At 42.8% G+C, this 117,662-nt stretch overlaps 2 protein-coding genes across 2 annotated transcripts; one reads left to right on the plus strand and one right to left on the minus strand.

Annotated features, from left to right (window-relative positions):
* Positions 1 to 1,491: 1,491 nt before the first annotated feature.
* Positions 1,492 to 48,814, plus strand: PRSS54 (serine protease 54; the record flags this gene model as incomplete). Its single annotated transcript, XM_082861875.1, has 6 exons — positions 1,492 to 1,545; positions 12,375 to 12,426; positions 39,338 to 39,513; positions 43,927 to 44,181; positions 44,779 to 44,910; positions 48,269 to 48,814. The coding sequence occupies 6 exons, from the start codon at positions 1,492 to 1,494 to the stop codon at positions 48,812 to 48,814; spliced, it is 1,215 nt and encodes a 404-aa protein (XP_082718001.1).
* Positions 48,815 to 49,217: 403 nt separating this feature from the next.
* Positions 49,218 to 79,308, minus strand: CFAP263 (cilia and flagella associated protein 263; the record flags this gene model as incomplete). Its single annotated transcript, XM_082862902.1, has 9 exons — positions 79,196 to 79,308; positions 76,908 to 77,034; positions 75,764 to 75,925; positions 73,021 to 73,176; positions 71,969 to 72,049; positions 69,437 to 69,592; positions 64,889 to 64,996; positions 50,678 to 50,833; positions 49,218 to 49,346 (listed from the first exon to the last, which is right to left on the minus strand). The coding sequence occupies exons 1-9, from the start codon at positions 79,294 to 79,296 to the stop codon at positions 49,218 to 49,220; spliced, it is 1,176 nt and encodes a 391-aa protein (XP_082719028.1). The 5' UTR covers positions 79,297 to 79,308.
* Positions 79,309 to 117,662: the final 38,354 nt, after the last annotated feature.

The following is a 117,662-nucleotide window of genomic DNA, read 5'->3' on the forward strand; positions in this document are numbered from 1 at the left end:
CTCATTTTACCTTAATTACCTTTTTAAAGGCGCTAATTCCAAATATAGTCATGTTGGAGGTTAGGGTTTCAATATATGAATTAGCGGGGGGGGGCACAATCCAGTCTGTAATAATCTGGTTTCTATCTTCAGCCTCTGATAGTTACTCATTGTTACCCAACAATACGGTTTCCCAAGAGCAAAGATTAGCTAGAGATATCTGATTGAACACAACCACACACACCGCCCTTCCTACTTCCTGCCTCACATGTCCTGAAATGAAATCTTCTGTCTCTCTGTAGGTATTTTTGTCTATATGTGAAACCCATAAAAACACAGGAAAGCAATAAAGAGTGCCACCAGAAGAGCAGATTATTCATGAATTCCTGTAAGATGGAAAGCAGGTGGGATCAGATTGACAGAAAAACTGGAGCAAAGAAAAACACAGCTTAAACATGGATAGAAAAAAAAACCAAAAACAAAACTACTACCTAGGAAACTAGAACAGTTCAGGGATATTCTAAGCTCAGCCAACAGACACCTAGAGCAGGAGGAGGTGCTGGGGCAAGAGACGGGATATCTGTACACATGGGAGCCAGGTCAGGGCTTGCTTCCATAGCACAGAGTAAAACTGGAAGAATGTCAGAAAAATTAGCATGGCCCCTGGCTCAAGGATGATGTGAACTTGTAAAGCATTCTGTATTTTTGATAGTATCGCCCCACAGATTACATGCTAATCACAAAGAAGAAAGTGTACTTTTACAATGCAAGGATCTGATGGTCACCACCCAAAAGAAGTGATCCAACCTACCATATCAATGACGGGAAAACTTGACATTATGTGCCTATAGATGTCAGGCAGTATAATGTATGCTGAATCACCTATGAAGAATTCTTGCCAAAATAGTTAACCTGATTCCAATCAAGCCTCTTGACTCAACTCTATAAGAAATGTGGGAGTGAGTGAGGGGGTTTTAAGAAAACGTTAAACGACACCAAGAAGAAACAAGTAGAAGAAATCAGAACGTGGAGCCTCCTAAGAGGGCACCTAGTAAAATACTCTCTCAGGGAATCTGGTGTGTTGACTGTAAGACAGAAGTTTCTGACCTCAGAATGGCTTAGCATGATGCGTCACAACCCTCTCGGGTATACAAAAATCTCTCTAAGAATCAAGGGCCTGCCTCACTGCTCCTCTCAGCTAGACAGCAATGCTTCTAAGACTTCTAAGGGAGTGGTCTGATAGCAGCATCACAGGGAACTCAAGATAAAAAAAAAGACATCAGCCTGATCCTGATGTCATGAGACTTTGGAGGACTCTTGGAAATGGTGTGTGTATTTTGCATGTGAGAGAAAGGCGAATGCAGACGGTCTTCAACTTGTGATGGTTCTACTTACAACTTTTCAGCTTTACAACAATGCAAAAGTGATAAGCATTCAATAGAAACCACACTTCAAATTTCGAATTTTGACCTTCTCCTGGGCTGGTGGTATGTGGTACAATACTGTCTCGTGATGCTGGCCAGTGGCAGCAAGCCCGCGGCGCTGATCAGCCAGGTGATCATGAGGGTAAACCATCAGTACACTTACAAACACCCTGTACCCAGACAACCACTCTGTTTTTCACTTTCAGAACAGTATTCAATAAATTACATGAGACATTCAACACTTTGTTATAAAATAGGCTTTGTGTTAGATCATTGTGTCCAACTGTAGGCTAACGTTAGTGTCCTGAGCATGTTTAAGGCAGGCAAGGGTAAGCTATGATGTTGGGTAGGTTCGGTGTATTTAATGCAGCTTAAACTTGTGATATTTTCACTTTATGATGGTTTATCAGGATGTACCCTCATCATCAATTGAGGAAGATCTGTAATTTGTGGCCAGAATGCAGACCACGGCAGTTTTTAAAACATAGCTTCAAATTCTCTGAAACTGGGTGGGCTTTGTGACTACTTCAAACAATAGTGTATGATGGAAGGGATGCAGTGTGACTTCTGAGGCTAGGTCATAAAAGGAATGCAAGTCCTATTCACCAAAACATTCATTCTCAGGGCCATGAGCCATTATATAAGAAAACTGACTACTCTGAGGCCACCATGCTAGAGAAGCTACATGGATATGCCCTGGTGGGCATTCCTAGCTGAGCCAGCCTTTCAGCCATCACAACCAAGGTGTCAGACATGAGAGCAAAGGCATCTCGGATGTTTCAGCCAGTCCATCTGCCAACTGAATATCACCACTGACTTTTTTCAACATCATGTGAAACAAAGAATCACTTGAATTTGTGGTCCACAAAATTGTGAGATATAAGATAGTTGTTTTAAGCCACTGAAGTTAAAATGTTCTTTATATAGACAACCAGGGCATAATTTGGCTCTTCAAAAAGTCAGTGTCATGGGGGTGGGGGAAGATGGTGTGTCAGTTTAAAGGGCTATGGCAACCAAATACAGTAAGTCAGCCTTGATTGGCTCCTGGTTCAAAAAACTAGATGACAAATACTTTGGGGACAAGTAGAGAGACTTGAACACAGACTAGTAGATAATTTTCAGGAAATTATTGTAAATTTTGTTAGATATGAACATAGTATTATGGTTGTACAGAAAAATGTCTATTTCTAGGAGATACTTCCTGAAGTAATTATAGAGCAAGTGTCATTGTGATCACAACTTACTTTACAATGGATCAGCAAAACGATCTCACACACACATGTGCACACAAAGTAAATATAGCAAAAGGTTATAATTGTTTGAATCTGGGTACTAGGTATATGAGTGTCCATTATACAATTCTTTTAACTTTTCTGAATGTGAACATTTTTGTAATAAAGAGTTGAGGGAAAAAAAGATCAGGGAAAATTATGAAAACGTTCCCAACTTCATTAGTCATCAAGGAAATGCAAATTAAAACCAAAATGCAATACCACCCACCAGAACGGCTAAAATGAAAAGGACAGAAAGTGTTGGCAAGACTGTGAAGCAAGTGGAATTCCTTCATAGACCACTGGTGGAAGCATAAATGGTACAACCATTTTGGAACACTGTTGGCAGTATCTACTAAAGCCCACGTATATCTACCCTATGATTCAGCAACGCCTCTCCCAAAAGAAATCCATATTCATGTTCATCAAGAGATATGTACAAACACTATTGATAGAGGTCTCAAACTGAAAACCACCCAAATATACATCAACAGGAGAATGAGTAGATAAATATACATTCATAAACTGGAATGCTATACACCCACAAGAATGAAGAAACCACAACCACACATGATACTGTGGACAAATCACACAAACGTGCTAAGTAAAAGAAGACAGACACCAAAGAGTACACACTATATGATTCCATTGCTTTCATAAAGATTGATTCGAACATTTTAATAAAGATAACACAAATCTACAGCAGTAGAAGTCAGGATAGTTACCCTTGGAGGTGTAGTGACTGGAAGGGGACACAAGGGTCCAGGATGTTGGTAACGTTCTCTTTCTTGATCTGGGTGCTGATTACAAGGGTGTGCTAACTTTGAGCAATTTCCTGTGTCCTCTGCCTGTCTCTCTAGAAATGCTGGGTTTCTGGTATGCTCCTCACTCTTCAAGTTCACTCATGCCTCAATGTCTTTGCCATGCTGTTCCCTCTGCTTTGCACTGCCTTTTCCACCTGTCTTCGCCTGGCTAGTCTCTACTCCTCCTTTACTTCTCAGCTCAGAAGTTCTCTCCTCCACAAAGCCTTCTCTAACCTCCAGATTCAGCTAAATTCCTTTTTTCCATCTGTCCTATACAGTAGCATCCACTCTAGACAGTTATACTAATACTGTATTACACTGAAATTCTTTGGACTCCTCTGCTAGACCACAAGCTCTTTGAAGGCAATAGTTTCATTCACTGACATAAACCAGTATTTGGTGAGTTTGCTAAAGTGCCTCAACTAAATCTCCCTCAATATACGTGAACGAAATGTGTCATGAGCCCTATATTGTTCTTATTTATTTATTTATAATAAATTTATTTATTTTTGGCCACGTTGGGTCTTCATCACTGCGCGCGGGCTTTCTCTAGTTCCTGCGAGCAGGGGCTAGTCTTTGTCACGGTGCGTGGGTTTCTCACTGTGGTGGCTTCTCTTGTTGCGGAGCACAGGCTCTAGGTGCGCGGGCTTCAGTAGTTGTGGCACGTGGGCTCCGTAGTTGTGGCTCACGGGCTCTGGAGCGCAGGCTCAGTAGTTGTGGCGCATGGGCTTAGTTGCTCCGCGTCATGTGGGATCTTCCCGGACCAGGGCTTGAACCCGTGTCCCCTGCACTGGCAGGCGGATTCTTAACCACTGCACCACCAGAGAAGTCCCTCTGTATTGGTTTCAAAATACAGCCTGGAGACCCAGATTGAATAAAAAATAGTGATATTATCTAACTTTGATATATGAAAAGATAATGCAATACTTTTCTAATTTTTAGAGTCACTTTTTAGTTTTATAAATTTGATTTCATTTTAAGCAAAGTTTAAACTCCTCATCTTAAAACCAGCAACTGTAACAAAAAGATACCCTTTTTTTCACCTATCAGATTGGCAAAGATTTTAAAAAATTGAGAAGACACTGTGTTAGACAGGACTATATACTGGTTTGACCTCTTTGGAGGGCAATTCAGCTACTATCAAAATATAAAGTGAACATATTTTTTATGTAGTAATTCTATTTCTAGAATTTTTCTATAATATCCTACACGTGTGAAAAGATACATACAAGGACATTCACTGAAGCATTGTTCCTCAGAGCAAAAGATTAGAATCAACTAAAGGCCTATCAATAGGATGCTGGTAAAACAAGGCCATTTTACTATGGAACACTACAAACCCATTAAAAAGAAGGAGGCTGGACTTCCCTGGAGGCACAGTGGTTGAGAATCTGCCTGCCAATGCAGGGAACACCAGTTCCAGCCCTAATCCGGGAAGATCCCACATGCCGCAGAGCAACTAAGCCCGTGTGCCACAACTACTGAGGCTGCGCTCTAGGGCCCATGAGCCACAACTACTGAGCCTGCATGCTGCAACTACTGAAGCCCATGCACGCAGAGCCCGTGCTCTGCAACAAGAGAAGCCACTGCAATGAGAAGTCCGTGCACAGCAATGAAGACTAGCCCCTGCTTGCTGCAACTAGAGAAAGCCTGCGCGCAGCAACAGAGACCCAACACAGCCAAAAATAAATAGATAAATATATTTTTTTAAAAAAAGAAAAGAGGCTGATTCATATTACTGATCTGATCTGATATCCGAGTTATATTCTTTTTTTAAAAAACTGTTGATTTTATTGATAAAGATAATTGATAAAGAATGCAAGTCAAAGGTACACATCTGAAAACATCAACTTTAAATCTGATTTACTCAGTATTAATTTTAGGTGATAGATTAAGTAAAATTAATGATACAAGCCAAATGATGCCTGCATCAAATTCAGTGTGCATAATGCTCTTGACAGCATCAAAGGAATTAAATTGTTTGAGGAAAACCAGTGATTATGTTTATCAAACATCTGTCACTGATGCTAAACAGATTGCAGAATCTCGTGATTTTGACACCAATTTTTTCACCCTTAAAAAGAAACATGAAAAAGAGGAAAAGATCTTCATTTGAAAATCTTATGATCAGAAACTTATATTCTTTTTTTTTCCAACATCTTTATTGGAGTATAATTGCTCTACAATGGTGTGTTAGCTTCTGCTGTATAACAAAGTGAATCAGCTATACATATACATATATCCCCATAGCCCCTCCCTCTTGCGTCTCCCTCCCACCTTCCACATCCCACCCCTCTAGGTGGTCATAAAGCACCGAGTTGATCTCGCTGTGCTAAGCGGCTGCTTCCCACTAGCTATCAGTTTTACATTTGGTAGTGTATATATGTCCATGCCACTCTCTCACTTCGTCCCAGCTTACCCTTCCCCCTCCCCGTGTCCTCAAGTCCATTCTCTACATCTGCATCTTTATTCCTGTCCTGCCCCTACGTTCTTCAGAACCTTTTTTTTTAATTTTTAGATTCCATATATATGTGTTAGCATACAGTAGTTGTTTTTCTCTTTCTGACTTACTTCACTCTGTATGACAGACTCTAGGTCCATCTATCTCTCTACAAATAACTCAATTTCGTTCCTTTTTATGGCTGAGTGATATTCCATTGCATATATATACCACATCTTCTTTATCCATTCATCTGCTGATGGACACTTAGGTTGCTTCCATGTCCTGGCTATTGTAAATAGAGCTGCAATGAACATTGTGGTACATGACTCTTTCTGAATTATGGTTTTCTCAGGGTATACGCCCAGTAGTGGGATTGCTGAGTCATATGGTAGTTCTATTTTTAGCTTTTTAAGGAACCTCCATACTGTTTTCCATAGTGGTTGTATCAATTTACATTCCCACCAACAGTGCAAGAGGGTTCCCTTTTCTCCACACCGTCTCCAGCGTTTATTGTTTGTAGATTTTTTGATGATGGCCATTCTGACTGGTGATTTGCATTTCTCTAATGATTAATGATGTTAAGCATCCTTTCATGGGTTTGTTGGCAGTCTGTATATCGTCTTTGGAGAAATGTCTGTTTAGGTCTTCTGGCCATTTTTGGATTCGGTTGTTTGATTTTTTGATATTGAGCTGCATGAACTGCTTGTAAATTTTAGAGATTAATCCTTTGTCAGTTGCTTCATTTGCAAATATTTTCTCCCATTCTGAGGGTTGTCTTTTCGTCTCGTTTATGGTTTCCTTTGCTGTGCAAATCTTTTAAATTTCATTAGGTCCTATTTGTTTATTTTTGTTTTTATTTCCATTTCTCTAGGAGGTGGGTCAGAAAAGATCTTGCTGTGATTTATGTCATAGAGTGTTTTGCCTATGTTTTCCTCTAAGGGTTTTATAGTGTCTGGGCTTACATTTAGGTCTTTAATCCATTTTGAGTTTATTTTTGTGTATGGTGTTAGGAAGTGTTCTAATTTCATTCTTTTACATGTAGTTGTCCAGTTTTCCCAGCACCACTTATTGAAGACACTGTCTTTTCTCCATTGTGTATTCTTGCCTCCTTTATCAAAGATAAGGTGACCATATGTACGTGGGTTTATCTCTGGGCTTTCTATCCTGTTCCATTGATTTATATTTCTGTTTTTGTGCCAGTACCATACTGTCTTGATTACTGTAGCTTGGTAATATAGTCTGAAGTCAGGGAGCCTGATTCCTCCAGCTCCGTTTTTCTTTCTCAGTATTCCTTTGGCTATTCGAGGTCTTTTGTGTTTCCATACAAATTCAGAAAGTTACATTCTTAAGTAGAAAAAAAAAAACCCACTGCAACAGGCAAATAAATAAATAAAAGGAAATACAAGACATACAGCATGGAAAGGAAGGAATAAAATTCTTTCTATTTGCAGAAAAAAAATAATGACAACACCCGATGCTGGAGAAAATGCAAAGAAACTGGATTGCTGGTAGGAATGTAAAATGGTAATTTTAAAAGACGCTTGGCAATTGCTTATAAAATTAAATTTAAGAGAGAAGAAAAATATTTCAGGAAGCCTGGTCTAAGGGGGAAAAAAGGCCTAAAACTGAGAAGTTTGAAAATCTTGACATTGCTGTGAATTTATGAATTGACATCTTCACTTTGGAACCATCTCTATTCAATCAAGCAAAAAATACTTATTAAACACCAACTTTGAGTAAAAGAGGGGATTGCAGAATTTATTTTTATTTTATTTTCATTTATTTATTTACTTATGGCTGTGTTGGGTCTTCGTTGCTGTGTGTGGGCTTTCTCTAGTTGTGGTGAGTGGGGGCTACTTTTCCTTGTGGAGTACAGGCTCTAGGTGCGTGGGCTTCAGTAGTTGCGGCCTGTGGGCTCAGTAGCTGTGGCGCACAGGCTTAGTTGCTCCGCGGCATGTGGGATCTTTCCAGACCAGGGATCCAACCCGTGTTCCCTGCATTGGCAGGCAGATTGTTAACCACTGCGCCACCATGGAAGTCCAGAATTTATTTTTTTAAAAGCTCTTTTAATTAAAAAAACAAACAAACCAGAATCTTCTGAAAACTCACCATTCCTTTGGTTTTCACATCATAGGAACTAAGTTCTATCCGTGGCCAAAAGAGAACTCTCTAGGGACTTGGTCATGAGACATTCCAAGGCAATTTCCGATGTGCACAGTCCCACAGAGTTGGTCTGAGTCATTTAGGATGCAATGGAAAAAACTCCTAACCGAACATCAGATCTGCTGCCTCTAGACCAGCTGTGCTACCCAAGGTGACTCAGGCAAGTCGCTAACTCCCGCTTCTGTAAATTGAGGGAGCTGGCAATCTGAGTTCTGTCCTTTCCAACTCCAGCATTACCCATCATGGCCCTTTACCATTTGTCTATTTGTCTATCATCAGGGATAGAACGAAGAGTTTGACTGTGGATTTCCTTGAGGCAACAACATGGAGCTCAATCAATGACTGAGGAAGACAGGGCAGGAGAGGAGGAGGCCCCCAGCAGTGGGGAGTTGCCCCACCCTGCCAGCCAGGTGAGAACAGACTCTCTCCCAGGAGAGAGGTCTGAATGAGACAAGCAGACCCTCCATCATGAGTTTCCTCTTGCCCCTAACCTCATGGATGTTATACAATCCCATTTTCAGGTGTGCTCCTGGAAAATCTCCTCTGTGCTCTATGCAGGGATGCCCATTTCCATCTTCCCAAACAAAAGAGTTTAGAATACTTCTAACTTGTGCAAATCCAAAGGGATTATGTATTAGTCATCTTTAAAAAAATAATTTTGATAGCTTTCTGAAGCTTGAGTTTCTTGAACTTTCATTTACAATTCAAGCATATAAACACTGATTTTTGAGAATCTGTTCAAACTGACCATAACAGAGTTTAAACATCATTTCTGTAGGGGGTTTTGTCTTTGCCAACCTCATTTATTTATTGAGTCAACAGAGTCAGAATGTAATCCCCAGCTGTCTCCCCATGCCACTTGACACCCCTGGGCCTTTGGGAAATGGTGGGTTTTGAGGGTGTTTTGTTGGCTGGTTTGTTTTGACAGAAACAGGGAATTTCATCAAATGGAGTCTCACCTTTTATCTCCAGCTCAAAAACAGGCGCTCCCATGAAGAGGTCCCTTCTCAGCTTCCTGGTTCATGGCGTGTCCCTAAGATGCTGCAAGGGAAACTGAGGAGCAACTGGAACCCCAAGTTTCTTTTTTTAAAATTTATTTTATTTTTGGCTGCGTTGGGTCTTTGTTGCTGCACACGGGCTTTTCTCTGGTTGCGGTGAGCGGGAGCTACTCTTCGTTGTGGTGTGCAGTCTTCTCATTGCAGTGGCTTCTCTTGTTGTGGAGCACGGGCTCTAGGCACACAGGCTTCAGTAGTTGTGGCACACGGGCTCAATAGCTATGGTTCATGAGCTCTAGAGTGCAGGCTCAGTAGTTGTGGCGCACGGACTTAGCTGTTTTGCCGCACATGGGATCTTCCCGGACCAGGGCTCGAACCCGTGTCTCCTGCATTGGCAGGCGGATTCTTAACCACTGCGCCAGCAGGGAAGCCCCCTAATTTTTTTTTGCTGCAGAAATAGCACTCTAACCGCTGCCACCCAGGGCTGCACTTTCCTGCAGCGCCAGTCAGCCTGGTCAGCCTCTGCTTTGAGTTCGTTTAAAACAAAGTCCAGGTGCTAAGCAGCCTTGGAAAATGAGGCAAATGAAAAAGCCACCTGACACCAATGAAGAAAAAGAAAACACCAAAATTTAATTACAGTTTTAACACTTTCAATAAGTTGACAAAAGTAGGCAGCTTCCTTCCTTCCTTCCTTCCTCCCTCCCTCCCTCCCTTTTATTTTTCTTTTTAAAGCAGTTCCTTCTAAGACGAGCGATTAGACACCAGGTTTCCCGGTTTGCTTTTGAGCACTTTTCTCTTGACGCTTGCAAAGAGCAGCTTCGCTGCCAAAGAATCCTCAGCATAGAAACCTTTTTACTCGTTAATTTTACTCGTTAATTTTCTTCCGTGCCACGTCTGGCTGCCCTTTTGAGAAACGTGAATGTATAATGTTGTGAGCAAGATCGCCCCCTGTGGGCCGGAATGATCATCGCCCGTAAGCGCGGGTGTGGCAATTGGTTGGCGGCGCGACTTGGGGAATGAACACGAGTTCGCTGGCGGGCCTTTCTTGGACAACGGATGGATATAATGTTTATGTGAAAATAAATGTGAGCTCAAAACTTACCCAGTTGAGGAAAAAAAATGTTCCCATTTTTGTTGCAACTCTCCTGGAATCCACTAAGCCTCTGGAACAATTTGTGTTTCCCAAAACGAATAATGTTTTACAAACTCATTTTGTCAAAGAGAAGCTAAAAATATGGAATTTTATTGATTTATGAATTATTACATTTTCAAGATCGATCTAACCCATAAGTTCTTCACAAAATACGTTTGCTTTGAGGTCCATAGGAATAACTAGAACCCTCATTATAAGTGGGGGGTAAGCAGTGACCAGTTTTTACCCAGCACTGCTGACACCCAGTACCGAAAAAGAATGTTCACCAGGTCCCTTGCCTCAGACTGCACAGCCTCGCAGCTCGCATCATGTTCTGTTTTTCGAACATGCCCAGTGAATATCCTTTTTAGGTCCCTCTTATCACTCTGAGCGCAGGCAGCATCTGTGCAGATCAGTAGGTCATTCCTTTTCTGAAATGCGTTTTTCAAGCAAATATTTGTAATTTAGAGCACACACGTTGAAGTCAAACAGATCTGGGTTTGCATCCCAGCTCCACTACTTATACTGGCTGTATGACCTTGGGCAAGTTGTGTAGCCTCTCTGGGCCTCACCTTTAAAATGTGGCTAAGAAATCATACCTCATATCGTTGTTGTAAAGATAAAATGAGATAATATGTGCTAACACCTTGAGGAGAGAGTTTGGCCTGTAGCAAAAATAAATGTTATCGGTATTTCTGTATGTAGATTAAATGTATTAAACTGGCTTTGCTCCCTGACTTCTGGAGGCAAGAATATTTCCAAAAGTTTTGCCTTTTACTGATTCAGCTTTTTAGAGCCACTTCGACCCCTTGTACTGAGGCCAACAAGCCTTATGCTTCCCTGGTTTTCCAGTTCTCAGGTGAGGAAAGAGGCTGCTGCACCCCTGAAAGAGGTCACAGCACGGTGTCCTTGACTTTGACACTGGCACCAGAATCTATACAATTTTGGTTTATCTAAATAACTAGTGTTCATGAACTTGAATTGTTTTGAAACTGAAGAAGTGCCATTTGAAAATTGTTCGTGGTTTTCTATCTCTGGGGTTGAGTGATCACTTTTGGAACAGTTTCCTTCGCTGGAGGAAAATCACCAGGATGGGCCTTTTAGTCACACAAATATAAAAAGTTCGTGGTGGCAACCATGTGGTCGTTTGTAACTGAAATACCAATGCTTTAGACCAGGACGTGCTGTGGAGCCATGTGAATGGTGAAGGCAGCTACAGCCCGACTATGCCTTACAGAGTTAGAGAGCGTTGGGCCTTAAAGATCGATTCACACTACACCATCTCAACATGATTTGTTCTTGAAGGATATGAGAGCCCAAGAATCACCCACAGGAGATGGGGAGAAAAAGCCGGCCCAGGCAGGAAGATATCAGGAACATGTTGGCCTCCCCTAGGGGGCACTCATAACGTCAGGTTACGAGGGCACTGGGGGACCCTGAGCTGGGGGAGTAAGGGACCTCTCTCGAGGGGAAGGGGCTGTTCCTGGGCTTGATGAGGGGTACACTGTCAGAGGCTCCTGAGGCTGACAGGTAGGCTGACCTGCCAACACAAAGGAAGCAGGCACCGAGACAGAGAGGAGGCCATGGAGAGAGAGATTCCTCGAGCCACTAAATTAGATTGTCCAGAACCGAGGCCCGAAAATCTATTAAGCCAGAACCACAGTTTGGGGACCACTGTTCCAGTTCAGTGGTTGGCAACCTTGGCTGCACGTTAGAATCACTGGGGGAGCTTTTAAAAATATATATAGATGTCTAGTACATACCCCAAATAATTGAAAGCAGATGTTAAACAGACTACTAGTACTACTGTGACTATTGTACTAGTCATAGTAACCAAAAGGTGGAAACAACCCACATGTCTATTGATGGATGATGAATAAACAAATTGAGGTATATCCATGTCATGGAGTATCATTCAGCCTTAAAAAGGAATGAAGTACTGATACAGGCTCCAACATGGATGGACCTTGAAAACATTAAGCTAAGTGAAAGAAGGCAGACACAAAAGGTCTCATCTTGTGTGATTCCTTTTTATATGAAATATCCTTTTAAATGAAATATCTAGTTAAATCTATAGAGATAGAAAGTAGATTTGTGGTTGCCAGGGGCTGGGGTAAGGGGAGACTGGGAGTGACTGCTTAATGCACACCGGCTTTTATTCCAGGGCGATGAAGATGTTTTGGAACAAGAGGTGGTGGCTGCAAGACACTGTGAATGTACTAAGTGCCACTTAATTGTTCACCTTAACATGGTTAATTTTATGTGATGTGCATTTCACCACAATAAAAAATAATGATATTTTAAAATATATATTATATAAATGCCCAGGTCCCATCGAAGACTAATTAAACCTGAGCCTCTGGCGTGTGACCAGACACGGACATGTTTAGACGCTCCCAGGCCATTCCAGGGTGCTGCCCAGGCTGAGAACCACATCCACAGGGTACTCACTGCTGATTTTTCAAGAGTGCAGCACTTACCTCACACCTGGTCCTGCTCCAGATCTCAAGCAGGTGTCCTCTCCTTAGGAAGATGTCTTCAAAGGTGCTTCCTCCTCCTGTCCCTTCCCCTGAATGCTCCAGGACACACAGGATGCGCTTCTTCCCAAGCACTTCCTGCTCTCAGCTGCCTACGGCGAGCTTCCTGGGGGCGGGCACCGGGCCTTCCTTCCTGTGCACTTTCCCCAGGGCCCAGCCCAGGGTCTGGCATGGAGGGGAGCCTCAGAAATGTTGAGTGAATGAGTGAGGGAGTGAGCAAAGGGAGGTGGGTGGGTGAGTGAATGAACCATGGTTCACCTGTCCCTTGTGTGTCTTCCGTCCGCTCAGTTTGCCCCGAGCTTTCAGCAGAGAACCTCTGAAGGCTCCTTTGGGAGCGGGACTTTCATTCCTCCTACAGGCTTATTCCAGCAAAGTTGAGTAGCTTCAGTGCTGGCAGCTGGAAGGCGTTTCAAACTTCTTAACTGTCAAGCTTTTGACGCCATTACATCCAGCCTCCTCTGCAGGCTGTAATCACCTGGACAGCATTAAAGCACTGCTCGGGCTGGAGTCCCACACCCAGCATCTGATTCAATTGGTGTGGGGGTGGGAGCAGGGTCTAGAGGTTTTTAAAAGGCCCCAGGTGATTCTAATGTGCCAATATCACAAACTACTGGGTGCAGTATTCTTGACTCATCTGGTTTCTAAAAGTCCCTAACCATTCAGAAACTGACCTGAGTTTCCCTCACATGGAAGCAAAAGGACGTTTAGCACAAACATGGTAGATGCTTTGAATATGCTCTAGAATTTGATGCCACTTCTTTGCGTGTGATCACCAGGTTGAGGATCAGACGGCCTCTGGGGGAGACGATCTGCTCCCCTGTCCACAGGCCAAACCAGGCAGTCCTGAGGGGAGAGGGAAGGGCTTGCCCAGCAGTCAATGAGGAAATAGTCTGGGGCCTTCCCTGGCGGTCCAGTGGTTAAGACTCCACGCTTCCACTGCAGGGGGCACGGGTTCGATCCCTGGTTGGGGAACTGAGATCCTGCGTGCTGTGTGGCGCAGCCCCCCAAAAAGAAAAAAAAGTTCTGTGGATGTAGCCTAATGCTGTTCAAGACAGAAATCTTTAGGGACTTGAAAAAGCTGGAGGGTTATATCTTTCTTTCCTGTAAATAAAGAGAAAGAGCAAGGTGAAGCCAGCCTCACCCTGACACTCCAAGGCTTTCACATTTACATGCATCATATTATCTATTAAAATGTAGCAACAGAGCATTTCATATTTTCAGTTAAAATTAAAGTCCATATATTTGTTTTGTTAAAATTATTATACCTTGCTGTTGAAGAAGCAAAATGCCTACACCCCTTGTTTTAATTAAATAAGCTTAAATATTGGTTGTGTTGGGTGATATCTCACCGGTAATGTTTGTTGTTTTTCTTAATACAATGTGACAAAAATATTCACTTAAATGTTCATGACTAATTCTTAAGTTAGATATGATCCTGTCCAACGACTTCACAAATACTGGCTTCCCTTAGTTTGGATTTTTAAAAATTATTATGGTAAAGTACACCTAATACAAAAATGACCATTTTGACCATTTTAAAGTGTACACTGGCATTCAGTAGATTTACAAGGCTGTCAACCATCTAGTTCCAGAATTTCTTCATCACTGCCAAATCCATTAAGCAGTCATTCTCTGTTCCCTCTCTCCCCATATATTTATTGTATGATTCCATTTTAATGTAATATCCACAGAGACAGAAAGCAGATTATTGGTTGCCTGGGGCTAGAGAGGAGTTGTTGGGGAGAAATAGGGAGTGACTGTCAATGGGTATGGATTTTTTTTTTTTTTTAGTGGTCATGAAAATGTTCTAAAATTGATTACAGTGGTGAGTGCATGAATTTGTGACTATACTAAAAGCCACTGAATTTTAAACTTCAGGTGGGTGAGTTGTATGGTATGTGAATTATATCTCAATATATGTTTTTAAATAAACAACAAAACACTTAATATCTGAGCTCAGAATAAGCCTCAGAGTTGTGATAGTTACTGTTTAGAATTTTTTTAATTAAAAAAACTTTTTTAGCGATATGCAATTGACATATAACGTTGAATAAGTTTGAAGTGTTCAACATGTTGGTTTGACCCTTAAACAACTCGGGGGTCAGTGGCTCCGATCCCGGCCCCACCACTCCCCACTTGCAATTGAAAATCCACAAATCCAAGTATAACTTTACGGTCGGCCCTTTGTATCCATGATTCTGTCCTTGGATTCAACCAACCTCGGATCATGTGGTAAGTATTTATTGAAAAAAATCCGCATATAAGTGGACCTGCGCAGTTCAAACTCGTGTTGTTCAAGGGTCACCTGTATTAAGTTTATTCTTACGCTAACGGTGGGGAGTGGATACAGCGTAGATACACTGGACAAAGGGATGATTCACGCCCCGGGTGGGACGAGATTTCATCACGCTGCTCAGAATGGCGTCCAATTAAAAACTTATGAATTGTTTATTTCCGGAATTTTCCATTTTCCAACCACGGTTGACCAAGGGTAACTGAAACCGTGGAAAGCAAAACTGCAGATAAAGGGGGGCAACTGTATTGTTTTCTTATTTAATCATTATTTTTATGATTAGAAAGAAAACAATTGTGTTTTTTTTTTAAAGATAATTCAAATGCCCAAGTAATCGCCTTCTTATGCTACCTTAGATCTCCAACTTTAGACCCATACATGAATGAAAAGCAATTGATTTGGGGGTGATCCTCTTCTTGCACAAGGCCCCAGAGGAGGCTGGGGCAGGTGACCTGGCTTCAGTAACCGGCAGTTTTAACAGCAGGTTCTATTGCTTGTTTTCTCAGTAAATGGCTGAAATACCCCAAGGGGATGTGTAAAATTCACCTACTTTCTTGAATATTTATTTGGGGCTGTTGCTGGGACTAATGCAGTAGTTCTAGTTTGATGTTTAATCACAGCTCAGAAATTCCGTAGCCACAGATACAGAGGGCCAGGATGATGTCATTGTTGCCATGTGCCTCATGAGCAGGTTAAAACTGACCTTTAAAACTTAAGCTTAATTATCTTCACTGTCAGAACAGGCCCGTAGGGAATATGCCTTAATGAATTCATATTTTGACAATCATTTCCTTCTTTCCTCATCATTAAAACTGATTTTCTGGGTCTGCCTCTGAATCCACATGGGGCCTCTCTGACTTGCACATTTTCCAAATCCACATTAAGGTAAAAATGCTTCTGTGCACCTGCCTTCTCCCTGGAGAGGAAGGACTGAAAGGAGATCCCAGGAAGAAGGTGACCTAATTCCTTCTCTTGGTCCCTCCATTCTCTCCTTCAGTGGGATCGTCCTTCAGGAGCAAAAGAATGGGGTGGGGTGGAGAGTGTGATGATCCAAGGCACACCCCCCCTTCTTCCCGTCTCCCTCACTCAACACAGTGATATCTTGTTTTATAAATGCTCTGGAAAATCAATTCTATATTGAAACTCACTGTGATTTGATTTAAAGAAAAGTATCCTCACAAATCGTGTGAAGCATCAGCCGTGCTCCCACGCTGCATGCCCATGCGCATGGCTGCAAAGCCCACAGCCCACGGCTTCAGCTGGTCCCATGCAGATGAACACACAGACGTCTTCATTCATTCGTTCTTTGAACAAATGTCCTAGAAATTGAGGAACCAGCAGTGAACAAAAGAGACAAGGAAACAGCCTCATGGAGCTACTTTAGGTGGGGAAGACTGAAATAAAACAAATACTCTCAGAAGGCACCCTAAAATCCCCTGGTGTCAGGTGCTGGGAGGGTGCTATGAGTGCCTATTTCTGATCTATGGGGTGGGGTGGGAGAGGGGAGGTTCAGGCAGAGTGTCCCTGAGGAAGTGACATTTAAACTAAGACCTAAACAACGGCGCTTCAGATTTTCTGTATAGGGGATGATTCAGGACAGTATTCAGCTTAGTGAAAACGACAACTGCTCATGTCAGAGAAGGGGAGGTGATGGATAAGTCTCCTCTAAACACCCCTTTATCGCCAATACTGGACATGATGAATGAGGGAGTCAGAGGGAGAAAGTGCAAAGGCCCTGAGGTCAGTCTCCTCATGGGATAATCAGGTAAAAGATCTAAATACAAATTGTCATTGTAAACAAGTGGTTCTCAAACTTTTTGGTCTCAGAAACCCTTTACTCTATAAAAATTATTGGAGAGTCCAAAGAGCTTTTGTTTATGCAGAGTATAGCTACCAAAATAAATTATTAGAAATTAAAAACATTTAAAACTATTATTCAATTTTTAATTCTTAAAAAAATAATAAACCAATTACATGTTGACACAATACATTTTTTGTGAAAAATAACTATATTTTTCAGGACAAAAGACAATTAGAAGAAGAGTTGCATTATTGTACATATTTGTAAATATCTTTCCTCTCTGTCTTAACAGAAGGCAGCTGAATTCTCATGTCTGCTTCTGCATTCAATCTGTTGCAATATTATTTTAGTTGAAGAATATGAAGAAAATTTGGCCTCCTACAGATAGGTAGTTGAAAAAGTTAGGCTATTTTAATGGCCTTTTTAGATAGTTGTAGGTATCCTTCTTTGATACCATGCCAAAACTTGACAATTGATAGTTTTCCCTTAAAGGTTAGTTGCAGTGTGGAATCTGAAACCATAGCAATAAATTTTTTGTATTCTGTTATATTGAAATTCATTGGTCTGCCTTTGAATGGATCTCTTACCCATGCATAGATTTTTTAACATCATGTTTTGGTCATTTGGAAAATATTGGTTCATTGAGTTGTGTAGATTTTCCACATGTTTTCATTATGTAAACTATTAAAATCATGTTTGTTAATATCACCACCAATCCCATCAGAAAAATATGTAAGTGTTGGAAAGCTCTCAAGTTCACAGTGGTCAATACAATTTTTCCAAATGCTAATTTTCACTTGAAGGCTCAAATTTCATCATTGCCAACAAATATTTCAGTTGTTTTCATTGAAATGACAGTTTCACTTCATTTATTTTCGAGAAAATGCCTGCCGAATACTCAAGTGTGAATGACCATAGTTTGTAAGTCATACTTTCAAGTAAAAATGATGTTCCACAATAAATGGGGCTAGTTTGGCTGGCAACTCAATCACAAAGTGCTTTTCCTTGAGATAACCATTGTCCTTCAGTTTGCAGAAGAAATGTTTCATGCTTACTTCCTATTTCATTGTGCAGAATATTTTAAAAGTATGTACTCAAAGGTCATGGTTTAATATAATTACTGATTTTAATGGCTTCATCAAAGACATTATTAAGTGAAAATGTTTTTTTTCCCCCTATGAGTGTCTGATAGTGAGGAACCAAGTCAAGTTCATTGATAGGACTGTAAAGGCAAATGACACATACTCTCTCCCTTTGGAAATCTCACGTTTCCATGCAGATGACACATATGTCCACAAACAATTCTCATGTGGCTCAGTGGATAAGAGCCCAGGACTTGGAGTGACAGAGACCTGGGTTCAGAGCCTCAGTCTTAAGCTTTCTGAGCCTCAGTTTCCTCACCTGTAAAATGGCAATAATATTACCTACCCTCAAGTTTGTTGTGAGAATTAAATGAGCTAATAATACAATAATATGTCTCACATATTAATAGTAGCTGTTTTAAGTGGGGAAGGTGGACTTGAGTCTTAAGGACTATATGTATATAAAATGCAGAATTTATCAGAGTCAGGGACAGGGGTTGGGGGCAGGGGGGAGGGAGACCTTCCAGGAGGAGGGTAGATGGGACTATGCCTGGGGCACTGCTGACGTGGTGAGGTCTGGTGAGCTGGGTGCTCGACAAGAGGGGGTGAAGGGGTGAGGCTCAGGGGTTGGCAGTAGCCAGATGGCAAGGGGTTTGTGGCCATGCTGGGGCTTCTTGTCTGTGGGAGAAGAGATCTAGGCAAAGTTGCCTGGAGTAAGGTGATTGGCAACAGGATGGGGTGGTGGACTAGAGGAGGCAGGAAGGGGGCAGGACTCATAGGAGGCAGGGGCGGGGGGGGGGAGCAGCGGTGAGGAGCAGAGAAGGAGCCTGGGGAAAAGCCTGCCCTGGGGAGGACATCAAGGGCCATGCTGAGGACGTGGGCTACAGTCATGACACTCTTCTCGCTTTTTTTCCCATCTCACGCAACTGTCAGTGGAGGTATTTTTTGCCCCAAATTTCCTGTCCCTCCTCTCTGTCTCAGTAAGCTCATGTGGATGAATCTAGGCTGTCTATTTCTGCAATGAGGCTGAATATCTTAACTGCCAGTCTGACAGACGGATCACCAGTCTCTTCAATTGTTATTTTATAGTGAGGGACACCTGGAATAGCTGGCTGATCTTATTTATTCACATTTTATTCTAAAAAAAGAACTTCTCATTTTAACTCTTGCTCAGCAAGTGCTTGTTGGCCAATAAATGTTAAAGATACGATGTATTTTATGAAGTACAATAATCTTTGTTAATAATTATTTATAACACAATGTTTTAAAGATTAACTCTGCACCTTTGAGCTCCACAGGAGCGCCAGGACTGCAGCGTGCATCTGGAAGATGTTCCTTCCTACGTAACAGTGACAGGTGCTTATTCAAGAGGAGGCATACAGAAGCCCAAAGCAAAAGATGCCCACCACTCCCCACCCCCCTCACACTCTTAATCTATTCCTCCGGGGTGTGGATATGGTCTGTCGCATGCTTTCTATGTCTATCTTTTCATAATGTACTTCAAACAAAAACAAAAAACAAAGCCAGAGATGAACTCACAGTCTGTTTTATAGCTTGCTTTCTCCTTCAATAATAGACCACCAAGGCCTTTTGGAGGTCCCGGCATTGAGTGGCACCCCCTTCTATGCACAGGCTGAAGAGTCCTGTCCATGCAGGATTTGTTCTTAAAGGCATCGGTAGCCTTGAGCACGGCCTTCTTTACCAGAAAAAGCAGACTTCGAAGCCTCCGATGCAATCTGCAAGGGGATCCTTGGGAAAAGGGCAGCTTTTGTCCTTGAATGGTGCCAGCCTGTGGCTGGATGCCATGGCCTCAGAAACTCCAAACCTCCCAGACAGCAAGAGGGTCTTGGGTGGAACCGGGCAACGGCCAGACCTACAGAGAGCAGAAGGCAGAGGCAGCATATGCAGGTTTGCTGCTAGAGCAGATTCTTGCTTTAAGGGATCCCAGAGCCCCAACAAAACATGTTTAGGTCACATTTTCCATTTCCTTCAAGACTTTGGTCACTGACATTGAGAAATACAATGAAAAGTTGATCTGTTCTATGTCTAGGAAAAGTTCCTCCCAGGAAAACTAATTATTACATTGACTCAGCACAGTCAAGCAATGATGTTTCTTTAGTGCAATGGGTTACACAAAAAATCCTTTATGCTTCCATATGGAGACCTGTACAAAAACACTTTCTGCAGGATTATTAATAATTTTAAAAATTGGAAACAATTCAAACGCCCATCAGCATGAGAATGAATAAATAGAGACATTCATAGATGAAATACTTGACAGCAATTAAACTGAATGGAGTAGATCTTAAAGTTGAGTGAAAAAGCAAGCAGCAGAATATTATATGTGAGACTGTTTTAAAAACACACAAAATGCTGTGTTTTGTTTATGGATATGTGTGTGATTTGTAGTAACATGGTAGTGATGACCTTGGGAGGGAGGGGAAGAGACTGCCCAGTTGGGCCACATCAGGGACTTCCCTGGCCCCTGTAATGTTAATTTCTTTCTTTTTTATTGTAAAAAACATAACAAAGTTTACCATCTTAACCACTTCTAAGTGTACAGCTCAGTAGTGTTGTGTTAACATATTCACAATGCTGTGAAATAGACCTCCAGAACTTTTTCCTTGTGCAAAACTGAAACTCCCCATCCCCTCTCCCCAGCTCCTGGCAGCCACCCACTTTCTGCTTAGATGAATGTGACTACTCCAGACACCTCATACAAATGGAATCACACAGTAATTATTATTTTTTTGTGACTGGCTTATTTCACTTAACATAATGTACTCAAGTTTCATCCATGTTGTACCATGGGACAGGATTTCTTTTTAAGGTTGAATAATATTCCATTGTGTGGGGCTTCCCTGGTGGTGCAGTGGTTAAGAATCCACCTGCCAATGCAGGGGACACGTGTTCAAGCCCTGGTCCGGGAAGATCCGACATGCCGCAGAGCAACTAAGCCCGTGCGCCACAACTACTGACCCTGCGTGCCACAACTACTGAAGCCCGCACCCCTACAGCCCGTGCTCCGCAACAACAGAAGCCACCGCAATGAGAAGCCCGCGCGCTGCAACGAAGAGTAGCCCCTGCTCGCCGCAACTAAAGAAAGCCCGTGCGCAGCAACGAAGACCCAACGCAACCAAAAATAAATAAATAAATTTTAAAAAATACTTAAAAAAAATAAAGCTTACTGTTTAAAAAAAAAAAAAGGTAGTGGGAGGCTTGAAAGTCAGACAGGTCTGGGTTAAAGTCTGGGCTCAAGGTACTTATCTCCTGAGTCTGTTTCCTCATTTATAAAATGGAGATAATAAAACTCACCTGGCAGGAGTGTTTCAAGAATTAAAATAATACAGGTAACCCCCAGAAAATACGTATAGCCCTGCTGTCCAATAAATGGTGATCATGATTTCATCAGTCATGATGATGGTTGGCAGACAGAGGAAGTCTTCTTAAGTCACTTGCTACCCTCCTGTAAGACTGAAGCATCCATCCTACCTTACTCTTCTTTTCCTCTCTTCTCCTATTCTTCTTCTGCTTCCAGCCTCTGCCCCCATCTTCTCTTCCTGTTCCCCTTTGCTCCAAGGTCTTCCCACGGGCCTACTATAACATGGCAGGCTGGTGTAAGGTAATAGGGAGTGGTGGGGCCTGTGGCAGTCTGAGAGCACAGCTGGTATGGAGGGGGCAGTCACCTCTGAGCTCTAAGTTGCCATGCTGGAATGTGGGCCCAGTGTTACCAGATATTTTGGGTTGTTGTTTTTTCTTTTGAGGGAACTCAGAAATCCAATATTTTAAGGGAAATCTTTGGATTTTTTTAATTGTTGGAAATAATTCCAGTTTTATTCACTACTACGGGGTCCAAACTGAATTCTCAGATGGGCCAGTTCCAATCTGCAGAGTGGCAGCCAGTCACCTCTGAGTGACAAAAGGGCCGTGTGCATGGTGGGAGGTGGTAGGAATGGGAGCTCTTCACGTGTGTACAGACGTGCAAGCCTGCATGTATGTGTGTGCATGTGCATTTTACGGTTGTCTCCAGTCCTAAGCAATGAGAGAAGAGTGGGTTTCCCTGGAACATTTGGTTTTCATCCTTCTCCTCCTCAGTGGCTGCTGAGGCATTGGTTGTATGGGATCTGGGCCACTAAAGATCTGTCACATGGGGTCACTGCCTCTGCTTTTGGATGCTCAAAGCTGCATCGGAGACCCTGGTCTGGGAGGTCTCTAGGCCCAAAATTCCAAGATGAAGTCCAAACCTTCTAGTTCCCTCTGCCCTACAAATCTTTAATGCCTGTGTGCACACAAACTCATGCCTCCCTTGGACTTTTCTGTCCTTCTAAATAGTAGGCAAGATTTTCTTTCTCACACAGACTGCAAACTGGTGGCTGCTGATGGAATCTGGCCATGGCTACCCCCTTAAAATAGGGTCCCTGTTCTCCAGCCCCACAGTTCCCACTGCTCCCGATTCAACTCCACTACAACTACAACGCTGACAAATATCAGTGGTGTTTTAGCATCGCACCTGTCTTGTTGTTTTCTCACAGTTGTATAAGGAGGAACATGAAATAGTTTTTGTACCTAAGTCTCTATCAAAAATTAGGAAATGCAAGATCAATGGACAAGGTTGCATGTTTCATGAAAAGTGTGAGGGTGTATTTCTTTGTGGAAGTGGTGAATATTCCTTTCTGTTTAATATGCAAATAAAATGTGTTTGTATCAGAAAAATGCAACTTATGATTGCATTACAAAGTAGGCCATAGTAAGAACTACGATTGGCATCTATAGAAGATCAGTGATGAAGAACTGATGAAAATAAAAGGGACTAAAATTTCAAAAAGGTTTGATGTTGAATGGAATGTGATACTGAATGGAAGGGAAGTGATGCTGCGGTGCAACTGTTTTATAATGTGTGTCACCCAGTTATGGACTGCAGTGGGAGAATATCACTGCTTGTCAGTGACTGCTGTTGTTCTTATTGGAGTTTTTTGTTTGCTGTTTTGGCTGCGCTATGCAGCACGTGGGATCTAGTTCCCCGACCAGGGATCAAACCTGCGCCCTGCATTGGAAGCACAGAGTCTTAACCACTGGACCACCAGGGAACTCCTCTGTTGTTCTATTGTTAAAGAGACCTTGGGCGTCCCTGGTGGCGCAGTGGTTAAGAATCTGCCTGTCATTGCAGGGGACACGGGTTCGAGCCCTGGTCTGGGAAGATCCCACATGCCGTGGAGCAACTACTGAGCCTGCGTGCCTGGAGCCCGTGCTCTGCAACAAGAGAAGCCACCGCAAGGAGAAGCCCATGCACCGCAACGAAGAGTAGCCCTCGCTCGCCGCAACTAGAGAAAGCCCGCACACAGCAACGAAGACCCAACAAAGCCAAATAAATAAATTTATAAAAAAAAGAAAAAGGACTTCCCTGGTGGCGCAGTGGTTAAGAATCCACCTGCCAATGCAGGGGACGTGGGTTCGAGCCCTGGTCTGGGAAGATCCCACATGCTGCGGAGCAACTAAGCTCGTGCGCCACAACTACTGAGCCTGTGCTCTAAGAGAGCCCATGAGCCACAACTACTGAATCCCACACGCCTAGAGCCCGTGCTCCGCAACAAGAGAAGCCACCACAGTGAGAAGCCCGCACACCACAACGAAGAGTAGCCCCCGCTCGCCACAACTAGGGAAAGCCCGCACACAGCAACGAAGACCCAACACAACCAATTAATTAATTAATTTAAAAAAAAAGAGAGAGCTTATTAGGTAATAGTCATTTACCAGACATGTAATAAAAATTCTTAGGCATAAAAGATACTCCAAGCACAAGACCAGTGGATCAGTCAAGTTTTCTTTGGTCAGAAGCAACAGAAACTGCCTCTGATTCTTACTCAGTAAAGAAGATTGCTGGTGGGATCTGAGTTAGTTTACAGAAGATCCGGATGTCCGGGATGAACCCTCAGTGTGGCAGCCGAGCCAGCAGGGCCTGCCTTTGGCCTGGCCCAGTGGCTCCAGCTGTTTTGGTCTTCCTGCCCTTTGGCTCAAGACTTGAGTTCCAGGGAGGGGAGGATCTGATGGGCCTGCGTGGGGTCACAGATCCACCCTGGGCCTGTGAGGATACCAGGCCTGTGCGGTGTTATAGCCCTAATTCACAAAAATGAGGGGATGGCTAAAAGAGGTTCTGTGAAGTATAAAAACAGTGATGAAAAATAGAAGTGTAAATACTGTAATTCAGAAAAGGAGTGGCTGGGACCCAAGTGTGATTCACTTCTGCTGGGATAAATGAATCTGAGAACATGATGAGTTTGAGAAAGCAGCCAAAAATCGAAGTGAAGAAATCCAAACGCGAAATAGGAAGTACCACGATGACTACCTGGAAGTTACATTTCGCTCTACTAGGAGTCCATGGGTCCAGTTTCTAACGTGTGGTCTGCGGTAAAGCTCAGGCCTTTTCGGTTTTCAGCATCACTGCAGATTGGGTGGTCTGAGGAGCCTCTCATTGCAAAACAGCACAGAGGACACACCCTGTGACTGACCTCTGCTCCTACAAGCTTTAGGAGAAGATTTCAAGAGAAGTGAGCTGAGGCCTGAGCTGTTAACGCGGTTGCTTTAGAGGCAGGTGCTCTCAGCAGCACAGCTGTTAAAATACTTAACTGGCAGAGAGGGTGGGAAGCCAAGCCACAGTCCCTGGTAGTGGCGCCCTCTGGTGGCCAGAGGCAGAAACAAACTCTGGAAGAAAGTGTCTCCAGTTTAGATACAAAGGACACCCATAGATGATGAAGAAACTAACTCTCATCATTAGGAAGGCACTGGGAAGGCAAGCCACTTTGTCCAAGAGTTATCAGATAACACAGAAAACATATTTAGAGTTTCTCCACCTCTCAAGTAGCAGATCCTGGAATTGTCAGATACCAAATATAGAACAGATATATAAGAAATGATTAAAGAAATAAAGGATGCAAATGACAAAGATGAGGACCAACAAAGTACAATGAGAAAAAGAGACCTTAAAAATGGGTATGCACAGAACTAGAACAAAAAATTTCACAATTTGTATGGAAACACAAAAGACCCTGAATAGCCAAAGCAATCTTGAGAAAGAAAAACGGAGCTGGAGGAATCAGGCTCCCTGACTTCAGACTATACTACAAAGCTACAGTAATCAAGACAGTATGGTACTGGCACAAAAACAGAAATATAGATCAATGGAACAGGAAAGCCCAGAGATAAACCCACACACATATGGTCACCTTACCTTTGATAAAGGAGGCAAGAATATACAATGGAGAAAAGACAGCCTCTTCAATAAGTGGTGCTGGGTAAACTGGACAGGTACATGTAAAAGTATGAAATTAGAACACTCCCTAACACCATACACAAAAATAAACTCAAAATGGATTAAAGACCTAAATGTAAGGCCACACACTATCAAACTCTTAGAGGAAAACATAGGCAGAACACTCTATGACATAAATCACAGCAAGATCCTTTTTAACCCAAAGGAAATAAAAAAAAATAAAAGATCCCTTTTTAACCCAAAGGAAATAAAAATAAACAAATGGGACCTAATGAAACTTAAAAGCTTTTGCACAGCAAAGGAAACCGTAAACAAGACCAAAAGACAACCCTCAGAATGGGAGAAAATATTTGCAAATGAAGCAACTGACAAAGGATTAATCTTCAAAATTTACAAGCAGCTCATGCAGCTCAATATCAAAAAATCAAACAACCCAATCCAAAAATGGGCAGAAGACCTAAATAGACATTTCTCCAAAGAAGATATAGATTGCCAACAAACACATGAAAGAATGCTCAACATCATTAATCATTAGAGAAATGCAAATCAAAACTACAATGAGATATCATCTCACAGCAGTCAGAATGGCCATCATCAGAAAATCTACAAACAATAAATGCTGGAGAGGGTGTGGAGAAAAGGGAACCGTCTTGCACTGTTCGTGGGAATGCAAATTGATACAGCCACTATGGAGAACAGTATGGAGGTTCCTTAAAAAACTAAAAATAGAGCTACCATATGACCCAGCAATCCCACTGCTGGGCATATGCCCTGAGAAAACCATAATTCAGAAAGAGTCATGTATCAAAATGTTCATTGCTGCTCTATTTACAATAGCCAGGACATGGAAGCAGCCTAAGTGTCCAACAACTGATGAATGGATAAAGAAGATGTGGCACATATATACAATGGAATATTACTCAGCCATAAAAGGAAATGAAACTGAGTTATTTGTAGTGAGGTGGATGGACCTAGAGTCTGTCATACAGAGTGATGTAAGTCAGAAAGAGAAAAACAAATACTGTATGCTAACACATATATGGAATCTAAGAAAAAAAAAAGGTCATGAAGAACCTAGGGGTAAGATGGGAATAAAGACACAGACCTACTAGAGAATGGACTTGAGGATAAGGGGAGGGGGAAAGGTAAGCTGTGACAAGGTGAGAGAGTGGCATGGACATATATACACTACCAAACGTAAAATAGGTAGCTAGTGGGAAGCAGCCGCATAGCACAGGGAGATCAGCTCGGTGCTTTGTGACCACCTAGAGGGGTGGGATAGGGAGGGTGGGAGGGAGGGAGATGCAAGAGGGAAGAGATATGGGAACATATGTATATGTATAACTGATTCACTTTGTTATAAAGCAGAAACTAACACACCATTGTAAAGCAATTATACTCCAATAAAGATGTTTAAAAAAATGGGTATTCAAAAAATAAAAATGTTTCTTTGTTGAACTGCAAAAACCTCAAGAGGATGGTTGAATAGTAAATTAGACACAGGTGAAGAGGGAATTAGTAACTAGGATGTGTATCCACAGTAGTCACCCAGAATGCAGCACAGTGACCAAAAGATACAAATATAAACAAAGTGATAATAAGAGATGTGAAGCACAGAATAAGAAAGTCTAACATATGTCTGTTTGGAGTCCCAGAAGTAAAGAACAGAGAGCCTGAAGAAGAGGCAATATCTGCAAAGATAATAGCTGAGCTCATTCCAGAATTTATAAGAAAACATAAAAACACAAAGCCAGGAAGTACAACATACGTCCAAAAGCATAAATAAAAAGAAATTCATGCTTCAACTCACCTCAGTGAAAGCATAGTACACTCAAAACAAGAAGGTCTTAAAAAGGGCCAGAGAGAAAGGACAGATAATTTATAAAGAAACAACAATTAGGTTGAGGGGACCCTTCTCAAAGCAATGGAATCTAGAAAACAGGGAAAAAACACCTTCTGAGGATCGAGGGAAATAACTCTCAACCTAGAATTGTGTGCCACCAAAACTGTTTTTCAAGAAAACAGATGTTTTCCTGAAATGCGCATTAAGAGACATTTACAGACCAGCAAAACCTGGTAAATTTTTGTCATTAAGAAATCTGTACTAAAGAAACTTCTAAAAGATGTTCTTTGGGGAAGAGATACAAGATGTAGATATAAAGTCTAAGATAGAAAAAGGAATAGTGAGCAAATAATATAATAAATATTACTTAAATGCAAACAATCATTGAATAAAATCACAATCATAATCATAATAATTTAAAAAGTATAATGTATGGGTTAAAGAAAAAACTAAAATATAGAATGAGAATAGCATGTAAATCATAAGGGGGAGATTAAAATGGAAGCATTTTAAGGTGGCAGTATTATCATGGGGGAGCTAATATAAAAATTGTCAGAGGTGATGAAGGTAAATGTGCACGGTGAGGTAACTTGAGTGGTACCCTCTACAAGAATAGAAATAGAGTGTAAAAATTTCAAACCAGTAGCAAGGAAATGTGGAATAGACAAAACAAAACATAAGCCAAAAAGGCAAGAAAGAAGGGGGGAGAGCACAGAAAAAGCAGAACAAACAAATTTTTTAAAAAATGAAGATAGAAGATAGTAAAAAAATTCCAAATATATCAATAATCCCAATCAATATAAAAGGAGTATACATGCCAGTTAAAAAGATAGAGATTGGGGCTTCCCTGGTGGTGCAGTGGTTGAGAGTCCGCCTGCTGATGCAGGGGACACAGGCTCGTGCCCCCGGTCCGGGAGGATCCCACATGCCACAGAGCGGCTGGGCCTGTGAGCCATGGCCGCTGAGCCTGCGTGTCCAGAGCCTGTGCTCTGGAGAGGCCACAGCAGTGAGAGGCCCACGTACCGCATAAAAAAAAAAAAGAGATTGCCAGATTGGATTCTTTTTTTAAAAAATTCCAACAATGTACTATTTATAAGGGATATATCTGAAGCATAAGGTTACAGAAAGTTTGAAAGTAAAAAAGTAAAAGCATGGAAAAAGAAACATCAACAGATAAAAAGCAGGCAGTTATACTCATGTCAGATAAAATAAACTTTAAGATTAAAGGTATTATTAGCGATAGAGATCATAAATATAGTCAAACGTATTATTCATGAATTCTATATTTGCAAATTTACCTACTCATTGATCTTTATTTTAACCCTAAAATAAATACTTGCAGTGCTTTGCAGTCATTTTCAGGCAGGCACAGAGTGACAAAAAATTTGAGTCACTCAACACACACTTCCCAGCTGAGGTTGAACAAGGTCATGCTCTGCCCTCCTGTTTTAGCTCATACTGTAAACAAGTATCCTTTTTGTTGTCTATTTAGTGCCGTGGTTTTTGTATTTTTGTGCTTTTTGTTGGTGATTTTGCTGTTTAAAATGGTCCCCAAGCATATGCTGGTGTCTAGTGTTCCTCTGTGCAAGAAGGCTGTGGTGTGCCTTATTGAGAAAATGCATGGATTAGATAAGCTTCATTCAGGCATGAGTTATAGTGCTGTTGGCCACAAGTTCAATGTGGCCACAAGTTCAATGTTAATGAATAAACAATATATATTAAATAAGGTGCCTTTAGACAGAAGCACACATAAAACAAGATTACGTATTGATTAGTTGATGAAAATGTTATAAGGAGAGGTTCGCAGGAACCTAGCCTTATATTTCCCCTAAGAGCAATGGTTCAATATTCATTAATTCAGTGTTTACCGCAACTTTACAGACTATAGCTACAGAGAATAATGATAGAGAACTGTAGTTCAGTTCACCAGGAAAATATGAAAATTCTAAATGTGTATATCTAATAAATAGCCTCAAAACGTATAAAGCAAAAACTGCTATAACTATAGGAAGAAATTGATAAAGTCACCATAACAGGAGGCACCTTTCTTAATTATTGATAGGTCAAGCAGACAGAAAATCAGAGATACAAGGATTTGAAGAGAACAGTCAACAAGCTGAAGGTGAATTGATGGGTATAGATACTTTACATTTTCCTCAAACAAACATGGAACAGTTAAAAAGTTTCTTACTATATACTAGGCCACAGAGCAAGCCTCAGAGATTTTGAAGAATTGTTATTACACAGATATTCTCCAACCAGTTGGGTTAGAAGTGGATAGTAAAAGTTAAATAAAACTAGAAATTTTTAATTTTTATAAAAAATTTTAATTTTTTATAAAATTATATTTTTATAAATTTTATTAAAAATTTAATTTTTAAATTTTTAATTTTTGAAAAAAATTTTAAATTTGGAAACTTAAAAACACACTTGGGTTTCCCTGGTGGTGCAGTGGTTAAGAATCTGCCTGCCAATGCAGGGGACACAGGTTCGAGCACTGGTCCGGGAAGATCCCACATGCTGCGGAGCAACTGAGCCTGTGCGCCACAGCTACTGAGCCTGCGCTCTAGAGCCCATGCTCTAGAGCCCGCGAGCCACAACTACTGAAGCCCGCGCACCTAGAGCCCATGCTCTAGCAACAAGAGAAGCCACCACAATGAGAAGTCCATGCACCGCAACAAGGAGTAGCCCCCGCTCACTGCAACTAGAGAAAGCCCACAAGCAGCAACGAAGACCCAACACAGCCAAAAATATATAAATAAAATACATTTAAAAAAAACCCAAAAATACCCCACATTTCTAAGTAGTTCAAGAGTCAAAAAAGAATCATAATGGAAATGTAAAAATACTTAGAGATGCATGATAAGGAAAGCACAAGGTATCAAAACTTTAAACTTAAGAAATGCTAAGAAAGTAGAACTTAAAGGGAAACATGAAGTCTTAAGTGCTTATTTTAGAGAAGAGGGCAAAAAATTCATGAGCTGAATGTCCAGCCTGAAATTTTAGAAAAAGAAAACAAAATAAACCTAAAGAAGGTAGAAGAAAACAAATAATAAGTCTAAGGGTAGAGAATAATAAGCTAGAAAACAAAGATACAAAGTAATAAACCAGTGCTAGTACTAAAAAAAGATGTTAGCAATAAGCTAAAAAGCAAAGATACCAAAAAAAAACCTAAAAAAAATCCAAAAACAAAAGACAAAGAGATCAACAAAGACAAAAATTTAGTCTGAAAACACAGGTAAACTGGAACTCTGGAGAGACTGAAAACACAGGTAAACTGGAACTCTGGAGAGACTGAATAGACAGAGGCATGAATAAACAATATTAGGAATGAAAAAAGAATGTTAACTTTTACAATAGAGATTTTAAAAGACAGTGAGTACTATAGTCCTTATGCCAATAATTTGAAAACTAACAAAATGGAAAAGTTCCTAGAAAAACATAACTTACCAAAGCACATCAAGATGTATAGTCCTAGGAGCACTAAAAAAATTAATCAGCTTTAAAAATTTCCCTGCAAACACCAGACCGAGGTAGTTTTCAAACGAGTTCTGCAAAATTTCAGAGAACAGACTATTTCTGACTCCCCAACTAATTCCACAGGGCCTTAAAACTGATAACAACAACAAGAAAGGAAAATTATAAGCCAATCTAACTCTCAGACACAGATGCCAAAAGTCCTATATAAAACATTGGCAAATAGTAGTGTATAAAAAGATAACATTAATCCTTGAAATTCAAGAGTGGTTTAATTTGAGAAGTTCTGTATGCTTTATTAATCACACTAACCAATTCAAGAAGAAAAACCATATGATTATCTTAACTGACACCAAAAAATTATTTGACAAAATTCAATCCCAGATTTTGATTAAAACAAAACAAAACCTAGAAATAAAAGGGGAGCTCCTTAACCTAATTAAGTAAATCTATTTAACGATCTATTATCATATATTATTCTAAATGAGGAAGTGTTAGAAACCTTCCCTTTGACCAAGACAAGGATGCCCGCTATTACTGATTCTATTCAATTTTGTACTGGAGGTCTTAGGCTGTAAGACAAGAAATGAAAGGCATAACAACTGTAAAGGGAGAAACAAAACTGTCATTATTTGCAGGTGATATAATTCTTTACATGGAAAATCCGAAAGAATCTAAAGGTAAATTATTAGAAATAGTGATGGTTTAGAGGGAAATGGTTAAAAAGAATAATAAAAGAAGACATCATTTAATTGCAACCAAAAAGTGTAAGATACCTAGGAATAAATTCTATCAAAAGATGTGCAAGACCTTTTTGCAGAAAATCATAAAACTGTACCTAAAAATCTTAAAGGAGATCTAATTAGATTGAGTGATACATTGTGCTCATGGATAAGAAGACTCAATATTATAAAGATGTTATATTAGCCACAGATTGATCTATTGATGGAATGCAATTCTAATCCAAATCTTAGAAGGTGTTTTTTGTTTTCGTTTTTGCTTTTTTGTGTGTGTGGAAGTTGCCAAGTTGATTCTAAAAAGTACATTTGAACATTTACAGTTAGGGCTCTTTGTCTTGTTTAAGAAACCCTTCCGTAGGTCAACATCAGAGATCTGTTCTACTATATCATCTTCTCAAATCTTACAAGTTTTGTCCTTCACACGTAAGTCCTCAGTCTGTCTGGAATTTTTTTGTGCATGGTATAGATTCACTTTTTCCCACATTCATACTCAGTTGTGCCAGCATTAGAGTCAAGAAAAAAAAAAAAAGCCAAGAATAGTCAGGGCATTCCTAAAGGAAAAGAATTAGGTGAGAGCACTTGCCTTACTAGATATAGGGCTTGTACAAAGCTATATGTATAGCTTTGTACAAAAATATATAATATATATTTTTTGGCCACGCCGCGAGGCTTGCAGGATCTTAGTTCCCTGACCAGTGATCGAACCCAGGTCCTCGGCAGTGAGAGCTCAGAGTCCCAACCACTGAACCGCCAGGGAATTCCCTATAATGTTTCAATACTATAATACTATAATAAAATTGTGTGGAATTGACACAGGGATATAGACAAAACGACCAGTGTAACAAAAGAGAGAGCTCAGAAACAGACCCAGGCACAAATGAAACGCTGATATATGTCTGAGGTCACATTGGAGACCTGTGGAGAAATAATGCTGGCACAACTGAGTATCCACGTGAGAAAAAGTGAATCTATACCATGCACAAAAAATTCCAGACAGACTGAGGACTTACGTGTGAAGAACAAAACTCGAAAGATTTGAGAAGATGATATGGTAGAATAGATCTCTGATGTTGACCTACGGAAGGGTTTCTTAAACAAGACAAAAGAGCCCGAGCTGTAAATGTTCATACATTTGACTTTATTAAAACTAAAATTGAGACCTCTGCTTTTTCAAAACACCATAAAGAAATCAAAAGTGAAAACAAAGGCCACAACTGGTAGAAGATATTCACCATACCTACAGTGAACAATATTCAGAATGTATTAAGAATTCTTACATAGCAATAAGAACCCAACAGAAAAAAAAGGACAGAAGACACAAGCATTAACTTGTAGAGGTAATAAACATGTGGGAAAGTATCCTCAACATTATAATTAGGGAAGTGCAAATTAGGAATGAGATATCATTCATACCTATTTGATTGGCCAAAAATTAAGGCTGATGGTGGCAACTGTTGGAAAGGACATGGATCAGCAGGGACCCATATACGCTGCTTGTATGAGTATAAATTGGTACAACCACCCTGGAAAACAGTCTAGCATTGTCTTCTAAAAACAGGTATATCCTAACGTATCCTTTGACCTAGCAACCCTACGTCCAGTATACACAGCCTAGACAAACTCTTGCCCATGTACTCAATATATAGTTTAAGCATATATACACATGGATAAACTTATTATAAAACAAAGAGCAAGAGAATGAGAGAGAGGGCAAATACAAGATAATGGTAATGTCCTAGCTCTTGTGTTGTGTGGTAAGTTTGACTTAAAGAAATATATCTGTTAAATGTTCCTTTTAAATTAAATGACTTAAAATTGAAGGTTTTCATTAGGGAAATCTACACTGACACAGCTACATGTGGTACAAATGTTCATTATCAGCCTGTTTCAAAGATTGTTGATTGGGTAATTTGATTTTCAGGGGCCAGTGGCTAATGAAGTGCGTTTCATTTTGATAAGAATTGAAAAAGTCTTGCATACAAGTTCTTTATTTAGGGGTTAAGGACATGGTAAACCTGATATTCTATTTTAAACCTTTCTAGGAAGATTTAAAACATTCTATGGATGATCTCTTTCATGAAAAACTTGCAAATCCAATACAGATATCTGAAAATAAAATTTCCAAATCATGGCATGACACCATTAAAATATTTTTGTCATTTTCAAACAAGCACAATGACCTCTTTGGTATATAAGTTATAGATTTTTTTTTTCTGGAATGAGGGCATTATAATGCTTCTTGAATTTAAAATTCTTGCTTTTTTTTTTTTTCCTAAGCAGAAAAGATATCTAAATGGCAAAAGCCTGATTCAAAGTTATGCTCTTCATAGCAGACATCATACCATGATTGGGAAGCCTTCAGTGAGCGACATTAATGAAAAATAACTCACAAAGAAGGCAGCATGAGCTAGTGACACAATTCCTGTTCAAGAGACTTTGTAGGATGTTGTCTCAGTATAGTAGAAAAGTCACCCCAAGCAGGTGAGCAATGACTATGACATATTTGGGTGAGTAGATATTTTGCTTAACGATTCAACAAACCAGGGATGAGTAGGAAGCAATGCTTGGAAAATAGGTGGTACATAAATGAAGAAATGCTTGATATTTTTTGTCCTGTTAATTTCACAAGAGATTTCTGAAGTGTGGTAAAGCTCTTATTGGCATGTTGAAAAAACATTTTCCAAAGCTGCAATGGGACATGAAGAAATATTTTCCAGAGGGAAAAGAAACCAAACGGACTAGAAATCCAACCATCACTATCTCTCAGAATCAAACTTTCAACTTTCCAGAAGACAATTTCAACTCCCCAGGTTTTGAGCATGGTGGGCAGGCCCCTGAGCACCAGAGAACAGTCATCAGTGAAAAAACTCTCTCCGTGATTTTAGAGTCCACGTTCTATCTGAATACACTGAACTGAATAGCTGATGGAGCCCCCAGAACATGCTGCGATTTCAGACGTCCTCTGAGAGTTAGGATTTTCTAACTTAATGCAAATAAAGAGTAAAAATAGAAAGTGACAGGTTGAAAAACTACATATGTTTCATGCTGTCACTGTCCTGGATATGGAGCCCTTGGTGTAAGATGGAAAATGAATTTCCTCTCAAAGATATAAAATAAAAATTTTATTATTATTAACCTTAAAGAATTAATTATTTAAAACATTGTGATGAATTTTTTTTTAATTTACCTAAAGTTGGCAGTCTGTAATACGTGGCCCAGAGAGGATGAAGATTTGAGGCCCACTGTCTATAAGGTCTGCTGGGCCCCTGCAGGATTCTGAGCCTTTCTTATCGTGGGTTATGCTAGATCCTTCCTGTGAGGAGACAGAGTGTTTCTGGTGGTTTGCGCATGACCTCTTTTCATGAAGAAATTTAAAGAGGAATCTGGAGAGTCAGGGTCTTGGGCACTAACCTCAGCATCTCCATTCTTACAGAGCAGACTTTGACTTTGCCCCAATCACTGTTGCTACTTCCGTCCCCTATAAAGGTAGCACGTGGTCCAGGCTGAGAAATGCAGACTTGGAGATCGTTGACCCTGGAGTTGGAAGGATCTGGGTTGGAATCCTGCCCACGTTTTCCAGGTGTTCGGCTTTAGGGAAGTGACTTTCCCACCCTGAGGCACTCTGTTTCCATCTGGAAACTTGGGTAATTCCCTCATCCTGGCACGGTGATTGTGAATCCTGAATGAGAAAATGTGAAAGCTCTCTGAGACCTGCAATGTGGAGCATACTGAAGTATCAACAGCTCCCATCTCTCCCACTGCCAAAAATCTTACTGATTCCATTCTCCCAGCAGAAGCCAAGCCCTGCTCGGTGCTGGAGGTGATAGAGGCTGGCGAGGCACACATGGGATGGGTGTCAGGGAAACCGTGAGGGGAAGGAGATAGTGGCTCCTCTCTAGTCAGGCTTCGCTCTCTATCCAGCCATCCTTTCCCCATCAGCCATTCATCTGTCTGTCCAATGAGTGCCATTTACGCACCTGCGCCAGCAGCCTGCGAGCCCTCTGGTTCCGTGGAGTTACATCTCACCACAACGTTCTCGACACTTTCCTAAAGTCCTGGCATTTGTGCTGAGGCCAGAGCTGTTCGTAGCGGCCAGAGTGCAGATCCATCTGGCCCGGTGGTCTGGCAGGGCCCTTCTGGTAGCTCCACGTGGACCCACAAGCCGTGGGAGCTAAAGAAAACTGGGCTGAGCCTCCAGGAAACCACAGAGGGAGTGTAAGAAATGTTGTCAGGGACTGGAAAAACCAAACCCACCCAAGTCGTGGGCTTCCTCCATCCAGTCAGACAGACTAATGTAGACACAGGGCAGGTTCTGAGGAGGCAGACAGACCACGGCCACGACTGGACCGGACTCTGTGATCCAGCAAAAGGGATGCCATCTCAGCCAGACTTGGGGAGAGGCAGGCTTCCAGAATAGCCCTGCCAAGTTTAGGAAACAGGCAGGCTTTTCATCCCGGCTCCTCCTGCGTCCCCATGTCCAGATGTGTGCTTGGTGACACCATGGTAACTATGATGCCACAATGGAACATTCTTCCCAATGTGGTAGCAGGAATCCCTCTGTTGAGCTCTGCGGTGTAAGGTCAGGGTGAGTTCATTTCTCCTTTAGCAGGAGTTCACAGAAGAACCATTCTGACAACAAGAAACACTTGGTGTCATGAGCAGAACATGGTGACTGAGGACGGCATGCATGGGTTCCTTGGGCTCTTGTGCATTGTCTGAGGTGAGGGTAGGCCTGGTGGTGGGGATGATGGAGGAGCACGCCTGGGCTTTGAATTCCAGCTCCACCACTTGGCAGCTGTGTGACCTTGGGTGGGATTCTCAATGTCTCTGAGTATCAGTTTCTGAATCTGTAAAATGGGAATGATGATAGTGTCCACCTCACAGGGTGATTGTGTGAATGAACTGAGTGACATGCTGGGGCAGTTACTATGTAAAAGGATGAGCTGTCACCCATTAGAAGAAATTCCAGTAGAGTTTAGTAGGAGGGGCAAAATCAGGGTAGGCTTTCACGGAACACCTGCTTTTTGCTTTCAGCAGCATTTTACAGCTACAGAGTTAAGGCTAGGGTTGAATTCCACGCGTCAAAAGATGACCCTGGGCTTCCCTGGTGGCGCAGTGGTTGAGAGTCTGCCTGCCAATGCAGGGGACACGGGTTCGTGCCCTGGTCTGGGAGGATCCCACCTGCCGCGGAGCGGCTGGGCCCGTGAGCCATGGCCGCTGAGCCTGCGCGTCCGGAGCCTGTGCTCTGCAACGGGAGAGGCCGTGGCAGTGAGAGGCCCGCGTACCGCAAAAAAAAAAAAAAAAAAAAAGAAAAGAAAAAAGAAAGATGACCCTTTTCTGAGACCCAGCTCTGTGGGAAAGCCGGAGGCCCTGGATTGCGGATTGTGGAGAAAACTGACCGGCATGGCCACCTTCTCTTGCTGGGCCGTCTTACGCGTCGCCGGCTGAAGAGCGGGGCTGGGCAGCTGGTTCCTGCCTCTTTACGGCACGGACCCAAAAAATAGGGATGTTTCCCATGTCTTGGAAGTTTTGTCAGTGGAAAGGAATAGAGGCAGGGACTCTGACGCTGGGGGAAAATCACCACCTTGGGGAGGAGAGGAAAAGCCCATGCTTTTGGCTGTTCTGTGTTCACAGCTGCCCCTGGTGTCTGCTGCGGCTCTCTCTGGGGATGGAAGTGATGAGAGGGACGCTCTTGGTGCTGTTCTACGTCTCCCATGCTTCTGCCAGTGAGTGTGCTTCTCTCTTCCTTCCCAACTTTAGCTGATTGTGTGACATGGCAGGGGGAATCATCCCGGAAGAGAAAATGGTCCTTAATGTCCAGAGAGGGACTCAGGGGGTAGGTGATTCATGGCATTTTGCTCTGGGCAGCTTGCGTTGGTGGTGGGAACCAGGGACAGAGTGGGGCGTGTGGCGTGGATGTAGGAAACTGTGGCTTCAGCAGCCTGATGTCAGGCCTAGTCCTTGGTGAGAGTACGGTTAGGGAGACAAGCCTTAGGCTATGGAGAGGCCCCCTGCGCAGAGGGGGTTGGCGTGAGGCCTGCCTCCCCACTCACAGCCCTGCCCTGCTCTTCCGGAGGCACGTTCCCTGCGCTCCGTCAGGTGGCAGACATCCTTCCTGAGCCGGGGTGGGGGCCCGAGGTGCGTCTCATGCACTTGGCAACCGGGCCTTCCCTGTGTTTCTACTTCAGTATTGTTCCGATGAAACCCTTTATCCTTAAACCTTATTGTTACCTCTAAACTGACCCCCAATTGCAGGGCCCGGCCCGGGAATAGGGAGGTGTCTGAGAGGCTGCCTGGCCTTAGTTGGCAGAAGTGGCAGCTGCAGTCCCCTCCCTGACCCCCAGGTTGTCCAGGACTAAAATTCCGGCCTGGAAAGGGGAGATGGAGTGGGGCATCTGACTAAAGCAGGCTCTGCCCCACCTTCTGCCACCCCAGCTGGCTCTCTCCTGTCTTCCTGGAGTTGGATGGGGGACAGGAGAGGCTTCCCGTGCACGCACACACACGCATACACACGCCAAGAGGACCGTCCCACCTTCCAGGCCTCCTCCGTCTCCTTGCAGCCCAAGGAGACAAAACACAGATAGGGCCTCTCTCCTCTCTTAAAAAGCCTCAGGCAAGGGACCCGGGGCAAACATTTCATCTCTGAGGCAGATTTCCTCATTATATCCTGGCTGTTCAAGAGTTTTATAAGGACGAATGAATCAGCCAGCTAGAGCTTTGAAAAAGCAAAAGTCATCACAAACCTGTAGGTTCTTCGTGCGTTAGGAAGAGTTGGTTAGTGCCTCGTTCACTACAGATTGCCAATGTCCTGTGGAAAAAAAACGGAATTCTTGTCTCTGGTGATCCTGAAGCACTTGGTGGCCTTACAGACATCATCTTGCTAACAACCAGCTCTTGTCACTGTTTCAGCAAAGACTCCAAGTGTCAACTCATAGAGATGTTTGATCACATGACGCCCTAGAATGGAGGTCTGCTGTGGTCTTTTAATGACTATACTGAATGTTCAGTCAACTTCAGCGTCATGGTTTGGAAACTCTCTGTCATTGATGTTCACCTCAGAGGTCACCTCCTGGGGAAAGCCCTCCCAGACTTCATGTTCTGGGCAGAATCCATGCCCCCTCCTCTGTATACTCCGGGCACTGTCCCTTGTGTCACAAGTCTCTCTGAATGTTGCCACTCTCCAATGTGTCTGTCTCCCTTGTGCACTGTGACCTCCCCTGGGGCGGGGACAGGATCCCGAAATCCTTCCCTGCCAGCCCAGCCCCTAACTCAGCAGGGCTGCGTGTGCGGTTGGATGAATGGCTGAAAAAGAAGCCACCAATGACCTGACTTTTTCAGCTGGTGCTACCCACCATGTGACACACAGAACCCAGGGCCACCGATTTAGAAAAAAAGCACTGGGTACTCATGCAGTGGCTACCAGAGCAGTGGTTTACATGGGGAAAAGATGGAATTGTCCCCTGGGGTTAGCATTATCAGTCATGGGGACACAACTCTCCTCTTGTGAGAGGCGTGTGTTACCCCACCTCTCATAAAAGGAAACTGAGGCCCAGACAGAGGAGTGGCTCTCCCCAGGTCTCAACACATAGGGGCCAACTGCACTTGGGACACTGTGTCCAGGGACTTCCTGAAACACTAGTGGTTCTCAACCCCAAGTACACATTTGAATATACCCTGGGGAGCTTTTGGAAAACATTAATGCCCAGGCCTCATCTCCAGGGGTCCGGGAGGGGCCGGGCAGCAGGCGGATGAAATGTTCAGTCAGCTTGAGAATCCCCATACTCCACTCTGCATAGGCGAGGATGAGATGGGCACCCCTGGTCCACTAAGGAGGCCAGGCACGGGGACTCATCGGGACAGGGCACATGGACTAGGGAGGGAGACCCACCAAGGGCCTTTTATGGGGAAGAAGACCCACTAGGAAAATAAATGTGGGTGGTAGAGTTAGTGGTGACCAGGACAGAGAGCCAGAAAAAGTGGGGAACCAGCGGAAGTGCGAGCGGGTCCTGGGGTCTGGTGCGGTGGCGGCAGCCCCAGGCCTCCAGCTCTTTGCCCCAGCAGTGAGGCCCCTGCACAACCCCCTGCAGCTTGCGGCATCCAGAAAAGCAACACCGTGGAAACTTCCGAGGAGGGTTTGGTCGAAGACGAGGAGTTCCCATGGGTGGTGTCGCTGCAGGATGTCCAGTACACCCACCTGGCTTTCGGCAGCATCCTCAGTGAGTTCTGGATCCTCAGCATCGCATCCGCCTTTCAAAACAGGCCAGTACCCCTCCTTTGGAGTCTACACAGCCCACCGAGGCGGAGTGGGGGGGCTCTGTTTCCTGCTCAGCTTGGGGAGGCCTGGAAGGTGGATGCCCAGTGACAGGGCAACAGGGCTTTTTACCAGCGCAGTGCTCACTGTGAGTTTGGGGCTCCTGAAGTCACCAGTTGCCAAGGTTGGCGCAGTCTGTGTCTCCTCTGCTGTGAGGACTGCCAGCTGCACAACTGCAAAGTGAAACGATTGTTTCTCCATCTTCTACAGGAAGGATATTTGTTCCCATTTTATTACAATCACAAAGGCACTGACTCTTTTATTTTTAGACACTTTAAAAAAATTTTTTTAAAACATCTTTATTGGAGAGGCACTGACTCTTGATACTAGAGGTTCCTATTGCTTATCTTGTTTAACTGAATTGATAGGAGCCCTTACCTTAACACACTTACCTCAGGCCTTAACAATGTGACTGCCACAAACACATGCACGTAGAGAAAAGACTTGAAGGAAATCCGCAAACACTTGAAGAGTGCCCATCTCTGGGTGCTCAGAATGCATGTGATTTGTTTTCTTCTTTGAACTTCTCTGTATTCTCCAAATTTTTTACAGTAAATGGGCATTTTCTTAAACCAGAAAAAGAAAAAAAGCCTATACATGCTATTAAAGGAATAACTTTTTTTGATAAAACGTCTCACTTTCTGACCCAATGATTTCACTTTTGGGTATCAACATTAAGGAAATAATTTCAACCACTGGAAAAGTTTTATGCACAAGTTGTTCATAGGATGATTAATTACACACAAAACACTGGAAGTGTAATGTCTGATTATCATGGATAAGTAAATTATGATATAGTTACTATTTTATAGTTTATATTATATATGATACATAGTATATAACTTCTATATACAATTACATATAGATCCATCTATTCAATATATTATATAGATATATATTGTATGTGATATATACTATATATAGTATATATTATACAGTATATAATATATATAGTATACATACTATATATATTACAATTGTAATTTATAAATATATAGTATATTATATAATTTATAGTATATATACTATATATTATATACTATTTATACATTATATATTATATATACACATATAGAGTGTGGGGAGAGAGAATATAATTACTATAACTGGCCAAATACATTATAGTGTAAACCCTTGATGAGATATTGTACAATTGCTGAATTTTTTAACATATGATTTGTATTTTTTAATTAAAAATACATGTATTTAAATGAAAATACATGTAATACTGTGATGTTCATGAGGAATCAAAGGGTGTATAATGAAAATCAGCTCCTCCCCTTCCCTGTCCTTCAGTCATCATTTCCCTCCCTTGAGCCATTTCTGTCACCCGTTTCTTGGGTGTTCTTCCTGAAACACTCCATGCACTCATGGATATCTACATACCTATAGGTCTATCTATATTGACTCATATCTATTGACAGAGAGAGAATTTTCTTTCTCCCCTGTATTAATCTGCTGGGGCTGCCACAATGAAATACTACAGACAGGGTGGCTTAGACAATAGAAATTTATTTCTTACCGTTCCAGAGGCCTGGAAGTCCAAGATCAAGGTGTCAGCAGGGTTGGTTTCTCCCAAGGACACTCCTTGGCATGTGGATGGCCACCTTCTCCTTGTGTTCTCCTATGGCCTTTCCTCTGTGTGCACACATTCTTGCTGTCTCTTCTTCTTATAAGAACACCAGTCCTGTTGGATTAGGGCCCCACCCTATGGACTCATTTAACCTTAATTACCTCCTTTAAGGCCCTATCTCCCAACACATTCACACTGGGGGTTAGGGCTTCACCTATGAATATGGGGGGACACAATTCAATCCATAACACCCACCAACACAATTAGTAACACACCATATACATTATTCCACTCTTAGCTTTTTTCACTCTGTCATGAATGTTGGGTGATCCTTTCTTATCGATACATAGAAAGTTACCTCATTATATGCATCAGTTAGCTGCCCAGTATCCCATATGGATGTACCATAACTACACGGTCCTCTAATAATGGAAATTTGGGTTGTTTCCAATCTTTCACTAGTAGCAAAAAATGCTGCAGTAGATATACTTGGACACACATTATTTCACATACATGGAAGTATACTGTTGCACGAATAACCTAAGAGTGGAAAAACTGGACTAAATCTTGATAGCTGTTGCCAACCAGCCCTCCAGAGAGGTTCCGTTGTCTATGTAGTGTTTTCATTATTGCTATTTTCTATCTGGTCTGCTGTTTTGGTTTTGATTTCCTCTATGACTCTGGGTTTTATTAAAGACTATTTAAAAATATCCAGGTAATAGGGTGTTTTGTTTTGTATTTTAACATGATTTAAGTTTGAGTTAGACTGCATGGTGATCTATTAAGGAATTTGTTGATGTTATCTTTGGGGTCTACTATGTGGTCCGTATGAATATTTTCCACAGGTAAATTAAAGAGCTCATTTTCTGTCCTTGGAGTACAATTTAATATATAAAATTAGGGCAGGGAGTCTACTTGATCTATCCTAGGCTGACTGAGGTGAATTACAAATTTCTGGCTTTTCCTCCTCCTATTTCCTGGAATTTAATTCATGAACATTGTATCACTTGCTGCAGATATTTATAAACGAACTCTTCACTGCAGACTGAATTCCTTATCATCATGAAAGGCCTTTCTTTGTCTTGTTGCATGCTCTTCTGCTCTGGTGTTCAGAATGAAGCTCCTGCTTTTTGTTTTTATTTTGGACTCTTCTGTTTTTATTGCTTGCTGTTTTTCTCTTCATTATATGGCTTTGTTTTGTATGTCTCTTCTGACAAATTTGGAAAGTTTGAAGTTGCGTTCTCGTGGTCATCTTAGAATTATAATTTCATGGAAGACACACGAATCTTCTGTTTCTCTCTGGATAGTCCTCTCTAGATTCTACTGTGGCTGATGCCAGAATTCCTGTCTTTTCACTTCTTCCCTCATTCTTCATGACCACACAATTTTAATAGCTTATTTATGTACTTTAATGTTTACCTTGATTCATATATATATATTTGTACACCCCTGTTATTTCATATATTAGCTATAAATAAATAATAGTTTAGACTTCCATAAAAGATGAGAAAATTGGTGTATATACCTACCTCTGCTGGTTTACATCACTACTCCTATCTATAACTTTAAAAGTTTCTCTTTTGTTTTAATTTTAGACCCATATTATAACGAATTCCACACTTACTGACCATCACTTTGCTGGATTTCTTCCATTCAACACTAGAATTGGTTAAAATTTGTCTTCAAGTAGTTTCTTTTTTTTTTTTTTTTTTGGCCACGTTGCACAGCATGTGGGATCTTAGTTCCCCGACCAGGAATTGAACGTGTGCCCCCTGCAGTGGAAGTGCAGAGTCCTAACTACTGGACTGCCAGGGAAGTCCCTCCAAGTAGTTTCTTAAAGGGCTCCCAAGAACCATATTTCCTCGAGTTTTACATATTCAGAAATGTTGTGCTGCCCTGCTTCCGTTTGAAGGCTTAACAGGCATTCTCACCCCCACCACACCTCAGCTTCTGGTATTAAATCTTGCTGTGGAGAAGTCTGAAGCCATTCTGATTTTTTCCTCTGTAGGTGGGAGATCACACATCCCAGTATTCCCCGGGAGAGGCCTGGTTTACACCTGTTATCCTATTGTTAGCATCCCCTTTCACTCCCACAAGTCCCCCAGCTTAGACAATAAATCAGAGATGACTTAAGATGACTTAATCTGTTTTGTGTGGATGCCCAAGGATTCCTTCTTTGTCACGGAAGTCCAGCAACTTTACTAGCCATGCTGGATCTCTCCCATTTGCCCCTCCAGACCCACTCTCTACTCTTTTCCATTCTGCTGGGTGCCAGGAGGCTGACCTGTGTGGGTTACACCAATGGGCACTCTTGCCTTCTGGGCTCCAGTTGGGTTTGGCCAAAGGGAGCACTGGGAAGAGATCAGAGGGAGGAAGGAAGTGAGGTCAGGTATTCCCCTGACAGGTACTGCAGACTGGATGCCTCCTCCAGCCAAGGGACCCACTCCCCATGGCTCTGTCTGACCACTCCCTCCCACCAACACCCTGTTGTTACCTCAGCAGAAGGCTGCATATGCCGCCCGGAACCCAGCATACTGCACTAGTCTCTGTGATTTCCCTATGTCCTGCGAGACCTTTGTAAAGAGTTCCTTTATTAAACTTTCCTCAGTTTACCTTATTTGAGTGTGTCATCTGTTTCCGGCTGGGAGCTGACAAGGGTATGTCTCAGTGTTGAGCATTCTGTATTGAGTTTTCCCTAGGATATGGAGTACGCTTCCACACTGTAGACACAGGTCTTATTTCTGGAAAACTTTCTTGGCTTCTCAAGATTACCTTGCTCTCTCTCCAGGAAGGACGCTGTTGCTATAGTTGGTATAGCTAAGATGGATGCAAAACTGATCGCTCACAAAGAATATCCAGTGAACACCATCATCGTCCATGAGGACTTTGATAATAAAACAATGAAAAATAACATAGCCCTCCTGAAGACAGACACGGCGATGCAGTTCAACAACCTGGTCCAGCCCATCTGCTTCCTCGGCAGAAAGTTGCATATGCTACCAGCCTTGCAGAACTGCTGGGTGGCAGGATGGAATCCCACATCTGCAGTTAATGCCTTTCTTCTCCTAGAGGAGGCTGTGTGTGTGCTAGCAGTGGGGGTGACTGGGATGAACCATTCTAGGGCTTAGCTCAATAACTCAGGTGGTCTGAGGTTCTAGAGTTGGGCTGGAACCCTCACTTAATCCGTCAAGATTCCCAGCGCTTGCCCTCTTGAGGCCATTCTTACGTCTGGTCCTTTTTCTTCTATTCCTACACCAAAATTGGAAGTACTTGGGCAGCAAGCAGCCTGAAATGAGTGCAAGGTTACCGTAGGGCCAGGGGACATTATTCCCTGAACCAGAGCTGACAGTCCTCTTGTATGAGCCATCCTTGTTTTCTTTTATTTTTGGGAAACAAACAAGGAAATGCATTCATTCTCTGTAGATGTGGAAGAAGGGTGAACATTTTCTCTGCCTATTTTCACATTCAAGTTCAAAGCAAAGGTAGTTTTCAGTAAAAACTGAGACACAGGTTCGGATTTCTGTGAGGAAAAGGGGGTTTATCAGAACATTTCCTACTCACTCCCATCTGGATATGTGAGTTGTAGTTGCGTTGACTCGGGGGATGTCTTCTTGTGAATAATTCTCGGGCTCTCTGTTGTCCAGACAGGAAATCACATGACGATGAGTATCCTGAGGAAAATCTCCGTGAAGGACATCGACTTGTGTCCCTTAAACAAAATCGAGAAAACAGGATGTGGCAATCACATAGAGATGGAAACTGATGCCGTGTGCTTGGTAAGAACGCGGTGGAACAGAAGCTACAGGCTGAGAGTAAGCAGTGGTCACTTCATGGGGAGCCTCAGGACTCCCCCTCGCTGGATTGTGAGCTCCGTGAGGGCAGGGACCATCATCTGGGATTCATGGACGTCTCCAGGGTGAACAGCACTTGGCAGGTAGCAAGTGCTCAATAACAATCTGCCGAATGGACTAACCAGTCACCGTTTTCAGTGTGACATGACAAAGCATGGCTAAGTCACATGTTTTTTCATTAGCTAAAAGTTTGAAAGAGTGAGTCCAAACCACACGTGCAGATACACGCTGAGCGCGCCTACAGCGCGGGCTCGCTGTATTCGGCTTCTTTGGAACCCAGCCTGATGCTATTGTTCATCAATTACTGGGTTTCTTTTTCCCTGTAAGAAGCCCTGCCCTCTAGCTGAATGTGGGCTGTCCAGGTGTGGCTGTCCTACTGCCTCAGGAAACTGTGCAGAATTCACAAACACCTGTCCAGGCGCCCTCATATCTGTATCTGGAAAAAGTGTGGCTTACCAGGGCCACAGAGTTAATAAATCTTAAAGGCGAGAACTCAGGTCTGCCAGATTTCCAGGCAGAGTTTCCCTCCTCTACTCTAAAATTGTCCAAGACACTGATCAACCACTTTTCTCGAAGTAACCTTCAGGATTCCCTGATGGGGAAATTTTTTTTTCCAGAGGATCTAGGGAAAGTTTTTTAGAGAAAAAGGAAAAAATACATATGTGCGGACAATTCTTTCTCAAAGTCATTTTATTGCAAAAGCATGAGGGACTGCCTTTCATCAGGAAATAAGTTTGCCCTTCTAAAGTTGGCTCAACATTTATCAAGTGCCTACATTGTCCTGGGCTCTCTTCCAGGCGGAGGATTGTAGAAGCTTCTTAAATTAGAGAATGTGTTAAAATACAGTAGAAGACGTAGCTACTTAACAAAATCCTGCCATCAGCCACTCCATCAACCTAGTACCACACTTCATCAAATCCAGGATGCTGTCAGGTGCAGAATGCACCACTATTTTATGTAACACTGAGAAAGTAAAAACGCTGCCACTGAAACTCTGGAATCTACTGATTAAAAGACACATCCCATTTCAAAGATGCTAACTTTTAAGAGCATCTTAAATTCACTGGAATATGGTAAGCTGCTTACCCTCTAAATGATCACCTCTTTAAACCACCCACAAAGGTCAGATTGGTTTTTAACTGTAGCACACCTGTAGACAGTCCTTTGTTTTTTAAGAGAATTGTGCTTGAAAAAAAAAAAAAAAGTTGCCTTGTCTACCTAGGATCCTTCCTAGGAAATGTGTTCTAGTGTCCAGAGGTCCTCAAAGCCACACTTCTCACATGCAGAATAAGTTACCCAGGTTCAGTGTCTGCCCTAACGGGTCCTCAGAAACCCAGCAAAAGTAGAATAGCTCTGAACTCACCCCTCCTTTGTTCCCACAACTGTTAGGGCTTTTGCTGGATGTCAAGGTTGAGGATCACGCAATGAAAGGGGGTCGCTCCCCTGGGAGATGAGGTGGGGCTGGAGCGCCTGGTGCTTTTTGTCTCCGTTGCTTGAGCTTCAGAAGTCTCGGCCTTACACGTCACGGGGAATAGAAACAGCAGCTTATTCTACACCCGAGTGGAACAGCACCTTGCAAAACCACACAATAGCCAGGGATGTTGACCGCACAGTCATTTGTCAAAACTATTTGTCCTGAATGGCATTCTTTTTCTTCCTCAAGCTGTAAAAGCACAGTTAAAGCAAATTGGGAGCGGGACTGGTGAACGGAGTGGGGACCACTCCATCCTTGGCCAGAGAGCCTCTGGGCCCCAGGAAGACACAATGAGGGGCAGATGAGAGCCAGTTCACCAGTACTAGGAGGACCAGCCAGAGCTCAGGGATGAAATCTCCGCCCTCTGCTGTTTGGCAGCATGGGATGCAAACAGTAGAATGTGAGAAACTGAAAAAATCAAAGAGTTCCACACTCAAGCACCCCCTTCCATCTAACGAGAAGCACAGAGCGAAGTCTGGAATGTCATCCTCGTGTGTGTGCAGCTGTGGGACAACCAGGGCATTATGGCAGCCTTGCAGAGCATGCCTCCCATGGCCCTGCTTGCAGAAGTGTTCTTTGCTTCTCCCATTTGCCTGCATTTCTGTTCTGGTGTGGCCTCCTCAGAAAAAGGAGGGTTTAGTGAAAGAGGCTGCCTGTGTGTAGAAAGCTCCAACATCCAGGCCTGGGAATGGGCAGGGGCTGAGGTGACCACTGTTTTGCCTGTTGAATTCTCACTGTTGAGTCTGTTCAGATTGTTTCCCATTGTCAGCTGCAAGCCCCCTCCCTCCATGCCTCAGTCCACACAGTGAGAGCAAACTGTGATCACCCAGCCTGTCTCGCCTGGCAGGTCACATAGGTCAAAGGTGGCTGGCCAGCCTTTGATGATAAACTCCCTCTTGGATCAAGATGGACCACAGGCTGGTGCTGGGGGGCAGGTATTCCTTTAAGAGGAGGCCTGGGGGCGGGGGGTAGGGTGGAGGACAGGTAAGGTAAATTGTACCTAGTAGCTGTCCTGTTGCTTTTCCCACATTTCTCAGTTTTTCACATTAAAAATGATGGCCTTTTCTGCACAGCAGGGTAATAGCAGCTAATTGTTACCTGAGTGCATCCCGTATGTCAGGCACTGCGCCGGGAGCTCTGCCGGTGTTACAGGCACTAACCGTGTCCCCACTTTAGCTCAGAGAATTAGCTAACCTGTTAGGGCCACATGTCCAGCCAAGTGTGCTGGGCTTCTACCCACTCACCTGAAGGGAGATAAGGTCTGCGTGGCAGAACTCCCGGGGCCCAGAGGACTGCTCCTGAGAGGTGCACTGGCAGGCAGCTGCCAGGTTGGAAAAGCTGTGAACCCAGCCCGGCAGCGTGTGCTTCCTGCAAGTCTGACTGACCCTAGCAGGACTGTGGGTAGGTGCAAGCAGCTTAAACGAAGGATGGAAACAAAATAGGGAAGAGAAGGAAAAACGGGAGCATTCCAGGCCAGAAAGGAACAAAATAACATTTGAGGAGTGAGGAACCAAAAGAGAGGGAGGATTTATTCAAAGTACTGGAGAGGGGCAAGAAAATGAAATGGGATCCAGGAAGCTACAGGCAAACTGCAGGAGCCTACAGATAATTTGTATAATGAAAGGAAAGGTCATCTTGTTGGAATTTGTGGTGGAGGTGGCCTAGATTGGAAATATTATCCTATAACTTACCCCATTTCCAGTGAGAACCAGTGTAAAACTTTTCTAGAAGATAGTAAATTGCACAGGGACATATTAAAAAAGAAAACAAGTTTTTCTAAGACCTGAAGCTTTCTGTCCTTTGTCACAGGGGGACCCAGGAAACCCAATGATGTGTGAGCTGAAGGAATTGAATCTGTGGGTGCTGAGAGGAATCCTGTCTCAAGGTGGTGAGAAATGCCCTGGCCTGTTCCTGTACATCAAGGTGGAAGACTACAGCAACTGGATCACATCCAAGACCAAGAAGACCAGCCCTCCCCTGTCTTCCTTCCACCACTGGAAAAACCTGATTCCTTTCCCCAGCCACTCATCATGTGATGCTGTGACACAGAAAAAACATGCTGGGCTGAGCCAGGTTGGACAGTCCCAACCACCCTTCCAAGGACAAAAAAGGGCCACCATACATTCATGGTCACAAATGGCAAATGGCACTCCAGTGAGTCTAGACTTTAGGGAAAAGGGTCTGAGGGAGTCAGACAAGTCTGAGGTGGTCATCCAACCCACGTACTATGATGACAACGGTGGGGAGGTTGGGGAGGGCAGGTCTCTATTGGGCCAGAACAGGTTACATCAGCCCCAAGAAATTATCTTATTTTTCTTTGTGCTTGTTTTCTTTGGTAATGGTATCTTAGTCTAGGAGCTAACCTTCCAAATGGAAGAGTAAGCTCAGAATGCTGAGTGCCAGGCATTCACCACGCTGCTTTGGTGTCTCTTTTTGAGAGTTGCACAGCTGGGCTGCCACGGACAGGCCCACAGTACAGACTGGGGGGGGGGGGTCTCCCTCCTCTGTCCCACTCTCACATGCAGGAAGGTCATTTTCATGTGTGCTTGTGAACTAAACGTGGGCTAACAAGTGTCAAACCATTAGAGTGCCCTGTGGTTCTTTCAGTGTTTATGGTTCCCGGAGTCAGGCTGTGAAAACACTCCCCGGGGACCGATGTGGCCTGGGAGGTGACCAGCAGCCTGGCTGGAGAATTGGGGACACCAGCCAGCACAGGGAACAGTGAGAGGACCCCATGACTAGAGAGGAGCTGATTACTTTAATGGATCACTTTTTGGTCGGCAGCCGTCGCCTCCCTCTGGCTATTTCCCAGGGGGCAAATTGCCTGCAACTGCTCATTGGTGATTTTCATTTTATTCCAAGCCTTGCGGTAGCCTTTTAAGGACATCTGCAAAAGGGAGAAAGGGGGAGGAGGAAGAAGGTCATTTGGGACAAACGGATTGTGCCTATTCTACCGCATCTAGCCCTGTGATGGTATGGATGACCTCGTATATGGGGCAGTGTCTGCATGCGTGCGGCGGACGCAGGCCACCTTGGGGCATCCAGAAGACTCTTCTAGAGCTTGTCTCTGTTCCATAAAGTGAGAAGTTGCAGGTTCCTTCTGTACTTCTTTGCTACTTCTTAGCCCCAGATGTGATGGGCCCAAGTATGGATCCTAATTTACTTTCCTGCTGCCAAGTGACCACTGGAAGGGCAGGTAAACGCACTGTGGAAAATGGAGCTGGGGTCTAGATGTGAGAATGCCAAGTTTCCCAAGTGACCTGACTGGGTTTTTAAGGTACCCTAAGGATGTCCTTAAGTGCCCTCAGTGTGCAACCTGGTCTGTGGCAGTCTTGGTGCTTTCCTTTTTTTTTGATGCCAGCATATCATTTGCACTTTTCCTTTTTCTCTTCCATGGCTTACAAGGGGCAAGGGTGCTTCTGTGCACACTGTACCATATGAAAAGGCTATGGGGTTAGTCAACATCAAAAACCCATGGCAAATATGTAAATGCATGGAATCGGGTTCTGAGTGATATTAAAATCCATTATTGGGCTTCCCTGGTGGCGCAGTGGTTGAGAATCTGCCTGCTAATGCAGGGGACACGGGTTCGAGCCCTGGTCTGGGAGGATCCCACATGCCATGGAGCAACTAAGGCCCATGAGCCACAACTTCTGAGCCTGCGCGTCCGGAGCCTGTGCTCCGCAACAAGAGAGGCCGTGATAGTGAGAGGCCCGTGCACCACGATGAAGAGTGGCCCCTGCTTGCCACAACTAGAGAAAGCCCTCGCACAGAAACCAAGACCCAACACAGCAAAAATAAATTAATTAATTAATAAACTCCTACCCCCAACATCTTAAAAAAAATCCATTATTATCTCAATTTTTAAAAACTGGCTTCTCCGTGTATAAAATAGCAATCACTAAATTATCAATGGTTGGGAGAGGGATTCAGAAGCTTCCAGAGATCAATAAGAAAACAAGCAACTAAAAACACACCATTACTAGAGTCTCTTCCTGATAACCTGAAAAGACTGTCCCTAACAAGAAAAAGGAACTTTAAGGAAGAAAAAAAAAAAGAAGCCGTCTTTATTTTGGTGTAAGAGTCGAAGCAACGGCTGAGATTTCTCACAGGTATTACGTGTCTAAAATCCTGTATTCTTACCTCAGCAAACAAAATCCTAAACAAAAATGTGAGGGCCATAAGATATCGTGGGTCTTGGGACTTCCTGTAACTCACCTCTGCAATCTCCACTTTCCTCTCCCACATCCCGATGGCCTTCTCCAGGTCACTGTTTCGGATCTTCTCCCGGACGTACATCATCACCTGTGGCACTCGGAACTCAGACAGCTGCTTCCGGAGCTGTTTGTTCAGAGCCATGGCCTTGGCCTGGTCCTGGGTTGGGAAGGACCAATTAAACGTGGGGCTCCCTGGCAGTTCTAGCCTCCTGGGACTTACTGGCCCTGGCATCTCTCCCCAGTTTCAATGTAGTTCTAAAAATAATGTTTACATTTTCAAAGGAGTGGGTGAAATCACAAGATTCTTTTTCTTTACAGACCGTGACATTTTCGTCCAGTTTAGAAACATTAAGTAAAGTCTAAAACAGTCTTTTTCCCTCCCTTCCTTCCTTTCTTCCTTCCTCCCTTCCTTACTCTATTAAGGAATATGCTTTACTTTTGATTGTTTAGGGGCTTTTTTTGCTTTGGAAAAATTATATATTTAAGTATACTTTGATTAGATCAATTTCAATTCATTTTCCTGCCTTTTCTTTTTGGCAGAATACACATAACATAAATTTTCCCATTTTAACCGTTTTTAAGTGTACAGTTCTGTGGCATTCACAGAACAATTCACATTGTTTTGCAACCTTTATCACCAGCCATCTCCAGAATTTTTTCATCTGCCCCAACTGAACCTCTGTACCCATTAAACACTAACTCCCCAAACCCCCTCCCCATAGGCCCTGGCAACTACCATTCTATTTTCTGTCTCCATGAATGTGACTACTCTAGGTACCTCATATAAGTGGAATCATACAATATTTGTCCTTTTGTGACTGGCTAATTTCACTTAGCATAAATGTCTTCAGGGTTCATCCATGTTGTAGCATGTCAAAATTTCTTTCCTTTTTAAGGATGAATAATATTCATCCTTAAAATAATATAAATAAAATAATATATTCTATTATATGCATATACAACTCACTTTGGTTATTCACTCATCTGGCGATGGACACTTGAGTTGCTTCTACATTTTGGCTATTGTAAGTAACGCTGCTACAAACATGGGTATACAAATACCTGTTGTTCAAGTTCATGCTTTCAATTATTTTGGGTATATACCTGGAAGACAACTTGCTGGATCATATGATTATTCAATTTTTTGAGGACTCTGTCTTTTTACATTTCATTTTCAAAAATTATTATACAGTAAAATTAACTAGTCTTTTTCTTCTGAGTGGCTTTTTGAATTAGCATTGTCCTTTTAACAATTGTTTTGAATAGGCAATACATTCAATTCAAATGGTATAGAAGTACACAGTGACAAGCTCCCAACCCACCCCTGTCCCCAGCCACACAGGTCCCCTTCCAAGAAGCATACACTATTTTTAGGTTTCATGCATCCTTCTAGAAATCTACATCCATACAAACATATATGTTTACCTTTCTGACCCAAAGAGTAGCCAATTCTATTCACTTTCATTCATCCAACTTTTTCTTTCCACTCAATACATATTGAAGATTCTTCTGTATCAACACATAAAGAATTTACTCATTCTTTTTAACAGCTTCATAATTTTCCATTGTATGGATGTATTATACTTTAACAGGTCCCCACCAACAGTCACTTAGCTTCTCCATCTCTTGCTATTACAACAAGCAGTGCTGTGCTTACAAATTTTCTGGGTATACATCATTTTGTAAAAATGCAAGTACAATATATCAGTAGGATAAGCTACTGAAAGTGAAATTGCTTATTCTACGGCAGTGGTTCTCAACCAGAAGCTATTTTGCCCCCAGGAGACATTTGGCAATGTCTGGAGACATTTTTGTGTGTCACAATTAGGGGAGTGCTACTGGCATAGGGTAGGTGGAGGCCAGGGATGCTGCTAAACACCCTGCAACGCACAGGATGGCCCCCACAACGAAGAATTATCTGACCCGAAATGTCAGTAGGGTCTAGGTTGAGAAACCCTGCCCTAAGCATATGTGTATGTACGGTAAATGGTGCTAACTTGCCTTCTCTTATAATCATGAAGCCCATTATACTTCTGCAGCAATGTTTGAGACTGCCTGTTTTCTCCATTCTCGCAACACAATCTTACTTTTTCATCTTTGTCAATCTAACAGAGGGAAAATGGTACCTCATTATAGCTTTTATTTTCTGTTCCTTATGAGCAAAGAGGAACATTTTTCATATATTTGAGATTTTTTAGCTTTTCTGTTTAAATCTTTGGCCCAGTTTTTTCCTATTTTTTGTTAGATTTTTCTTGTTAATTTATAAGACATTTATCTTTTAAGAAAATTAGCTCCTTCTGATATTAAATACAATATTTTTCCAGTTACTTATCTTTGGGCTTCGCTTATGATGGTTTTTGCCATGCAGAAAATTTTTTATTTTTATATAGCTGACTTTATTGATTTCATGGTTTATAGCTTTCACATTTTAAAAGTCTTCCATATTCCAAGATTACAATAAAAATGTTCCCACTATATAAGTTCAGGACTTTAATGGTTTTATTGTTAACATTTAAATCTCTGATACGCCTGGATTAATTTTGCTATTACATATAGTTCCAAATTAATTTTTTTCTAAATGGCTACCCAGTCATTGCAAATCATTTATTGAATAATCTGTTGTCTCTCATTGCAATGCCACCTTTATCACAAACTAAATGTATCAATATCAAAACTATCAGAAACTTGATCATATACATATCATATATGGTCTGTATTAGAGTTCATCATATGGCTTACGTTTTTTTCTTGTATCTTCCCATCTATTCATGGACTTGCTTTAAATACTGTAACTTCATAACACGTTTCAGTATCTAGTAAGGCTAGTCTCCTCCTTATTAAGAATTTTGTGGATATTCTTATTTATTCTTCCAAAAGAATTTTTGAGTCAGTTTACTTAAGCCTTTAAAAAAATCTCCTTGTGGGACTTCCCTGTGGGTCCAGTGGGTAGGACTCCACGCTCCCAATGCAGGAGGCCTGGGTTCAATCCCTGGTCAGGGAACTAGATCCTGCGTGCATTCTGCAACTAGGTGTTTGCGTGCCGCAACTGAGAGTCCACGTGCCGCAACCAAGAAGTCTGCATGCCGCAGCTAAGAAGCCCGTGTGCCATGACTTAAAAAGATCCCGCATGCCATGACTGAGGATCTGGAATGCTGCAATTAAGACCCAGTGCAGCCAAAATAAATACATAAATTTTTTTTAAAATCTCCTTGTTATTTTAATTGGAATACTATTATTTCACAGATCAACTTAAACAGAACTAACTTTTTTATGATGTTGAATCTTCCTAATCTAGTATTGTATTTTGATTCCTTGCTGTGACACTGGCATCACCTGGGAATTGGGTGAACATGCAAAGCCTCAGGACACCCATACCTATCCAATCAGAATCTGCTTTTAACAAGATCCCCAGGTGACTGGTTGTCACCTTCTGGTTTGAGAAATGCTGTTTTAACCCAATAAAATTATTTTTTTATCAACTTGTTTTCAGAATGCAACAAAAATTTGTCAGGAAGTGTTCAGTGCGTATCTATTATCGGTCTAGCATGACATACAACAGTGGGGAGACCTAAAAATGTACCCAGAACCATCAGTGGACACTCTTGTGAGAATGATGATTACAGAATACCTACGATAAAATATAATGAAGTAGCAAGAATTAAAGCATTAAAAAATAGGTACTAGCTATGAGGGATATGCTGAGAAGACCCAGGACTGCAGTTCCTATGCAGCACCCCACTTGTAGAGCAGGGGTGAAACTACAGGAAAGACAGGCCACTGTTCCCACACCCAGCTCCAGTGCAATGGTGCAGAAATTTTGCCCAAGGAGAGAGGCTGTAAAATATAAAGCTCTGGAATGCTGCCTAAGAAGGTGAACTTTATTTGGATCAGAGTGTGGGGAGTTCATGCTAAAGACTTTGTGGGAAACAATGGAGATCTCTGGGGTGAGCAACTAAGATCAATCTGATAGTTCCATATTAGTAGCAACAAGCAAAAAGCAGATTAGCTAGATGTTTAACTTAACCAGAGAAAGAGACAATTAAGAGCCTTATGGGGTTAGAGCAAGCCTCAATGACTGGCAACACTTTGCCCCTGTGACAGAGTCTGACTGTAATTAGATCAGAATGTGGAACAATTCACGTCTCAGGGTGTTAAAGCAATAGAGCAATTAGCTAGTAATTAATAGAGGCTAACAGCTAGGTGTGACACCAATAGAGGTAGACTGGCAAGAAGTGTAGCTGGAAGATGGAGGAGTCAAAGAGAGCTAAGCTGAAATCACCCTGGTTGTCAGGGAGATTGTATCCATGATCAAGGCTGTACCCTCTGGGGAGCCACATCAGAGGCTACTAACAGCAGGAGAAATAGACTTTACTGTATTAGTCCAGCCAAATTAGTACACAACAAGCAAAAACAATGACAAGACCAAGATCAGTATCTGGTGATGCTAAAGTATATTATCAAAAAGTCCAGTATTCAACAAAAATTATGAAATAGGAAAGAAACAAGGAAGTGTGACCCACACAGGGAAAAAAGCAGGCAACACAAACTGCCTTTCGGAGAATCCAGATGGCGGACTTAGCAAAGTCTTCAAAGCAACTATTATAAAGATGTTCAAAAAACGAAAGGAAACCATGTTTAAAGAATTAAAAGAATATATGATGATAGTGTCTTATCAGAGAATATCAATAAAGAGGTAGAAATTATTTAAATTATTTAAAAAATAAAAAGAAGAACCAAATAGAAAATCTGGAGTCTTTCCAAATGGAATGAAAAATTCACTAGAGGGGATCAACAGTACATTTAAGCCAAGAGAAGAAATAATTAGTTAACTTAAGGTAAGCTGATAGAGATTATGCAATATGAAGAACACAGAGAAAAAAGAAGAAAGAAGTCTTGGAGAAATGTGGAACACCCCTAAGTGCACCAACACACATGAAAACTTCCCACATCCACAAACTTCAACGAACTCCAAGTAGGATTAGTGCAAAGAAATCCATGCCCAGATACGTTGTACCCAAAATGTTGACTGACAAGGCAAAGAGAATATATTGAAAGCAGCAAGAGAAAACAATTCATCACATACAAGGGAAGCCCAATAAGATTAATAGCTGACTTCTCATCAGAAACAAAATGGAGGCCCAAAGGCAGTGGGATGACATATTCTAAGTGCTGAAAGGAAAAAAAAAAAACCTGTCAGCAAAGAATCTTACATCCAACAAAACTATCTTTCAAAAATGCAAGAAAGCAATGAGCAAGCACACCCAGATCTTGGTTTCCAATATTAATCAAATAAAAAGACCCAAGACTCCTTGGAGAAATGGCTAATTCTAGGACAGGGGCAGGAAATATACAAGAAGAGCCTGGAGCATCTTCTAGCTCCAGAAAGGAAAGAGGTGCTCAAAACAAAACACATACAACAACAATAACCACCCACAAAAATGGGGATATACCAGAGGAACACAGAACCTGACTGAAAGAGCTCTCAATAGCCAACTGGAACAATGGGAGCAACAAAATAAATAACGTTAGATTATAAACCAATATATAAAATTATATTCATGAATTGATGCTGATATAAATAAATATTTTTTAAAATAAACAAATGGGGTAGAATTGACAAATCTCTCACAGAGAAGAATTCCAAAAAATTTATAACCCCGACTTCTTAAGCGTGGCCTGCACACAGGACCTTCCTTCTAAAGAGTAAAGTCTGAAAAGTGGGAAAGAGTAACTTTGCAGTGGAGAAACCTGTGGAACACCATCTCAGCCAGGTGATCAAAGTTAACATCAGCTATGAAAAGTCTTGTGGACAGGATGCTCCCTTGATATGATGTGATGAAAATAGCACTTTACTTCTGTAGAACAAGGCTACATCCAAGAAAACAAATAGCACAAACACAGGTAATTATGTAGATAATTATAAAAAAACAGCATAATTGCATATTTTCCTTCTTTTAACTGATTTAAAAAGCATTTTCATAAAACAATATGTATATAATTTTATATTGGACCTATAACATATAAAATGTAATATATTTGACAATAATAGCACAAAAGCAGGCTGAAATGAATCTGTATTTGAGTAGGAAAATAACACCAGATGGTAACTCAAATCTACAGGAAGAAGTGAAGAGAACCACACAAGTGGTAAAGGAAGGTTAATGTAACAAATTCTATGAACATACTGCATCTCCTTTCTTCTTTCAGCTTTTGGATCCCTTCCTCACACCATTTACAAAGTAACTCACAATGGATCGTAACCTAAATTTAAGACCTATAAAAGTCTTAAGAAAAGACATAGGAGGGACTTCCCTGGTGGCACAGTGGTTAAGAATCCACCTGCCAATGGAGGGGACACGGGTTTGAGCCCTGGGCTGGGAAGATCCCACATGCTGTGGAGCAACTAAGCCTGTGTGCCACAGCTACTGAGCCTGTGCGCCACAATACTGAAGCCTGTGTACCTAGAGCCTGTGCTCCTCAACAAGGGAAGCCACTGCAACAAGAAGCCCGCACACCACAACGAACAGTATCCCCCGCTCGCCACAACTAGAGAAAACCCTCACGCAGCAACAAAAACCCAACTCAGCCAAAAATAAATAAATAAAATAAATAAATTTATTTAAAAAAAACTGGGCAAAGGCCTTGAATAGACATTTCTGCAAAAAAGATAGACATGTGGCCAAAAAGCATATGAAAAGATGCTTCATGTCATCAGTAATTAAGGAAATTCAAATCAAAACCACAATGAAATACCACTTCACACCCACTAGGACAGCATTAAAAAAAACACCTGAAAATAACAAGTGTTGGTGAACATGAACAGAAATTGGAACACTCACACGTACATTTTCTTTTTTCTTTTTTGCAGTACGCAGGCCTCTCATTGTTCTGGACTCTCCTGTTGCGGAGCACAGGCTCTGGACGCACAGGCTCAGCGGCCATGGCTCATGGGCCCAGCCGCTCCGCAGCATGTGGTATCTTCCCGGACCGGGGCACGAACCCGTGTCCCCTGCATCGGCAGGCGGACACTCAACCACTGCGCTACCAGGGAAGCCCCATTTTCTTTTTTTAAGTTCTAGGAATTTTCTTTATATTTCCACTCAGCTTTCATGTATTTCTTTTTCTTATTAGTCATCCATTTTCTACACATCAGTGTATACATGTCAATCCCAATTGCCCAATTCATCACACCACAACCCCCAAACCCTGCCACTTTCCCCCCTTGGTGTCCATACATTTTTTCTCTACTTCTGTGTCTCAATTTCTGCTCTGCAAACCAGTTCATCTGTACCATTTTCTATGCTCCACATATATGTGTAAATATACGATATTTGTTTCTCTTTCTGACTTACTTCACTCTGTATGACAGTCTCTAGATCCAACCACGTCTCAACAAATGACCCAATTTTGTTCCTTTTTATGGCTGAGTAATATTCCATTGTATATATGTACCACATCTTCTTTATCCATTCGTCTGTCGATGGGCATTTAGGTTGATTCCTTGACCTGGCTATTGTAAATAGTGCTGCAGTGAACATTGGGGTGCATGTGTCTTTTTGAATTATGGTTTTCTCTGGGTATATGCCCAGTAGTGGGATTGCTGGGTCACATGGTAATTCTATGTTTAGTTCTTTAAGGAACCTCCATACTGTTCTCCATAGTGGCTGTATCAATTTACACTCCCACCAACAGTGCAAGACACTTCCCTTTTCTCCACACCCTCTCCAGCATTTGTTGTTTGTAGATTTTCTAATGCCCATTCTGACTGGTGTGAGGTGATACCTTACTGTAGTTTTGATTTGCATTTCTCTAATGATTAGTGATGTTGAGCATCCTTTCATGTGTTTGCTGGCAATCTGTATATCCTCTTTAGAGAAATGTCTATTTAGGTCTTCTGCCCATTTTTGGATTGGGTTGTTTGATTTTTTGATATTGAGCTGCATGAGCTGCTTGTATATTTTGGAGATTAATCCTTTATCAGTTGCCTAATTTGCAAATATTTTCTCCCATTCTGAGGGTTGTCTTTTCTTCTAGTTTATGGTTTCCTTTGCTGTACAAAAGCTTTTAAGTTTCATTAGGTCCCATTTGTTTATTTTTGGTTTTATTTCCATTACTCTAGGAGGTGGATCAAAAATATCTTGCTGTGATTTATGTCAAAGACTGTTCTTCCTATGTTTTCCTCTAAGAGTTTTATAGTGCCCGGTCTTACATTTACGTCTCTAATCCATTTTGAGTTTATTTCTGTGTATGGTGTTAGGGAGTGTTCTAATTTCAATCTTTTACATGGAGCTAACCAGTTTTCCCAGCACCACTTATTGAAGAGACTGTCTTTTCTCCATTGTATATCCTTGCCTCCTTTGTCATAGATTAGTTGACCATAGATGTGTGGGTTTATCTCTGGGCTTTCTATCGTGTTCCATTGATCTATATTTTTGTTTTTGTGCCAGTACCATATTGTCTTGATTACTGTAGCTTTGTAGTATAGTCTGAAGTCAGGGAGCCTGATTCCTCCAGCTCCGTTTTTTTCCTTCAAGACTGCTTTGGCTATTCAGGGTCTTTTTTGTCTCCATATAAATTTTAAGATTTTTTGTTCTAGCTCTGTAAAAAATGCCATTGGTAATTTGATAGGGATTGCATTGAATTTGTAGATTGCTTTGGGTAGTACAGTCATTTGCACAATATTGATTCTTCCAATCCAAGAATATGGTATATCTCTCCATCTGTTGGTATCTTCTTTAATTTCTTTCATCAGTGTCTTATAGTTGTCTGCATACAGGTCTTTTGTCTCCCTAGGTAGGTTTATTCCTAGGTATTTTATTCTTTTTGTTGCAATGGTAAATGGGAGTGTTTCATTAATTTCTCTTTCAGATTTTTCATCATTAGTGTATAGGAATGCAAGAGATTTCTGTGCATTAATTTTGTATCCTGCAACTTTACCAGATTCATTGATCAGCTCTAGTAGTTTTCTGGTGGCATTTTTAGGATTCTCTGTGTATAGTGCCATGTCATCTGCAAACAAGGAGAGTTTTACTTCTTCTTTTCCAATTTGGTTTCCTTTTATTTCTTTTTCTTCTCTGATTGCTGTGGCTAGGACTTCCAAATCTATGTTGAATAATAGTGGTGAGAGTGGACGTCCTTGTCTTGTTCGTGATCTTAGAGGAAATACTTTCAGTTTTTCACCATTGAGAATGATGTTTGCTGTGGGTTTGTTGTATATGGACTTTATTATGTTGAGGTAGGTTCCCTCTATGCCCACTTTCTGGAGAGTTTTTATCATAAATGGGTGTTGAATTTTGTCAAATGCTTTTTCTGCATCCATGGAGATGACCATATGGTTTTTCTTTTTCAATCTGTTAATAAGGTGTATCACATTGATTGATTTGCATATATTGAAGAATTCTTGCATCCCTAGGATAAATCCCACTTGATCATGGTGTATGATCCTTTTAATGTGTTGTTGGTTTTTGTTTGCTAGTATTTTGTTGAGGATTTTTGCATCTATATTCATCAGTGATATTGGTCTCTAATTTTCTTTTTCTGTAGTATCTTTGTCTGGTTTTGGTAACAGGGTGATGGTGGCCTCATAGAATGAGTTTGGGAGTTTTCCTTCCACCGCAATTTTTTGGAAGAGTTTGAGAAGGATGGGTGTTAGCTCTTTAAATGTTTGATAGAATTCACCCGTGAAGCCATCTGGCCCTGGACTTTTGTTTGGTGGAAGATTTTTAATCACAGTTTCAATTTCATTACTTCTGATTCATCTGTTCATATTTTCTATTTCTTCCTGGTTCAGTCTTGGAAGGTTATACCTTTCTAAGAATTTGTCCATTTCTTCCAGGTTGTCCATTTTATTGGCATAGAGTTGCTTGTAGTAGTCTCTTAGGATGCTTTGTATTTCTGCAGTGTCTGTTGTAACTTCCCCTTTTTCATTTCTAATTTTATTGATTTGAGTCCTCTCCCTCTTTTTCTTGATGAGTCTGGCTAATGGTTTATCAATTTTGTTTATCTTCTCAAAGAACCAGCTTTTAGTTTTATTGATCTTTGCTATTGTTTTCTTTGTTTCTATTCCATTTATTTCTGCTCTGATCTTTATGATTTCTTTCCTTCTGCTAACTTTGGGTTTTGTTTGTTCTTCTTTCTCTAGTTCCTTTAGGTGTACGGTTAGATTGTTTATTTGAGATTTTTCTTGTTTCTTGAGGTAGGCTCGTATAGCTATAAACTTCCCTCTTAGAACTGCTTTTGCTGCATCCCATAGGTTTTGGATCATCATGTTTCATTGTCATTTGTGTCTAGGTATTTTTTTATTTCCTCTTTGATTTCTTTGTGATATCTTGGTTATTTAGTAATGTATTGTTTAGCCTCCATGCGTTTGTGTTTTTTACGTTTTTTTCCCTGTAATTGATTTCTAATCTCATAGCGCTTTGGTCAGAAAAGATGCTTGATATGATTTCAATTTTCTTAAATTTACTGAGGCTTGATTTGTGACCCAAGATGTGATCTATCCTGGAGAAAGTTCTGCGCACACTTGATAAGAAAGTGTAATCTATCTGGTTTTGGATGGAATGTCCTATAAATATCAATTAAATCTATCTGGTCTATTGTGTCATTTAAAGCTTCTGTTTCCTTATTAATTTTCTGTTTGGATGATCTGTCCATTGGTGTAAGTGAGGTGTTAAAGTCCCCCACTATTATTGTGTTACTGTCGATTTCCTCTTTTAGAGCTGTTAGCAGTTGCCTTATGTATTGAGGTTCTCCTATGTTGGGTGCATATATATTTATAATTGTTATATCTTCTTCTTGGATTGATCCCTTGATCACTATGTAGTGTCCTTCCTTTTCTCTTGTAACATTCTTTATTTTAAAGCCTTTTTTATCTGATATGAGTATTGCTGCTCCAGCTTTCTTTTGATTTCATTTGCATAGAATATCTTTTTCCATCCCTCACTTTCAGTCTGTATGTGTCCCTAGGTCTGAAGTGGGTCTCTTGTAGACAGCATATATATGGGTCTTGTTTTTGTATCCCTTCAGCAAGCCTGTGTCTTTTGGTTGTTTAATCCATTCACGTTTAGGGTAATTATCAATAATGTATGTTCCTATGACCATTTTCTTAATTGTTTTGGGTTTGTTTTTGTAGGTCCTTTTCTTCTCTTGTGTTTCCCACTTAGAGAATTTCCTTTAGTATTTGTTGTAGAGCTGGTTTGGTGGGGATGAATTCTCTTAGCTTTTGCTTGTCTGTAAAGCTTTTGTTTTCTCCATCAAATCTGAATGAGATCCTTGCCAGGTAGAGTAATCTGGTTTGTACGTTCTTCCCTTTCCTCTCTTTAAGTATATCATGCCACTCCCTTCTGGCTTGTAGAGTTTCTGCTGAGAAATCAGCTGTTAACCTTATGGGAGGTCCCTTGTATGTTATTTGTCATTTTTCCCTTACTGCTTTCAATAATTTTTCTTTGTCTTTAATTTTTGCCAATTTGATTACTATTTGTCTTGGCATGTTTCTCCTTGGGTTTATCCTGTATGGGACTCTCTTCTTCCTGGACTTGGGTGGCTATTTCCTTCCTGATGTTAGGGAAGTTTTCAACTATAATCTCTTCAAATATTTTCTAGGGTCCTTTCTCTCTCTCTTCTCCTTCTGGGACCCCTATAATGCGAATGTTTTTGCGTTTAATGTTGTCCCAGAGGTCTCTTAGGCTGTCTTCATTTCTTTTCATTCTTTTTTCTTTATTCTGTTCTGCAGCAGTGAATTCCACCACTCTGTCTTCCAGGTCACTTATCCGTTCTTCTGCCTCAGTTATTCTGCTACTGATTCCTTCTAGTGTATTTTTCATTTCAGTTATTGTATTGTTCATCTCTGTTTGTTTGTTCTTTAATTCTTCTAGATCTTTGTTAAACATTTCTTGCATCTTCTCTTTCTTTGCCTCTGTTCTTTTTCCGAGGTCCTGGATCATCTTCACTATCATTATTCTGAGTTCTTTTTCTGGAAGATTGCCTATCTCCATTTCATTTAGTTGTTTTTCTGGGGTTCTATCTTGTTCCTTCATCTGGTACATAACCTTCTGCCTTTTCATCTTGTCTATCTTTCTGTGAATGTCACATGCATACATTTTTTTAAATCTTAATCATTTTATTCAGAGCAATTCTTGGCACATAAGTATTGTTGAAGGGATGCATGTATGACTACAGGATAGCAGATTCATAGCTGTGAATAAATCAAGTGATTAAGATCTAAGAGTCTGAGCCTGGGTTTGAATTGCTGATCTGCACGTAATAGAGGTGAGACTTGGAACAAGTAAACTTAATATTTCTGTGTCTGAAGTTATATATACAATGAAATGGGGATAAAAATGTTACTTGCCTCAAGTTTATTATAAGGATTAAATAAAATAAATAACTTTGTGACGCATGTACATTTTTGATGGGAATGTAAAATGGTGCGGCCACTTTGCAAAAGAGTTTGGCAGTTCTGTAAATGTTAAACCTAGAGGTACCATATATATAACACACAGTTCCACTGTTAGCTATGAGAAAAGAAAACATACAGTCACACAAAAACTTGTACATGAATGTTCACAGCGGTATTATTCAAAATAGCCAAAAAACAAAAACAACACAACTATCGATCAAACTGATGAATGGATTAAACAAAATGTGGTACATGCAAGGAAACATTATTCAGCCATAAAAAGAAACAAGTACTGATACATGCTATAACATGAATCTTGAAAATATTATTAAAGTTAAAGGGTCACACTGTATGATTCCTTTTATATGAAACGTTGACAAATAGCAAATTCACAGAGACAGAAAGCTGATTAGTAGTCACCTATGGCTGGAGGGTGGGAATGAGGTGAGGTGAAATGGAGGATTTCTAATTGGTCCGGGGTTTCTTTCTGAGGTGACGAAAATGTTCTAAAATAATTATGCTGATTGTTACACAACTCTGAATATACTATAAACCACTCAAATGTATACTTTAAATTGGTAAATTATTTGATATATGAATTATATCCCAACAGAGCTGTTTTTTAAAAAGTTAAGAAAATGAAAATATACTAAGTAGTGAATGCTGGGCTTTTAAAAATTGATTTCATGTTTTACTTGTAATCTAATAAATATCATCCCAAACAAAGAAATACCACAGGAATTCTGCATGGAGAGAGCACACGGACTTTTGCTTCACCTTTGTTACCGGCCACTCTGCAGCGAGACCGACTTTTTTGCAAAGGGTACTGGTTCTCCTTCAAAGATATGATGCGGATGCCATGGCAAAACTGAGTCAGATGTAGTAATCCTGTGGCTTTTTGGCCATTGTAGGCAGGTTTGGGGCCACACATGCTGCTGGGGACACTTCAAGCTCATTCAAGGCAATGATATTAATAACTGAAATAATGGCTTTAAGAGGTTGACAAAGCATCGTCCTATCTGATTACTGCAACAAGGGCTGTGACGTCTTTTTCACAGACGTGGAAACAGTTCTAATTCAAAGGCTTGCTCAAGGCTAGAGACTGGCAACACAAACCTGATACCAGGCCTTCTGAATACAAGTCCAGGGTTCATTTTCCGTCACCTTGCCCCCAAAGTCTCCTTTAAGTCATATCCTAGGTGCGTGTAACTGGTGGAAATTCAACTCTATGTGTTCAACAAAATAATGAGAGCACTCAATCCCAATGCAGATATCGGGAGCTCAGATGACACCACACATTTTCACAGGGTGACCACAGGCCCTGGAGTGGGCCTGGGACAGAGGTCACAGGTCTGCCATCTGAGCATCTGCCGTACCGAGTGAGAGCTCCATGTTTAAAGAGCTTTCTCTCCTTTACACAGAAAGTTATATTTTGCCATGTGTTCTTTTTCTCATATCAGTTACATTATTACATGCATCATACATTTTTTTTGCCAGATTGAATACACTACACTTTGAATGTGGTACCTTATGGGTCACTTAAGGAATTCTTGAGAGTCATCTGGACTCTGTAGTTTCTAGATGATTTCATGATTTCTGACACTAGATTCTAACCCGGCAGTAAAATGCAACACCATGGACTGGAGCCTCCAGGGGCCACTTTCTCATTTGATGGCCCAAAGCTATTTTGGTTTTTATTATCTAGGCTTTTCTACACAAAAACCAAGGTGGCCTAGATCGTGGTGAACGCTGACCCGAGCCCTTGCAGACAGAAGGAGAAAAACACCAGAAACAGTATGTTTTACCCTCTCCTACCTCCTCTACTTGCAGGGTTTCTTTTTCAACTTTTTCGAGTAACTCTTTTCTCAACAAGAACTCTTTGTCCAGATCGACGGACATTTCCATGGCTCGGTGTAGCTTGCTCTGAAATATAACAACACAGCAAGTCTTGAGCAAAGATGATTGCTTAGAACTATAGGACGGATAGACAGACAAACAGCTCTTTATTAAGCAGGAGACTAGAAGGACCAACCAGGAACTTGGGCCTGCCCTTCTCATGGCTGCCCAGATTTTCAGAATCCTGGTGTCTAAGTGGCAGGGGAGGAGAGGACCTCGGGAGGCTTGTCCTCACCTGCAAAGTAGCCAGATACACCTGGGCCCAAATCCCACCCCACCGCTTACTAAGAGAACCTCTCTTAACTAGGGCTAGTTGCCTTGTAGGGTTGTAGAAAGGCTTAAGGGAGACAAACCTGGTAAAGTGTTGAGCACAGTGCCTGACACACGGAGAACCCACGGCAGACGGCCGCCATCACTACCTCACTTGGATGAAGAGGTGGATGCTACTGTGAGCCCACTGTACAGGTGAGGGAGCTGACTTTTAGGGAGGTGAAACAACTTCTCCAGGGTCATAGAGACGAGGGGGAGCCAGGTTTGATCCCAGGCAGCGTGACTTCACAGCCCATGGACTCCACCACTGTCTCCAAAGCCTATGAGGACTGGGCATGCTGGTGCTGGAGAGTTTCTGCAGGAGCTGCTCCACAGCTTCCTGTTGCATCTTTTGCTGCCACCCCTCACCAGCTCCTCCCTGGCCCCTGCTTCTTAGCTTTGCCCCCTTTGGACCTCCATCTACTAATGGTGAAGAGTCAACCTGGGGGAGTTGGGATGTGCTCTGCTTGGCTGAGGAGGAGCGGGCCGAGGGACAGAAGCCAGTGACTCCAGGGGGCTGGGCAACAAACCCTGAGAACCCACCCAGGCACTGGTCGGCAAAACAACCTAGGCCCGGCCACCAAGAGGCCGGCTCACAGCCCTGACGGAGGTACAAGAAGAAATGCCAAACTGCAACTGTGCCAAGCACCAAGAGTGCATGGGCACTGGTCCCGAAGGTTTCCCTGTGGGAAGGGATGCTGGAAAAAGAGAGGTGAAGTCAAGTATGTCTAGGTAAGAGGGGTGGGAAGAACGTTTCAAGCTAAGGAAAGAGCCTTGGGAGAGGAGGGTCCAAAAGGAGCCGGGGAAAGGAGGGTACTGGGGCAATGCCCGAAGGTATCAAATCTTAGACCTGGCAGAAAAGCCTGGAGCCACCTGCCTGGGGGAACTTAGAGCACCTGGGGCCACCTCCCTCCCCATTCCTCTCCTCTCCAATCCCTTCTTTAAGGCTCATTTCCTGTTCCACATCTTGCATGAAGTTGCTCTTCTGAGGAAAGCAAAAGTGGATAAGAGGCCAGGCAGAGGGGGTCAGCTGTGGGGAAGGGAAGGCAGGACAGGTCTTCACTGCACACCAGCCAGTCAGGTGGGAGAAAAGGAGAGCAGAGGGAAAACAGTCATTCACCCAACAACTTAGACAGTTAGAGACACAGGGCAGGAAAGAACGGAAGCTCGAGGCAGCCCCTGGCTCTGCTGGGGCGGGGCCTTCAAGGAGGTGTAATGGAGTAATTTGGGATCCTGAGCCGGATGATGGTCATTGAGGCAGCTACTTCTGAAGAGGCATGTTAGCTTTCTGTTGCTGTGGAACGAATTATCACAAATTTTGTGGCTTAAGGTAACACACATTTATTATCTCACAGTTTCTATAGATCAGAAGTCCAAGCACAGTGTGGCTGGATTCTCTGCCCAGGGAGCGACCCACCGTGTGGGCCAGGGCTGGATCTTATCTGGACCTGGGGTCCTTGCCAAGCTCACAGGTTGTTGGTGGGAAGCATTTCCTTGAAGTTGTAAGACCGAGCTCTCCATTTTCTTTCTGGCTGTCAGCAGGAGGTGGCCCTCGGCTCCTGGAGGCCGCCCTCAGACCCCTTCCATGTGGTCCCTCTATCTTCGAGCCGGCAATGGAGAAGTTTTCATCCAGAGAATTCCCTTCATGCTTCAAATCTCTGCCTTCCTCATCCAGAGAAAACTCTCTACTTTCAAAGGGCTCATGTGATTAGGTCAGACCCACTGGGATAATATCCTCATCTCAAGGTCAAGGGTGCCCTCTAATCTAATCTAATCATAGAGCAGAATGGAACCTAATAACAGAATCCGTCGTATCCAGAGCCCTGGGCATTGTGCAGGGGGAATACACCAGGGGGTGGGGAGTCTTGGGGGACATCTTGGAATTCTATCTAACACAAGGCATCACTAGTTTATACACGGATCACTAGTTTACAGTCAGTTAAGAGAGACACCTCAAGGCTGTAGTCACGTGCTTATATTCTATCAGCCTCCATCAGGCAGGGCTTGAAGGCATAGCAGAGAAAAAGGGTTGACTGAGACCCACTCATAAAACTCATAGAAGAGAAGAGACCATGTCTGTCTCCTTCACAGCTGTACCCTCAGCACTTAGCCATGTGACTGGCATACCGTAAGTACTCAGTACATTTGGCAATAGAGGAAAATTATTCTATATATTTTTAATGAGGTCTTATACTTGGGTGTTTGACATTTATATGAAAGTGATCCCTCCTGCCACCCTTCCATCCCCTAAACATACACCTGAATTTTTAGCAGTTTTTGACAATACATGCTGAGCACCTGCTTTGGCCAGGCCCTGTCCTCAGCGCCAGGGACACATCACAGACCAGCCAGAGGTCTGTCCTGGTGGTAAGTCACAAAAACTTGCTTCTGAGAGGCGACGCATCGGCCCATAGTCCCCAGTAGAGTCCCCATTCAAACCCAGGTGAGGCTGGACTCTACAACCCACAGTTGTTGGGCCCCGTTTCCCCCAGGAGGCCTGAGAAATGAGACACGGAAAAGTGAGCCTGCTTCTCTCTCAGCCCCTCGCTGTGTCACCTTAGGACTCCAGCAGGCATCTCGTCCCAGCTCCACCATCTGCTTGCTATTATTCTAAACAGGCCTACAGGCATGCTGGCCCCTGGGATTCTGACCGGAATGGCTCCCATTCTGCCCACCGTGGCCTGTGTTGCCGCTGCTTGGGTGTCACAATCAACAGGCACTGTGCATTTAGATGTCCTAAGCAGCGCAAGCCCTGGACCTAGCTGTTGCATTTTATAAACCAGTAGCTCCACTCCAAAGCCCTAGCTTTCCCCCACAAGACCAGACTGGCCCTGTGCCACTCAGTTGATTTCTCAGAATAAGATCAAGGTCCAATGTACCTCGAGGTACATACCACGTACCTCGAGGCTCTCCAGTTGGACACATGAATTTCAGAATGTGAGCACGGCCTTGTGTACACACGTTATGCCAGGGGAAGGCAGTTGGGTGAGGTGGGACACGCACTGGACTAGGAGTCCAAGCTCTGTCACAAACATGTTGCTTGAATCCGGCAATTACTCTGCCTCTTTCGGCCTTCGGTTTTTCATTTGTAAAAGGAAAATGCTGGACGTTTATAAACCTAGTCTAAACACATTCGAATTCACATTTTTAAATGACACTGTGTGGGCCAAATGAAGCTTACCTATGAGCTACCTAAGCCCGTGGCCGCTCTTGCCACCTAGACACTAGGCCAGGGGTCAACAACCTTGCTCTGTAAAAGGCCAGATAGTAAATATTTTAGGCTTTGCAGGCCAAGGGGCAAAATTGAGCATGTTGTGTAATTACCTACACTAACAAGAGAGAAAACAAATTTCCACAAATGTTTTATTGATAAAATTCAAAATAAAATAATCAAGTATAATATTTTGGAATGCAGGTCTACTATTGAGGAGAATGAAATTTCTCGGGGAGAAATCAATTTTGCTTAATTGGGTTTCAAAGGGAGTGTCCTCTATCAAATCAGTTGCAAATGTTCTTCTGTAAAAACCATCCTTAGCTCCCAGACCAGTGGGCAGGATACACGGGCCCACAGTTAGCTATTGCATCAGACAGCTGCCAGCAGGGTCACCAGGCAGCCTGGTCTGCCGAGGACAGGCCATGCTCATACCCACAGTTTCTGCTTAATTATCAATAGTGCCTCTTTCTCTACAAAAACGGTTCTGTGTGGATGAGGAATTATTTAGTAGATTTCTGCTTTATAGCTAAGATGATTTCCTTTGCAGGGTTTTAAGCAAGGAAGTGCTTTCACACACTAAATTAAACAGGGCCCTAAATGTGGCTGGTTATCAAAACTCACTGTGCATAAAAATCATCTGGGAGTTAAGGAAAAAAAAAAAGATGCATGGCCCTCACCCCCTAATTCAATTGGTCAGGGTTGGACTAGAGAGTCTGTCTAAACTTTAAAAAAACAAAAGGCTCCTTGGATGGTTCTAATGCGCAGCCAGGATTGTGGGGACATCCGGAGTATTTTAGGAGACATGGCTTCGTCGGGAGAAATCAGAGAGCAACAGGGGAATGAAGGACGCCTAGGCTCTCAGTGAAACAACAGTGGTGCCCTAGTACCTCTCTGTGGCTGGAAAGGTAGGCACAGGAAGCCCTGAGGACCAGCGCGGACCTTACTTTGTACGCGTTAAGGATCCGCAGGGTGTTTCTGGACACCAGCTTCAGCTGGATCAGTTCTTGATTCCTTGCTTCAATTGTCTTTAAAAACTGAGCATTCTCGATCTTCAGCTGCTGAAAGTCAACATCGTGGAGGGCCTCTCCCACCTCTTCCTTCTACAGCTCAGAGAGAGGAAAAGATGTGAGGTTGTGACTTCTGAATGTATGGCTCGCACCTTGCAATTCCTAGTGAGCTTTTGGAAGTCAGTCATCATTCAGTCATTCAACAAACTTGGATTGGGGATCTGCTTGGTGCCAGGCATGGTGTTAGGTCCAGGGATAGAGATCTGAGTAAATATGATACTCCCATACTCAATGACAGTTCACAGACAGGTCATAGCGTGGTGTAGTGGGACACACAGGGGCAGAGGGCAAACAGAAGCCCCTCAGCCAGCCCAGAAGAGAATGGAAGGCTGGGTCAGGGAGGCTTTCCCCAGGAAGTGGTGCCTAAACAGGGCTGTGTAGGAAGAAAGGCCATTTAAAAGTTGTTTTTAACCTGCAAAACCCAGGACAAGCAGCCCATAAACGTCCTTCCTTTGATCCCATGACATTTCTGCATGGGGGGTGTATCAGCGCACTGGGTTCACTCCCCAGCCCTGGTCCCACCTTACCTGCCCCACCAGGTCTGTGCCATCTTACATTTGTGGTACACAAGAGCCAAACTCAGGTCTGTTCCCCATCCCCATGTGCTACTCATGCTGTACTACCTCCTAGAAGGCATCTTCTTCCCTTTCCCCCGAAACAACAGAACAATTTCCTTAAGCCCCAACTGACCCACCCTCTAGCTCAAATGCTCCCAGCCCATCTTCCACACCAGAGGGCAACCCCTCCCTCCACGCAGCCTCCTGAGGCTGCGGCTCCTGGTCCCTGCCACTGCTTCCTCTGTATGGCAGTTATGCATCCATGCCTTTTCTCACCATCACCACTCCCTGCTAGCCTGTGAGCCTGCGAGGGCAGGACCACATCAGTGTCATCTCTGTGTAGCAATGGCTTTCAGGTTAAAGGTCATCCATCTGCTTCCCCTCTCACGCTTCAGGATGCCTGAGCTTGCATGAAGTCCAGAGAACTAGGAACTCAGTATCAGGAGGCAGCTCAGCTGGGGCCACGTTCTTTCTTACGCTGAACTCAACTCTCCTTGGCTGACACTTTCACCCCAACCCAGCTCCACCCTGGGGGCCCTCCCAAGCAGTATGTTCTCTTCCCCGCAGCGACCAGAGCACTCGGAGACAGCAGCCATGGCTCTTGTGGGCTCCTCCTCCTTGGCCCCATCAGTTGCAGGTCCTTTGACGTGTTTTCTCTCCCCTTGCTCTCCATTCCCTCTCCTACGTGGACTCTAGTTTACAGATTCTTTCACGTGTGGCACTCTCCCTGAGACACAGTGCTCCAGGTGGGCTACTCAGAACAGAGTGCAGTGAGACCACTCTTTTCTGGAGGGCACTGTGGAGTGCAGCCTAGGCTGCACACCGCCCCCAGCTGAGCGGACTTTATCAGCTTCTCCATGACTAAGCCACCCAGCACCTGTGCAGATATTTGGGAGGATCAAAGTGGAGGACCTTACGTTTGTCCTTAGTCACCTCGTGTGTTAAAGTTGTCCCAGCCTGTTGAGCCTTTGGGATCCCAAGTCAATCAAGCAGTAACTCCCAGACATCTTAATTCTCCTGCCCAACTCTGTGTCACTGACAGTGGCCACCTCTGATGCACATGCCATCAGCACCCATATAATGAATTAATAACAAAAATATTGAGCTAAAAGAGGATGGAGCTATGTAACCACTTTCTAGAGGCCCTGTGCCATGTCTGCCTTACCGCCTTTAATCAGGAGCCTTTAAGGTCAGCTGTTCAAAGACTTACCAAGGCATACTACTAACTGTGCCACCCGGCCACATTCCCCAAAAGGGTCAATAAGTATGTCATGAGGGTCTTTTAAATTCAAGCCAACTCCATCTACAGATTTGCCAGCACAGAAACTGTATTAGTTTCCTGTTGCTGCTGTAACAAATGACCACAAATTCAAGGGTTTAAAACAACATAAATGTATTATCTTATAGCTCATGAGGTCAGAAGACTGAAATGGTTCTTTGGACTAAAATCAAGGTGTTGGCAGGGCTGCATTTCTTCTGGAGGCTCAAGAGGAGAATCTGTTTCCTTGCCCTTTCCAGCTTCTGCAGGTAGCCTGCATCCTTTGTTCACAATCCCTTCCTCTGTCTTAAAAGTGCATCACTCTGACCTCTGCTTCCATTACCAAATCTTCTCTGACTCTCATTCTCCTGCTTCCCTCTCATCAGGACCCTTGTGATTACATTGGACCCACTCAGATAATCTACAATAAACTCCCCATCTCAAGATCCTTGACTTAATAACACCTGCACCATCTTTATGCCACGTAAGGTAACATACTCACAGACTCCAGGAATTAGGACGTGGACATCTTTGGGAAGACGTTGTTCTACCCACCACAGTAACCTTAAAAAAAAGAAAGACAAAGCCACATACCTGCCTCAATTGTAAAAGCATCTTTTTCCTCTGGACTTTGAGAGAGGCATTTTTCAAACATAATTTATCCTTCATATTATCCTGAAAAATAAAAGCAAATTTTAATCCATTGCTCTTCTTCTTCCCTGTTGGTTTGAAAAGTTGGCAGGTCTGGGGCTGCAAAACTAAACCTTGAGTCCTAACATTCAGTCACCTTTTTTAAGTCTTTTATGGCTACTCAAGCTGGTGTTGCTATGGTATTTTACTCATGACCAAAAAGCAGAGGAAACTGGGTCTGCTCCATACAAATTTTCTATTGATTTTAAATTCAAGATAACTTGGGTATATCTTTAGGTATAGGGGCCTTTACTGACAAAATGATTTATGATTCTTTGGTCTATTATTCTCTTGGTAATTTACATAATTTTTATTACATATAGCATGTTACAGTTAGTGACTCTACCTATCTCCAGGATCCAAAGTTTGATATGCTACAAAACCTTTGGAAAAGAAGGAGCATTTTATGTCTCATTCTTACAATAATGGAACTCAAAGAAATTAAGATTTACTTGTCCCATGCCATGTAGTCACCTGACTAGATAGACTCACACCTTTCTCAAGATAACATCAGATCTTGAAACAAACAGCAAAATACAGTAAGTCGCCTACATACGAACGAGTTCCATTCCGAGAGCGTGGTCGTAAGTCCAATCTGCTTGTACGTCCAACAAAGTTAGCCTAGGTACCCAACCAACACAATCAGCTGTATAGTACTGTACTGTAGGTTTATAACGCACGTTCACATCTTTGACAGTTCGCAACTTGAAGGTTCCTATGTAGGGGACTTACATACGGTCTGAGATACTATGAATATTCATCCTGCCTGACTGATTTTAGACTTGATAAACTTGCATTTTAAGACACACATGCTGTGAGGGACACAAAAAATCTGCATATGTGGGCAGCGTTTACAGTTGACCAAATGGAGTGGGGCTGCCTCACGTGGGCCACTTCTGTGTCATCGTTCTATGAATCTATTTCCCCTTCTAAGCTCTAACCTCCTGCCCACTCACCCTCCGGCGGTTCATGTCCTCAATGTACTTCATCACTTTCTGAGTGGCCAAAATACTCCCTTTCTTCTTGGATATGGTCTTTAGAATATCTTTTTCAAACTCATGCACTTCTCTCTGAACTTCGGTCCACCGAATTTCAGCTTCCTCAACGATAGCCTGGGGGAGCCAGCACAAAGAGAGAACAGTTTACAAAATTTCTCAAGGATATAGCCGTCTAAGGAAACCTACACGTATTGGGTGACCTATTTGTGTCCCAATGCATAACGTTTCTTCTTAGTCTTAGAAATATATCCTTAAGATACAAATTGGACAATACGAATATTATTATTTAAAAGCATGCCTCAAAAAAGTTATAGTCTCGATATAAAGGGGAAGAACAAACAAAAACAGGGCCTTGGGACTTCCCTGCTGGTGCAGTGGTTAAGAATCTGCCTGACAATGCAGGGGACACGGGTTCGAGCCCTGGCTCGGGAAGATCCCACATGCCGCGGAGCGACTAAGCCCGTGTGCCACAACTACTGAGCCTGGGCTCTAGAGCCCGCGAGCCACAACTACTGAGCCCTCGTGCCACAACTACTGAAGCCCGCACACCTAGAGCCCATGCTCCGCAACAGGAGAAGCCACCGCAATGAGAAGCCCGCGCACCACAACGAAGAGTAGCTCCTGCTCACCGCAACTAGAGAAAGCCCACGAGCAGCAACGAAGACCCAACGCAGCCAAACATAAATAAATTAAAAAAAAAAAAAAGAAGTGATTAGGGTAGATTTAAAAAAACAAAAAAAACAGGGCCTTGAGTATCTCCAGAAATATGTATTTCCATATCTGAAACATTATTTATCCATTAAAAATTATAACATTAATATAATATCATATATATATAAAATATCTGGAAGGCTATATGCCAAAACATTAACCACAGTCATATCTGGAAAGATGGATTAGTGGGGAGGCAAAGAAGCACTCTGTAATTTTAAAAAAGATGCTATAAATGAATCTATGTATTGATATGGAAAGATATTATTAAGTGAAAAGTATGGTTTATAAAATAATATGATACCTTTTTATAAAGAAATTCATACACACATAGAAAATAATATAAATTCTAGGAGAAAAATACAAGAGCCAAATACAAGTCTTAGGTGGTAAGACTGTGGATGTTTTCAAATGTTCCTCTTTTAGCTTACCTGTATGTTTAAATTTTGCTACAACAGAGATTGTCTTTAAATAAGAAAACACAAACACACATACATTATTTTAAAGAATGAAATGAGTAGCTGCAGAGCAAATCATCTTTGTTCAGGCTTTTTCACTGGGCACCAAGAAGCAAAAAGCATCTTCCTTCTCCGGCTGGCGTCTGGCCCCAGCCTCCTCCCTTCCCATCATCTTCACAGGCCAGAACATCCATCCACATTAAATGCTACTTCCTATGCATCGCTCTTCTGCTCAGTTATCCTCACTGGGGTCCTGATTTCTAAGACATCAGAGAGAAGCCCCTCTGCTTGGCTTTCAAGGTCTCACAGCCCTACTCGACCTGATTTCCTACCATAGCCCCCAAAGCACCCTCTTCTCTAATCACACCAGCCTCCTCAAGGTCCTAACTTGCCATGTTCATTCCTACCTCCACTTCCTTGTTCATGTCATTCACCTTACCTAGGGTGCCCTTGTCTTCCTATTCCTTAAACAAATGCCACCATTCTTCAAGGCCATGCCAAGTCCTATGTCCAGCCCCACCTCCTCAACACAGTCTTCTTTGACCACTCTAGCCCACATCGTAATGTTTAATCACACAGTCTAGCATGGCAAGACAAAGCTACCACATCCTGACCTCCTTTAACATGTTAGAATTCAACGATGCATGTTTGGAAAGAGAAAGAAGAAGAGAGGGGAAAGGGCAGGAGAGAGGGAGAGAGGGAGAGAGGGAAAGAAGGATAGGTTTATGCAGTACAGATGATTCTATCAATGGAGACATGAGTCCACTGATCCATCTCTTTCAAGGAAATGAGTGTGATTCTGTGCGTGCCTCCATTTAGAAATGGAAAAAGTTAGAAATAGAACAGAAATATCTATTTTTCATACAACATGGCTACCAAATGCAAGCCAACAACTTCATCCCATGGGCAATGAAGTTAACAGCGATGTTTCTTCTCTGGAGGAAAACTGATTGCAGTGGCCTCCAACAAGACATGAACCATGGTCATGGATGCTGCATATGGAGGGTGACAAGGGATTTTTCACCCAACTCACTGACTTAAACCTCCAGCCCATTTTATTATTAAGAAATTATTATAAATTTTAAGGGCATTTATGGTAATTATGGTTATGGGTTTTTTTTTAAAAGAATCCATATCTTAGAGACATATATTGAAATATTTACAGATAAATATATGTTTAAGATTCACTTCATAATAGCCCAGTGGCCTATTACGAGGGGGAAGTTGGTAGGGATACGGAGGGAACAAGAGTGGCCATGCATTTATGACTGTTACGTGTGGGTGTTGAATACATAAGGGTTCGCTGTGCTAGCTTCTCTACATTTGTGTATTTTGAAATTTTTCATCTTAAAGAGTTTAAAATTTGATATCTCCTCAAGCAGGTGGTAAGTTCCTTAAAGGTAGGTCCTCAATTTATCTTACCCTACTTGTGTTTCTCTCAAAGCACCAACAGTTGTATGAACATACTATAGGTACTTCTTGCTGAGGCGGAAACGGGGAGCCCAGGGAGGACAGCCTATAGGAAGGTATACCTCGTGATGCTGCAGGTCCCTCTCGGCATTTGCCCTTATGTGCCTTATTTCACTCTTTGTGTCGTCCAGCTCTTTTTGCACAAGCTTCAATTTTTGGTCCACGCTGAGGCCTGTTACACGTTCCAGACTTACGCGGGATTTGGATCTACGCCTGCCTCGTAACTGTAACACAAGAAAAACAAAGCCATTGTCAAATAGGAATTGGCAATAAAGCAGCCTAAGGTGGGCATCGAAACGACCACTCAGGCCTGCTAGAAATCGCTCTGAATGACATCCAGAGAGAACCAATTCAATGTGAAAGGATTCTGGATATTAGGCCTGAGGTGATGTTCATTTCACAAGTCAACCTAAGGCACCGTGCCAAATACTTCAAAGGCCTATGCTTGACAATGAACTGAAAATAAATAAGGGAAAGTGTCTTGAGGGTGGGAAAACCATGAACCTGCTATAGACTAGCACTCAAGTCAGTGTCAGAGAAAACCTGGAGCTCAGTGCTGCCCAAACTGAACACAGAAGAGAAACTGCATCGGGGGCCACGGTGTTCAGCAAAAACCAAAAAGACAAGAATTTTGGATTTCCTAGGCATTGAAGCCAAAGGGCAAAAGCAGGTGGCCCAGGGAATGTGTGGACCTGAAGATGACATTGTTTGGCCCTCAAAAAAATAGACCTATACACAGTTTTAAATTAAAAAGAAATTAATTACCCACATTTGAAAATCAGAGGTTTCTACCAAAATAATCCAGATTTCCAGCTTCTCTTGAAAAATCAGCTGCTCTGGCAATACCAGGTTGTCTGGCTGGCCCTTTTAGATGAGGGAGGAACTCTCCAGTGCCCACACCAGGCCCATCTTCACTCCTGTATGTGGCTGGCCAGGCCTTGTACACGTTTGGGTCCCCAGAATGAAGGGAGTTATTTCAAATTAACTAAGATATTCTGTGAGGGTCAATCCACTGTGAGTTGAACCTGATTCCCTTCATACTCATTTGAAAGAGAAACCTTGAAGGGGAAGGAAGAATCAAAAGTAGAACAGTGAGAAAGTCATATGCCACTTGGCCAAGAGGGAACACCAAAAATGGACAACAAACACCACTTGCATCTAAAGGGACAAACAGAATAAAAGAATTCTTAGATCTCTCTTGTGTACCTGTGCAATTTCTGCTCCTGACATTCTAATTTCTGATAATTGTGAAGGTCGCTGGTCCCTGGGCTCCAATTTATTGTAATATTTTTCAAACATCTCTGTCTCAGTTTTGAGAGCAGAGTTTCCGTGGCTGCAAGACAGAAGGTGCCTAAGTAAGTTCCACCAATAGGAGTTTAAACCCCAGATAACTTGTATTTAACACTTACTAGCTTTGTATGACCTTTTGCAAGATATTTAACCTCTTGGTGCCTCACTTTCCTCATCTGTAAAATGGGAATAATAACAGCACCTATCATCGAGGTTGTGATAAGAAATGCAAAGACTTTGGGTCAGTGTCTGGCACACAGTAAATGCAATTTAAGTATTCTATATATTTTTAAAATACATCTAATGAGCCACAAAATTCAGAGCACTGGGATTACAGGCATACTTTAGGGATATTCCAGGTTCAGTTCCAGACCACCTCAACAAAGCACATATTGCAATAAAGTGAGTCATATAAATTTTTTGGTTTTCCAGTGCATATAAAGTTATGTTTATATTATACTGTAGTCTACTAAGTGTGCAATAGCATTATGTCTAAAAATATATATATACCTTACTTTGAGAACTTTATTGCTAAAAAAATGCTAACCATCATCTGAGCCTTCAGTGAGTCATAATCGTTTTGCAATAGTAACATCAAAAATCACTGATCACAAATCACCATAGCAAATATAATAATAATGAAAAAGTTTGAAATATTGCAAGAATTACCAAAATGTGACAGAGACACGAAGTAAGCAAATGCTGTTGGAAAAAGCGGCATCAATAGACTTGCTCAATGCAGGGATGCCACAAACCTTCATTTTGTAAAAAACACAATATCTGCAAAGTGCAGTAAAGCAAAATGCAATAAAGTGAGACATGCCTATATATTTTAAATTGCTACAAGTTTCTTCTTCAAGTATCTTCTAACCCATTTGTGAGTTTCCTTCTGAATTACTACTGAATTCTTGAAATTACACACATCCACAATCTTCAGAGGTTTTTCCTTTAGTTTATATTTCTTGTCTCTTTCATTTCCAGCACGCAATGGATGAAGCATCCACTAGAAGTCTATTATAAATGGTGGAAAAGCTTTGAATAGATGGTTTTTAAACAACTAGAGATAATAAACCTAGCTTATTCTGTATATGCCAAGATTATGACCCTTTTAATTTATGTAACGTACATGTATGCTCTAATATGAGTGTGTATAATACACACATATGTATGTAAATGTATATATGAGAGAGAACAGCTCTGATATTTGCATACATTATTGAGCTGAATATCTGTTTATTGAGCTGAAAACTCTGTTTGGCTGAATTTTAAGATTAGTGGGAAAGGATCAACAGAAAAGCCCAATATATCAAAGCATCTTTCTTTTTCAGCATATGTCATGTTCCCAATGTAGGCTGGGGAGTTACACCCGAGTCTTAATCTTAGCACTACCACTGACTAGTTGTGTGACTGTAGGAAAGTGACTTAACTTTTGTGTCTGTTTCCTCACCAACTTTCTAGGGTTATGGGCCATTCTATAAGGTAATATATGCAAAATACTTGGCACATAATAAGCACTCAAAACATTGTAGCTATTTTGGCAATAATACCTCAATTCTGACCTAAACTATTTATAAATATATTGAAGTAACACCTAGTCAGCTGCCAGGCCAGGATATTCTGTGTGAGACCAGTAAGTTGTACAATTAACCTCAACTACATCATGGAATCTTGACATCCAATTTACTTGCTATAGTAGATACTAAAACAGACTGCTAAAAATACAGAATATTGAGCTAGTCCTTCTTTGCTGTCCACCTCCATGCTTATACTCAGGTTCAGATATAAGTTGTTTCATACTAAAAACATCTCAATAGCCTCCTTTCTATCTGCTGCCACATTAATTTTAGCATAGAATCTTAGCATTGGAAAGGGGCTTAGAGGTCACCTGGTCCAAGCTGCCGCCGCACAGTAGAGGAGCGGCTAAGCACACAGTGTGGCACCAGACAGACCCACCAGGCTGAAGCTCTGGCTTCACCAATTACCCTCTGGGCTTCGCATCACCTTCTTTTTTTGGCTCCATCAGTGGCTTGTTAGCGCCATGGCAGTGGAAACACGGGAATAAAGAGCAAAGGTAAGCGCCTTCCCCACTTTGGGGGTCTCAGTTTCCTCAATGTTCAATGCGGGCTAGGAGCATTCGGTGCTGGACCACGCTCCGGGCCCACACGCTGAGGAGGGACCGCCCCCAGAAGCCGACAGGCTGGTACCTGAGCTCTTCCACCAGCCCACACAGCTGGGTAACAGGCAGCTCGCTCTCATCCTGGGCTTGCGCCTCGCTGGCAGTAGTCTGAGAGTCCTCGTCCGTCATCACTGCCGAGGCCACCCTCGTCAAAGCCCCTTGTTAATGCCGAGTGTGGCCGAGAGCGCCGTGGAGCGAGCGGCTACGCGTCACTCTGGCAGCGACCTAGCAGTGCGTTGCCACGGCGACCCGACGCGTGCGTGGAGGGGCGGGGCTTCGGAGGCCCCGCCCAGCGCTCCCGCCCAGCGCCGCGCTGACCAGCGCGAGGTTACCGGCCTTGGCTAGACACGTAAGTGCATTCACTGTTCACTTTTTCAACAATAATTCTTAAAATGATGATAATAACAGCTACTGTTTGCTCAGCACTTACTATGCCCTTGGCACCGTGTTAAGCATGGTTTATGAAAATCCTTGCAGCAACCTTGTAATAGTATCTATTCTTCTCTTTTTCCAAACTGGGAAACTAAGACCCAGAAAGTTCATTTGATTTGTCGGAGTGTCCTGCTTCTTGCACCTCACTGTGAGGCCTCTACTCTGTTCGCCACCTGGCACCTCATACATATTCACTGTAGTTTCTCTCGGATACTAATAACCTGCATTCCTGGAAGGAAAAAACTTGGCTGATTATTAAATGGGTATAAATTCAAGAGACATTTCTAAGTAGTGATAATGTATTATGTCCTGAGTATCCTGGGTTAATGTATGGAGCAGACCATTCTGACCCTCAAGGGGCTTCTAGTTAAATGAGGAGATAGCCCCTAAACCAGCTGTTGCAACCTGGAGTAATGATGGTGGCAAGCGTTGTGCCTCACACCGTTTTATAGTCATTAACTCATTTAATTCTCAAAACAGTCTTATGAAATCGGTACCGTTGTCTTCCTCTTACAGATCAGGAAACTGAGGAATATAGTAGCTTAGATGAGTGGCCACCCAGGAATGGAGTCACCCTCCAGCTAAACTCAAGTCCATGCTGTTGACTCCTACACCCATGTGCCTGCAGACAAGGATCTGCCAGGCAGCAGGGTTGCAGTCTGTCTGCTCCCAACAGGATGGAAGAGGACAGAGGGCAGGATGGGCAGACTTCTTTGAGGGAGGGTGGGCCTGGATGTGATTAGAAAGCAAGTTGTGATAAAATGCTTAGAATGAGGGTCAGCCACTCCCTGACCCCCACCACCCCACAAGAGTTATGTGTTAGCATCAACACATAGTCACTGAAGTCCAAAGAAGGACTTTCATTTTGCTGCTTAGGACGCACAATTTTAGGGCCAGAGTGGACTTACTAGGGAGGATAGCAGAGAGACTGAGCCCTGCCACCACCTTCTCTCTGCTGGTAGGCCTCTTGGGATGGGCTTAGGGAGCAATGCTTAATATGCTCATATACCACGTGGTACAAATGGGTGCCGGCCCCAAGAGGGCTCAAAGCAAGAAAGGGCTCTGCAGCAGGTCTGGCTATGGGGCCAACAGCCCTGTCAGTTGGGCTATGTGATACAGCAGGCCTTACGGTGTTGGAGCTATTAGTGGTGGGAAAAGCGTGAAGCTTAAAGCAAGATCCAGTGGGAGAATAACTGTGCGGGACCTGAGATTTTGGAACAAGACCGACCATGCAATCCACGGCAGGAATTTTCACACCTTCTAAGAAACAGCTTCTGGCCTGTTACTAGACCCTGGTAGAGACAGAATACTTGACTATGTATCCAGTCCTGCCCACCATGAGCTGGGTTCTGTTGGAACTACCAAGTCATAAAATTGGATAGGCCCAGGGAGGTAGTGCCAAGTATCTAAAAGAAGTGGGGGAAAGGGTGCCTTAGAGGTGAGAGAGCAAGGAGCAGAGTGTTTTAGTGGCCCAGAGTTCCAGCCCTGACTTGGCTACTGGCCTCTTGACTTGGATAAGTCACTCAATGCTTTTGCCCCTCAATTTCTACCTCTGTGAAATGAGGATGACACATCTTAAGTGACTGCCCTGTGCATCTTGCAAGCTTCCTCTCGGGCTCAAGTGGGGTAGAGTAAGAGAAAGAAGGAGTTTGGAAACTAGGATGCCAAGTTGGGAAACCCAGCACCTCCTCCATCTTTAAGAGCCACTGCCTGGGTTTCTCATCAGTCCATAGTAGATTTTGATGAGAAAAACTGACTCAGCTTGCAAATGGTAAATAATAATGATAATGATCATTGCCATTGTTATTTCTTAATATATTTATTACCCATTAGGTAATATTAGTATTGCTTAATAAAAACACAACAATTACTCTTTCAGTCACTGTTTATTGAGCGTTCGCTAAGGGCTGGATGCTGTGCTAAGCACGTTCGACATATTCCCTCATTGCCTCAGTGTGACCCCGTGCCCCCTGCAGTGGAAGCAAGGAGCCCTAAACACTGGACCACCAGGGAATTCCCGAGAGAAGGGAAATTAAATAAAGCAGCTATCACGATTATAAAGCAACAAGAGAATGCTTTGAAAAATGAAAAAAATGAAAACTAGCCACTGGACCGCCAAGGAAGTCCCCCAAGTACCTTTTTAACTCCCATTTTACTCGTGCGGAGACTGAGGTTCAGACATGTTTAGCAACTTTCCCAAGGTCACGTAGCTCTTCTGGGTGGGGCTGAAATTTAAACCCAGGTTCATCCCACTTTGCTCAGTCCTCTCATCATTTTTGCCCCATTAGAACAGTGGTTCTCAACAAGGGGTAGAGAGGGGACTATTTTGTTCCCTCAACCAGGCGACATTCTGCAATGTCTGGAGACATTTTTGTTTGTTATAACTGAGCAGGGTACTCTTGACTTCTAGAGGATAGAAGCCAGAGACAGTGCTTGTATGCAATATTAGTTTCCCAAGGCTGCCATAACAAAACACCACAAACAAATGGCTTAAGACAACAGAAATTTGTTGTCTCACAATTTTGGAAGCTAGAAGTCAAAAATCAAGGTGTTGGCAAGGCTACACTCCCTCCAAAGGCTCTAGGGAAGAATCCTTCCTAGCTTCTGATGGCTCCCAGCAATCCTTGGCATTCCTTGCCATGTAGCTCTATCACGCCAATCTCCTTCTCCATCTTCACATGGCCTTCTTCCCTGGGTCTTGTGTGACCTCTCCTCTTTCTATAAGGACACTAGTCATTAGATTCAGGGTCAACCCTAAATCGAAGATGGTTTCATCTCAAGATCGTTAACTATTTACATCTACAAAGATCCTTATTTCAAACAAGGTCACGTTCTGAGGTTCCAGATGGACCTGAATTTTCAGGGATGCTTTTCAACCCACTACACTGTTAAACACCCTTCAAGGCACAGGACAATTTCCCACAACAATTATTTATATCAAAATATCAATAGTGGTGAGGTTGGGAAACCCTGCTTCAGAGGGAGGCATTTCTTCTCTGGGAAGCAAGGAGAATGTGTCTCTGCTAATCCAGACAGCTACAAACAAAAAGGGTCTCAGAGCAGCTTAAAGTCCAGAGGCCACCCTCACCCTCCATTTTTCTGGGACCACTTCTTCTGACAGCCTCCAGTATCTCCATGTGGATGCTGCCCCCTGCCTGGCATTTTTGTAGCACTCTGTATTTTGACTTAAGAATCACATGATCAGATCTACCCGAAGTATAAGCTTCAACCATAAATGAAAAGTGTCTGGCCTCTTCTTCCCCAAAAAGAAAGCGGCTCAAAAAGCAAACAAAGGAACTCAGGCTCACAGGCAAGTGATATTTGCACATTATGGGAAAGGGACCAGCCCTTCAAGGTGGACCATCATCCGATGACTGCCAGAGCACTTTCTCCGTTCTTTCAACAAATATTTGTCAAGCGCCGACTGTGAGCTTGGCCCTGGGGATGCAGCAGCAAGCAGCAAGGCTGGTGTGTCTGATCATGTGGAGCTGCCAGTCTGATGTAAACAATTACAGTCCAGTGGGGGAGTGCTATAACAGGGAAGTACAAGGTGCCCAGGTTGCAAGGGGTCATGGAAGGCTTCCTGGAACAAGGGAGGCTTAATCTGAGATTTGAAGACTGAGTAGGATTCAAATCCAGGTGAGTCAGACTCGTAAGTCCAAACTCAAGCACAACTTTAGCCCCTAAGTGAAGACCAAAAGCAGAGTAGTTTTGGGAGAATCGAAAGCTTGTGCAAAGGCCCAAAGAGGAGAGCGAGCACATTTGGGGAATTGAAAGATGGTCATCTATGCTTCACCCCTTAAGAAGAAAGCAGGGAAGATTATTACTAACATCCACCTTCTGGTTTTCCTCCAGAAAAGCAGAATCAGAGGTGTAGTTAAGGGCTAGGAGCCATAGTCAACATCACTTGTGTGTCCTGCTTCCTCTGGATCATAGAGGAGCCAAGGGGTTAAGATCCTGGGCTCTGGGGCCAACACAACCTGAGTTCCAATCTTGCCCCAACCAGTTACTAGTTGTATGGCTTGGAGCCGGTCAGCTCACTGAGGCTCGTTCCTCATAACCATAGTGCTACCCCCTAGAGGTGTGTGTGTGTGCGCGCACGCGCGCAACTGAGGGGGCCTTGAGACCACTCCTGTAAGAGCTTAGCACATGGCTTGGCACCCAAAAAGACCCCAGGCCTTGGGTCTTATTTCTTTCTCATCTTTGGCTGTGAACCCAGGCCCAGCATCCTCCTGCATCCAGTTGCCAGGGAAGCTCTCTGGACTGAGATGAGGGATGCAGGAAGTGGGATAAGTAAGCAGGCCCTCTCTTAGGGTATTCTTTTTTTTAAGGTAAACATAATTAAAGAATAACATAGAAGAATGTGTACAAATCATAAATGTATAGCTTAACAAAATTTCAAAGACTGAGCACACTCATGTAACCAGCACGTGGCTGAAGAAACAGAACATTACCCAGAAGCCCCCTCCCAAATACTCCTTTACTGTCACCATCACCACCAAGGGCAACCACGACTCTGACTTCTGAAGCAGGCATTAGTATTGCTTGTTTTTCTATTTATACAAATAGAATCATGCAGCACATACTCCTTTGTGTCTGGCTTCCTTCCCTTGCCATCCTGTTGACAAGAGTCATCCACGTTGATGTGGGTAGTTATAGATCACTCATTACTGTGGCTGTACAGTATTCCATTGTGTTTATCCATTTCACTGTTGATGAGCTTTTGGGGAGTTTCCAGTCTGAGGCTATTGTAATAAGCACCACTACAAACATTCTAGTAAATGTCTTCTGGTGAACATATGTACACCTTTATGTTAGGTACACGCTTAGCAGTGCAATTGCTAGGTCATAGTGTGTTCAACATTAGTGAATATTACCAGTTTTCCAGAGTGATTATACCAGATGTTTACTTTTTAAAACAATCAGTGACATAGGGCACTGTGCCTTCCTGCCCCAGCGGTCAGTCATTTGTTCACACATGTTTATGAAGCCTGGGTCTGTGCCAGGCACTGGATGAGCTATTGGAATGCCAAGGTGGAAAGGCCACGGGCTACTCTTAGCCCCTGTGCCCTGAGATCTATTCCTTCCCCTTCTTCATCCGTGTGTGTGTGGGGCCGGGGGGTAGGGGGTGGCAATGAGCCTTTCAGGCTGCACCCCCCAGGCTCCTGGGTCAGCTGGAGGGCACTGGCTGGAGCCCAGGGGGCAGGTGAAAGGAAGAAGCTTGTGGCACCGGAGGAGGGCATGGGGGTGGGAGGATGGGGTTCTCCTCTCTCTCTGCCTTGGGCAACACCTCTGGTTGTGGCCGCATCTTTTCCACGGCTCCCAGAGGACAGGCCAGTCATGGTTACAGCTTCTGCAGGTGACCCTGGCCCCGGGCTCCAGTGACATCATCTGCCCCCTTGCCCCTCCAGCTGAGGGGTGGCAGTAACTTTCTCAGTGGCTCTTTGGCTTCGCCACTCTTCTACCACATGTGTATCTAATTCTCTGCAATCAGGCCCTCTTCAGATGCTTGGAGTGGTTTCTCTTTTTCTGATTGGATCCTGACTGATCCTGACAGGGACCTCCAGGGCCAGTGGGGAGATCTCCAGGCAAAAGGACAAGTCTCATTCACCCAGACCTTGTACTGATGGTGACAGATGAGACCTCTTGTGGGTTGGGGGGTTCTGTTAGACATATGCTAACTTGCCTGGGGAGTCACCACGAGGACTACTGCCAAATAAAGGCAGTTGCTTCTCCCAGACCAAGTAGCGATGTTGGGAGGCCTATCTCAGTGTCCTGCTGGCCGAGCCTGCTCCCTCCAAGGCATCCGTCTGTCTGGTTCTCTGGACCAGAGATCCACAGGTTGGTCCTCAACGTGAGTTGCCTGCAGTGGCTGTTTATCTTTGTGGAGAGTAGCCCGGAGTGGAGAATAGCATCTTAGATCTCATGGTGATCTCAGTGCCTTAATGCACAGTAGGTAATAATAACAATTCACACATGAGCATTTACTGTGTGTAGGAATTGTTCTGAGCACTTGACGTGTCTTAACTCGATAAACGTGTTACTATGATCCCATTTTACAGATGAGGAAACTGAGGCGTGGGGAGCTAAAGTAGCTGGTACTCAATTGATGTTTGTTGATGACAATAGCATCAATAATTTCTGTATCAGAGTGCTTAAAAACACTGGCTATGGAATTCAAAAGACAGTGCTTTGAATCTGGATCCCGCCCCTTGCTAGTGTGTGACCTTCCTCAGTTTCCTTCTCTGTAAACTGAAGGTAATGATGCCCACCTGGCCAGGGTCCTGAGAGGATTAAATAATGGGTGAGCATCAGTGGTAGTAGAACGTGCAAAATCTACATGTATATATAAAATGTAAAATTGTACTTAACTGCATGTATACTACATCTCAATTTTTTTTATCATGTACTTCTTTATTTATGATTATTAATGGCCTGAAAATAAATTATAGCCTTCAGATTTAACAAACCAACAATTATTTTATTTAATAAAATAATATTTTTGATGAATTTGCCTATGTTATCCCAGACACTAGCCTCAAATCATGTTACCCATTTGGGGATCACATTAAGAATCCCACTCTATGAGGTATATTTTTAACACTGCACTATTTTTAATTTTTAATTTTGAAATAATTTCAGTTGCAATATATAATAAAAAATTGTCATACAACTTTTACCCAGAGTTTCCACATTACCCAAATATTAACTTTCTACTACATTTTCTTTACCATTCTCCCTCTGTCTCTCTCTCTCTCTCTCTATATATATATATATATATGACAAAGTAGATGTTCATCTATATTTTCCTTACCCAAACATTTCTTTTTCTTGAAACATTTGAGAGTGGTTGCAGACCCGATGTGCCCCTTCATCCCTAAATATTTCAGTGTGTGTTTCCTAAAAGCAAAGACATTATCTTATAAGATAATGTTAATCAAGACATTAACATTGATTTCATATTGTTATCTAATATATAGATCTTATTTAAATCTTGTCAATTTTCTCACTAATGTTTTATTTATTTATTTATTTATTTATTTAGTTTTGGCTGTGTTGCTGTGTGTGGGCTTTCATTGCTGTGCCTGGGCTTTCTCTAGTTGCAGCGAGCGGGGGCTACTCTTTGATGCAGTGCGAGGGCTTCTCATTGCAGTGGCTTCTCTTGTTGCAGAGCACGGGCTCTACGTTGCACGGGCTTCAGTAGTTGTAGCACTCAGGCTCAGTAATTGTGGCTCATGGGCCCTAGAGCGCAGCCTCAGTAGTTGTGGCACACGGGCTTAGTTGCTCTGCGGCATGTGGGATCTTCCCGGACCAGGGCTCGAACCCGTGTCCCCTGCATTGGCAGGCAGATTCTTAACCACTGCGCCACCAGGGAAGCCCCACTAATGTCTTTTTTAGTAAAATAAATACATGAATTCTTCTGGTCCAGCACTGCATTTAGTGGTCACGTGCCTTCAGTTTCCTTTGATCTGAAACAGTTCCTTCGTGTTTGTGTTTGGGACCTTGACATTTGTAAAGAGTCAAGGCCAGTTGTTTTGAACTGTGCTCCTCAATTTGGGCTTGTCTGCTGTTTCCCCATGATTAGATTCAGGTTCTATATCTTGGGCAGGAAAACCACAGAAATGATATGTCATTCTCAGTGCAACGTGTCCGGAGGCGTTTGATATCATGTGATTTTAACTTTGATCACTTGGTTAAGGTGGTGCCTGCCAGGTTTCTCTGCTGTAAGGTTACTGGTTTTCTCTTTGCCCTTTATAAGTATCATGTGGAGAGATACTTTAAGTCTGTAAATATTCTGTTTCTCGTCATACTCTCACCCACCATCACTGGTGATTCTTGCTTGAATAAATTATTATGGGGACAGCTGCCAAATGGTGATTTTTCTAATTTCAGGATTCCTTTTACATTTATTAGTCGAGATTCTACTTTGTTTATATCTGTATGGACTCATGAATTCTTAGTTTATTCTATGATTTGTAATCCCTAACTATCATTATTTAATTTAATGCTCAAATTATCCCAAATTTGGCCAGTGGGAGCCCCTTCAAGCTGGTTCCTTCACCCTTTTGACGTGTCCCCGCCATTTTCTGTGTGTGTTTGCTTCTGTGTGTGCATCTAGTTTCTGGCAAACTAGATGTTCATCTACATTTCCCTTACCCAAATCTAGAATTAGCCATTTCTCCAAACAGCCCTAGTTTCCTTTAGAAGAGAATTTATCCTTCAGTTTTTAAAAGGAGGAAGGAGAAGAACAAGGAAAAGGGGGAGGAGGGGAAATGCCCAAGAAGTGGGGGATAGGGGCTTGCACATATTGTAGTATGTGTTTGTTTACATTTAACAAATCAATAGTTTTTCAAACAAAGATATGATACAAATATAATTGTACTCCACATAAGACGGTTACACCAAAAGTCTACATTTGAGGTCCTTCCTGAATATGGGTCCAAATCTGCTCCCCAGCGCACTCCCTCATAGCCCTCTACTGTGGTGCTCAAATGAGAAGGAAAAGGGAATTCCACAGTGCGATGATGAATCTCAGAGAGCTCAGCTCTGGCTTCTCTGAACCCTGACCTTGACCCCCACCCTCAGAGCAGCTCTGCTAATATCTGTTTATATCTTGATTTTACTCAGTTTTATTTGAGGAAGTTTTAGGAAAGTGGTGGGGGGAAGGTGGTTAAGAAGAGCCAGAAGAGCCAGACTGGACCAGTGGTTAGGACTCTGTGCTCCCAATGCAGGGGGCATGGGTTCGAGATCTGATCAGGGAACTAAGATCCCAGATGCCGCACCAGCATAGCCAAAAAAAAAGAAAAAAGAAAAAAGAAAAAAGAGCCAGAGTACCTGATTTCAAATCCTGGCTCTGCAAGTCACTTGATAGCTCTATGCCTCAGTTTCCTCATCTGTAAAATGGGCATGTACCACCCCCAGAAGATTTTGGAGAGGGTGGCACCATTTGATGTATGTCAAGCACAGGGAGATGCAGCTGGCAGATGAGAGTATTATTACACATGATGTTGGTGGTTGTCATGACTTCACACAGAGGCTTCTGCCTTTAGAGACACCTTCCCATTTTTATACTCCCTGCCCTCAAGGATTGGTGCTCACAAACTATCCCTCCTGGCCCAGGACTGGAAGATCTCCACTCTGACCTGTCTTCATCCCTGGACACCTGCAGGCAGCTGTGCATCAGTCTGGACCCTTTCCAGTGCAAGTGACAGAATCCCAGCTCCTACCAGGTTACACTAAACAAAATCCATTGGCTCTGAGGGTGTTTCCTCAACCTTCAGGCATGGCTGGATCCAGGGACACAATTATGCCATTAGGATACCAACCCCCTCCATCTCTTCTGGCCTCACTTTTTCTCTATGTTGGCTTTACTCTGAAGCTTCACTCTTCTTATGTGCAGCAAGATGATCAGTGGCATCAGGTTCACCTCCTACCAGCTGAGCCATCCCAGCAGAGAGAGAGAGCCTTTACCCAGTAGCTCCATCTAAGGTAGTCAGGCTGATGGCTATTGATCCGTTTGCATCACATGCTGTGCTAGATCTTTTCAATTTGCCCCTCCATAGCTACTCCCCACCCTTTCCATCCCGCTCTGTGCCTCGGGGGGCTGACCCATGTAGCCTGTAGAATCAGGCTCCCCTGCCTTCTGGGTTTGGGTTGGGCTCAGCAAATCGAAAGCACAGGCAGGAGACTGGAGGGCATGGAGAGGGTACAGTCGGGGTGTGTATTTTCCAGCTCCTTCCCTTCCAGATCAGCATGGGCTGTCTGTGTGTCTCCACTGAAGGTCCCAGCTCCTGCCGGGGTGCCTTCTTCATAGGACCACCAGGAACACCATTCCTCCTGGGTCCAGTAATCACTCCCTCTCCTTGCCCCTCAAGCTAGGGGAGATGATGGCTCCCTGCCGATGCAGGTCCGGCACTAGGTCTTGTTGGTTTCCTTACATCCTGACTTCACCTTTATAAAGAACTTTGATTACACTCTCCTCAGTGACCCAGTTGAAAGTGTCACCTGTGTTCTGCTGATGCACACGTGAAGTCTGTCCTAATCAACCATAAGAGAAGGGACAGACAGTGTAACAAAGATGTGAGTGTCATAATGCTTTGTAAACCTCACAGCCTCAGGCCACGTTGGGGGTGTCAATCTGTAAGTCAGGATCCTCTTAGTCTTGGTTTCACCCTCCATCTTCTGAGTTCCACTGAGCAATGGGATGAGGAGGGGAACTGAATTTGGAGTCCAAAGCCAACCACCCCCCTCCCTCTTATATCTCCCACTAGCTGTATGACCTGAACCATTTACTCAGTTTCTCTGAGCCTCACTTGAAGTGAAGAGACATTGCCTGCCTCCCCCAAGCATTGCTAGTAGAACTATTGGCTGTGGGAAGGGATGGCTGACGTCTGGAGTTCTCCACTCTGTGTGTTGTGACACCTCAGGACTTCTGGGGTACCCACAGCAGCCTCCTTCCTTCTCGCTTGTGGTTCTATTTGTTTCCATTTTGGCCACAGAGGATCTCAGTCCTCTGCCAGCTACTCTCTGCATGACCTCAGAGGTAACCTCCTGTACCATTCGTCCCCTACCCTACCCTGTGGCCAGGATGCTATGAGGATCAAAGTGATAACATCCTTTTATGGTCTCTCTGTGCCACTCCCACCACAGGAGACCATAAGCTTCTTGAGGGCAAGGATACCATCTCTTCTGTCCACTGTTGTATGCTCGTGTCTATGAGAGACCAGCACAGACCAAGTGCTCAACAAACATGCGTTCCATGAACAGAGGCAAACAGGAATCGAGGATGTGTTAAAAACAAAATGAAGAATTGTAACACAACGTTACCCAAATTGCCCACATGGCCAGCCTGGTGATAATAATGTCTCCTACATTATAGGCTTGTTGTGAGACTGACATGAGATCATGTATGTGAAGCACTCAGCACAGTGCCCGGCCAGGAGCAAGTACCCCGTCAACGTTGGGTGGATTCATGAGCAACAACCTGCTCAGAGACCAGCATTGTCTGATGGTCCCTCTGCTCCTGCCAGCCTGGCATCATTGGATTCCAAGGAGGTGGACCATTGTCTTGGGGACAGAGATGTCTTTCTGTTTCCTTCTCAAGGAGGGACACGGTGGCAGATAAAAAGGCAAAGAGAAGCTATGGGCCAGGCTGAGAGGACACTGCACTCAGCTATTAACCTGCCCCTCAGATAAGTGGTCTAATCTCTCCAGGCCTCAGTCTCCTCATCTGGAAAATGGGCATATTTCTGCCAGTTCCTTCTACTTCACAGGTGGTCCTGAAGGCCAAATAAGAAAATGACCGTACTTAAAAGCGCTTTTAAATTAAAAGTCACTAATGAAGCTCAATGGATGAAAAAACCTTTCACTATCCCAAACTCACCTCTCACAGCCCCAAGGTGTCCCCAGATCCCCATTCTAAGGCTCTTTCCCAACTCCCCCCCATCCTTTGCTCTAATCAATGAACCTTTGCTCTAATCAATGAACCTTGGACTCTTCATCCTTTGCTCTAATCAATGAACCTCGGACAACCCCTACCCGCCCTCCCCAGGCTGGCTCCAAAAGAGCTTTGTGCAAAGGCCCAGATTGAAATGGTCCCTTGTTTCTATTGATTTGGAAAGGACTCCTCCTTTAGGATGGCTGAAACAGGGAGCTCTGTAGGCTCTAGCCCTGGGGGAAGCTCACAGGGAAGGAGAGGAGGGAGTCATCTCCACCCCTCCTGAAAAGTGAGTCACTCTGTCAACATCCCCGTCTGATGTCACAGCTGGTTCTACCAGACATCCCAGGAGCTGGGCCCCACCCTTGCCAAGCCGAACCCTCACCCTCCTCCTGGGTCCAAAGCCAGAGACACACGCCAGCCAGAACTACCAGGACCCCAGAACCCCGTTCTACTCAAAAGCCTTTCAGACTATCACAGTCAAACTATTAATGCTGAATAACATGGAGGAAAAGGAGAAAGTTTTCTCTCCCTCCCTGCCCTCCACCTTCATCCACACCCCAAAGGAAACCACTATTAATAGCTTGGTATAGAACATCCAAGATGCTATATAAGGCATATTCAATTTTATTCATTAGGGTTTTTAAAAAATTTTACAATGCTGTGTTAGTTGCTGATGTAGAGCAAAGTGATTCAGTTATACATACATATTCTTTTTCATATTCTTTTCCATTATAGTTTATTACAAGATATTGAATATAGTTCCGTGTGCTATATAGTAGGACCTTATTGTTTTATCTATTTTATATCATTAGGACTTTATTTTTTGGAGCAGTTTTAGGTTCACAGCAAAATTGAGGGGAAGGTATAGAGATTTCCCACACGCCCCCGGCCCTTACATGTGCATATCCTCACCCCCTACCAACACCCCCTACCTGATGGTACATTTGTTACAATGGACGAACCTACACTGACGCATCATAATCACTCAAAGTCTGTAGTTTACGTTATGGTTTACTTTTGGTGGTGTACGTTCTATGAGTTTGGACAAAATGTACAATGACATGTATCCATCATGATAGTATCATACAGAGTATTTTCACAGCCCTAAAAGTCCTCTGTGCTCTGCTTATTCACCCATCTCTCCACCTCCAACCCCTGGCAACCACTCCTTTTCCTGTCTCCATAGTTTTGCCTCTTCCAGAACCTCTTATAGGTGGAATCCTATCGTATGCAGCCTTTTCAGATTGGTTTCTTTCACTTAGTAACCTACATTTGTAGTTCCTACATATCTTTTCATGGCTTGATCGCTCACTTCTTTTTAACACTGAATAATATTCCATTGTCTAGATGTACCACAGTTTATTTCTCCATTCACCCACTGAAGGACATCTTGGTTGCTTCCAAGTTTTGTTAATTATGGATAAAGCTGCTAGAAACATCTGCGTGCGGGTTTTGGTGTGTGATTGCTGGATCATACGGTAAGAGTATGTTCAGTTTTGTAAGAAACCACCAAACTGTATTCCAAAGTGGCTGGATCAGTTTGCAATCCCATCAGCAATGAATGAGAGTTTCCTATTGCCCCACGTTTTCTCCAGCCTTTGGTGTTGTCAGTGTTCCCGATTTGGGCCATTCCAATAGGTGTGTAATGGTATCTAAGTGTTGTTTTAATTTGCATTTCCCTGATGACATATGATGTGGAGCAGCTTTTCATATGTTTGCTTGTCATCTGTATGTCTCCTTTGGTGAGATTCCTGTTAAGGTCTTTGGCCCATTTTTCAATTGCATTGTTTGTTTTCTTATTGTTGAGTTTTAAGAGTTCTTTGCAGATTTTGGATAACAGTGCTTTATCAGATGTGTCGTTTGTAAATATTTTCTCCCAATCTGTAGCTTGTCTTCTCAGTCTCTCGGTGTATATTCAACTTTTAAGATTTAATTTAATTTTAAAGGTAGTACAAAATCTTATCTTCTTTGGGGGAAAAAAAAAGACACAGAACAAAATCTGCCTTGACTTTTACCCCCCATCTGAGTCCACTCTCGCCATGACCCATGTGTTATGCCTGTTACCTCTCCCAAGTGTATTCTTCCCCACTTTTCTCTTTGTGCTTTTATTTGTACATATTTCTATTCCTGTGGGAAATATATAGCTCTATTTTGTGTGCATGTGGTTTACATAAATGCTGGCATATCGTGCTTATTCTTTGCCCGTCACAGCCATGCTGTGTCTTGAAGATCCAGTCATGTCAGGACCTACACAGCTATCTTGTTCTAAGCATAGCATTGTACTCCGTTAAATGGTATATCACAATTCATTTAGCCTTTTCTTGTTGATGGATACTTGGGTTGCTCCCAATTTTTTCTTTCGTCCCTTTATAAAAATTATTTTTTAAAATTTTGATCAAATTCATGTACATTTATGATATTAAAAATTAAATAATATTATGATGTTTATAGCAAAAGTCAATGATGCATTCCCCCACCCTACTCCCTCACATGCATATATACACACACCCATCCCTCCAGAGTCCTGCTCCTTCAAGAAAATGACTTACTACTCTTTCAGCTGTTTCTTCTGATATTTACCTCCATATTTCTGAATAAGATGCTTATGTGCTATTTCTTGAATTATCAACCTGAGGCATGCTCTGCTGCCTTCCTCTTGTAGTAGATGCAAATTTCTTGCCACCCACTTACTTGCCTCCTCTCTTTTTTCCTTCTTATATAGTTACATGACAACTTTCTGGTTAAATCATATTCTCTGTTTACATTATTGTGACTGTGGAAGTATTTTTTTCCTGCTGAGCTGTGGTTCTCAATGCTAACTGTACTCAGGGAGCTTTAAAATCACCCAGGGAGATTTAAATAATCCTGAAGCCCAACCTGCACCCCAGATCGATTAAGTCAGGCTACCTTCAGCTTTTTCCTTCTCAACCTTCCATCAAATGTTTTATTTCTGCTCTTATGTTTTCGTTTTTAAAATTTATTTATTTATTTATGGCTGCATTGTGTCTTTGTTGCTGCACGTGGGCTTTCTCTAGTTGCAGCGAGCGGGGGCTACTCGGGGGCTACTCTTCGTTGCGGTGCGTGGGGTTTCTCACTGAGCCTGGAGCATAGGCTCTAGGTACACAGGCTTCAGTAGTTGTGGCACACCGGCTCAGTAGTTGTGGCTCACGGGCTCTAGAGTGCAGGCTCAGTAGTTGTGGCGCATGGGCTTAGTTGCTCCCCGGCATGTGGGATCTTCCCGGACCAGGGCTCGAACCCCTGTCCCCTGCACTGGCAGGAGGATTCTTAACCACTGCGCCACCAGGGAAGTCCTGCTCTCATGCTTTTAATTTTCAAGAACTCTTTCTTGTTTTCTGATTGCTTCTTGTAGCAGACACTGCTGCCGTAAGCCCTTGGCATTCAACCCTATATGCTGCCCAAAGCTGTTTGCTGCAAATATCTATGACGCCTGCCCAAGGGCTGTTTTTTCTTCCAAGTAGCATCCTCAGCCTGAGTGCAGGACAAGTTAGAAGTAATGAAGATCACTTCCCTCGGAAGCAGTGTGTTCTTATGCACTTGTTGGGTTATTTCTGAGGGATGTTCTACACCATCTCCAATAGGTCCCCAGCAAGATAGATGCCCACAGTAGTAACTGGCTGGAATAACACACCTTTTATTGTCTTCCTTTCTCCTCCTGTCTCACTTCCCAACTCCTCAACCAGTTTTTCTGGGATTACCTGCCAAAAATCACTTGCATTGGAATCATTGTCTCAGATTCTGCTTCTAGGGAAATCCAACCAAGACACTCCTTCTTCTCAATTTAATAGAATCTTATTCATGTTTCATGGATGCAATACCTTATTGTCTCTCTGAGGATATTAATTATAAGTGAGATATAACATTTGTTTAAAAAATTTCACTCTTGCTGCTACATAGAGACTTAGCTTGGCCTGTAATATCTGCAGGTTGATTTTCTTGGGTTTCTCCAGAGATAACACTCCAGTTTCCCACTGTGATGAGGATATGTGCCCTGCTAGCAGCATCATTAGAGCCAAGTGGAAGGAGGGACCAGGGTTCTTCCTAGTCAGCATCTGGACTTTCCTATTACATTCCTGTTTGTAGTATAGTGATTCTGCCTACCTTCCGCTGTGTCTGGTGTCCTTAGGTCTGGAGCTCCCTGGTTCCATTTTTCTGTAGAATGAACTTCTGTCAAGGATGGGAAGGGGTAGTTGCCTGGCTGTATCAGAACTGAAAGGGGCCCTAGGTGGTTATTATTCCAGTTACAATTGCTAAGTAAAAAGTCACCCAAAACTAATCAAAACAATAGGTATTTTAACCTCTGTCATAGTTTCTGTGACTAAAGAATTTGGGAAAGGGCTTCTGGCTTGAGATCTCTCACGAGGTTACAACCAGAAGGTGACTGAGGCTGGAATAGCAGGGGGCCAGGCATATCTCTCTCTCTGTCTCTCTCTGTCTCTGTCTCTGTCTGTTTTTCCTTCTCTCTCTCCTTAGTCTCAGGTCCACTCCATGGGGTTTGGAGGCTACTTTGAGCTTCCTCACAGCATGGTGGTCTCAGGACAGTCACAGTGCTTACATGGGGGCTTAGGATTCCAGCACCAGAGTTCCAGCTTTGGAAATTACACAACATCACTTCCACGCATTCTGCTGTTACAAGCCTGTCCCAATTCAAGGCGAGGGGACAGACCTTGGTCACATTGCGGAATCCATGTGGAATGAGAGATACCGCTGTGACCATCTTTGGAAAATACGATGTGCCACTGTGGTCTCACTGCTTCTCATACGCGGTTCCAAGCCATGCTTCTGTTGGTAATCCCTCTCCACCTCTGACACATTGTTCTGACTCAATTCCTGGCATTTTTGGATTTAGTCTGTAAATCTTCCTGCTTCTCATGGGGGGGCCCCCATGTACAGATTTGCAAGCTGGGCAGCACACAGTGGAACCACACCTTAGGGGTGCCATTCACCTTGTAAACATTGCCACTTTGTCTATTAAGATCATTTTCCAGCAGATGGCAGTAAAGGGGGGTGGGGGTGGGAAAGAGCATATTCTGTTAATTTCCCTCCAGATGGAAGTCAAGTATCTAGCGCTACTTCCTCTTCACACAAAGAGGCTGTAAGGCTAGCAGGTAGCCTGGCTGCTTGTTGGCACCCCCTTCTGCAGGTACTTTCTGCTTTAACTCACCTGCTCTCCACCTCCTCAAAATGTAGCCCCTTTCATCTGCTACTGTCCTCTCACCTGTTCTTTTTTGGGTTGATATCTTTCGGTTAGATACTCTGATTTTGGTAGGGTTTTGGGAGTGGGCAAATACATGTCCTCAATCTATTATTTTAACTGAAACGTTTCCAACTTTTCCCTAATATAAATTGCTGCAATAACACCTCATTGTGCACATAGCAAATGTTAATATCTCTTTGTATAGTTTACTTTTACAAAAATGGATCATGCTATACACGTTGTTGGGCAATTTGCTGTTTTCACTTAATATATTCTGGGCATCTTTCAAGGTCAGTTTATGTAGTTCAACATTTTTCGTTATGTTAGCTGTGTAATGTTCCATGGTAGGGACAGGAACTTTATTTCAGAGGACAGCAAAGGAAGGAAAAACACCTTTTCATCACTCCTTATCCCCCAGGTGGAGGGACGAGTCCCCAGAGGAGTGCCCCCAGGTCAGGCAGAGGGTCTGGTCAGGGGGGATGGGGTGTACATAGTTTTAACTATATCCTTGACTCTATGTACATAATCATAACCATAGTGTGGACACTTGAGATCCTGTTTTTTCCTCCCCTGGCTTTTTGTTAGAAACCAGGATTTCTCAACTTCGGCACAATTCACATTGTGACCAGAGAATTCTTTGTTGTGGGCTGGTCTGTGCATTGGAGGATGTGTCACAGCATCCTTGGCCTCCACCCACTAGATGCCAGTAGCATTTCTCCACCACCCCCCCACCCAGTTGTGACAAATAAAAATGTCTCCATGCTTTGCCTAATGTTCTCCGTGGCAAAATCACCCTCAGTTGAAAACTGATCTGAGGTTCTGTTAGCAACAAGTGACCCAGATAGCTGTTTTTGCTTCCTTTGTTTCTGGTAAAACTAGGTATTTATGATTTTCTAGGAGAGGACGTCTATTCCCCCCATGCCATTCCCCTGTGTGCCAAATAGGGTGTGAATTTCTCTTAATTTACTCTCAGATTTTTTATCAAGTTCATCTGCTGGTTTTCTTTTAAATAACTTTGAGGAACTTTCAAATGTAATGCATATTTCTGGTTAAAAGTTGAAAAATACAAAAAAGCACAGGAAAGAAAATTTAAATTTTCCCTTTAGGCTCCCTCCAGATAATCACTGATAATATAATTTTGGTGATTACTCTTATAGCCTTCCAGTCTTTTTTCTCTCTCTACCTCTGTGTAGAATGTGTGTGTGTATATACACACATACATGTATATATACATGTATGTATAACATTTTGGGCAAACCCCTCTTTTTCATATAACATTGTAATATCTCTTCTTGCTTTAAGCCCCAGAGTCCTTTGCAATCACTCTCTTGCATCTGGAGAGCTACTCCTTACTGTTCAAGTTCTGATTGTTTATACTGATTAAGGTGATCACTTGTCCATACCATTTTTTTGTTGTTGTTGTTGGTTTGTTTTTTGCGGTACGCGGGCCTCTCACTGTTGTGGCCTCTCCCGTTGCGGAGCACAGGCTCCGGACGCACAAGCTCAGCGGCCACGGCTCATGGGCCCAGCCGCTCTGTGGCATGTGGGATCTTCCCGGACCGGGGCACGAACCCGTGTCCCCTGCATCGGCAGGTGGACTCTCAACCACTGCGCCACCAGGGAAGCCCCCATACCATTTTTGAAATACAGCAAATGACCTCTGTTCCCTGTTAAAGTACAACTTTAAAAACATTAAAAACATGACTGGGACGGGAACCAAGATGGCAGAGTAGAAGGACGTGCTCTCATTCCCTCTTGCGAGAACACCAGAATCTCAACTAGCTGCTGGACAATCATCAACAGGAAGACACTGGAACTCACCAAAAATGATACCCCACATCCAAAGACAAAGGAGAAGCCACAATGAGATGGTAGGAGGGGCCCAATCACAGTAAAATCAAATCCCATAACTGCTGGGTGGGTGACTCACAGACTGGAGAACACTTATACCACAGAAGTCCACCCACCGGAGTGAAGGTTCTGAGCCCCATGTCAGGCTTCCCAACCTGGGGGGCCAGCAACGGGAGAAGGAATTCCTAGAGAATCAGACTTTGAAGGCCAGTGGGATTTGATTACAGGACTTTGACAGGACTGGGGGAAACAGAGACTCCACTCTTGGAGGGCACACACAAAGTAGTAGGGGAAGGAGCAGTGAACCCAGGGGAGAATGAACCAGACCCACCTCCTAGTGCTGGAGGGTCTCCTGCAGAGGCAGGGGGTGGCTGTGGCTCACCGTGGGGACAAGAACACTGGCAGCAGAAGTTCTGGGAAGTACTCCTTGGCATGAGCCCTCCCGGAGTCTGTCATTAGCCCCACCAAAGAGCCCAGGTAGGCTCCAGTGTTGGGTTGCCTCAGGCCAAACAACCAACAGGGAGGGAACCCAGCCCCACCCATCAGCAGTCAAGCAGATTAAAGTTTTACTGAGTTCTGCCCACCAGAGCAACACCCAGCTCTACCCACCACCCGTCCCTCCCATCAGGAAACTTAACACAAGCCTCTGAGATAGCCTCATCCACCAGAGGGCAGACAGCAGAAGCAAGAAGAACTACAATCCTGCAGCCTGTGGAACAAAAACCACATTCACAGAAAGATAGACAAGATGAAAAGGCAGAGGGCTATGTACCAGATGAAGGAACAAGATAAAACCCCAGAAAAACAACTAAATGAAGTGGAGATAGATAGGCAACCTTCCAGAAAAAGAATTCAGAATAATGATAGAGAAGATGATCCAGGACCTCGGAAAAACAATGGAGGCAAAGATCGAGAAGATGCAAGAAATGTTTAACAAAGACCTAGAAGAATTAGAGAACAGACAAACAGAGATGAGTAACAAACAGAGATGAGTAACAATAACTGAAATGAAAACTACACTAGAAGGAATAAATAGCAGAATAACTGAGGCAGAAGAATGGATAAGTGACCTGGAAGACAGACGGGTGGAATTCACTGCTGCAGAACAGAATAAAGAAAAAAGAATGAAAAGAAATGAAGACAGCCTAAGGTCCCAGAAGGAGAAGAGAGAGAGAAAGGACCCAAGAAAATATTTGAAGAGATTATAGTCGAAAACTTCCCTAGCTTGGGAAAGGAAATAGCCACCCAAGTCCAGGAAGCACAGAGGGCTTCCCTGGTAGCGCAGTGGTTGAGAGTCCGCCTGCCAATGCAGGGGACACGGGTTCGTGCCCTGGTCTGGGAGGATCCCACATGCCGTGGAGCAGCTAGGCCCATGAGCCATGGCCAAGGAGCCTGCACGTCCAGAGCCTGTGCTCTGCAACGAGAGAGGCCACAGCAGTGAGAGGCCCGCGTACCGCAAAAAAAAAAAAAAAAAAAAAGAGGGCTTTCCTGGTGGCGCAGTGGTTGAGAGTCCGCCTGCCGATGCAGGGGACACGGGTTCGTGCCCCGGTCCGGGAAGATCCCACATGCCGCGGAGCGGCTGGGCTCGTGAGCCATGGCCGCTGAGCCTGCACGTCCGGAGCCTGTGCTCCGCAACGGGAGAGGCCACAACAGTGAGAGGCCCACGTACCACCAAAAAAAAAAAAAAAAAGAAAGCTGGAGTAGCAATACTCATATCAGATAAAATGGACTGTAAAATAAAGAATGTTACAAGAGACAAGGAAGGACACTACATAATGATCAAGGGATCAATCCAAGAAGAAGATGTAACAATTATAAATATATATGCACCCAACATAGGCGAACCTCAATTCATAAGGCAACTGCTAACAGCTCTAAAAGAGGAAATCGACAGTAACACAATAATAGTGGGGGACTTTAACACCTCACTTACACCAATGGACAGATCACCCATAATGAAAATAAATAAGGAAACAGAAGCTTTAAATGACACTAGACCAGATAGATTTAATCGATATTTATAGGACATTCCATCCAAAACCAGCAGATTACACTTTCTTCTCAAGTGCGCACAGAACATTCTCCAGAATAGATCACATCTTGGTTCACAAATCAAGCCTCAGTAAATTTAAGAAAATTGAAATCATATCAAGCATCTTTTCTGACCACAATGCTATGAGATTAGAAGTCAATTACAGGAGGAAAAAACTTGAAAAACACAAACACATGGAGGCTAAACAATACGTTACTAAATAACCAAAAGATCACTGAAGAAATCAAAGAGGAAATCAAAAAATACCTAGACACAAAAGACAATGAAAACACGATGATCCAAAACCTATGGGATGCAACAAAAGCAGTTCTAAGAGGGAAGTTTATAGCTATACGAGCCTACCTCAATAAACAAGAAAAATCTCAAATAAACAATCTAACCTAATCTACACCTAAAGGAACTAGAGAAAGAAGAACAAACAAAACCCAGTTGGCAGAAGGAAAGAAATCATAAAGATCAGATCAGAAATAAATGAAAAAGAAATGAAGGAAATGATAGCAAAGATCAATAAAACTAAAAGCTGGTTCTTTGAGACGATAAACAAAATTGATAAACCATTAGCCAGACTCATCAAGAAAAAAAGGGAGAAGACTCAAATCAATAGAATTAGAATTGAAAAAGGAGAAGTAACAACTGACACTACAGAAATACAAAGGATCATGAGAGATTACTACAAGCAACTCTATGCCAATAAAATGGACAACCTGGAAGAAATGGACAAATTCTTAGAAATGCACAACCTGCTGAGTCTGAACCAGGAAGAAATAGAAAATATGAACAGACCAATCACAAGCCCTGAAATTGAAACGGTGATTAAAAATCTTCCAACAAACAAAAGTCCAGGACGAGATGGCTTCACAGGTGAATTCTATCAAACATTGTTTGTTCTATCAAACATTTAGAGAAGAGCTAACACCTATCCTTCTCAAACTCTTCCAAAATATAGCAGAGGCCTCATTCTACGAGGCCACCATCACCGTGATACCAAAACCAGACAAAGATGTCACAAAGAAAGAAAACTACAGGCCAATATCACTGATGAACATAGATGCAAAAATCCTCAACAAAATACTAGCAAACAGAATCCAACAGCACATTAAAAGGATCATACACCATGATCAAGTGGGGTTTATTTCAGGAATGCAAGGATTCTTCAATATACGCAAATCAATCAACGTGATAAACCATATTAACAAATTGAAGGAGAAAAACCATATGATCATCTCAATAGATGCAGAGAAAGCTTTCGACAAAATTCAACACCCATTTATGATAAAAACTCTGCAGAAAGTAGGCATAGAGGGAACTTTCCTCAACATAATAAAGGCCATATATGACAAACACACAGCCAACATCGTCCTCAATGGTGAAAAACTGAAAGCATTTCCACTAAGATCAGGAACAAGACAAGGTTGCCCACTCTCATCACTCTTATTCAACATAGTTTTGGAAGTTTTAGCCACAGCAATCAGAGAAGAAAAAGAAATAAAAGGAATCCAAATCGGATAAAAAGAAGTAAAGCTGTCACTGTTTGCAGATGACATGATACTATACATAGAGAATCCTAAAGATGCTACCAGAAAACTACTAGAGCTAATCAATGAATTTGGTAAAGTAGCAGGATACAAAATTAATGCACAGAAATCTCTGGCATTCTTATACACTAGTGATGAAAAATCTGAAAGTGAAATTAAGAAAACACTCCCATTTACCATTGCAACAAAAAGCATAAAATATCTAGGAATAAACCTACCTAAGGAGACAAAAGACCTGTATGCAGAAAATTATAAGACACTGATGAAAGAAATTAAAGATGATACAAATAGATGGAGAGATATACCATGTTCTAGGATTGGAAGAATCAACATTGTGAAAATGACTCTACTACCCAAAGCAATCTACAGATTCAATGCAATCCCTATCAAACTACCACTGGCATTTTTGACAGAACTAGAACAAAAAATTTCACAATTTGTATGGAAACACAAAAGACCCCAAATACCAAAGGCATCTTGAGAACGAAAAATGGAGCTGGAGGAATCAGGCTCTCTGACTTCAGACTATACTACAAAGCTACAGTAATGAAGCCAGTATGGTACTGGCACAAAAACAGAAATATAGATCAATGGAACAGGATAGAAAGCCCAGAGATAAACCCATGCACATATGGTCACCTTATCTTTGATAAAGAAGGCAAGAATATACAGGGGAGAAAAGACAGCCTCTTCAATAAGTGGTGCTGGGAAAACTGGACAGGTACATGTAAAAGTATGAAATTAGAACACTCCCTAACACCATACACAAAAATAAACTCAAAATGGATTAAAGACCTAAATGTAAGGCCACACGCTATCAAACTCTTAGACATAGGCAGAACACTCTGACATAAATCACAGCAAGATCCTTTTTGACCCACCTCCTAGAGAAATGGAATTAAAAACAGAAATAAACAAATGGGACCTAATGAGACTTAAAAGCTTTTGCACAGCAAAGGAAACCATAAACAAGACGAAAAGACAGCCCTCAGAATGGGAGAAAATATTTGCAAATGAAGCAACTGACAAAGGATTAATCTCCAAAATTTACAAGCAGCTCATGCAGCTCAATAACAAAAAAACAAACAACCCAATCCAAAAATGGGCAGAAGACCTAAATAGACATTTCTCCAAACAAGATATACAGACTGCCAACAAACACATGAAAGAATGCTCAACATCATTAATCATTAGAGAAATGCAAATCAAAACTACAATGAGATATCATCTCACACCGGTCAGAATGTCCATCATCAAAAAATCTAGAAACAATAAATGCTGGAGAGGGTGTGGAGAAAAGGGAACACTCTTGCACTGTTGGTGGGAATGTAAATTGATACAGCCACTATGGCGAACAGTATGGAGGTTCCTTAAAAACTACAAATAGGACTACCATACGACCCAGCAATCCCACTACTGGGCATATACCCTGAGAAAACCATAATTCAAAGTGAGTCATGTACCAAAATGTTCATTGCAGCTCTATTTACAATAGCCTGGACATGGAAGCAACCTAAGTGTCCATCAACAGATGAATGGATAAAGAAGATGTGGCACATATATACAATGGAATATTACTCAGCCATTAAAAGAAATGAAATTGAGTTCTTTGTAGTGAGGTGGATGGACCTAGAGTCTATCATACAGAGTGAAGTAAGTCAAAAAAAAAAAAACAAAAACAAATACCGTATGCTAACACATATATATGGAATCTAGGGGGAAAAAAAGGTCATGAAAAACCTAGGTGTACGATGAGAATAAAGACACAGACCTAGTAGAGCATGGACTTGAAGATATGGGGAGGGAGAAGAGTAAGCTGGGACAAAGTGAGAGAGTGGCAATATATACACTACCAAACATAAAACAGATAGCTAGTGGGAAGCAGCCGCATAGCACAGGGAGATCAGCTTGGTGCGTTGTGACCACCTAGAGGGGTGGGATAGGGAGGGTGTGAGGGAGGGAGACACAAGAGGGAAGAGATATGGGAACATATGCATATATATAACTGATTCACTTTGTTATAAAGCAGAAACTAACACACCATTGTAAAGCAATTATACTCCAATAAGGATGTTAAAAAAAAAAAGTCACATGCACCCCAGTGTTCATTGCAGCACTATTTACAATAGCCAGGTCATGGAAGCATCCTAAATGCCCATCTACAGACGAATGGATAAAGAAGATGTGGTACATATATACAATGGAATATTACTCAGCCATAAAAAGGAATGAAATTGGGTCATTTGTTGAGACGTGGATGGATCTAGAGACTGTCATACAGAGTGAAGTAAGTCAGAAAGAGAAAAACAAATATCATATATTAACACATGTACGTGGAACCTAGAAAAATGGTACAGATGAACCAGTATGTAGGGCAGAGTTGAGACACACATGTAGAGAACAAACGTATGGACACCAAAGGGGGAAAGCCGCGGGGTGGTGGAGATGGTGGTGTGATGAATTGGGCGATTGGGACTGACATGTATACACTGATGTGTATAAAATTGATGACTAATAAGAACCTGCTGTATAAAAAAAATAAATTAAAAAAAAAACATGACTCTAATACAAATGAGAATGCACCCAAGATATATTTAATTTGTTAATGAGAGAACCAGCAGGACAGTGAAAGATGGTGCAGAGGAGAGTTAGAGGAAAAGGGATTATATAGTCCATCAGAAAAGACATGCTTAAATCAGTTTGCTTCTTTAGAGACAACACTAATTACTATTCTGCAGGGCAATAAAACTGTAACCTTTGGGGTTATCTTTTCTACCAGACAAAAATCATTTGCATCTATACCAAGCAAAGTTCTACAAGCTAACACACAACTTTACAGAATCTGGGACCCAAGCAATAGGAAAGTTTAAGTCAAACAAAGGTACATCCCCCAGATAATGAAATAATAATTCAGAGGTGGTCTGTTAGACAATGCTCCAGCATAAGCTGAAAGGAGATGCATTCCTCCTTTTGCTTTATTTCCAAGTTTGGGATAATTTTTCTTAATATCCCTATTCTTTACTCTGGTTCCCCAAGAAAATTCTGCACAGTATTTCCCGAAGGGAAAGTGGCCATGGTTTCTGTGGTCCCCTTGGAATCTCTCATCTTCTCATCTTCCTTCCCTCTACCCACATTCTAGGAAGGTGAGATCAGTCCCCAGGAACCTGGGTATTTCCAATGAGCTGCTATACCTGTCAAGGTCTCCTATTCAGTATGGCCCTGCTCCTTCCTTTCTCTCTCTCTCTCTCCCCTTCCTTTCTTTTTTTCAAAACGTATCATCCTATACTTTGAGTTAATATGCTGCTTTTATTTTTTTTGGGCTGCGCTGCATGGCATGTGGGATCTGAGTTCCCCAAACAGGGATCGAACCCAGGCTCCAGCAGTGAAAGCGTGGAGTCCTAACCACTGGTCCACCAAGGAATTCCCTCTTCTTCCTTTCTTACTTACTTTCATTTTAAAAAATATATAACTGCTTTACTGAGATCTAACTCACTTACCATACACTCATTTAAAGTGTACAATTCCATGTTTTTTGGTTTGTTCACAGAGTTGTGAACTAAGTTTTAAAACATTTTCATCACCCCAAAAAGAAACCCTATTCCCATTAGCAGTCACTCTCTATTACCTCCCAGCTCCTGGCAAACAGTAACCTACATTCTATCTCTATGTATTTGCCTGTTCTGGACATTTTCTATAAATGGAATCATACAACATGTGAATCTTTTGTGTCTGGTTTCTTTCATTTAGCATAATATTTTCAAGGTCCATCCATGTTGTACCATGTATCAGAACTTCATTCCTTTTTATTGCCAAATTGCATTTCCTTGGGTAGACATATCACATTTTAATCAGTTGATGAACATATGAGTTGTTTCCACTTTTTGGATCTCATGAAAAATGCTGCTATAAACATTAGTTACAAGTTTTGTGTGGACATATGTTTCGGTTTCTCTTGGGTATATGCCTGGAAGTGGAATTTCTGGAGCATATGGTAACTTTATATCTGACTTTTTAGGAGCTGCCAAGCTGTTTTCTAAAGTGGCTGCACCATTTTACATTCCCATCAGCAGGGTAGGAGGTTCTGATTTCTCCATATCCTTGTCAACACTTGTTATTATCCGTCTTTTTGATTAAAGCCATCCTAGTATTACCTAACCAAGTTCATTTAAAGCCATCCTAATATTACCTAACCAAGTTCATTTGCCTGACGTGCAAAACACTGAGACGCCGAGTTTTGCAGCAAAGAAAGGGTTTATTTAAGAGGCAGCCAAGTGAGGAGATGGGAGAACAAGTCTCAAATCTGCCTCCTCGAAGGCGAGGGGCTTGGGATATTTATAGGATTAGGAAGTAGGTTGGTCTTAGGAATGGGGAAAGGAGGTAGGGAAAAGGTGAGGTAATCGGTATGCTGCTCAGGCATATCTGAGTTACATGCCTCTTCACGGGATGCATGTTCAAAAATGGAGGCGCTTAGAGGGGGTGGAAGAGGATTGGATCCGGAGTTTGGGATTAGCAGATGCAAGCTATTATATATAGGATGGATAAACAACAAGACCCTACTGTATAGCACAGGGAACTATATTCGATATCCTGTAATAAACCATAATGGAAAAGAAAAAGAAAAAATGGAGGCATTTAACGTGACCTGAGGGTGGAGTTTTCGGCCCTCTCATATCAAAAGGTCACCAAGCGGACACTCGCGCATGCCCAGTTGGAGGGTCAGTGGTCCTATCCAGTCTTAACCTGCTCAGCTCTAATTAGACATAGCCGACTCCGAGTTCCCGGGAAACAAGCTCTGGCAAGCTTCCTGTTGTTTAGGCTATGTGCAACTTGAAGGACATGCAAGGTATTTTGTAGCAACAGTTAAAACTACCTTGATTAGTGAAGGCAGGTTACAGGTGTAATGGATTTAACTCCTGATTACCCACAGTTTCACCAGTGGGTGTGAAACGGTATCTCATTGTACTTTTGTGGCTTTGCGTCTTAAGCCAGTCTTGCACAGAAATGAATTTTGCACACAGTCAAGGTCCTCAGTCCAGTGGCCTCAAGGTTTAAGTCTCTCTTGGTGAGTTGAGCCTGATGGATGAATGAAGACTGCCCTGCTGAGCCATCCCACAGATGGGGGCCCCCAGAGGGGCAGGGCAGCTAAACCAAGCCCTGCCCATCTTGGGGAAAGCATCTAGAATGCATGCTCTTCTGGCCAAGTGTGGATCATGTAAATACCCAGGTTGTGTGAGGCAAGGGAGGGGAGGAATGCAGCCTGGCCCTCGGCTGGACTGCTTCCAGGAGGTCCCAGACTTCTGTAAGCTGTCTTTTGACTACTGGCCAGAACAAAATGACCTCCTTCAACACCCTGCCACACCATCAGAGATTCCACCACTTTCCCAGAGCTAAGTAAATAAGTTGCTGCCTTTTCAAAAATGTGAATGCTTCTGGGACGAGTAGGCATCTTGCAAGAAGTCAATACCTTATTGTGAATTAGCTTATCAGATGGTCACCCACATCCTGCAGAGACAGGGCAGAGACAGAGGAAGTGGGAGCTTTGACTCACTGGGAAGGATGGGGGAGGGATGGATTGAAAAGGGGTAGCTCTGCTCAAGGGGTAACATTGCAGGAGGCTAGGACAGGGCCAGAGTTGGGATAAGGAGGCTGCTGGGAAAGGTTTCACCTCCATTCATCAACTGATAAACAGTGATCATGATTAGTGTATTATATGCCCCATGTCGTGCACGACATAAGTATTCTTTTTTATTTTTTATTATTTTTTTATAAGTATTCTATTTTTTTAATTTATTCATTTATTAACAAACACTTATGTAGCACTGTGTGCCACCACGGATCTCTCACACTCCACCCGCTACATCTAATTTATTACAGATTCCATTGGCTCTCCCTGAAAAATGATTTTGGAATCTGACCCTTTCTCACCACCTTCCTAGCCGGGGTGCTCACCCACTGGTTTACTGTAAGTCTCTCCCTCTGGTCTTCCGGCTTCCATACTTGCAGTCAGAGCAACCCTTTTAAAACGGTCTCTCCTGTATTCGAAATGCTCCAATGGCTTCCTATCTCAGTCACTATAAAAACCGAAGTCTTTACAATGCAAGGTGCTACCTGAACTAGCCCCTCTTACCTGGCTGACGCCATCTGCCTATTGGCTCAACCACAGGACTCCTGCTGTTCCTCAGACACACCTGCATGCCTCTGCTGGGGCCAATTCAAGGACTGCAGCGTTCTGTCTAGAACACTCTTCTCCCAGAATCTGCATGGCTTATGCCCTCACTTGCTTCAAGTCTCAGCTTAAAAGGTCACCTCCTCAGAGAGGCCTTTCTGACCACTCCCTCCACCACCTAAAAGAGCCTGCGTGTGCCAGATTTCCACTGTCAGAAAAGAGGGTTACAAATATAGAGAGGGAGAAAACTAGAATGAATTCTATGGTGTTAGATTGGAATTGGAGATATGCAGTGAACTCACGGTTTCCAATAAACACAGATAGAGAAATAAATATAGAAGGAAAATAAAGTGTGTGTGTGTGTCTGTCTGTACGTACATATATACATATTCTCTAGCTCAGTCGACTGGAGAAGGCTTGCGAACAGCAATAAGAAATAAGAAAGAGTGAGCATATCTTGTGTTCAGATCTTGGTTTCTAAATACTCTTCTCCACTAAAAGGAATCAGGACACTTTGGAGAAATGGTTGATTCCAGGACTGGGGAAGCGAAAGTACAAGACGAACTAGGAACATTTTTTTTGTGCCAAAAAATAAGAAAGTGCTCGAAGGATGATGGAACATTGAGAGGATACAGGAGCCAGCTTGAAGGAGTTCCCGCTAGCCACATAAGGGACAGTTTGAACATCAAAATAACTAATGACAAGAACTGATTATAACTCATTGAATAAAATAGTAATCTATGAGTTCATACCAACATAAAGAAATAAATAGAGAATTTGATGAAGACCGGGATAAGTACACAGTTTTCAGAACACTTCTCCATAAAATATATATTCCTTAAAAAGGTAAAAAGAGTGACTTTACAGTGGAGAAATCTGGCAGACACTACCTTGATAATCAAGTGATTGAAGTTAGTATCAAAACTTTGGGTAACAGGATGATAGAAATTGTATGTCACCTGACAGGACGCTATGAGAACATGGAATTATTTCTGTAATATTTCTGCCAAGGATACATAATCTGAATCAAATCATGAAGAGATATGAGATAACCTCAAACTGAGGATCAGGCTACAAAAGTACTGGCCTATAATTTTCTAAAAGAAACTGAGGAACTGTTCTAAACAGAGAGAGTAAAGAGCCACAGCTAACTGTGTGGCGATGGATGTTACCACGACTCAGTGTGGTGATCACTTCACAACATATACATGTATGGAATCATTATGTTGTACACCTGAAACTAATATATGTCAATTATATCTCAATTTAAAAAAATGAAACATGACAACTAAATGCCACTTGTGGTTCTGGAAGGGATCCTTTTGCTCTAAAGGACATTACTGGGCAAATGGCAAAATTAGAACAGGGTGTAAGGATTACGGGGTCAGCAGAATGACATGATTCTTGCACTAATTAGGGTGAGTCCAGCCATGCCACCGGTGTCTACTGTGCTTGCCACCAGGGCTATCTTCTCCCAACCATCTCTCTCACTGTGGTCTATGTCTCCTCCTCCATTTTCGCAGTGAAGGGATTGGTCCCCACTTAGGGTTGTGGAGTTTTCATTTTCTTCTTGGGCTTAGATTGTGCTTTCTGGGGCTGGCAGATCATCCACAGGAAATTCTGTTGTACTTTGTGCTCTTGTGAGCAGCGGAGCTGGCAGGCCCCTGCAGTCATAGGGCTGGCCCATTGCTGGCACTTGGGCTTTCCATGTCATCTTCCAGTCAAACAGGAAGTCTTCTGCAAGCATCCAGAAATGATGCACTTCCTAAAACAAAAAGAGCTTGCAAGTGCAACATCTTTTAGTTTAGTTGGTTCTTTGTTGTTATTTTGTATGGTTTTTTTGTTATTCCTCAGGGTATATCCCCTAGTATCTGTTGGGGGAAATAAAAAGTATCAAATGTCAGCCTCACAGCCTTTTAAACAGATGCCTTAGGGTCCGGAGGAGGGACAGTCCCACTGTTTTCGTTTTGCCTCCAGCAATCAGAGCAGCCGGTCCTTCTGGACAGCAATGGCTTTTAGTATAGTACGGAACATTTTTCCTTTTGTGCATTGGGATCCTTCTGATGTATTGAGATGATCTCCAAAGTTCTGACGAAGACTGAGACCTCCAGGAAAATCTACAGACAAGGTTTGGAACTATCTTATGAATCAGTTGGATCTTTGCTGGTCAACCATCATCTATCACGAGCCTAACTAACTAGAAAGCTCATCAGAAGTGACCCAAAGAGGCAGATCTAAAACAACATCTCTTTTTTTTTGCAGTACGCGGGCCTCTCACTGTTGTGGCCTCTCCCGTTGTGGAGCACAGGCTCCGGACGCGCAGGCTCAGCGGCCATGGCTCACGGGCCCAGCCGCTCCGCGGCACGTGGGATCCTCCCGGACCGGGACACGAACCCGCGTCCCCTGCATCGGCAGGCGGACTCCCAACCACTGCGCCACCAGGGAAGCCCTAAAACAACATCTTAATATTTGGGTTTGTGCTGAAATTCTTCTGGATCACTAACAATAAGAACTAACATTAATTGAATATTTATCATGTGCCAGGAATATATTGAGGTAAAGTGAGATTAAGCAATTTATAATCAGAAACACAGCTAGTAAGTTTGAACAAGGGTTTAACCTGGCTGGGAAATGGACCAAGCAGAAAGATCCAGCTGCCAAGCTTTCACACTTGACCACATGCTCCAGTCTACAGCCTCATGAACTGAATGACCAGCACCAAATGCCACCTTATGCTTCTATCAACCATTTTCTTCAATTCTGAGAGGATCCATTACAATCTAGTTAAGGATTAAATCTTACTTGTCAAGACTGCAGTGATGATATTTTTCCCTTTTAAATGTTTATGAAGATATGGCAATAAAACATGAGAATCTGAAAACAAAACAAAACAAAACACCAGGGACTTCCCTGGCGGTCCAGTGGTTAAGACTTCACCTGCCAATGCAGGGGGTGCAGGTTCGATCCCTGGTCAGGGAGCTAAGATCCCACATGCCTCGGGGCCATAAAACCAAAACATAAAACAGAAGCACTATTGTAACAAATTCAGTAAAGACTTTTAAAAAAATGGTCCATATCAAAAAAACAAAAAAATCTTAAAAAAATAAATAATAACACCAACTGTAAAGTGACAAGCAAATATCTGGGATTTCTACTAGTGACATACTCGCAGGGGGCACTAATACTACTGGGCTTTGTTTGTTTTCATTTTTTTAATTTATTTATTTACTACATCCATAATGGAAGGAAATGCTCAATTTTATTTAGAGGTTAGTGAATAAAGATGTAATTTTCTTTCACCCAAGGTTATGAACCCAATGAGTTCTAGCCACTGACCCAGCCAGGTTAAGGACCCCTGGGTTAGTACGTGGTGAGTCTGACAGCCCAGAAATGGCTGCAGAAAAGGACCTGCAGAAAAGCCAAGGAGGAAATGATTCAGGCTTAAGTCAGGGCCAACTCTATAGGCATCAAGACAGGAAGGTGGAAGTGAGCTGCCAGCTGGACAGAAAACCAGCTGGACTTGGTGATGGATGGGAGGTGGGAGTGGATGGTGATTGTGGACAATTTGGAAGAGCAATTGGTCTGCCCGGAAGAGGATAAATGTTTGCTAAGTACAGTGGCCTTGCCAGGGGCTGTGGTGCCTGTTACTGTAGAGTTCAGCCCACGCCCCTCCAAATGCCCACCTCAGTCTCTCGGGGTGGGTGCAGCTCTCAGGGAGGTACTGCCTGCCCTTCAAAATAACCCCTCCACCTACCACTCACAACTGTGTGATGAAGGATCCATTCTGCAGGACTTCTGAGTCCAGACCCTCCTTCAAATGCAAATCCCCTTTAGAGAGATGTTATTGACATTTTAGTCTGAATGAGTTTATCTCTTTCCCTGTGAATAATAGGAGAGTTTGAGTTCACTAAGCTTCTCAGAAAGGATGGGTGATGGGGGACAGGGGTGAAAAGTGTGCCCCCTTTTGCAGTCAAACAAGGCTGAATAGGGCTTCCCCGGTGGTGCAGTGGTTAAGAGTCCATCTGCCAATGCAGGGGACACAGGTTCGAGCCTTGGTCCAGGAAGATCCCACATGCCGCGGAGCAACTAAGCCTGTGCGCCACAACTACTGAGCCTGCGCTGTGGAGCCCACGAGCCACAACTACTGAGTCCGTGTGCCACAACTACTGAGGCCCGTGCGCCTAGAGCCCGTGCTCCGCAACAAGAGAAGCCACCGCAGTGAGAGGCCTGTGAGAGGCCTGTGCGCTGCAACGAAGAGTAGCCCCCGCTCGCCGCAACTAGAGAAAGCCTGCATGCAGCAACGAAGACCCAACGCAGCCAAAAATAAAAAATAAATTAATTAATTTAAAAAAAAAAAAGGCTGAATAAAGAAGGACCCCACTGGAGCACCAGCAGAAAATTTCTGTTTCTAGTCTGGGCAGGCTGTGCCGCATCTGCTCCTGCCCCTCTGTGGGGACACCTGCTGGGTGGAGGGTGGAGTGGGTCACAATTTAAGGATGATTAAGAAAAAAAGAATCAAAGTGTGTTATCCCTAAGCAAGTTGTGGGAATGGAACCAGGTGGAGTGCCGACAGTGCGGCCCTAATGAACACACTTTATTCACCTGTCTGGAGCCTCAAAGACACACAGAAATGAGAGTGCAGCATTCCCTGTGGATTCCTCTGATTACAGAGAGGATTTAAGACCTTACTCCCCAACCCTCTACAACCTCCCAACTGGTGAAAAGCCCCCACTAACTCATAGGTTGCTGGGAGAAGGGCCAAGATAGTAAACAGCATGTAAACATTGGTTTTTTTTTCTGACTACAAAAGAAAAATCAAGTGATTCCCAGACTCAAAGGCACTTGTATCTCCTTGCAGTTCTTTTTCTATACATTTGTTACAAGCCTGAGAACTTATCTACTAAGTATGTATATACACTTTGGTACAAAGCAAAGCAAAGCAAAAGAACATACATTGTATTGTATGTTATTGTATTATATGTTCTTATTGCAGAGGAAAAGGCCTGGAAGGATACACACCAAACTGTGGGAATGTCGAAGGGAAAGAAGAACACTCTTCACTTTTAACCTCACTGACTGAGTTTCTTGAAGAATGTTTAGTAACTATATTCTACTGTATGAGTTTCTTGTTGCTGTTATAACAAATTACCACAAACTTGGTGGCTTAAAACAACACAGGTTTATTATCTTATAGTTCAAGAGGTCAGAAGTTCGAAATGGGTGTCATTGGACTAAAATCAAGGTGTGGGCAGGGCTGCATTCCTTCTGGAGTTGCTAGGTTAGAATGTGTCCTTGCCTTTTCCAGTTTCTGGAGGCTGACTACAATTCTTGGCTCACGGCCCCCTTCCACCTGTAGAGCCAGCAATTGCATCACGCTGACCTCTGCTTCCGTCTTCACGTCTACTTCATTGGCTCTCCTGCCTCTCTTTCCTTTATCAGGACCCTTGTGATTACATTAAGCCCACTTGGCTAATCCTGGATAATCTCCCCAACTCAAAATCCTTAACTTAATTGCATCTGCAAAGCCTCTTTTTCCATGTAAAGTAATATATTCACAGGTCACAGAGGTTAGAAAGTAGGGATCTCTGGGGAACAAGGTGGAGACTGCGGCATTATTCTGCTTACCACAATTACTTGTGTAATTTTTTAAAAACCTAATAAGAAACCTCATATAATAAAATTTTTCTCATCACTAAAAATTCCTGATAATCATAATTTCTAATGATGCCTAATATTTCACTGTAGGGATACACGATTTATTTAACTGGTCCCTCAATTGGGGATATTTAGGTTGTTTTACATTTTCATGATTTTAAAGATGGTGATTTTCATGATGAACATCTTTAGGTCTTTGGGGGGATATACTGAATCAGAAATGGACTTGGTGGTCAGAAAGACCAGAGTTCAAATCTAGGCTCTGCTTCAGTTATCCATGTCATTGGAGTCTTGGTTTCCACAACTGCAAAAAGGAGATCCTTACAATAGCTCCAACCTCACTGGAGTTTTAAACAGCTTTCTTGAGATATAATTCACATACTATACAATCCACCCAGTTAAGGGGTAAATTCAATGGTTTTTAGCCTCAGGGTTTTTGCAGGATTCAATGATATTGAACACACAAATTGTCACTACCATTAATAATTCTTTGATCATAATTGTCATCATTTTCTTGGGCTAGGTTCTAAGAATCAGCAATATAGCATAAAAGCCTGTAAACCTCTCAAATGTTTTGGAAATAGGCCTTGGAAAGATAGAAGGTGTTCTTGTGAGGGTTTTTTAATTTTGGAGGGGGGTTGGGGGTTATTTTTTAGTATTTGGATAGAATTTGGGGGCATAGGAGGAGCTGGCATTAAATTCTTGAGCCAGTTGACTCAAGATGCCCTCTTTCATTCTCCCTTGTGTAACCCTGAATTATGCTCATCCTGAAACACACACACACAGAGTAATTAGAGGAGGTTGATTCTGGTTCACTCAATGTCCCTACCCTGTCTGCCATCCCTGCCGAGCCACTGGCCTGTCCTTCTCCATATCCAAGTGAATCTTACTCCTTCAGTGAAAGCTGCATTGGTACCATCTCCAATCGCCCATCTTAATTCACACCAAGCACACTGCATGGCAAACTGGCAGGAAGGAGAGGAGGTGGGTATCTACCAAGTCCATGGAGTGCCTAACCTACCTACCAAGAAACCACAAAAGCATACTCCATTTGGCCGTGGGAGGACTGACTGCAGGTTTCAGGGCTGAGTTAGCCAAGTGTCAGCCAAATCCAACGGCATTTTTCACCAGAGTGTGTGGGCAAATCCTCAGGCATCCCGGCAGGTGTGGGAGCAGGTTACGTGAGATGGGTGCGGGTTAGGTGGTGAGGGATGAGAGAAAGGTGCAGGGAGGGTAGGTGGGGTCAGAGGTGGGTGAGGGTGGAGGTAAGGAGTGGAACCCCAGCTGGGACTGGACCTAGTAGTTAGACCAGTAGTTTGGAACCCTTTTTGGGCCATGGGCTCCTTTGAGAATCTGATGGATGCTAAGGACAGAATGCACACACACCCATATGCATAAACACACACACACACACACACACACACACACACACACTGACCCACAAATTTGCACAGTGTCAAGGTTTCCTTGAACCTAGGAAGCTCATCCAGGGCTCAGAATTGAAAACCTCCAGTCTAGACTAGTTCACAGGGACTTGTCAGAAAGAAATCCTAAGGCTGCATTAAGAATTTGAGAATGTTTGTGTCTTCTCATGCAACAGAGATTTAGGGAGGTTTGCAGGTTTGGGAATTAAATTCCAAAGCCCACTTATTCCATAAATGCTTTATTTATTTTTTTCCAGTTTTTATTTTGAAAATTTTCAAAGTACCAAAAAATTGCGAGCTCGTGTAGTCCAATCATATTCTCCAACTGTCAACATTTCTCTCTAATCTCTCCCCTCTTCCTTGCATGCTTGTGCTTTCAGGAACCCCTGTTTTTCTGGGGAACCATCTGAGAGTAAGTTGCAGATATTATGATACTTCATCCCTAAACACTTGGCATATAACTCCTAAGATCAAGAGAGTCTCCTGCCTAACCACAACATAATCCTCACACTCATAAAATTTAACATTGATACAATACTTTTATGTAATATACATCCTATATTCAAATTTCCTCAGTAGTCCCAATACGTAGTGTCCTTTTAGCTGTATTCTTTCTCCTTCCCTTCCTCCCTCTGTCTCTCTTTCCTTTCCTTCCTACCTTTTTCATTCAGGATCGAATCCAGAATGATACACTTCATTTAGTTATATCTCTCAGGCTCTTTAATCAAGAGCACTACTCCAGAGTTTTGGTTTTTTGTTTTGTTTTCTCTTGTGACACATCTTTTTGAAGAGTCCAGGCTAGTTGTTTTGCAGAATGCTCCCCAGTTTGGATTTGTCTGATTAAAGTTAAAATCTGGGGGCAAATGTTGTGTCCCTTCTTGATGCATCACATCAGAGGGTCAGTTAGTTCCTTACTGATGATGTTAAGTTTGATTCATGATTAGCGTGATGACCTCCAGGTTGCCCTTTGTAATTAATACATGCTCTGTAGGGTAACACTGTATTCACTGAAAGCCTTGAGCTGTGGCAGATGCTGGGTGAGACAGTGGTGAGCAACCAGACTCAGTTTTTGTTCTCACGCTGTTTCTACAGTAGAGGAAACAGACAAAAACCTAGGAAACAAATAATTAGAAAATATGCAGTTTTCTGAAGAATGTGGATGGGTGCTGGGATAGAGCAGTATCAACTCTAACATTTAAAGTGAACTTAAAGGTGAGACTTGAAGAGGAAAAAGGAGTCAGGCATAGGAAGATGGGAGTGGAGGGGGTGGAGGTGGCCCTGGCCAAGCTTGGAGGGTAGAAAAGAACTGAAAGATGGGCATGTGGTGATCTCAAGGACAGAAAAGTGATAGGAGGAAGGCCCTGGTCTGATAATAATAATATTGAGCATGTAGTATCTGCTAGACACTGTTCTAAGTGTATTACATGGCTTACCTTGTCTAATTTTCCCCATAGCCCTGTGAAGTAGGTGCCACTACTATTTTTATGCTGTAAAATCTACAACACAGAGAGATTAAGTTATTGACCCAAGGTCACACAGCTTGTAAGTAGCAGGGCTGGGATTCAGACCTGGGATGGATCTGACTCCACAGTCTGCGCCCTTAACTATATCAAAAGGGAGGAAACAGGGTCTCACCTGGAAAACAGAATATGAAAAAGGATTGGAGTCAGAGCAACCTGGGCTGAGTGAGGAAGTTCTGTTGACAAAAAAAAAAAAAAAATGTGGGATGGGAAAGCAAGAGAAAAGAAAGGCCCAGAAGATCAAAGAGAGAAGAGTGGGGCTTCCCTGGTGACGCAGTGGTTGAGAGTCCGCCTGCCGATGCAGGGGATACGGGTTCGTGCCCCTGTCCGGGAAGATCCCACATGCCGCGGAGCGGCTGGGCCCGTGAGCCATGGCCGCTGAGCCTGCGCGTCCGGAGCCTGTGCTCCGCAACGGGAGAGGCCACAACAGTGAGAGGCCCGCGTACTGCAAAAAAAAAAAAAAAAAAAAGAGTGTTCAGGGCTAGAAGACAACATAGTAAAATAGGCCAAAGTTTGGTTGGCTACCCCACCCTCAGTCCATGCCCCTAGCCTGTCCCTGCCGGCAGGACTCTCACAATTCTTCTCCTGCTCTCTGTGGTCCCAAACAAAACCAGGGTACTTACATGGTCCTAAAGTATCTCCCCACAAATTGCTTATTAATTACAAAGGGAAAAATAGGAACTTTACAGTGAGAAACCCGGCTGACTCCAACTTAACCAAGTGACAGAAGTGAACATACAGAGGGCTCTTAGGGAAGGTTCTGGAAGGAAATTTGGGGGAAAGCGTAAAAGAAGGGTTTCGTGAGGAAGGCTCTGGATGAGGAGAGAAGGGGAAGTCTTGAGATTCAAGAGTCTCTGGGTGATACGGCAGGGTCCATTGGGGGAAGATGGGGTGTCTCTGGGAGGGATGGGGAACTCTCTTGAGTTGGAGAGGTTCTGAGAGATAAGATCAAGTCATTAGGGAGGGACTTGATGGGAACTTTGTGTGACAAAAAGGTCACAACAGGGTCCGTTTGGGAGGTTGGGATGGGTAAACTCTGGATGACGAGAGAGTAGAGAGCTTCGGGTAGGGGTCTCTAGGAGACTCCTAAAAGGGTATACGAGGGGTAAGCCTCTAGAGCAGTAACCTGTGGGTGGACAAGACTCCGTGATGAGGGCGTTAGGCCAGACCGAGGATGGGGAGACTTGGAAGGTAGCCTTGAAGG

The sequence above is a fragment of the Leucopleurus acutus genome (assembly GCF_964270905.1).
Source record: "Leucopleurus acutus genome assembly, chromosome: 20".
NCBI lineage: Eukaryota > Metazoa > Chordata > Mammalia > Artiodactyla > Delphinidae > Leucopleurus > Leucopleurus acutus.